The sequence below is a fragment of the Alexandromys fortis genome, unplaced genomic scaffold (assembly GCF_014885135.2).
Source record: "Alexandromys fortis isolate MF-2015 unplaced genomic scaffold, M_Fortis_MF-2015_v1.1 scaffold_102, whole genome shotgun sequence".
Lineage (NCBI taxonomy): Eukaryota > Metazoa > Chordata > Mammalia > Rodentia > Cricetidae > Alexandromys > Alexandromys fortis.
In genome coordinates, this window is record NW_026067984.1 from 2,733,696 (window position 1) to 2,871,672 (window position 137,977).

The following is a 137,977-nucleotide window of genomic DNA, read 5'->3' on the forward strand; positions in this document are numbered from 1 at the left end:
TGTGCGGATGCTTGCCCTTCCTGCTCCCAGGTAGATAGACTGGCAGCTCTTCCCACATGGCTGAACTCGCAGCTTACGATTTAGTGCATCGTTGAATTGTTCTCTGTGCTCCCGGAAGGCTAGACTGGAAAATGGCCCACTCGCCACTTTTACCTCAGTCCATTTGGAAGCATGGAAGAGGTAGCAGAGGTTTCTGGGGAGGAAAATGATGCTGTCGGCCTAGGTCCTCAATTCTTACTTAGAAGGTTAAAGTCAGATGTTCTCAAATAGATTAAAATGAATGGATGTCAAGGGTCTTGTAATTTGAAATTTGAAACTAGGTTACGTATACTTATAGCAGGCCCTAAAGATCTCACTGTTGGGGAGCCCTTAGCCTTGTGGCTGTGGGGGGGGGGAGAAAACTTCCAAGACTTCTTTGTGCACAGTCTCAGGCGTTTTTCAGGACCAGGGAATCCCTCAGGCAATCACTGAGCAGAGGTTAAACCTTAGGTCTGATTTAATACTTTCTCATCTACCTGATGCCACATCTTTCTGTAATTCCTATAACATGGGAAAAATTGGGTCCTGCTGAGCCAGGATCCTGAGGATAAAATAATAGAAAACATAGATAAAATTTATAAAAATGAACAATTTGATTTATATTCTATTGCCTTTCCTTAGCATTGTCCATAGAGAAGATGAGTTATTTAGAGAAGTAGCCATGGGGAGAATAAAACTGTAGCCTCTCTAGAGCGCTCATAGTGTCTCTGTCTCTGGGTGGACACATGCTTCCCCCACCCCGTCTATCTACTTCCTACTTCATCTCTCTTATCTAAATATTACAACAAACAGAAAGGAAAGATGAGAAAAGTGTGCCCTAGCACACTATTCCTACTTCTTTTTCCCTCTCTCCCCCTCTCTCCAGGGTTCCCTTTCTCTCCCTTCGCTCTTTCCTTTCCTTCCTTACCCCCCTCCTCGTCTTTTAAACTTCCTAAATTTGGAGCGCAGTCTTCAGCCTCACAGGCATTGTGAACACTGTCCAGTCTCTTCAAGATTGTGAAGATTATTGAGTAAACATTGTGGCTAACCTCAGACCACTTGTGTTATACCAACAAAGAAATACCTGGTTACATAAAAAGGCCATGGTTTTAAAATTGGCTTAGGGAGTAAACCTCAGGTAGACCATAAATTGATTTTTCTTTGTCTCAAGATTTACAGCAGATACATAACAAATACTAGCACCTACATGGCCTAATCCAACCCCCTCACCCTACAGCAGTTCTCTATCTTCCTAGTGCTGTGACCCTTTAGTGTAGTTCATGTTGTGACCCCAATCATAACGTTATTTTCATTACTACTTCATAACTGTAATTTTGCAACTATTATGAATTGTAGTATGTTTTTGGAGATAGAGATTTGACATTTGACAAAATTACAACTCGTAGATAACTGCTACCCTAAAGGGGGTTAATCAATGTAAAGATATATATTATAATATTAATAATAAACAATCTAATATTCAGAGGTAGCAGGATACAAGATAGGGTACCCCAAGGCTTCTCTAACATCATGGTCTAGTACAAGTCACCTGGAGCTTAGTTCATCTGGAAAATAATTTTAAATAAGATTATGAACATGATAAAATGAGATAAAATTGTGGAAGCAATTGTAAAATTAAGATTTACAAACATTTAAAAAATAAAGACTTGAGGGGACAAATGAAAAGGACCCAAAAATAGTGGTCTTCTCAACAGTTCCTTTCTCTAGATTCTGACATGTTTGCATGTTTATATTCTGAAGAATAAATGTCCATATGAAGGATGGATAAAGATGATACAGAAAAAGAATGTGCTTCTAATTTGTGTTGCTGATTTTATCAAAAACCTCTGGGGCCCATATGTAGCTCAGTACTGGAGGTGGCTGTCTCGGAGCTGGAGGAACTTAGAATGTTTGAGGTTCTGAATTCAATTAAATATATCCTCAAATGCAAAGACTCCAGTGAACTCAATTAACAATGTTCAGAATTGATCCCCCAAATCATCTATCCAGATAGGTGCACATTTCAAAGCTTTATTGTTTTTTCTAATGGGAGAATTTTATTTCAAGAAAACCCTTTATATGTTACAATTACTGTTTTTAAGGAAATGGTATCGAATGTGATCTACTAAAACACTACAACTGTGTATCTCCTATCATTGGTAAGTGGTTTGTTTTACTTTCTGTTGGCAAACATTTTTTCCTACCATTCAGTATCCAAATAACCAACATGGAGACTTAATATTAATTACAAATGCTCAGTCAATAGTTCAGGCTTATTACTAGCTAACTCTTATATTTAATTTAATACATATTTCTTATCTATGCTTTGCCCTGTGGCTTGGTACCTTTTCTCAGTACAGCATCTTCATCTTCTGCTCACTATGCCAGACTCCTTCCTTTCCCTTCCCAACGGTTACCTGTTTGGCTCTCCTGCCTTAACCTTATTCTGTTCAGCTATTGGCCAGTCAGCTTCCTTATTAAACTAACCACAGTGACAAGTATTCATACAGTGTATAGGAATATTCACAACTTTCAAGGATTATATTAAAATTGTTTAGTTACAAGATAAATAACTCTGGATATCCTGGAGATGAAAAAGAAAAGCTATATAAAATTTTTTTAAAAAAAATCCATAGCACTCACTATATAAACACAGTAAAAGAAAATTCCCTCTGACTACAGGAAATCTGTTAAAGGCACAGGATGACAGCGTGCCAGCAGGCGCTCAGGGGTTTCTTTCCAAGTCTTTTTAAATAGTCTTCATTTTATTTGAGTACCGAAACCTTTTCACAGTTTGATCAAATGTTCATATAAAATTCAGGTGAATCTTGTTACTTTGAAAATCATTTATATTTTTAAGAACATTCATTTAATAACACATGTGTCACATAACATTTTTGTGTAAACAAAATCACAACTACACACGTCTTTCGCATTGATAACCTAAACAAATTTATTTTGCCTAAACTTTGCATAGACCCCCAAATTATTATATTCTATGCTTTTGTACAATTTGTTCCATATATATAACTTTATGTTTTTAAATCATCGATTGCCCTCTTCAAATGTAATATTATATTTCCTTTGAATTTTGGAATATAGCAACTTACCTAAACAACCCAGGGGACAAAGGATTTATTTTAACTCATGGTTCCGGGTTCCATGCAGTCTGTGACTGTGGGGAGATCTAGGCGGAAGGAACTAAAGATCTGATCTTACTACAACCACAGTGAGGAGCAGCGAAGAGTGAACTGAAAACACACACTTGTTCTTAGTTTAGTTTCTCATGTGGTTCAAGATCCCTTAAATGGTTCCACCCAGAGTGGGTGGGACTTCCCACCTCAATTAATATAAACAATAAATTATGTACCAAATTGTAATTCCCTTCTCAGGTGTTTCTAGACTTTGTCAAGTAGACCAAACGAACCATTTCACTCTTCTATTAAAGTCTTTTTCTTACTCATTATAGAAATAGCTTTAAGATGGCCACAGCAGAAGAAACATTTTTCATTTAAATGGTGATCAAATATTTCAAGGTCTGGATGTAAAGTAGATTTATATTCTTTAGTTTCCAAACCAATTACACAAATGCCACAATATGCCACATTGAAAACAAAGAATAAGAACTACATTGTCAAGTTTGTTTTCCAATCACTGAAAGCAAGAGGAAGAGCCTGGGGGAAACAAATGCATACAGTCGTTGTTTGGAGATGGCTGTGGGATAACAGGATCCCAAAGCTGTTCATACAATTGTGTGAATACAGTGTACACGAGCATATGAGTGTGGCAGAATACGTGCATGTGGGTATGAGTATATGTGTAGGGTGTTACTGTATATGCATGTGTCAAAGCACATGCATTCATGTGTCTGTATGAGGACAGCACATGTGAGTCCGTGGGTATGCTAGATTGTGTGTGGGAGGGTGTAGGAATGTGTAGTAGTGTGCAGGTGCAGGTGAAAATTTTTGTGGCGACCTGGTCGACAGAGAACCTCAGTGGCCATCTGAGAATCTACCAAAGAACCTTAAGTCAACAGTGTTTCACAGCAATTTACAACAAGTCTAAAGTTAAGAGTAGTTTAAGCCATGGACCTTCAGAATTATGTCTGTGGGTTCCTTTCAAAAAGGGGGCATGGCACAGACCACTCTCCATCCTGTTCCATCCAAACAGTTGATCTTTTATAGAAATAATCTAGGAACGTCCTGGAATTTCTCATTCCTAACGAAGAGATCTTTCTTCCAAACCAATTACACAAATGGAACCCCAGTGAACTCAGTGGATGGAGGATTCACATTCTGTCCTGTTGGTTACTTAACAATAAAATACAAACCTGTTTGACTGAGGTTGTGAGCATAGTTAACGATTTCTTTTTGACGTGATGTGCCTGAGAAGGTGCAGGCTTCCCATTGTGGAGTCTTGTCTGAGTACGCTACTCTCCGCTCTCGTATTGCTTTCAGACCACATTGAGCTAGGGGGGCTGTGCACGATGGGAACACACAACTCCAGCTGCCCTGTGTCATGTGAAGAAATAGAATACCCAGCTACTGTTTCCTATTCTACTTTCCCAAGCCAGAGAGCATTAAAGTTTCTGGCGAAGAAATTGAATCAAAGCCAAGAATATCTCAGGTAATCTGGTTAATCTTACAAATTAATCATAATTAACATGAAATTCTCTTTAATGAACACTTGAAGTTTCAGGAAATGACACAGTGGTCAGTCGAGGAAGGCAGTTTTGGAGGTCATTGAGCTAACAGTGACAATAGGACTTTAGAGTGAGAGTCATTACAACATCTCTTAGCCCCTTAGTTCAGCTTGGGAAGTTAAACTGTATTATCAGTGTGCATGAAAATTAAGAGCAAAATGGAGAACAGGAAGTCAGGAACGTTAGTGAAATTTCTGAATTCCCATGACAACACTGTACCTTCCATTTTGATAGCTGTTTTATCACTTGTAAATATAACTTCATCTGATGAGCTATTTAAATATTGTACATTTTCCTGTTACCTAACATTAGACTAAAGGAAATTAACACATTAATGGTGCATTTTGAACTAAGTATATTAGAGTATTGTTTACTGTTTGTGGAGTCAATAAGGAAATTAGTTTAGACCTATGTTCCTTAGATATGTTGGAGAATGCCATGTTGTTTCAGGAAGCATTGCTAATAGAGCCCTTTCTTAAAATTGTTTTTGCTGTCTAAAAATCACATGGTAATTGATTTCAACTTCATTTTACAGCAGAGACAAGTTAATATTTAGCCACCTGTTGGTGTTAAGTCCATCTTTACGCTGTTGCAATTTTAACAAATATATAAAAAGCATGTGTTGGGTGTTCAGAGTTTGGTAGGCATGGGAATTCCTTAATGAAGTTTACAAGCCACGCCTTATTGGACATATTTCTATTGTGGTGGAAATGGATCATAAGTATGTAAGTTAAATAAAATGATGCTAGAGGCTGTAACAGAAAAGATAGAGGGAAAGTCATGCAGAGAAGTAGGAGAAGAAAAGACTTGCCTTCAGATTTGCGGAAAGACTTTGGGCAGAAGTGAACCAAACTCTACAGCCATTGGTCTCGAAAGTCCGTGCAGATGTTTCTCAGAGTTCCCTGTGAGTATCAGGGAGAGCAGCCAGAGTGTCCTGATTCAGCAGGTCAAAGAATAATTATTGTATGGAGAGCAGAGGGTATTTGCTGAGGAGCAGTAACTCAGTTTGTATGCATTAAGCACAATCTCCATTCAGATACCGCTAACAAACTCTTGAGTATGATGGCCTGGGTGGCAATGGGAAGAGTAGTTAGTGTGTGTGGCAATGGGACTCTTATGTAGATGCTGACGGTTCCACAAGCAAGGTTTCCTGTTAGACCACATGGGTGTGCTAAATGAAAAATAGCAAGGGTTTGCCTTGAAATGTGTTGGAGTATGCTAAATTATTAGACAAGCAAGTGGAATTACAAAAAAAATCAAATACATGATTGGAATTCAAAGCAGAGGTCTTGGTAGAAAGAAGAGTTGGGACCCTTGACTGTGTCAATATAGGTTTTAATGTCATATTGAACCACTCTGGACATGCATGAAGGTTTACAGAGGGCAATAATAAAATAAAATATTTGCTCAAGTATGTCAACAATAAATGGGAAATTGCACTTATCAGCAGGGCAGCTTTTACTTTGGTCCATGTTTCTCACCAAAACCTGTGAGCTCAGCTCTACTATACTAATAGAACGAGGAAAAGATGCTACTTAAGAATAATTCAGGCAACTTGGAAAAGTCACAATTTGAATTATTTATAAATGTAATGGGCCACAATTAGATGATCCACATGCACTGTCTTCAGAATGAAGTACAGAAACATTGTATGGGGGGGCTTTTTTCTTTTTCCCCCAAATGTCCCCATGGCAAGAGTACTTTCCAGATAATGCTAAAGGAATTAACACTGAGCTCATACATGCTGGATCTAATGCAATGGTAAATAGCTTTTGAATGTATGACGAGGATTAAAAGTAGTGGTGACAGCTGTAAGCTATGTTCATTCTGTTTCCACCCCCAGCGAGAATCTTGTGAACATTGAAATAAACTATAGTGACTTAAACTATAAGATAACACAGCAACAGAAGGCAGTGAGCGTCCCTGAGTTACTCGGTAAGTCTGTTGACTTCTTCCTCAGCTGTTTCCTGTTTAGGGGTTGGTTAGGCTATCAGTGGAGGAAAAAGGATAAATTGTCCTGTCTCTTACGAGGGACTAGGGACCAGGGACCAAGTGTTTATTCTCCCTAGGAACCACCAGTGACTACATCACACAGGATTTTGCCAAAGCATCCACTGATGTGTATTCTAGAGTTTCACGTAGTTATCTTCCCTTCAGGCTGCTCCCATCACCACGTGACTACTGTAGAGTTTCAGGAGGTTCAAATCATCGGTCTTTCACAAAGGGCTTCATCCCCCAGGGAGGGGGGAAGAAAGTTCCCAAGCAAGCAATCTTATTCATTTCCTTTATGGCCGCTGTCAGCGTATGCTATTATAACTTGGAGTCTTTAACCAACTGCTGATTTCCTAGCTCCAGTCACACACAAGAGGAAGCCACCCAGGAGTCGGGGAGAACATTCAGTTCAGGCATCAGCTTAGATGGAGCCAATGAGAGCGAGTTCACAAGGAATTATCTTAATTCTTTAAGAGTCCTGCAGAAAACACAGAGCACTTAACATCAGTTTCCTGAAGACGAGTGCAGGTGGACTATGAACAAACGTGTAATCTTCCTTAGAAGGCAGTACTAGAGCAAGGATGGGGAGAAACAAAGGGGTGGTTGCTGGGCTCTATGGGTGGAAGCAATTAGGGCATTAGGTTTCATAGGAGTTCTGGAGAATTGAGGGAAGGTTTTAGAGGTGCCAATGATGAAGGAAAAAAGAGTGCACACTGTCTTAGAACTGCACCTTATAAACTGTTCAAACATAAATGTATATGCCAATGTAAATTAAGACCATTTTTAAAAATGCAGTGTTTTAAATATATTTTGGTTAAATGGACCAAGATGAATGCTTAATACAAAATATAATTAGGGCCCTAGCAGGGTAATTTGCATGCAAATTGTCTTGAAAAACAGCACGGATCCTGTAAGACCATATGGTACCAAGATCCAGGTCTGCTTTGCATTTCATGAGTGCACGTTACATTGTAGTTAGTTTTACCTGGCATTCAGATCTTCGAGTCTAAATTCAATCCATGGAAACATAGTTTCATACCTTCTGTTGGAGATGATTTGTTTGAATACTGCTGCCAGGTATTACTAGTTTGTATTACCTTAAATTTCAAAATATGATTAATGTATATTCACATGTCAGCCATGATCAACTTATTGGATTCAAATAATGTATACTATAACAATGTTTACTTTTGTTTCATGAAAAATATGTAATTTATGGATTTTTATTGCAGCCGATGTTGGCGGTCAGCTGGGACTATTTTGTGGAGCGAGTCTGATTACCATTATAGAAATTATTGAATATGTATTGACCAATTTCTACTGGATATTCATTTTCCTTTTGCTGAAAATACTTGAAATGATCCAGAGGTCTCCTCCACCTCAGGCAGTATAGAAAAATGTTAATATTATGTTAGAACAAAGTATTGTTTTTTTTCTTCATTAATACATATAATTATAATGGCTCATTCATTGTTACGGACTTTATGTCATACTTTGGAAAGTCTAATAAAATCACTGAAGATTCCTATTTCTGTATTGTTTAATATAGTCTGTTTGCCTAATTATTTTTCTATTGTAAACTGGGCACAGAAAATAGTAACAATTACATAATAGGCATCCTTTACCTTTATATAATAATTAATGGAAAAATATTTTATAACTAAATATGGTAATCACATCTATTGAACTGTATATGGTTGTGAGGATTATTTTAAATGTCAACCTGCCACAACCTAGAATCACCCTTAGTCTTTGAAGAATTCTGTAGTCTGGGTTGGCCCGTGGACAGATCTGCTGTTAACTGACCCAGCTCAGTATAGGCAGCATCATTCCCTAGGCTGGGCCTGAACTTTTAAAAGACTGAAGGAAGCTACAAGCAGTCAAGAGAGAACCCATGCAGCTACCTGCTCTCTGCTCTTGACTATGGATGTCAGGTTTTAAGTTCCTGCCTTGACTCCCACTCGGGGATGGGCTGTGATCTGGACTCGTAAGTCAAAGAAAACCCTTTCTTCCTTGGTTGCTTTTTGTTGAGGGTATTTTTTATCATAACATCAAAATCAAAGCTAGAACCATGGATCATTAAGACAATTGTTCATTTAGGAACCAAGTGTACATAATTTATGCTTTCTAAACTTGGAATTATTTTCATTAAATCGGAGCATTTTTGATCTTCTGCATGGTTTTATAACTGATTAGGGGGTGCAGGAATCTGCATTCCCTGTACAGATGGATTCATAAAATCAATGTAATTGAAACTGGAGCCGAATCTGTGGTAGAGAGGGCTGCACATTCCCTTCTAGCAACTCTTATGCGCTTATTTAAGCTAGAGAAGAATCCAACAGTTCCATTTATGTTTTAGGCAATCAACCACTTTCAGCCTCTTGGAATGCTCATTCAATAGAGAATTGCTCAAAAGCCTTCTTTAACACACAAAACGATAATCAAAGAACTCTCACTCCCGGGCTGAGGGTGCAATTAGTTTGTGCTTAGCTTGTGTGAGGACCTAGTTTTCAGTCGGCTGCAAAAACAATATCAATCTAATTCCTAGTTCTTTCTGTTTGGTTCCATTTTTTTCTTCCCGGCTGCATGGCATCGCCACTCTTGTTGGCTCAGGTAGTTGAGAGAAATGGCCTGACAACCATCACATACTGACGTGAAGGACATTGTTGAGAATGAGTATTGATTATCAACTGTTTACACTGGTTCCCAGAATCCAGATAATTCCTGTCATTTAAATATATAAGTGCTATCTGTTTTGGAATTGGTGGTGAGAAAAGAAAATACCTGTGCTGTGAAAAAAGTTTTAAATCTTACCTTGAGGAAAGTGGGATACCCTCCAAGAGCATTGTGAAATCTGTGGAAGGATCAATCTTGGGGAATGATTGCAGCAATGAGCCCACCCCCAAATGTTACACTCTTGACTCAAACAGAAGTTGATGTAATAACAAAATCAAACACCTTATGCAACCTCTTATCAAAAAGGGGACAGGTCACATGACATCCTCAGTCTATGATCTGTTTGGTAGAAGTCACGTGCATATAAATAATGAGCAAAAAAAAATCTGAGTTAACCCAAGGAGAGGAACCTGTATTGAGCAATACACAATAATTAAGGAATATTAGGTGAAAAAACACTAAAGCAAAACATGATACTCTGGGAATGTCTGAAAAGCAACAGGAGAGAGGAAACTGATAAGTTCACGGCGGAGACAGTGACTTTTTCAGGGTGTAAAGACACTTGCCATCTTTAGATCCAGTAGAGTGTGGGACATGCCCTGCCTTAGCCAATGGGATGAGTTTCGTAACAACACGAGAGTGGAGCAGGAGGACGGAGACAGAAACAAATGCTGAATGGTCCTCTTCTCAGGAGCTGGCAGGAAAAGGATGATTGAGTGGCTCAATGATCAAAGTCTCGGTACTAAAGCCTATAATCGTTAGTGCTAAAATCCACTGAGCTGGCAATCCTACACAAACCAGTTCGCTTAGCCTTGGAGAAAAGGCAAGGGCACTCCTGAAAATCAGGAGCAGCAGCAGTTGGAAGGTGCCGTTCTGGGACAGTTGGGTACCAGAGCTAAATAGCAAAGTGAAGTCTGCAGTTTAAGGAGCAGGAGACGCCTGTGAGAGCAGCCATTCCACCCCAGCCTGCCAGGATACACTAGCTGTGTGAACACCGGACTTTACCCGACTGTCTTTAGAGTCTCGATCTCTCCTTCTTATCCTCCTAACCTGTGACTTCACCTCTGGAAGGATAACCAATTCTTAGGACTCTGCACTGCTCCTCAATATCATGGGATACAGTGACAGAATGCAGTTTCTTAAATAACACTATTGTGCCGCTTCTCCTTAGGCATAATTCATTAACTCTTGTCTCATCTCTTATCAGATAATCACATCATATATTAAGTAGCACTTTTAGATACTTTTAAACGCATTTATGCGTTTGGCAGGGCAGGATATACTTTAATATTTCATCAGGTTTTTTTTTTCAGAATAATTTCCTTTTCATAAAAATGCTTATATTTCCCTGGCTTTTGAAGGTCTGCATTCTCTGACAAATAACATCTACTGGCTTTAACCACAATTTAAGTCTTCATCAAATTGTAAGACTTTTGAGCAATAGGAAACATTTACTTACAACATCATAATCAGTAAATCCAACTAGACAACTAGATGCATTTATGCAAAAATTAATATAGAAAAGTATGTTCATGCAATCTTCACTTTCTCTTTTGAGTTAAATGTTTCAAAAACTGGAAACTTCAAATCAAAATGAAATGCAATGAAAGGTCATATATTCACTACTTAGGTTTAACCTAACCAGCATCATCGGGATTACTCCCTTCAGAGTTTGCATTCATGGAGTCCTCTATGCATATTCTTAACACAATGTTTCTGCCCTTAGATTAGAGCCACTTTTGCTGTGGGAAACAACACAGAAATTCGTATCTCTGGTCAGAGTCCTGTAAATTACTGACCATTGACAGCTCAGCACTAAGGAGAGACATCTATTTCAACCCTCTCACTCTGCCAGGACATTGTGTGAGACATTGGGTCAGACTAAGATCCAGCGGACAGGAAGGGATTCCACAGGATGTTGTCTTCTGCACACGACATGGTCATGGCACTTAGGAACTCACTGGAGCTATGATTGCTTGCACAAGCTCTATACAAGGCCAGGTCAACAAGATCCGTCAACACCCCAGTAGGTAGCTCTAACTGGACTCAGTGGGCTACAAAAAAAAAAAATATAGAAGTAGATGGAAATTGAAAGGGGACATGGTTGGGGTGGTTTGGGAGACAAAGAGGAAAAATAGGAGTAGATATGATTAAGATATGCTGTGTGCACGTATAAAATTGTCAATGGATAAATGAAACATACTTTAAAAAATGAACAGAAAGCTGTTTGATAATGTGACGATATATGATAACATGAATGTTACCTAGGTTTCTATGAAGCACAAATGGCGTCTTTCATAAGGATGGCCTGAGATGCAATGCTCGTGGTCTATCAGGGACAGCAGGGGAGGAGTCTGGGGAAGTCTGGTGAATCCTGGCCCCATAGAGAGCAAAGGACCAGGCTGTAAATGACAACCGTTCCCAGCATTCCAGGTGGAAGATAAGTAAGCATCTTCTTCCTCTGAAGAGATAAGCCTGCCTGTTTAACTTGCCTGGTTTCCCTCATGTGTATCTGTGTGCACAGGGACCTCGAACCCTCTACACTCATGCTTTTTAGGTTAAATTATTACTTACAGTGCTGAGCTATGTTTAAGGAAAGAAATTTCAAAAAGGAATGGTATGACTTAAAATGTCGCTACTGTTTTGAACAGAAACATTAAAAGGGCATTAAATGTCAAGATGTGCGATGATCTGGAGCCAAGGGGTTTTGGATGTTAAATGCTGATGAATCAGAGGAAATATCAGTAAATTCAGACAAGAGCACACTTAGCATGGTAGAGACACTTGCTTCCCGAAGCCTGAAAGGTTCTTGTAATTTTGGAATATTTGAGTATAAGTCAATTAAAAAATGTGTTCATCTGGCATAGGTATGCAGATCTTCTGGTCTTCATTGCAGATTTCTCCTTCCGGCCATACTTAAGACTATCCCTGCCAAGTGTGGAAGGATAGGTTGAGTTGACAGTTGGGTCATCCCTATCAGGAATACAAAAAAATCATGTGGGTAGGGACTCACTGAAGAACTAGATCTTTACAAAGAGACTTAACATTGTCATTGGATAGTAGGTGCCACTTAGTGTCTCATAATTACTGTTCACTAAAAACAGCAAAGAGACGTCAAGTGGGAATGATGTAAGATCTCTTTTGTCATCTCAAAATATTGCGTTGCTAATGTTAGCAGCTTTTAGAGAAAGGACCAGTTTATGGTTTTATATTTTTTCTAAAATTCTTTCCCGTAAAACCCTTTTTTTATTTACTATTTCTTTCTCTTCTTGACACCACATTATGTTGTAGCACATAGAATGTTAAAATGCAAAATATTTTATTCAGTTTATTCAGTTCAGAGCTGCATACTGCAAATCAAAATAAAGTATAAATATATATTTATCATTTTCCTTTATCTAGCAACTACTTTCTCTTTCAAACATTATTATGGTTTGCACGTGAGGTTTCCCCTAAATTCTCATATACTGATTCTTTTTGATGGTCAACATGGCCCAAACTTGAGGCATCTGGGAAGAAGTGCGTGGGTCAGATTAGCTTATGGACACACCTGTGAGATTGTCTTGATTGACGTGCAAGGGCCCAGCTCACTGTGGGCAGCACCATCCCTAGACAGGGAAGCTCAGGCTGCCTAAGAAAGCTGGTCTTCTGGACATAGCAAGGTAGTTGATCTGGGAGAAGCTATGGGGAGTGATCGTGATCAAGATGTATATTATACGAAATTCTCAATGATCTAATGAGAGCATTATTTAAAAAGAAAAACAGGCTAAACAAGCCAGAGGGGAGTAAGGCAGTACCTCTGGTTTCTACTGCAGGCGCAGCTCTGAATGCCTGCCTTGACTTCCTTTTGTGATATTACCTGAAACTGCAAGCCAGCAGAACCCTTTCTCCTCTCAGTTTGCTGTTGGTCATGGTGTTTATGAATGCAACAAGAAAGCAAACTAGACCAGCTCATGTGTCTTCGCCCCAGGCACTGATTTCAGCAGTGAGAAGTGATTGAGCCAAAAGAATGGAAAAGAAAAAGCTATGACCGAATTACTGGATTAATCCAACGTTTGGTCAGTTTGGTGTCGTTATTGGTGGGTGGCTGGTAGAAAATTCTAGAGATAGGACCTATTTGGAGCAAGAAGGTAACTGGGATGTGTTTGTTCTAGGGTTATGTCTTAAGCCCCTTCTTTTCTCTCTGGTTGCTACAAGGTGAGCAACTTTGCTTTGAGAAGCTATCATCCATGATGTCTTTGTTGCTATTTGCTGCTTCGACTGGATCCTCTGTGACGATCTGCTGTTTTATACCTGACACAGTGGATGCATTGATAGCAAGGAGAAAACAAGCCGGTCAAACATGTCAAATCACTTCAGGTCTTATAGAAGATCTGGGCAAACGCCTGTGCTCTTATCTGGTACAGACTGAAAGCTTTGTGTGACCTTTAAGCCCTGGAATGTGGCTGACTTTAGATGTGCTGAGAATTTCAGACTTAGGAAGGAACAAAGCAAGTAGAAGAGCCAACAAATTTTTTCCAGTGGGGGTTTATAGAAGCTGTTTTATTAATTTAGCTCATGTGAACTCCCTGCTGCTCTGTTCCTAATTTTGTTTCATGAAATATGTTTAAAGAGCTGTAAATCTTTTATTACTATGTAAGCAGGGTCCTCATTTAATCATGATTGGTTTTCTTTTCCTTACCATGGTTACAAAACAATGTAGAAAACAATTAAAACAGTATGTCACTATTCTCTAGAATCTCAATCTTTTCTAGATTACAAATTGATGGTGAAAGCAAGAGAAAAAGTAGAATTTTTCTTCATATGATAGTGCTTTAGATAAATAAATGCATTCCTTTATAAACAATGAAATACTAATATCATGCTATAGGAACGTAAAGCCTTTCTGACACTGTTGGTTTTATTTACAAAGACCGTTGTTTTCTCAGTCAGGGTTCCTGTTGCTGTGATGAAACACCATGACCACAGAAACTTGGGGAGGAAAAGGGTTTGTTTGGCTTATGCATCCACATCACTGTTCATCATTGAAGGAAGTCAGGCAGGAACTCAGTGTAGGTACCCGGAGGCAGGAACCAATGCAGAGGCCATGGAGGAGTGCTGCTTACTGACCTGTTCCTCATGGCTTGCTTAAACAGCTTTCTTACAGAACCCAAGACTGCTAGTCCAAGGGTGACGTCACCCACAATAGGCCCAGCCTCCCCAATCAATCACTAATTAAGAAAATGCCCTACAGACTTGCCTACAGCCTGATCTTAGAATCAATTTTCTCAGCTAAGTATCTCTCCTCTTCCCGTTTGTGTAAAATAGACATGAAACTAGCCGGTACAGCAGACCCCTTGTCAAGTTGGCATACAAACACAAATACTTTTCAGTTAGAACCTTTCCTGCTTCATTTATCCCCGAGATGGGATGTGGGAACTAGAAGAAGGGAATTGTGGGAAATATAATCAAGATACACTGTATACAAGTATGAAAATTTTAAATAACAAAAAAGAGGCCAGTTAAACCCCTTGTCAGATTCTGAACTCAAATTTTATAAGTTTCCTCTGATTTGCATTTTTTTTTCTGACCTTGTTCTCACCTTGGCTCAGGATTTAGGACACAGACTCATCATGGCCACCTGTGTATGCCCCAGCATTGGCCAGGGAACAGAGGACCCAGCAGCAGGCTTGGCACATACTGAGGTGGAAGTGAAAGAGCTCTCGGGTCTATGATTTGTACTCATGCATGGCACGTGACATCATCACCAACTCAGCTGGGGTGCTGCAGTCATGCACGTCTGGAGTCGCCATCTTTATGGAGCTGGGTGGTTCTGCTGAAGCTTTTTTACGTGGGGTAGAAAACCACAGGGGGAAACTAATGAGTTTTGAGGGATATGTTCCTTAAATTAATGTTTTGATTTCATATGACTCTTCCCTTCGAAGACCTAAAGCTACCTTGTGGGCAGTTGTGATCCTCCCTGCATGAATGAGCAAGGGGGTCTAGAAAGATGGTACAGTGGATAATTGCTCACCTTAAAAGAGTCAACAGAAGTTTGAATCCTCAGAACCCACAAAAAAAAAAACAGATGTGGTGCTGAACATCTGTAATCTCAAGGCTTCCAAAGACAGGTGGAAGGGCAGATGGAAAAAAAAAATCTCAGTATTCAAAAGCTTACCAAGGAGGCATCAAGCTTGCCTTGGATTTATTTCTTCGAAGTTAAATTTTGTTATCTCTCGATCAGGACAGTTAAAGTTCTCTTGCCATTGAAATTTTAGATCTTATTCCTATCAGGTCCAGACCAAGTTCACAGCCTGAGCCCACAAGCCTTTTACAAAGAACTGCTACAACTGTAGAGTAGGCCTTACTCTGCTGATCAGCTCATTCTACAGATTAGAAACCTGGGTCCCAATAAACCGAGCTGTGAAGGGCATAGGGGAGAGGGCCTCGCTATAACAGGGCTCGGGGTCTGTCTTCTCTACGGATGTTTCATTCTATTTTCTTCATATTCACTGCATTCCTGTTTACTATGATAGAAATTCAAATTTAGTGTAAATTAAGGCTTTAAATAAGCAGTAATTTCTTACTGACATTTGACAGATTTTGATAGGAGGTAGATGAACTCTGCTTTTACAGTAACACCGTGTTACCGTTTCCATCACAGATTGCTTGTTCTAAAAAAAAGTTATTTAACTCCCTACAGGACGGGCAGGGAATGCTTGGTCAGCATTTCTGAAAAAGATATCTTAAAAGTAGATTTGTTATCTCCTGATGAGTAAAACTGGCTGTTTTGTGGTGTTCTTTTGGATTTGTGGGAGGATGGGAATGAATTCAAGATTGCACAAGGAAGTGACTGAGTTAGTAGCTACAGAAAGTGGTGAACTCTATCCTTGGAGAGCAATTGTCTCCTTCCCTCATGCTCCACAGTCTTGATGGGCCGTTCTCTGCTGCCCTCTAGAGGTTAATCAGCCGTCATTGCAAATGTCATAAAAGGAAATCCACTTAGGCAAAGCTGGCAGAAAACTCCTCTCCCCATTCAAGGACAAAGAAAACAGCACATCATTTGAGTCAGGTATAGCTTCAAACAACATGAAATCGTTATGAAAACATAAAACACATGCATATTTTACTTATTAATGAAAGTCTTTTGAATTCAAACTAACCAACTGCTGTCATACTTGAGTTTAATTTGTAGGAAATTTTGTTTGAATATTGAAAATATTCCAGGTTTTGCCTGTGGATACTATTGTTTTATCATGACACGTGCTATCCATAGTTTACCATCCAGTGTGTCACCAACAACTTGTGAATTTGCATGTCTCTGGTTATGTTTCCACTAGCCTCAAAATGCCAAACCCATGTTCTAACGCTACGATTTCTCCATGTTTTAATATACCAACAAATTTCAGCAACGGTTATTGTACTCCCATTTTTAACAGTGAGAACCAGGACATAGGGGGACCGTATCATGGTCACAGGCTGCTAACAGACTGTGAAACCACAGTTGTAGAGACCCAATGTTATTTCCACACTCGCTCACCCTGCCTCCTCGAGAGAATAGTCCTCACTCTCTAAAAGGGAGCCATAGGCATTCTACACAACCTGTGTCTAATATTCTCATTGCCTTTCCCCGAAATTCCTCCTCCCTTCTGCACCCTCTGTCCCATTTTGAGGTCTTGTCGTCTATCAACTAGCTGGACAGGTAGCCCCTGCTTACCTTTCTCCTCGTCCCCTTGGGCCCATAGCTTACTACAGACTTTGAGTTACGAACCTTGAGTTCTCGGTGGCCTTCTGCCTTTCCGTCATTTTGGTGCAGGCTCAGGCCAAAGACTAACCACTCCCTAAAACGACACACTCCAGGTCACTGTTGTCAACCCAACCCGCATCAACGACAGCACGACTTCCGTCAAGAACCGGTTTAATCATAGCTTAATAACAGCCTTTCTGTGGCCCTTTCTTTCCTCCAACCTCTCACCTTTCCCACTCGTCCTGCAAATCTAGTTTCTACCTCCCAGAGACGACTCTCTCCGTTCCTTCACACAGAAAGTATTGATCAACTGCTTATCTGTGGTGGATTCCAGTGACGTGACGGAAAAGAGGAAGTACTTTGGCTGTAAGATTCGCAGTGACAGAAAGGGATGTGAACAGTGTGTACTGTTTGAGTACTGTGGGAACATGGAGCACATGATTCCTTCTCTATTGAAAGGTTCTTGAGTTAGGCGATAGGAGAAGTCTGTCATCACAGCATGGCCAAAGGCCTTCCAGACAGAGCAGGGCACAGCCTTGCAAAGGCAGCAGCTAGCAAGTGGCACCGGCTAAAACAACAGTTTTTTTTTCGAAGGGATAGAGACAATAACTAGAAATTAAGTGATTTAGAGAGGAAAGAAATTTGATGGGCCATTTAAAGAGAGATTCGGCCACTTTTCAGGTTGGCCAGTTTGTACCCATTGCAGAGCGGTCCAGATGGGAGATTTTGCATGGAAATGTTTTAAAGGCAGAGATGTTTTGCTTATTAGCACGCCTCATGTTTACAGTCACTTCATGTAACAAAATACCCAGGAAAACTAGGGGGGGAAACCTTTTCCTTGGGTTATGATTGTGATGGGGTAGGCATTTCGGCCCATGGTCTTTGTTTTGCACCTGTTATGAGGTGACACATCACAGCAGTGACATCACTCCCCTGATGGCAGCAAAAAAGCCCATGTGATTGGGCCCGGGGAGTAGGTTAGATGTCTGTCTTTTTCAAGGGTTCTACCTCCACAACCTAACTTCCTTACACTGGAGCTTTTAAACAACAGCAGGAGGAAAGACCAAGCCATCAGCACTGGAGTCTGGGGGAGTCAGTCATATCTAAATTATAACATGCCCAAACACCTAAGCCAGTGTAAGCCCAGAGGAACCCTCAATAAGTGTGTTGGGCCTTAGGAAGATGCTAATGGAATTGTTATTTTATTTGACCTTCTTTCCTCAAGTTACTCATTCAGTATCATTTCTTTGCACCACATCTTTCATTGCTATGAATATTAAACATGTTGGTTATCTGTGTATACTGCTCCCATCTTAAGAAGGCTGTGAACTATCACAGTTGAGGACATTTTCACCGTTGTCTGCATTTTCTCTAGTGTTTCTTTCATTCTGTTTCTCCATGATGCAGGAGGGAAAACATCCTTTAGCGCGCCCCCTGCCTGTCATCCCAACAATAAGGCGGGAGGACTACTTAAGTACAGAATAGTCTGGCTAAAGAGCGAGATGTTGTCTCAAACAAATGAACAGAGTGCTAATACAAGCAACTATTAAACATTTATATCACAGACGGGAAGTGTGTGCAGCTCCCTATTAACAGCATTTGTCCAGCGTGTGTCATGCTCTAAGATGAACACCCAGCTCTGAAAACAAATTATGAAAGTAGAAAAATCAGAATTGATAGGTCAGAAACAAAGTTATAAATGCCTTTAAATAGGAAATTGAGAAAGAATGTAAGTTGTGTCAATATCATTTTATTAAATTAAAACTCTCAATAGACAAGTGAAAAAAATAATTTATTGTAGGTTTTTTTACACAATTAACAGGTAACATTTATACATATATTGATGTGCTGATATGAAATACTAAATTTAAAGACAAACATTTTTACATAAAAGTAGTTGTACTATATTTGTTAAAGATAGATACCAATAAATTATCAGAGACATTTAAAGGATGATAGGCCAAATATTCCCACTCTAGGTTGGGATTAAAATGATTTTTCTGAATATTCTGAATATGATGTCCTGGATGCATTGCCATTCCTCTAAGCTAGTAACGGAAGCTCAGGCCTGGAGACAAGCCACGGTTGGCTCCAACAGTGTCCTAGCAATGTATTCCCAGCTTTGTTCTTGGATATAGCTCGACCCCCAACGCTTGCTCAAGCAAATGCAACCTTTGAGTGTGAAACAATACAGCCCCATCCCAGCTACCAGTATTTCTGAAACTCCATACAAGAACTGCACTACATATTAGGGCATATCAGAGGTTAGATAAACTAATTGGTGTGAGACTTGAATGAGCAGCCCAATTTTACAATAAAAGAAATGTATATTCTATATTTCCAGGAGAGAATTAGCATCCTTCAAACCACTCATTTCTTAGTATAGCATATAAATTCCTACTTCAGAAGTCTAGAAATAAATTGCATTTTTCCTAAAACTTAGATCCACTCCTTTAGAAAATGGTTTCTAGAACAACATGCACCAACATATGAACCTTGTTTTACGTCATAGTCATTAAAATATACATGTACATATACATGGAGAATAAAACAAACCTGTTGAGCCATGATAAATACGCACAAGGCCAGATTCTATTAAGTCTCATTTTGTCTAATTCAACAAATACATATTGGGTGTCTACCACTTTTAGGTCACCAGTATAGGTAACGCTTGCAGCAGAATTTCAGGAACGTGACGCTCAAATCATCCACATCAAAAAGCCAAACTTTACCATCACCTTAAAAAGTAGTCAAAAGCAGAGCTAACCTCGGATAATGAATAGTGTTGGATATGTGTAACTAGGTGAAAGCATTGGGGCATGAGAAAGGACAGTAGAAATCGATATCCACAGGGAAGAAGCGCTCCCAGGCTTGATACATCTTAGGCCGCCACCAGAAGCCAAATGACAGTTCTTGTTGCCTCACAATCTGAGACTCAATTTTCATCCTGGTTTGTTTCCTTAAATGGATGGAAAAATATATTATAGACTTTCCATATTAAGGAAGCTTATGGTGTCCCCCAAACACATTTTCCTGTCTGACAGTGGGGTATACATTTATATCTAGAGTTCCCATGAACCATCTCCAGCCCAGTTTGAGAAGAAATCATTCTTAGGGTCTTTTGGTCAAGAAGAAAGACACCAAAGAGCCCGCCTCTTCAGAAGGGCACCCAGGGGCATGCCACCCCCACAAGCTAGTTGTGTTTAGAGGAATAAAAGCAGCTGCAGTAGGGTTAAGTATTTAAAAGCTGCCTTTCCTATCCCTTTAATAGTTTGTTATATCCTATGAAAACATTTTTAGGGAATGTATACAGAGTGGAAAAGAGATGGGCTCGGGTCATCTCACACCCTCCAGAGAGTTAATGTGTCAAAGAGGGAACAAGTTGTACTTGTTCTTCTGGTTTTGACCCCTTGAGACAAAGAGGACAGGCCTGGTGGGAACAGTGCAGTCCTGCCTTGGCTTGGGGCTGGAGTGGAATCTCTCTGCACTTGAGAACCTAAATCTCTTCTAAGGAATTGTTTGGATTCTGAAAATCCAGAAGCCAGACATCTCTGAAGGAGAAAACTCTGAGAAGACCAGATCCAAGGGTCTTTCAAACACTGTGCAGGAGCTTCTTGTGACCTTGGGAGAATCCTAAGCTTTCTGAGTGATTAAACCGTCAGGAAATATGGTCATTGTGTAGACTTGCTGGGGGTCTCAGAGGGAGCAGCAGGGGCCAAGAAGGCTTCTTGGGTTCCTGAGCACTTGGGCTGTTTGAATTAGACCACAGAAGAATTACACCCTAACCCTAACCTATGGGCCTGAGGCTTTGGTTCCTACTTCATTACAAGACAAAAACCGAACAGCACCTTCTAAAGCAGATCTGGTTCTAACTGGTTTATCAGTACTGCAGTGAAGTCACCCTTTACTGAAGAGTTCATCTCTGTAAGCAAGAATTCTTTTCATTCCGAGGTCATTGCTGGTGTGTATGCTGAAACTCCCCAATTTATTTTCTTAGAAACAAAAGCAAAGATGCCCTGATGGGTCATACCTCTAAGCCTGTGTTTTTTCTGGATAGGAACCAAACTTGCATTGGTTCTTTCTTGCCCTTCATGGACACTGGGCCTCTGTGCTCCAAATGGAATTGTGGATCTGAATTTTCTGGAGACATGAGACACCTGAAAGACAGGAGATGGAGCAGAGAGGGAAGCTGATTAAGGCCGTGGAAAGAATCCAGACAACCAGATCCCACAGTGCAGGTGTAGTTAAAGACACTTAGGATTTTAGTAATGGTGCTTACGAGAAACCTCCACTGTGATGGAGTGGCTTACCACAGAAGCAGCGGTACACACTTCTCAAATAAAAAAAATAACAATCCCAGAAGCAGAGGGGAGATACAGAGGGTAGCGGCTGTTTAAAGGTAGTGAAACCACAGTTTGCCCCCACACTCCCCTGTAAAGAGCCTGACTTTTCCCTCCTCACCTGTATGTATATTCAGACACGTTAATCTTTCCCTTTTCTCCTGTGGTCTCTGTTCTGCTTGTGAGGTTGACGGTATTTCCAAAGAGGCAGTACCGCGGCATCCGCTGTCCTATGACACCCGTCACCACCTCCCCGGTGTGGATCCCGATTGTGATCTGGAGAAGGCAAAGTTGGACTTCGGTTGTCAACATATGTGTTATTTTACAGACTATTTCAAATGCCCTCATGCAACGTCCCTCCAAGAAGGGAAATAGTCTGTCCGAAGAGAAGAGGTCTTAAGATATAATACGGGCCACTTCCATGGAGAGGACCAGAGAACAGAAAGAGCGGGAAATTTCTTTATCCTCGGGATGGGCTGTCCACAGAACAAATGAGCTAATTTATTCCCATGTTTGGAGGAGTGGAATACAATAGTCAGTGTTCTCTCAGGATACCCCTTTCTGTACATGTTAACCATTTCCACATTAGAAGTGTACCTCAGTTATTAACCGGGTTCTACCATTAGCATCCCAGTGTCCGATTTCTCCGCTCACCTGAACAGATTCACCGTCGACCTGCACTTGACCAGCGATTTCCATCATGTCCAAGGCCAGGTGGCAAATGGACCGTGCATGGTGGATACAAGGTTCTGGTAATCCACTCACGGTCATGTACTTGTCACCAACTGTCTCCACCTAAGGTGACACACACACCCACGTGTTCAAAACGGGGCATAAAGTGACTGGTTATTATAATTATTATAAGACAGTATTTCCCAGAATTCCTTAAAGCTAGAGTCGTGTGAGCTCCAGCACAATGAGAGCCTCTAACAATTTGGAACTGACATGATGTGGGCTCTTGATCATTTCCTCTGAGGTCCCCTTATAACTCAGAACATGTATGTGTGCATGCACATGTGTGTAAAGATGCCCTTACCCATGTGTGTGCAAGTGTGTGTGGGTAGGGGTGTGTGCAGTGTGCTTGCTGTGCACATAGAGACTTAAGGTTGATGGAAGCGCTCTCTCTTTCTACCTTAATTTTTGCCACATTTCCTTTTTGGGTGTGTGAGCATATGTTGGTGGAGATTGAATTTGGAATCGAGGTACTCAAACACTCTAGACAAGCACTCTGCCACTGAACGCACTTAGCCTCAGCCTGTTGCCTTATTTTCAGACAGGGTTTCTTACAAAACCTGGCGTTGAACATTTAGGTCAGCTGAACTGGCAGGCCAGCAAATCCCCAGGGTACCTCTGCTTCCTCTTCCCCCAGCACTGAGGTTACAGATGTGCGTGGCCCTCCTGGCTTTTCCTAACTCATGCCTGCACAGCCCTCTATAGAACAGTCTGTTAATTCACTTTTTCCTGGAGCAGCTCTGGTGCAACAGCACAGGAGCTGTTGGCTGAAGTTCATTGATTTATTGTGGCCTCTGACCACGTTTTAATTTGTCAGCTAATTATTAATTTTTAAATTGAATTGTTGATCTGGTGCATGCATGCTGTTTAGGTACATGTCTCTGCGAAGATGCCATATGGAGGCCAGGGGATGGATGGCCTTGGGTATCACGCTGCAGACACCGCCACCTTCTTGTTTAAAATAATCTACGTAGGCTGGGTTAAGCCACGTACTGCTGTGATGTGCTCACCAAGTGCAGCACTGTGCCTCAGAAAAGAACCACAGAGTAGCTAGTCCGTGTGGAGTTCTATTATCCCGGGAGCCTAGCGACAGCCAGGAACGTTCTTGCCTTTATGAAGCAGCATTCCACTGACTTCATTTTTCCGATATTATATTTGTTTCTACTTAAAACAAAGGGCAGAGATGGCTTGTAAATGTTTAGCTTCAAGTTGATGGTATCTGAAAGTAAACCTGAGCTTCAAACCCTCCTCAAGCCCCATGACTTCTTCATCGCGCAAAGCATTTATGTATTTTAGGAAAAAATGTCTTTGGCGGAGCACAAAAAATGAAGCTGTGTTTATCCTGAATGTATTAAACAATCCGCAGAGACTCGTTAACCTAAGTGCAAAGAAACTGCCAGATACTTCATGTCAGCCCGAGATGGCCTGCTCCACGAAACCTCACTGGTTGCAATGAAGAGAAAGTTTCCTAAGTGGTAACTACTCAGTCTTGAAGTTTATACCATAGCCTAGTGCTGCCCTCAGCCTTGGTCGGAGAAGCTTTGTTTTACAGTGAGCAGCTGCTAATGCAGAGACTCATGACTGGTCAAGGGGCTGAGGATGAGGTTGAGTTGAACAGCCTAAGAACAGCATGTGTATCATCTCCTCCAGATGTCTGGGAATGTCTGTCAATGGGGGGCGGAACAAAATGTAAAAGCCAAGGTTGGGGAGGAAGGCTGTGGAATGATGTCTTCTGGGAACATCATGGCTGTTGTACTGCAGATCACTCTGCAGCTTCAGGTGCCTTCCCAGGGCTGGTACAAGGCTGACGCGAGTCAGCGTGAAATCGTAAATGGGGCATTTGCACCTGGGGACATGAGACACCTTGCATTCAGTGCTCTAACTACTGGTAAGACGTCCATATGCCAATGGATCGCTCCACACCCATGCTCACGCACGCAGGCCGCCCTGGTTAAACTCAAAGGGCCAGAAAACAAACATAGACAAATAAAAGCAGCAGAGTTGGGGGGGCATGCTTGTTGGGAAGAGTGAGATGGGAAGTGGGTAAGAGAAGCTGGGGGCGAATACAATCGGAATGCATTGCTCACATGTGTATGAAATTACCAAATAATGCATTCTTTACAGTGAGGAACTATGGAAGCTAGCGGGCTGCAGGGACTCAATAGACCTTATAACACTAGGAAGCAGTTAGAGACTGGAAGCAGTGACCATGGGCTTCTGTGGGGCATCTCAGAAGCCCAGACCCGTCTGCTTGACAACAGACTCCCGTGAGGACTTACCTTATAAACGAACGGGTTTTTCCGGGAGTCGGTCAGTGTATCAAATCTGGTGTAGAGGTCATTGAGAAGATTAACAATCTTCATGGCCCCTTCTCCAGATGCATGCTTGCTACAGAAAGCATTGAAGCCCACGATGCCACTGAAGAGGATGGTCACATTGTCATATCTTTTGGCAGGCACTGGGCGCTTGTGTCTCAGCTCATTGGCAACAGATGGAGGGAGGACAGAATACAGCAATCTGCGGGGATTAGAGGAAAGCACTCTAAGACACGCTGGGAGCCTGGGCCACTCCAACCTCGCCTCTGTACTGCATCTGACATTGTGCTGGATTCTGATAAGGAACCCTTTAAAACCAGCGTCAAACGTTAGCTACATACAAAGCAAAGAAACACAGCAAACACTTGTCTGTTGTCATTGCATACATCCCTAACCCGAAACCATTTCAAACCAACTCAAACCAACTCAAAAATAGGGAAAACAGAAGATCATCAATAGGCCCTCACGGTTTTCGTTTGCAATCCCGCCTTTTCCTGTTCTTATGACAGTGACATGTCTGACATCGTCAGTATGAGAATCTAAAACATTGCATAAACTGCCCAGTAACAGAAGCATGTTCACTCTATAAGAATAAAGTTTATCTCAAATATTGCAAAGTTACAGAAGATAAGGTAGAATTCACTCTTTCCTGGGAGAAACTGATCAAAGAGAAAAAAGGGATCCAGATGGGCGGACATCTTGTTTACAGGCAACGGTTGAGACCACCACCGTAGCACTGAGAATGAGCCGAGGAGAGAATGTGTTCAGCACACAGTAGGAGGGGAGCTGGTGGATTAGAAGAAGAAAAGCAAAAACCTTTGGGGCTCCAAGCCTGAAGAAACAAAAAGAAATGAGGCTTTCTTATCCGTCTCATCCTTTTAGCCAGCGGGCAAAGTTCAAATATGAAAAACAGACCTGAGCTCTCTTTTCTCTAGCCACAGCGGAATTTCTTCAGTGATTAATTTTAGCTTCTAAACAGAAAGGATGTCATGCAACATTGAAATTAGGTCTTAATATTGAATGTGAGTAGTAGAAGAGCTTTATAGAAAACTAGATGGTTTATAATGAAATATTCTTAAAGTCTCCACTACAAAATCAAACCCAAATCTGTCAATCTAAAAGTCAATTGTGAAATTTAATGAAACACAGTATCCCTAAAATAGTGCAAATGGTTTTGAAAAATCCACTCAACCTTGGGCAAACCGGAACAAAAAGGGTCCCGTGATGGATCCTTATATTCTTGTTCAGAAATCAAACTCTAGTGGCAATGGTATGAGCTCCAAAGGCTGAACCCATAGACTGGTGAGAGACGTGAACGCCCAAGCCACCAGTTGAGGGGCAATGTGAAACAGCAGCTTGTTTAGCATGGAATGTAGAGCTTATGGATATTTCCATAACTTAAAGCACCTTGTCCTGTTAGAGGTCTGTTTACTACTGGCGTAGTTTGGACCCGAGACATTCCCCCAAAGGCCCATGTGTTGAAGCCATAGTCCCCAGGCTGTGGTGCCATCGCAGACTGATGGAACAGAAGTTAGGTCACTTGGACACACCCTTGACGGGGTCTCATCCTTCCTGTTAGCATCCTCTGTCATGCATCCCTGCCATGATATCGCAGCCTAAAGCGACAGGGCGAGGCGGAAACCTCTGAAATCACAAACTGAATCTCTCCTTATTTCTTCATGAGTTTATTATCTCAGCAGTTCTTATAACAGAAAGCTGAGGAACATAACTATAAGAGTGGATATCGGCGCATATGGAACCATAATATATATATATATATATATATATATATATATATATATATGAGGTCCGCATTTTCTGATATCACAGCCAATGCAGAATATAGGGTAACTGGAAGTGACCAACCCGTGCAACCCTGAATCTGAATCCACAGTGCATCGCACAAATATATATGGTATTTTTCATGGGTGAGTTGGCTCATGAACTGATAAAACCAGGTAGTCTAGGGTTTTTTGTCTTTGTTTTTGTTTTTTTTCAAGCAGTGGGTAGCGTTCAACTGCCTGTCCCCATGTGCTTGAAATTTACAGCACATGCAGCCAATTCAACTAGGTGTCCTTACAACCACGGAGGAAGTGAGGGGTCTCAGAGTGAGTGGATACAGCTTCAGATGAATAGTGTAAAGGGAAACACGAATGGATGAAGCTGTGTTGATGAAGACAGGCATTTGCCATGAATTCTGTTTCTTTCATGGTATCAACAATGTGAACACTTGTGTTTACTGGTGTGCCCAGCATCTGGAGACAGGCGTTTTACACAGGCATCAATGCCATGGAAACAGAGGGTGTGCTGCCCTTGTACATCCTCTGGTGCTGAAGTGGAGTGAATTAGTTCTGATGGAAAACCAGTCAATTTGTTTCAATTCTCTAAAAATACAGCAACCTATTTTGAAAAAAAAAAAAAAAATTCAAGAACCTGAGGAAAACATCCTATGGGCATCCGGAAAGAACTGCTTTTGATTACTATGTGGAAACAGGGCTGAATAGTGACCAGGGACCCAAGAGGCCCCAGCCCCTTCTAGTGAGAGTTATGGGCTGTAACTTTACACAAGACGTAGCAAGTTGGGAATAAATGCCAGCCCTTTCCCCGCTCCGTTCTTACGTGTCCGTCTTTTTCTTCTCATCCTCCAGGGCTCTCAGTGTGAGCTGTAGCCTATCCGTGAGGATTTCCAGCTCCTGGGTCAGTTTATACTCCTCCCGGAACTGTTCCCCCAAAAGAACCAGGTCTCTAGTGGCATCATGAAGAGGGATGTCACTCAGGTACAGGCCTCTTCTTGTCAGGTCGTCCAGGTTCATCACACTGTCAAACAGAGCAATGATGCAAAAATCAATACTGCGGGTCCACAAGGTGGGGTGAGCCCTCCCTACTGCACAAGGTGGAAGGCGCAGCTTTCTCCTTCTCCACCTTCAGAGTTCAAAAGATCAGTCAGGAAAAACATGAGGGGAGGTGGTCCTCAAAAAAGCTTTGTTTTCTGTGTACCTAAAAACCCTACAGGCAAGGGCTGAACTTGAAGTAGGTGTTTGTGGATTTTTACTTTTTGGAGGTATCTGCATCTGCTCTCACAAAAGATAATGCAGAAAACGGCCCCACAAACATCATCTCCTTCCGTACTTAATACAAGGCTAGCACATTTTACAGAATCATCATGCTTTTCTTTATCCCAGAAGAGCAATCTATCATCATGCATGAATCAGGAACAATGTTTTTGTTGAGAAACTACCTCCTCTGCCTTATGACTCTAAGAACATCATAATTAATAGCTTTTCTATTAGAAATGAGTGCATTTCTAAGGATATGTATTTTAAGGAATCCCTGCCTTGTGCTTGGATGCCATTCATTGGTCAGGCTTTCTTCTCTTCCTCTATTCTTGTTTTTGCTGATTTTCCCCATTTTTAAAATGTATTAGACCTTACTGAAGTCAGAATCTTTGCAACTTAAATCTTACCATTTTATAGCATTATTATAATGATCTTAATTGATTCACTGAAATTCTGATAAGCAAAAAGTTTATTTAAAAATTACCCATTACCTGAGCATCTTAGGATTTATTTTTGTTTTGAATTAATTCTTAAAATGTAAAGTTGTTGTTTCCAGATATTCGGGATAGTAATTTTTCTAAAATAACAAATTTGGGTCATGAGTTTATTAAAGAATTTTTAATCAAAGTTCCCATGAAAGCATTTTCAACAGAAATATCTATAAGTCAAAGCAAAGTAAGCAAATGTCTGTGCAAACACAGAATAATCAAGGATGTTATTGACAGATTAGACAGGTGCTGTGTATATTTTAAAGCTCCCTTGCAAAAATAAACCCATCTAAAAAGATGACAGATAACTTGCCAAATGATCCATATGTGACCAAAAAGATCTACCCATGAGGAATGACGCAATCAGATAATCTTAAAATTGAAATGGGTACCATACTGCCAGGTGTAATCTGCCGTCTTAGTCAGGGAGGCCACAAGAACCTCTTTAGACAATGCAGATTCTTGTTACTCTTCTTAGCTGCACACAACCCGTTGCTAAAATCCTGTTACTAAAGATACCACACATCTTGGCTGCAAGGTGTAGAGAAGCCAAACTGGAACTGAGCTGAAAGTTTCCTTCCTGCTGGGAAGCTATCATAGCTCCAGAAGGGGTTGTATATTCCGCTAGGGGAGAAAGGCATCAATGGTTTGATCCAGCTGAACTCCATGATCTACGGGACCAACCAGCCAGGCAAGATTCCCCCACTTATATAACAAAGTTGCCCAACTGTAATAAGAAGAAACAATGGCCACAAGAGTAACACTTTAAACCTGCTGTGACTGAGAAGATCTTAAGCCCTAGGAGAGAAGGTTAATAAACATGTATGTTTATACCTATAGACAAATACCACCCCAGGCTTTAATCAGAGACCTCTGTAATGATGGAACTGATGAGACACAGCTGCTCAAAGTGCTAAGGAGTGAGAGTTGAATGCTCAGCCTTGAGGATATTTATACCATCCCTGACAAGGCTCGGGAGACATCCTGGAAGAGGGCAGGAAGAATGTAAAATCTGGAAGAATGTGGCCCCTGGAGAAGGGCTGTGAAACACTGTGCTGCCTGCAGAGTAGACCTGTTCAGTCATGGCTTGGAGAATTCAGGAGTTTTCCCTTTCCCTGATGAACTACCCCTGTTACTGATGGATTCTGTGGGACAGGCAGCTATTGTCTTCACCTGTGTTCCCCCGAGGAGCCTGCCAGGCCCTAGTGAATAGTTCCAATAGTGAATAGACCACAGTGATTGTCATTAAACTCAGAGTCTCAAAAGAACCCAAATCCAAACAACGACAACAAAGTCATGAAGGTAGAAATAGAACTTGTAAGGAGAAGGGGGAATAGAGGAGGCTGGGAGATTCAACAGAGGATCACAATAATTAGCACGGAATGAATACGAGGTGAATGGTAATTCATACTGAGGTAGAAATCTTAATGAGATTATAAACAGCTTATTCTTAAAGTTCCTATGGGTCCCCTCCTGTGTCTGTTGTTAGAATGGTTGCCTGGCGTGCAAGGAAACCTCTTATTCACTCCTCAGCATCATACAAATGGCTACCGTGATGCACACTTGTTATGGTCAGCCTTCAGGAGGTGCAGCCAGAGGATCTAGTGTTTCCCAGTATGCAAATTATTTAACTAGTCTGAGGCTAACACGGGCTACATAACATGCTGTCTCAAAATTGAAATCCCTATTACCTTTTCTTAGTATGAATTAATCCTAGGATTATTCATAGGCAAGACTTCCATTTTAAATAGATTTCATGGTAATTAGTAAATGTATCACTATAGGACTGATTTCTGCATATGAAAATTAAGATAAACACTATGAAATCTGATTCTCCCTCTAAATAAACCATTCTGTACTTGATTAGAAATCTCCCCTAAGATGAAGCTGTCATTCTCCTGACACATATCCAGAAAAATGCAGAGCAAGAGGCAGGTGACTTGGTCCCTGCCTTGTGCTAGCTTCAAAGATGCTTCATGGTTCACTGTGTTGCCTCTTCTGTCTGCATGATAAATAATTCTCAAAAAATCAAAATTACTGTTATATTATGCACAAGATATCATTTAATAATAATCCCTGCAATTATCTTCTCCTATTTCTCTATAGATACATATTACAAATCCTCTTGTATCTTTTAGTAAAGTGCTAAAACCAGCAAAACAAAAACCTGTTTTATCTCCTCTGATGTTTATCATGAGTAACACATTTTACATAAATTCTATCTTAATAATACACTTTGAGCACCACAATCCAATTAAAATAGTTACATATTTTGAAGTGACTCAGGCAAAAATTAGTCTTTTTTTAATTGTTGCCAACTATAGAAAAGTTCCTTATTGATATCATCGTATCCTATGCTTTCCAGAATTGCTCTTACGTGATGCTCTTTTTGAAAGTACAAAAAAATAATTAGCTGACAACAGGTTGTTCATCCCATGACCTAACATCATAAGAACTTCGCAGACAGGTTATAATATGACATAAAGAAGGTGGGACTTTGAGTTTTTAGAAATACCCAATGAATTGCATAATGAGGGCCTGAAAATCCAGTTTATATTTCAGCAAAAGTAAGCACTGTGGATTAAAATGTTGGATTCTAAGAGGCTGCTGTGTATGTATGCACTGAAATATCAAGCCAAATTCCATTCATATGTACATCTAGCATGTACTAATCAAAGAGTTTTCATGGCGTCTCTTTGAATTAGTTTGTAACTTATGGCAATTCCAATAAAGCTAAAAGTTGTTACCTTGGTGAACAGAGGAAGAGGATGCTGTCTGCTTCTGGTAAGTAGATCATTTGGCCCTTGAGACGCAGGCAGCTAATCTCTGTCCCCGTCAGTTCATCCTCACATTCAAGTTTCTCAACATCCAGCAATCCCTCCTTGAACGGGAAAGACAAAACATTAGTCCACCTTTCCCTGCCTGACAAGGCATGGGGAAGGCGTGAAAACCTTACCCTTCTCGCCAACCCTAAGGGAGAGGATGCTGGCCCATTAGAACTGCAGGGGTGCTGCCCTGGGTAAGACCGTCAGTGCTTGATGGGCTTCTCTGCACCTCAGGAGGCAGTAGTGGAGTTGCCTCCTACACGTGATTTTCCTGTATGGCCCCAACACACATTTCTGACTTGTACCAAAGCTAAGCCAAGTGAACCCTGTATTCACAGAACAACTGAAAGCAGTCGGTCCCTAGCGTGTAAAACACAAGTGGCTGTGTCTTTGGGATGCCTTGTTGTAGGGAGTATGAAGAGTGTGGTGCTGGAGAAATTGTGTTTGCTACTATTATCCCAGGCGCACAAATGAGGAAATCTGGAAACCATCTAAACTACCAACTATACAAGAGTTTACGGATTTTTAATCCGTTTATTTCCCTACAGAAAAAAATTATTAACAAGAATTATAAACAATTTGCAGAAAAATAAATAGCTTTGGGGACATTATCAAAGACTTCTTGTTAGGTCTTCTGATTTCTTTTTTTAAAAAAAAAACACTGTAAAATCAAGGGAGTAGATGCTGGTTTTATTCTGTGAGATTGAAGAGGCTTAAATGTTCCCAGCAAGACACTTTCTCAGCTGACAGAGGGCCCTGTTCCTCAGCCAAACACTGCTCTCTTGAGAGTTGTGTTTTATTTTCTTCTATCTCCACCGCATGGGCTGTGCTGGCCGATGATTTCCCCTCCCTCTTACGGCTGATGGATGGCATGCCTTGTTTGCATCCAGCTGAAGGGAGTGTCTGCTTACCTTGCTTCTCAGGACAAAGACTGTATTGATGTGAGAAAGAATCCCATGGAAACTGATGTCAATATGAGGGCGGACCAGAGAGAAGACAGACAGAAGACTGCAGTTCCCAGGCTGAAGCTAAGGGGGGGGAGGGGGGAGGAAGCAAAGAACGCTCAGCAACTTGAAATTGACTTTACTACTAGATATCAATCTTGAAATTAAGTCAGATCAATTGTATTTATAAGTGAAAAAATCTTAAGTATTGGAGATTTATCCTATATGTACAGCTGAGTGATTAAGCAAACATTAGATGCTTTCGGAGACAGGAAACCTAACATGGATTTGGGTAACTAATGTTCAAATATAAGATGGTACAAATCATTTCAAGAGAAGAAAGGTTGCCATCTAAACCATAGCATCACATGGTAGATGCCTGTGGCTGCAAATGAGATTAAGTATCAAAATGCCAATAAATATTTTGATAAACAGTTTATCAAAAGGGAGATAATATTAATAAGAAGCTGCAACACACACACAGCAGCTGCCTAGGATGGAACAAAACAGAAGTGGATAGGAGGAACCTTGTGTCACCCTGGTGAGAGCCCACACAAAACACTCTCTGCTTCCAGATCTACAGCTTCACATAAGACCTCTGTGTTCTAGTCCTGAATTAAAGCAAACGGTACGTCCAGACGTACGCATGCCATGGGCGAATCCTCGCATGGAATATGGGAGGAAACGTGTGCTGGCAACCGTCTGAGGTCCTCCAGTGCTCTGCCACTCTACCCATGGTCGCTCCTCTGCTTCGCGCCCTGGGTGTTTGTAAACTTCCTTCTTCCCCTTGTCAACAGCTGATTTTGAAAACTATTTTTGGAAGGCCGATAGGCAGTGAATATTTATTCAATCAACAAAAACATGAGTGACATCTGGCTGCTGTTGCCAAGTCCCCCACCTACCCCGCCTTTGCTCACAAAGCAACTCTGATGTTCTCATATAACTTCCCTGAGATTAAAGAAACAAGTGAGTCCTAGGGAAATATTTTCAGATACCTTTAGGTTATAATAAGTGTGTGGGATACTTTCTATAGTGTTGTCAAAGGTTAAAAAGGAATGAAGCCCGTGAGAGCGTCAGGTCCCAGTGCTGTGCACTTTACCTGGGGGAGCACTCTGTAGATGGCATTGCCACACTGAGTGACCACCAGGTCCCGGTCAAATATGATGTGGAAAGGAAATGCCTTGCAAAAGGTGTACGGACTGATGCGTGACTCCTGGGTACCGTTTTCTTCGAATCTGTCCAGGTCTTCATAAAAATCCTCTTCCTTGGACTCTTTCTCTTCAATTAAAAACTGAGTGTGGTCACATTCTTCATTTCTTTGCTGAATAACCTGGATGTGGACGGGAGAAAATTAGTGAGTGACTGTTTACAAACATTGTGTTTAGAGAAATGCTATAGACATGGACATGAAAAACTGAAAAACCTTTCTAGATGTTTTCAGATCTGTGAAGTGTGAAGTATTCCTTTGGGGTGAGGTGTTCTGTGTTCCACACAGCTCCCTTAGGATAGTTTCCAGTCAGCTGGGTAGCTGAGGCTAACTTTGAACCTCAGGTCCTCTTGTCTGCATCTCCTAAGTACTGAGATCATGGATTTGTGCCACTATGGCAGTGTTTCCCATGCTAGGGGATTGAACCCAGAGCCTTGTGCGTGGTAGCCAAGCATTCTGTCAGCCGAACCACCTCCCACAGTTATTCATAATTTTTCATTGTAATTCTGGTGTGAGTCCCCATAGCGCATATGGCCTTTTGGGTGGCCTAGAAAGAGAGCGTCCCCTTGGCCTCATAGGGTCAACCTCCCAGACAGGCACAAGGTACAGAGAACTTATGGTTGCTCTGCATTCAAAGCTGAGCGGGAGAAGCTGACCAGAAGCCACACAGATCCGAGACAGAGAAAAGAGGAAATTGTCTTCATTGCACACTTTCCCTACGGGTGTCTTGAAATTGCCACTCGAAAATAACAATGGGGGTGTCATCACCAGTATCGGGAAAGACCAGAGCTGGCTTGGCTGTGTTCGCCAGCACAACTTGACTTTAAAAAGAGAAAGAACACAAGACTTTAAGTTAACAAAATAAAATGTTCTAGGTACATTCCCTGGGAGACAAAAGAATTCACATAGAAAAGGGATCTGTAAAATCAGCTGATTTAATATGCTCTTTCCATTTCACTACCCACAATCTGATATCTTGCAGACTGAAGCTCAGTCAGCCAGCCCCCTCCCCTCTCCCAGCTGGCGTGTGTTCACAGAAAGTAACTGAATTTCCTCTTGCCTTAAGCAATGTATAATTAGAAAAAAATCTGTTGTAAGGGGAAAATTTCCCAGTATAATGCATTCCCAGGCCAAATGGAGAAGACTCCCGGGGTTCACACGATTTCATCTTACAGGGATTGCTAGTGCAACTCGTGACCAGCAATCACTGCGCGGTATGGTTTCAAATACTTCCGTGCTCCTTTGTATTCAGAAACATCTTCGCTGGTGGAGATTACCTTCATGTCTATCTCAGTGCCGTGTATCTGTTGAGCAACGGTCTTGATGATCCCGATCACAATGTCCTGAAGCCCCTCTCTCTCCGAGTAGTAGTGCAAAATGAGCCCTTTGCCTTTTTCCGCATCGGTGCACCGGAAGGAAGGTGCGCGCATCCCTGGGTAGATGGTAGCGAGGTGGTCATGCAGGGCATCCAGGTTCTGGAGTGGAGAGGAGAGAACTGTGACTAGAAGCTTCTAGAAGGTGGGGGGGAAAGCTTAGCAACGCAAGGAGCAGACGCAAGGTTCAAATCTGGGTTTGCTGGAAAGGATCACTAGAGTAAAACATTTACATAGGAGATCCTTCGTGGAGTCCTTGAGACAGCTCCAAGGTAAGCTCCACAGAGAGTGAAGACAGTAGAAGAATGTCATTATTAACTGCACATTTGAAGAAATAATAAATGAGGTGAATGCATCAGGAAAAAAGCATCCTTAATGACAAAAGCAGGCATCTAAGGTTGCTGTTCATGCACATTGTAGCAAACAGTAAAAAATATTTAAACCACCCACTTCCTTTTCACTTGCTCTATAATCCCCAACCGAATTTAATAAAAAAAATGGTCAAAGATAGTGAAATATAAATATATATTGATTATTGATATTTTAAATTAAAGATGTGATTATATAAAGTAAAGATGCATAATTTCTTGTTCATCAGTAGTCTCCAACCAAGATGAGATCCCATAGCAAAGCAACCAACACATGACCGTCTCAGACTAAAGTCTTGGAAAATTAACATTTTCTACTTCGTTGTAGCTCTGTCACATAGAACACGCTGAATTTAACAGTGTCTTCTATTAGTTACTAAAATTCAAAACTGGTTCATACACAGATTGACCCAAAACTGTGAAAGCTGCAGTTTAACTTCAGCCCCACCCCACGGCATTTAGATGACAGCGTGCGTCAGGCAGGTTTGTGCGGCCGAGGGAGATACCCCCAGGCACAGAGGATCATGAAGACTAAGACTTCTCCAGTCAGCTGGGAGAATCCAGTGTCATGCTGTGTACCTCAATTTGCAATGAATTCTGTTCTCTTTCCTCTAATAACCCCTGTAAAAATTATGTCTCGCTAGTGCTGAGCAAAAACATGACTTCTCCCTGATTGCCCCCAGGGGTCGCTGTTGCAGTATAAAAGTTACCAGGCAGTGACCAGGCCTGCACAGGGCGGTTCCTGGAGCCCACCTGTGTCAGAACTTCTGATTTCTTCCTATGGAGTTGAACAGAACAAGGGGTTCTTCTAAAGACCCTTAGACCCATGTGGGTCTGTTGGTGTAAAAATCTCAGGAGAGAAACTATCTCGAAGAGAAAATGTACTGTCAAGAGTTTTACTTTTATCCCTATTTTCTACAAAGTCTCGACTGAATTTGTGGCTTCAGTAAGGACATTTTTCTTATATATTACAGACCAAGTACTGTGTGGCGTTCCTTAAAATGAAAGGAAACTATGTTAAATGGTGACCTAATAATATTTCATTTTCCTAAGCGAAATATTGGTGTCCCCTAGTCAACATACCCATGTCACTTGCTTACTGTCAGTATCCATTTTGGCTCCTGACATGGCTTTGTACATTCCTACATGGGGTCAATCCAATCACTGGCAGTGAAAAGGTACCATTTCTGCTAGCTGCTGCCGTGATGGTAAGGCAGATCTGCCGCTGTACGAAGACCCAGGATGGATGTCATTTAAGGCGGCCCCCTCCCTGTCTTTGGTGCAGCCGTTTGCGTGGTTGCGCACAGGCATGGGCGGTAGTAAAGCTTGGACACTGGGATACGGCATCCCTTAGACGCTCTCTTAACGGCAAGCGGGTTACCGCGAATGCTGAGTGACAGGGCCGGCGATTCAAGCCGTCTTTGTGGTAACCCAACTCTCCAGGGATTTGTTGTTATATTGAATTTGCTATTAATTAAATAGACAAGTAGAGTGCCTTGTTGGAGCATGAAAGATTTTACCACTTAATGTAATATTGATTTTATTTAGATAGTACCCAGTATAAAATACACTCTTGGGGTTTCTTCTGTTACAGTTTCCCTGACTCAGTTTTACTCCGTCAAAATTCAAGTGATTATCGCAGCCTGCCTCTTCTAAGAGACTGGATTATGAATAAATTTAAATTATTTTTCACCACCCCGACGCTGCCGAGAAACGTGCAGTCTTCACATTTGCACCACAATTGTTGCGGTAACCTCGGGAAACCACAAACGAGGCCTCTTAGCAGCACGGTCGAGAGAAAAGCTTACCCACGCCTCCATAGCAGTGTCTAAACAGACTTGACAATTCATGAACACAGCTATTTGGATACATCTGGGCAATAAAACGTTCTTCGCAAAACTGGAATTGTTTTATTTCTAAATATACCCACGGAGGTAAGAGCAGGAGGAGAGCAGCTGCGTGGCCTGTTAGGAGTATGCGCATCTGACCAGCAGCCAAAACGTCATGGGAAAACGTAAACACGCATGCTCCAGTGTGAGCAACCTCCAGAAAGCCACGGAGCAACCTCAAGCATGCTCGAACTCATTCTCCTCAGCGTCGTTTAGAAAGGCGGCGCTTTTGTTTCAATACCTAAAATTCAGTCTAAAGGTTTAATTTAATTTCTAATTGTGCTGCTATCATTTTGTGCCCCCACACACCCACACGCCCACACAGAGAATGAATGCGCTGTTTCAATGCAGGGAATCTGCGAATGTCAGTCCAGTTAACCCGTCTCCAGATAAGAACAAACTTCACAGCTGATCTAGATTTAGTTGAAACTATGCAACCTGTTATTCATAGACAACTCTGACGACCTTAACATTTTTATCTTCCTTCACTTTGGTTTTTCTGTTTTAAATAAATGGAAATCGCATTTTAATTGCAGGCTGTAGACCGTGGAGTTTAGATGTTTCTTTTGAAATTCAAAAGTTAAAACAAAGTCACTAGCGCATTTTTTCCTCCAAAATGTAAATAACTTGGGGAAGTATTAGGATTTTACAGCTGTTTAGGAACATCCCAGTCTTTCCCAAAATAGCCCTTTGCGCAAACATTTGAGAGATCGAAATTGGATCTGCTGTGAGTGCCGGGTTGCTGCTGGTGGGCTGTGTTTTATCAGCTGGAATCAGAGCCAAGAAGAGCTGAAGGGGTGACTGAAAGTACCACAAACCCAGCCGGGAGAGCCAAGTCTCCAGCCAAGAATGAAAGAATATTTCAATTTTTAAAAGCGGTCCTTCTGGCTATTGAAATAAGCTCATAAATACAAATCTTAACGGGTCTCTAAAACAACATTTTTTTTTCAGTGTATTTTTCAAGTCAACCTGGCAGGTTTTGATGCTGATATTTTTGCCTATAGAACTGCTAGGGCCATAGAGAATAGACAAGGTAACAATGCAGCATCATTAGCAATGAATGGATAGACCTGCATCGGCCTCATTTGGGTCCCATTGCCAAGGGCCCTGCATCAGCTCACCAAGGACTTAGTCAAAGGTTCTCGACTCATTGTCCAAGCACATACATGATATAGCAAGCCACATCAGCACGGAATGATTGAAATACTAATTTATTGTTATCCTTGATGGTTCTCTGTGCTGTCCGAATGAGTGTGGGAAACTCCTGGCCTAGAGTCATCAGCACATTGGCAGGATGATTTTCTGAATAAATACTAGAAACAGCCATTGAAAGGGCCAGGTCTCTGCAAGGGAATCAGGCTGACTTTTGCCCTGACCATCTCTATTGTTTGTGTGGCGTGAGCATCTCATGTTGGCTGTCTGCGTCCATAGAGGTAACCTTATGATGAATCTTTTCTGTGATACCTGAGAGCAACATGAAGGCATCTTAGGCTATGGCCTAGGACGTTTCAAATTGCCACCGTCGCCATAATCTGTTGGTCAAATGATTCCCAAAGCCAACCCCTACTCAAAGGCAGCAGAATTGCATCAACTGATGGAAGCCAGGCACAGGAGCGACAGGAGACACTGTCGCAGTGATCTCTGGAAAGTGTTTTCTGTCATCGTGCAGAGTGGGCTGCAGTGGAAGCGCCTCTGACTGGACATTCCTTACCAGTGATGTTGTCGGAGCAAGCAAAGCTTGCACACGCAGCAGAGCTTCTCTTAGCTCACAGAGGCCGCCGATAGGAACCTACATGTGCCTAGTGTAAGACTATAAAAGCAGAAAAGAACCAAAAGAGCTTACTAAAATATAGCTTTGTCCTTCTAGCAACAGTATTAGCTAAATGCATATGAAATCTAACAACCACATAGAAAATACTTTAAAGTCTTCCCCTTTTTGCTTTAGGTTTTCAGTTATGAAATGAACTAAAGAATAAACCAACAGCTCCAAAATGGTTTCACAGACTTTAGGGAAACTGCTTGCAAAGTATGCAATCCCTAAAGACAGATTTTTAAAGCTTCCTCAGGAGTATCTCCTATATTTCATCGCTGTGTTCACTGGGAAAACTCACTTTCAAAGTCGCCATGGTGCCAAGTTTTAAACACTGGACATATGAACACAAGAAGCATTGTATGAGGTCATAAGCTTGGTGAAGGAAGCAAAGACTCATGGGAGAAGTCCTTTCAACTGTTTAAGACGGATAATCAATAGAAATGACAAAATTTCCTAGAACTAAATCACAGACGCCATCTTTACTGTGTGGCTGCAAATATACCATTTCTATAAGGGAACACACAGAGGCATTATCCTGATGAAAGAACCAATTTTGAAAAAGTTACTAATATTCCAGAACTAGGTTGCTGAGACAGCTTGATGCGTAAAAACAGTTGACACCAAGCCTGATGAGTTTGACTCCCCAGAACCCAGAAGGTGGAAGGAGAGAACTAACTTTTTAAAACTGACCCATGACATTGATACATGTGTCTTTGCATGGACACACATGTGGGTAAACTCACACACGAATAAGTGTGAAACAATTCAAAACAGCTACTCCTACTCTAGAATTAACCAATTCCCATAAGACTGAAGATGACCTAATATATACAGATTTTGATATTCAGAAATATTTAAAAACAATTTCAAGTTTTATGTGTTTGTGCAAAAGTGTGTACATAAGTATGTGGGTGTGTACGTGTGTCTGGGTGTGTGTGTGCTGAAAAGCCATTCTTGCTAATATGTCCAGAGAGAGACAGGGAAAGATCCCCAAGTCCTCTTTGGTGTGCTGAAAGTAACAGATATGTCAAAGGCTGGTCTAACAGTCTCCTGAGGTATAACTTCATGGCAACTTTATTGTCCTCTGAGATATTTAAATGGCAATATCAAATCCATAAGTATATTTAATATACAGTCACAGCAATGTATTTAAATGCACGGATACACTATTGTGGCCTTCAAATTAAATAATAAACATCAAGTTACCTTGTGCACCTAGAAAGAAAATGTGTCTCCTTTTATGTGTTGGTTTAGGCTTATCTCTATCAACTGAAATTCTCAGGAAAAGAAAACAATTGCAGATAAACTGGGAATTCTATAAGACTGACTGAGCAATAGGAGCTTTGAAGAGTTGGAATGCTCAGATCTGGGCTAAATTGCCTTGGGTTAGCATAGATCCTTAATAGCCTTTTTCCCCATGTGACCTAATATCTTTGTGTAGAACCTTCAGGTAAAACCTCTGAAGCATGTTCTTAGCCTACCACTAATTTTCACCAAGAGTTAAGCATGTCATCAGATAACACCCAAACTTGTAGTGTCATTCCCTCATTATGCTCTAACCTGTGCCTTGATTTATAATTTTCTTTTGTTCTGTAACTATAAAAGTTTGTTATAGCCCTTGTGCCATCATGGAACATGTAACCCTACCTGGAACCCCGAATCTGTGTTCCTAGGTCATGGTCTCTCATCTTTGCCCCAGAATAAACCATCCTATCTCCTTTACGATGGGAGTTAAACTTTTCTTAAACTGTGCAGCCTCACTTCGAGTGGATGATCCTTGAGGGAATCCTTATTGGCTGAGTTCCTTCCGGGTCTGTTTGTTCTGTTTCCCCCCTTGCAGGGACTATTCTTTTCTCCTTAAACTATTGATTCATCCCCCAGCTTCCGACTGCAGCCTGCATCCTCCGAGCTGCTCTCAGGGTCTCTGGCCTCCCGAAGTTTACATTCCAGTGGGAGAAACAGGAAACAGTGGTGCAGTCAGTGCCAGGGCTGAGGCTGGGGACAGCATGCTTTGAAAGTGTGAGAAATGCCAGCGACCCCATTGCAAGTAGGGCAGAGTCTGGAGAAGCAATGGGACCTGGAGAACTGAGTTTACTGTGTGAAGAGGACTCAAAACCATGCTCTGGACAGAGGGAAGAGCATGCATAGGACCATGGCCAATAAGAGAGTCTACAGAGATCAAGGCTGACTATGTTCTAAGAGACTAGAGATACAGAGGATAGAGGAAATGATTTCCATTGCCTTAAACCTGATATGCTTGACACTTCCAGCAAGCAGTAGAGAATCGCTCAGGGCTCAAAGAAGAAAACATTATTTTCATTTTAGGCAAATCATCAAAGTTAAAGAGAAGACTGCAGAAGCTGAGAAGACTATTCAGCCTCTACATACAGGAAGACCCTTCCTGGAAGGTTTCAGGAAACTGCTAAAAAGGCTGAGTCCTCCAAATGAAGCAGGCTCAAAGAGGATAGGCTCGGTTATTTGGTTATTGATTCAAATTGGGGTGTGCAAATGAAGAAAAACCTTTGAACTCTCTTAATGGTCAAGCCAGGGTCATCTCACCCTCTCCTGGATGGTGGAAGTACATGCCAAAGAGTGTTTCATCAAAATATGCCGGAGGAACATTTTTATATGTAAGCTAGGACCTTAAATCTATATGTGAAAACCCAATTCTTTACATCACAGCGTCGGATACAGGAAAACATCCCCCAAATTTCTTTCTGCTTGTTAGCCTGACCATAGCAAAACCACCTCCTCTACAGTAAAGCATCGTCTTAGCAGAGTACATTTGTCATAACAATTTCAAAACTAGAAAGACAAAAATCCACATGTTCAAAAGGAATAAACAAAAATTTGTAGTGTCCAAAATATATAGCTTCATTTTTCAGTCTTAATCAAGGGGACATAGAATAAGACCAAACTTAATTTAAAGACGCTAGCAAAGTTTTATCATTAAATTGTAAGTGAGCCATTTCTCTTTTGCAGCATCTGTGAAAGCTTACTTCTTAGCTCATTTCCAGTGTGAAAGTTCATGCCTGGTGCTGTGGGCTGATCAAGGGCCATGACTGGGGAGCCCAAGGGCTTCCAGGTGAACTTCTGGTTTGCTAAATGAGCACATTGACGACCTAAATTGCTAGCGTCCTGCTGGTAGAGCAGCCCTGTCCACAGCCTAAGTCAGAGAATCTTCTTTTGTCACGAATGGTACTTAGTGAGGAAACTTGTGGCTTTGAAAGAGCGACCTTTTGAGTCATTTTGTTCAGCCCTTGCTATGACAACCGTAGCATCATTTCTACGGCTCAACGAGCATCACGGAAGGCGGGGGCAGGAACGTAAGGGCCACAGGATGGGGAGGACGGCCATGAAACCTGGCATGTCCAGTACACTCGTGAACTCAGAAGCTGCGGTTGCCTTTTAAAAGACTGAACTTGTCAGCATCGGTTCTGGAGGAAACCATGGGGCCCTGGCTTTCACAGAAGAGTTATTGGTTATTGGTAGTTGCAGCTGATAAGAGGGTAAAACTACTTTTAGTGGTGTAGCCACCAGCTCGTGCTCACACCCACAGGGACAGTCTTGATTAAACCTAGTGGGCCCTGAAACAAAGCAAAACAGACAGATATGCTAGTAGGAAGAAGACTGTTATAAAGAGTAGGCTTTGTTAGAGATAGAGTGGGTTTGAAAGGACAGGGTGTGGGGGGGGTGAGACCAGGGTCGTCTATATTAATGTACAACATTGTCAAATAAGAATTACACTTTTATAAAGTGATGAGGGACCTCTCCAGCTAGGGCCCCTACAGTGGGACAAGGCAGCCTAAGAGCACAGAGAAACACAGGCACAGTCAGGCATGGATGCTTATTCCTCGGTCCTCATACATTCAGCAGATGGTCAAGATGACTACAGGTGGGGTAACAACATTGGGAAATCTACTTAAAGATGTGGGTTGCTGTGTAGATCACGTCATCAGAGTTTCACTAACATTGAACTCTGCTGGAAGGCGGGGCTGAACAGATGGCACAGCCGTTCTGTGTATGTACTTCTTGATCATAAGACCAGAGTTCAGATCCCAGCACCCACATGGGGGCTTCAGAAATTCCTGTAACTACAGCTCCAATATGCCCTCTTCTGGCCTCTGTGGCGCGCGCGCACACACACACACACACACACACACACACACACACACACACACAGAGCACAGCACATTTTTTAAAAATCTTTTCTGGTAAGGTGACACAGTGGTCAACCAAAAAACTTTTAAAATGGACTTTGCATTCAAAAACAAAATCCCTCCAACACTTTGAAATATCAAACTCCCATTCGTTTGAAATCAATTTAGAAGCCATCAGGTTGGCTTTAATTTTAGCAGCTATTTCGTATGGAAGGGAAGGCTTTCTTTGGACAGCAGGACTTCAGTAAGTCCACAGCTGGAGACTGTAAACCAGTGTTCGTCATGATTTAATGCTGCTTTAAGTTTATAAGAAAAATGTCCCTGTGTAAACAGCAGACATTTTGATTAAACACAAAAGTTCTTATTTTGGCTGTTAAATCAATAATGCAGCTAGCCTGGGAGTCGTTTACATTCTCCCCAAACTGGGCTTGGGTTCAGCTGGTACTGCACTGACATCATTTTCCAGCAAGGTCCAGCCGCTCTCGGCAGTCAGGTTAGACACTCTTTGCAAACAAGCCCCATGAAGCTGAGTGTTCACACGTTCATCCAGAGGGTCTCACAAACGCCAGAGCTCAAAATAGCACAGGCGGTCCAGAAATAGCATCTCGGCAAGTTAGGAATTTACTAGCACAGACTTCTACAGCAATTATTCAACACTGTAAGATAAAGGCCTTGGGTGGTGGTATTTGTTTTATCTTGTTACCTAAAATGGGCTTTAGATTTATTAGATTTCCGTGTGTGTGTGTGTGTGTGTGTGTGTGTGTGTGTGTATGAGAGAGAGAGAGAGAGAGAGAGAGAGAGAGAGAGAGAGAGAGAGAGAGAATGATCAACTAATTAGCAACTCTAAGGCAAAGAATTAGTTTTCCTAAGCAGGATACCTGAAACAATACCCGCAACCCCACCCCAACTTTCTCCTCATAAGGAGGCCAGTCAGCACTTCCTGATTTAGGAATATATTACAAAGAATAAAACTTTATTATATATGGAAAACAGAAAACCACACCGTTCACATCTGTGATTCTTATTTAACACAATTGAACAAATCATAATAGACCTGTGGACTCTAAGAAAATACTAATTGATGGCTTGTATATTGAGAGTTATGGAATAGAGACTAGGAAACTACATGAAGGGAAATGCTGGAAAATGTGTAAATCATCAAATAAATCAATGTTGTATGAGAATGGCCATTGTTCCTCTTCAGGAGCAAGACACTCTTGTCCAATTGGCTAAAAAGAAGCATTCAAGAGCTCAAATGTACGAACTGACACCGAGAGCCTTCACTCTCAGGACCTCAAGTTTCTCACCTGCAAAAACTCCCTGACATTAGATCCCAGGACACGCAAGATGGTGTCGTAGCCAGACTCTTGACAAAAGACGAAAAACATCTTCCCGAACATCTGCAGGATTTCACCAGCATTGAGATCTGTGTTGTAGGTTAGAGAGGAAAGAACAACAGGTAGAAAACTGTCAGTGAGAAGAGAAACAAGTCTAAATGAAAATGATTTAACATGTCCATAATTACTGTACAGTATGAACCATAGACTAAGGATCTCTGAGCAGGGTTCTGTGACGACACTAGAGAAGACCGTGTGCTAACATGTCAATAGCATGATTCATACTACTAGCAATGGGACCTCTTTCTCAGCTCTCATAGAGACACACTTAATTTTAGTAGTTTATATGTTTAGTGTATTGTTTTGAGAAGAGGTTTATTCAAGCCAAAGACCACAGGGCCAGTAAAATTTCCAATGGGTAAGGATGCTTTCTATCAAGTTTAGTGATCAGAGGATGATGTCCAAGTCCCACGCTGTGGAAGGAAAGGACTTTCAGAAGTTCAGTTCTGACCTCTACACAGGAACTCTGGGACATAAGCATCTGTATAACACACACACACACACACACACACACACACTATAAATAAATATAACCCAATACTCCATGGCAAAATAACTTTTCTTTATAAAACAAATTTAATTCTTAGTGTATATCCTAATACCCTACTTTTTTCTTAATATGTGGTCATTAATACTTCCTAAACTTTAATTGGTTACTTTTTCTGTATGGATTTTGACTGACATCTTATACAACATGAGTGTGGTGATTTATTCAAACACACTTCTCCTACTGAAAATCCAGACCCTTTGTGCTTGATTACGTACACAGTTCTCAGAAAACCACTTACACAAAAATCCTAATAAGAAGCAGATCTCATATGTCTTTGTGAAAATTCCTTAACAGTGTGGGGAGGCAGATGGAGCCTTCGGCAAAATGCCTGCCTCACAAGTATGATAACCTGTGTTTGGAGTCCAGCCCTCATCTGATAACCAGATACAGTGGTGCATGGAACTCCAGCACCTGTGAGATGCAGACAGGTGGGTCACAGCTCACTGCAGCCAATGAGTCAGTGAGCCAAACCATGAGCTTCAAGTTCAGTGAGGAACCCTATCTCAGAAAATAAGGTGAAGCAACTGATCAAAAATGCAGTGTTGTGGAGCCTGGCTCAAACTGATGTACCCACAACACCACTGCTCTACCTGAGGCTCGGGAATCATTTCAGAAGAGGGACCAGAAGGACCATAAAATCCAGAGGAATGGGAAGGAAGTTTGCTGTGAGATCGTGTCCCCTAAATATATCAGACACTGTACCCATGAAGTCTTACCATCCTGACTCTGACACAGGAGCTGCACAAGGGTGACACTAACAGACACAGCAATGTGGAAGGGTGCAGGAAGCTCATGAAACTTCCAGTATAGGAAGAACTACAGGCAACCAAGGAACGCTTGTGGCGGAAGCAGCAGTCTTTCCCATGGAAAAGCACGCCAACTGGTATTTAATAACAGATGCTCATCCCTGAAAGCATATACGTAAAAGTAGCATTATGTGGTCTGAGCAGGTGCTATTCGTATATTTAGGAATACACGTAAGCGTGTGTGTGTGAGAGAGAGAGACAACAAGAAACAAAAAAGAGGGCATGGATTTGAATGTGTGGGATTATACATGGGAGGGTATAGAGGAAAAAAGGAATAGGGAAATAATTACATTATAACCTCAAACTTTTTAAAATGTTTTGAAAAAATAAAAATGATTGACAAACACCTGGCTCTGATTTCTGGCCTTGAGATACACACACACACACACACACACACACACACACACACACACACCTCTCTGTACATGCACACACACACTTACACCTGATATACAAAAATGAATTTAAAAATATATTATCAGAGTTTTAACATTTTAAGGGACTTGGATAGTATAAAATCAGTTCCCAAAGTCACCTTATCATTAAATTGAAAATGTCTTATTTCCTCTCTGGAACTCTTGACCCAAATAATTAAGACTCTTGATCTGAACAGATATTTCAGTTTTGCAAATTTGAAAATTAGTAATTTAAAAGTTTGCTTCATATTTTATTTCATAATTGCTGTCTCCTTCTTTTTATTAACCATCTAATAGTTTTGTTTCTAATTCATGGATCCTGCCCAGTAGAGCTGAGAGTTTCATGGCTTCTGTATAGCTTACAGCCCAGATGCACGTGAGCCCCTGGCATGTGAGCACTCACAACAGTTTCACACCATGAGACCTGTCGGAATTACACTTTTTTCAGTAATGGGTCTTATCTATGAATTCTCTCTCTCTCTCTCTCTCTCTCTCTCTCTCTCTCTCTCTCTGTTTCACATAGCTTATGGTAACACACATTTGAAAATAGTAATTTATGCACTCTACATATGATTGCTCACTTTGTGGCTTTTATGACTGAAATATTAGTGCTTGCATTTTCTCCATACAAGGCCTCACAAGGGGAAGGGAGAGCTCCGCTTTCCCCTTGTTGCCCACTAACTAGTGTATACTGGAAGGCTGGGCTTCCACATAGCCCCAGCCTAACATCATAGGATTGCCCCACCAGGGTAGTTCAGTGCGCAGCTTGCTTGCGTCATCGGTTTGCGTCATCATATGCTGTGGTCTCGGAGCACACATTCCTCTGTGAACCTGTGTCTATTTGACCCAGAGAAGGGAAGATTCATTGAACCTACTGAGGACTTTGCTTGCCGCCGCCACCAAGTCGTATGTTTTGGAATCATCATAGATGATTCTGACAAGAAACTGGCCTTCTTCATCCAGCTGCGCCTCTTTTCTGTGAAAGGAAAGTGTGGTGGAGATATAAGTTAGTACAAGACATCTGTCAAGATCATAATGACTGTGTGAATAATGGATCTATTTCTGGAACATGATTTGGGGAGGCAAAATTGCTTAAATTGACACCGTGTACCTAAAAAATCTAGTGATTTAGGAGAAATTGCTACGTGCTTCTGTCCAAATCAAAGGAGGCATTGAGCCATATTTTAGTACTCTCATGTGCAATACAATGCCCAACACTATATATAATCAAAAATTATGTCTGTATTGGGGGAAAAGTCAGCGAATATTTATGGATTCCCTACAGGTGTGGGACTGGGAACTGGGGATACAGGCTTTACCAGAACAGACTGGAACCCACTTTCCTTGGAGCAAACAATTTCTGGGAGGACAGACGTGTGTCTGTGAAAATGCAGTGTGTGGATCAGGGGCAGCAGGGTGTGCGAGCCATAATTTCACTCTAGGTGTCCATTCTGGTAAATAAAACATGGCCAGCTGAGACTGGACTGGGGAGGGCAAAGCCTCAGGGATGACAAGGAGGTCTCTGGCCAGAGCAACTGTCATCAGTAGCTGGTTTTAAACACATTAGGTTTGAGTTGCTGAGTGACCTAGTCAACCTTCCCATCTGTCTTTCAAACATTAAACACAGTAGCTCAAATTATACACAGTTAGGACAAGGAAATCCCAGTTATCATTTTTTAACAGTCATCAGGATTCTATAAATACATTTATTTTGATAGGATTTGGATAGCTTCTCTCAAATAAGCGTCCGAGCAGAAGAGGAAGTCATCCTTCAAACAGGGCTGGGTAGAGAAAGCACTAACTAGTTCCCAGACGACTGTCTCCATGTGACGTTCACACACAATGGTGGAGAGTCATTTGTGACTCAGTCCTCCTCAGCTGAGCCTCTGTACCCACACAGTCGCAATGACACCTTCAAGGCCACCCATGGGCACACTTCTCTCAGAAGCCATCCAGTCATGGCCACTGCTCACTCTGTTTATTCAAGGGCCATCTCCCCATTTGTATCAAGTCTTATGCACGACTGAGCATGGACCCGTTCCTAAAGACATCCTGTGTTCTTCAGAGCATGTCATTTATGATTGTGTTGCGATCATGCAGAGCTGGGATGTTGTTTTGCCCAGAACTCACAAGGTCTTAAATTCCATTCCCGGGACCAAGGAAACAGGATTTCAGAGTTCAGAATTTATTAGTTGGATGAAGTTAGGCAAATCACGTATACAGCAGGAGCATGACAATTTTCTGAAATGTGAGGGAGAATGTAACCCATCTCCCACGGCTATAAGGACACACAGCCATGTGGGTTTAGCTGTGCATATTAAGATGGAGTTTCATATATTTACTTTCTCAACAATATTACATTCTCAATTATTAATACAAACTCAATTATTGAGGTATATGTCAAGTGTGGCCTTATTCTATGTCCCAAACATATATAACTATCAAGTGAAAGGAACATAGTTCTCCAAAGTGCTTACATCTTCTGAATAGCATGCATTGGGACAATACAGAAAAATTCTGAACATGTAATGGACAGATGTGTACCCTTTGATAATGCAGGGATTCTGGTTAGGTGTTCTATTGCGGATTGCAAGAATTCACAAGGCACAGGAAAGAAAAAAGCTAAAATTGTAATAACAAGCTTCCCTTAGCCTGAAAAAACTACTGTCAATATTATATCAAGTTTTCTACACTTGAATATATAATGCTTTTCAATGCTGCCAATTTCAATGTCATATTTGATGGCTATCTTTTCATTTCAACAAATACTGCTGGCTGCCTCAATTTGCATTGTTTAAATACACTGAGTCTTGGCAGTGAGGCAGAGTGATTTTATTTTCTTCCACAAGTATAAATAATAAAATTATGATGAACATATTTGTAGCTAATTTTATTTCTATATAGAAACAGAATGAATTCCTAGGAATGGAATTGCTGGTTTAAAGGACATGACTGTGCTGATTCTGTTATTATCCCATTAATTTTTTATTGTGAACCAACACCAATGTTCACATGGGAATTTAGAAACATCTGACCTAAAATATGCATAAATGCTAATCAAGTCTGCAATAAAATGTATGCTAATTCACCATAGTAACCATGTTCTGTTCTCCCAAATGAATTAAATCAAATTACAACATGTATTTTTATAATAAACTTAGTTTGTATAAAACACACTCCCAGCCATAGTAACCTTTAAACGAATGAGAAGCATCCACACCCCCTATGCATAAAGTGGAGAAGCAGCTTTTTGCAGAGAAATACACTAGGCAGGGCCAACCACCAACTGTTCCTATATCCTCTATTAATTGCAACAAGTTCCTTTATCTTCTATTCCTAAAATGATCATAGAACATGCTCCCTAGAGGGGAATAAAGTCAAAGTCCAGTAGCAGTGGAGACCAGAAAGTGTCTTCTTGTGGAAAGGTCATGCTGAATTCCATTGAATTATTCAGACACTTAGGTCTCCTTATTAGCATCTATCTCAGAAGCCGTGGGGAATATCCGGTTGCTTGTTATCTTTTCTAGTCCCTGACCCCAGAAGTTTTTTCCACACATACTCAATGTTTCTTATGCTCTAGGCTCTTTTTCAAAGCATTTTCATGACAGTAAAGAAAACTACCAAAGATACCAGCCCTAACTGACCCGTAGATAGCTGGTAGAAAGAGGTAATATGAAAAATAGGTTAAATTCTATATTATGTTGTAGCATGATAGATGCTTCAAGATGAGAAGACAAGGGAGACACAATGAGTGAAGGAGAAGGAAACAGAGGGATTTACATACTCCATGGAGTGGCACTAAGGTCTCAGAGATGATATGCTACCTGAGTCTTCAAAAGGGCAATTGCTGTCCACCCTCATGCACCCTGCCTTCTAGAACAAGGTCTCTCCTCTCCGCAGCTCATTCATCATCCCCCTCCAATTTCAGGGGACATGGTAACTAGAGAATCACTGGAGACTCACCCCCCCCCCATTGTGCCTGGTTAACAGAAAACCTGAGCAGGAAGAGACATGAGCCACAAGGAAGGGGAGGCAGGCAGCGCCACCTGCAGACGCTACCGGAAATGCCCTGTCAGTGTTCAGCACCAGTCCAACTTTCTGATATGTTCATATGGGATCAGGTTTCATGGTGGCTAATATCTTAGCTTCCATGGAGGTACAATGAGGTGATGTGGGACAAGGAGGTGATTAATGTCACCCCCCCCCCAGAACTCTTCATCAGAGCCCAACACCATCCGTCAGTGATCTTCATCACAGACCCCGACACCATCCGTCAGTGATCTTCATCACAGACCCAGACACCGTCAGTCAGTGATCTTAAAATCTTGAGTGGCTCTTCTTCCATTTCTACTACACATTCTTTCTCTCTTCAGTTTGGGAGGGTTTTACCCCCCTTCACTTCGTACCTGACTGAAATCACAGAAGGCGACTAGCAAATGTCAGCAAATTTAGGAAACAAGCTGGTAGCTAGATTATATAAGCAGAACACATTGCTCAAGTTCCAGTTTTCTACAATTCTGTCTCTTGCTTTGCTGACCCATGGTGTTTATACATTTTCCTTAAAACCAATACCAAATGTACATGCCTATATCTGTAATATTTCTAATAATCTACCATTTACATTTTATATGCAGCATTTCCTTAGACCTGGAATTACCCGAATCCAGGTATACTCACCAACTTTTCTAGACCCAATCACTGTTTCAAAGTCAACTTGAGCATCAACCTTGCATAACTTCTGCATCACATGGGGAGCAGCCCTTGGCCTGTCTATCATTTTGGTTTACAGATACAGCAAACTGAGGGTTTCGCTGAGATTTATAATTTGAAATTTTCTCAATTAAATATATTGGGATACTTTTATTTACTTATTTATTTTGTTAACCTCTCTTGGTTTTCTCCAAATTATGAGTCAATGCCCTTCTTTACAGCATGTGAAAAACAAAGAACTTCACTTCTGCATGCAGGGGTGCCGTGTCCGAGGGAGTCCACTCCCTGGGTTTCATTCCATGTCATGGGTAGAGCACAGCGTCGGCGCTCTCCTGCAGCCACTGGAGAGCACAGTCAGCCTTGGCCTCACGCTCCACACCCAGTGTGGTTTGACAGGTGAGGTCCAGGTGCTGGAGAAGCAAAATGAGGAGGCCACCGGGGAGGAAGAAGAGGGAATGTCCAGGAGAGGAGGGGAAGACAAAAAGAAGGAAGAGGAAATGTTTAGGGGAGAGAAACAAGAGGAACAACTCAAAGTCCTATGCAGCGTAAAATAAAGCTAGTGGGCTCTTTGCTGACTTGTTGGTAAAATGTATGGATTCTGATGGCCAAAAGCAAGCTCTGCTTCCCTATGTGACTTAAAAGAGTGGCTAAATTCTCCAATGGTGACAAAGTGATATAGAATCATATGCTGTGTTCACTACATAAGTATTATGTTATTGAAGGATGACATTTTCCTTAAAGCCATTCACTTCTCATTTTCACTGATTGATGGTTGTCGGCAAACTCCTCTTCATATCCACTAATTACTTCCAAAAAACAGGTAGTGGGTAGATATAGCAGAATAACGTTTTGTGGATTGACTGAAATAATCACCATCTTAATACATGTGTGCACATTTTAAAACAAGGGAATGAATTAATCACTTATTCCTCATGAATGTCTATACTTCATATTACAAAATCAAGCTATATTCAGTATAACTGCGAAGTCCATAGTTCATGTTTAGTATTAAGTATATTTTGGATGACTTAAAGGAAAATAATTAGATATATTGGGAGTTCAAAATGGCCAAGTTTCATTTCTCATAACTTTAAGGAGCTATCCATTGATTTCATGTGTGAACACAGAAATGCTGCCTTTGCTTCCTACCCTGGGCTGCTGCTGCTAAGCACTCCCCAGAAAGTGTAGTCCAGGGAAGGTCTGTGCAGATGGATAAAGAAGCATCCCATGGAGGTATGAGAAAGGGATGTTCCGAAATGGGACAGTCTGAGGTCCGAGGAAATGACATCTCAAAACAAAGGTCAGCTCCCAGCCAGAAAATTTTCACACTTACCAGACTCTCAGTTCCACCCAGCACCCCCAGAACTACTGATCCAGGAGCATCACTGGTGCACACAGATTTGGTCTTTCTAATAAATCCTAGCAATGCTGAGGAGAGAGGGAGGGAAGTGTAATAAAAACACTTAGCTGTATCTAGTCATTATGAAAATTAAAATGTTCCATTAGAAGCCACAGATAATAACTGTAGGCAACATTGAAACTGGATGTGGCTTTTTTTTTTGTAAGTGGCTGGGAAAAATAGTTGCTATTTCTCATTATCTAAGTGCAGTGATTTTAATAAATCTCTGAACCCCTCCTAAGATGCGACTCCAGTGTGAAGAGTTTGCCAGAAGGAGAGACAGGCCTTTAAATCTAGGGCCAGCTTCTATTTTGGATTTTCCTTGAAGCTTGGTTCCTGTAAATAAAGCTGTCACTCATGTATGCTCTGATGAGTGACAATGGGGTCTCAGTTCTAAGCAAAACAATGCCTTCACTCTTGGTATATTTTTTTCACTGTGACTTTCCTGACATGAGAGACCTGTCACAGCAATGACTGCAGCTCTGAAAGGCACTCATAACTGTCTTAAACGGGCGCCTTCCACAGCCTTATCACACAGATGGATCCATTTGGGCATCAACACTGCCTGGGGAGCGCCTGATCTCAGCTCCCCTCAAAGCAAACAATCTGCTCAAAATTTCGATGGGTATGGCTTTCTCTCACAGATGTGATGGCTGATTAAATAAAAATACCTTCAAATCGTAATCATGAGTGTCACCTGTACAGATGGGTGGAGTCTTTGCTAAGTCAGCCCTCCCTGGGAAGGAGAGTACAGGTTCTCACTGGGAGAAAGCCTACGGTAGGATGACTGTGCCCCAGTCCCTACTCTGTGAAGGTGTGTGAGGGAAGTTCTCTAATATCCTCCGTTCCCTAACTTACAAAGTGACAATAAGGGTGAATGGAGTGGATGTGACTGACGGTTTGGTGATGTTATGTGTCCACAGCATGAGGATACAGGAGACCTATAAGGCAGCTGTCCAAAGTGAGTGAGATATTGTAATCAAAATAGAATGGTGTTCTGCCAAGTCCCCCCCCACACCTAACTTCAGCATGGCATACATTTCGCTACAATTTAGGACACTGTCCTTATCCAGCATCTCCACAAATTAAGGACCTAGATGTGTTCTGAATCATATGCATACATACATACGATGAGTATATGTTATACAAATGTTGTTTATTGTCTCCAATTTAGGGTGTAAAAACAATTTACATGCAAATGTATGTATCATATTCATGGAGAGTAAGAGGAAAATAGAGACACATGTAATAAAGGGAAGGAAGGGAGAGAAGGCGCCAATCTCTAGGTTTTACCCTAAGAATGGTAAGAAGCCTACACTCCGGTGAGGCAGGTCAGATATTAGAAGATATGAATAATTCAAAGCACACTCACCCATGACTAGGAAAGGGAGCACAACGCTGAATGAATGAAACAGTTCCTTCAAATGCCTTTGCTGCGGTAGGGCAAAGCTGGGAGGTGTGGACATTTATAGAACACAGAGCATGGAACAGAAGAGGCTCAACTCCCCACCTCAGCATGGTTAAGTGACTGAGATCAGACCTCAGGGTGGGATGCTGAGGGCAAATGGGACACGGTGCACACTGACCTTTGCCTTCCTTACTACCGTCATCGACAGTTTATAAAGGGAAAATGTCTTCCATTTTTCTACATACAAACGATAAAGGCAACGTTTTCCTACTATTTATTCTTTGGTGCACAGACAGGCGAAACAGTGAGCACAAAAGCCGCAGAGCTTCAGGTCTGTGCTGTCGCCCAGGAACAGGGCTGGAGAGATTCCTCTTTATAGTGCTCATTTCCTTAAGTGTGCTTTCCTAGAGACATCTGCACAGCGTCAACCCTTAACTATCACCTTCCAACACGCCATGAGGAAACATTTGCCAGGTCCCTGTTGCTGGAGGGGAAAAAAGACATCGCAAAGGACATTGCTCTCGCAAACAGCAGCCATGTTTAAGTTAATATTTGCCGTCATCCCATCTTGACACAGTGAGAGCGAAAGCATGGGGTTTCTGGGTTCTCTTCTAGTCCTCACTGGAACGCGCGTGCGCGCGCGCACACACACACACACACACACACACACACACACACACACACACAGCATAGACCAGGCTAATATGATTCTGGTATATACCTAATGCACACACACACAAGAGGAAGAGTCTAAGGAAATTAAGACTCCCCTAGACCAGTCTTTGGGCTGTTGCAGATCATAGAAACAAAACAATCAGAAATGCTATGGCCTCCCTTATCATGCAGGCACCATGTTGTTCTCAAAGTGGTATGGATTCTAGAAGATTCTGTTTAGACAGCTCACCAGCAGCTGTGTGAGGCCTAAGCAGTTAGCTTCCTAGCATCAAGCAAACATACACAGTGTGTCTTCCTCTGGCTTTAAGGCTACCTGGAATAATTTCCTACAGAAACAGGTCTCACTCATAATGCACAGCTAATTTACTTATTTTTTTAAGCTTTTCAAGGAATTTAATATTCAGAGGTTGTTTTTGAGTAAGAAAATGAGTATGTTGTATTTATAGTTGGAAACTCTTCTAGGGTAAACACATCTAGAAGCATACAGCCTGGTCTCAGAGGACTGGCTCCAAAGTAACTTGTGACTTTTCAGCCTCCTACACATAATGCCCCTGACAGTGTTCCTTTAATTTCTTCAAAATGCAACTTCATAGTGGAAAAAAAGGAAAAGACAACAATGACAAACACAGTGAGCTGGAAAGTCATTTCCTGTTTCAAATAGATATCTCAGCACTCGGCTGAAAATACATAGAGGAAACGGGTTCTAGAAAGTTTAAAGAACTTTCTCATATGAAGGGCCAGTCACACTTTCAAACACACATAGGCTTTTTCCTACCTGGGCTCAGCTATAAAAAGGCATAGAAATTTATTTAACTCACCCCATCATGAATGTGAAAATGCCATAAAGCATGCCAGATTATGGTGATGCCCTAGTTTTCTTTCATTGGTTTTGATAAACTCAGGATAGAGCACTGGCAATCTCCGTGTAGATGGCATAGTGAAACAACGATCTTCCTACAGTCTGCAGAAGGCAGACGGTGGGCACAAGGCAGACACAGAAAACCTGGCAAGAAGGCTGTTGGAGTTGTAGGGTGAGGGGAACTGATAAGGACCAAGAGGAAAGAAGGCCAAGGGATAGTCTGAAGCAAATTAGACCAGCCAGTGTGTGAAGAGGGTAGAGGAGAAAGTGAGAAGTGAGGTGAGGACCTCCAGCAAAGGGAAAGGAAACGTTTAGGTTGGGACTAGCACGCAGGCACAATGGGCTATTGTTCTTGGTATTTTGTCTGGGTGTAAAGTGCTAGGCAGACTGTTTAGCATTGAGCCACACCCCTAAAGCAGGCCACTGTTGTTGAAATGGAGCTTTACAGCGTTCAGGCTTGCTGCAGAAGAAAGATGTCGGAAAACCCAGTTAGCAGAGGGAAGTGGAAAGCGGTGCATGCCGTTACTCCGGCAGCTATTCGAGAACCATATTAAGCGTGTTTCCAGATAATACTGAAGGTCCTGCAACAACCAAGGCTATCAGTTTCCTTATATACAATTGAAACTTGGAAAGCTTGAGCAGGTTAAGAAGCCATGTAACTATCCTAATTTAAAAAAAATGCTGTTTGGGCCCTAATATTGATTCATATTCAGAAAATTCAACTACACATACGGAATCCAAACTGGAATAGCAATACATGCTATCCAGCAGTCAAGCCATTTCCTTATTTGAGTGACAGACAGGAAAGTTTTTTTTTTTTTTTTTTTAGAAAAAATGATTAAGACTAAAAATATCCTGATATCTCTAGACATTTTCAAGGCAAGAATGACATCATTTGCTTTTCTGTCCTCGGTGCCCGAATTGTTTAACCTATGTTCATTAAAGATACGCTTAACAATGAACGAAAGAGCCCATGCAGGAAGAAGACCAGTGCAGCAGCTTGAGCAAAGCCATGAAAAACACTTGGAAGGCAACGGACCACAAATTGACAACAGTGTCTATTAACTAAAATGATATTGCATAATTCTAGAACTTACAGATTTCATACCAACATTTGGACTGAACTGGTTATTTCTAATCTCTCAGAAAGTCTGATACAAGGTAGCCCAGTACTCTGGCCTGTAGGCAAGTCAGGACAGTTTCCTGAACGGCGGTGTATGTGTGAGAGGGGGCTGTGTTTTGTAGTGTTTTGGATCCCACCACTGAGTTACATTTTCAGCTACATCTACCACTTGTTTCAAAGAGACTTCTAATCATTTGAATCGTGTATTTTCAAGGGTAGACAGAGAATCTCAGAGCTCACTGGCACAATATAGTTGTCAGGTTAACCAGAGCTGATGCAGTGCAACAGAGGCAGACCTAATGAGCATTTAAAAGATATGCTTGTGGGCATAAAGTCTGGCTACATTTTCTAAATGAATAATAGATATTTTTTTCTCATCACTCAAGAGACATGGCTTCTTTAAGAGGATCATCTAAAAATTTGAAATAAATTTACAAAGCAAGATTTGAAGCAGACTTGGTAGCAGGGCTTGTCTCTTACTCTTTTTTATGTTACTACATAGATCAAAAGTGGGTAGTGACGCTATATCCAGAACACTGGATGTTCCCTGGTTCAAAACATAGCAATGACGTGTACATGGCTACATTTGAGAAGTACAATACAGATACATCCACAACATCCTGAAGCTGGTCTTGGAAGTAGACACTAAGCCTTTTCTGTCTGACACTTTGAGAGGAATTGCCTGGGCTTGGGTTTGGGGCAATTTTTACTGAAGAGGGGAGACAAAGCTCTTGGGAGTCCGGTGATGCTGATGATACTAATTCATGTGGTCACCGAGTTTCCAAGGAGGTATTTTCCTGCTCACAGTCATCTAGAATTTTTATCTGGAATCTATTACTTAGAGTTTTATTTGTCATTAAGTGTGTGACTTCCTGTCTAGTAAAGGATGGATGTCCACTTCCTACTAAACTAAAAAAAAAATACTACAAAACATGTTAAAATATACAATTAGACAGTTTTTCACAGATCAAAAAATAAGATAGAAATGTGTGGTTTGTATGGAGGCAAAATTATAAAACAGCTCTTCTCTCATATTGAGACTTCCATAAAACTGGTAGCATCTTGGGGAATGGCTGCCGGGGAGGCTCAGGAATGGGAGGGGAGGGCCATCTTCATGGCAATAGCCTTTGGCAGTTCTGTTTCTCTCGCCCTCAGTAAGCATCTGCTGCTTGGGCAGATGCTCTTCCAGGAAGCATTCAGCAGCATCTGGGGAAGCCAGGCAGAGTAGCAAAAAATAGTTTTAGACCCTCAGTGCGAGAACCAAGCCAGACTGTCCAACACATATGCAAAACTGCACCCATGACCTGAGGAATGCCTTCCTAAAGAGAAAGCAGGCAACTGAGTGGCCAACCCTATTCTATTCCTCTGGTAAGGGCACCATCCTCACAGTAATTTCAGAGAAAAATGATCTCTATGACCTGGTTCATATTTATAAGAAGTGTTTTGGATGATTGGCATTATTATCACTTGGCCAACTAAGAATTTTGTTCAACCATACTTCAAGTATACACATCTGTAGTCCAGGCCCATGAGAGGCAGAGACTTGTGCTGTTGTGAGAACAAGCCAATCTCAACCACATGGTCATCTCCATTCATTCAAAGCTACATAGCAAGAACCAGTCTCATGTGTGTGCGTGTGCGCATACGTACATGAAGAAACATGTAACAATTTCAGCCACCACTTGAAAGTTAATAGAATATATATATGTTTAGGTCTTAGCCATCATAAACAAGTATCTGGATAATTTAATTTTAAAAATAAACGTGTTGGTACATTCTTCTATGAAGTAAATTTTTTTCTACACTGACTAGTTATCAACATTGATAATACTCAGAGGTGTATTCTAAGTTTTATTTAATTTGAATAGTGATTATTAACTCATTATAGTCTGTTCTTGTACTCTCAGAATCCTGAACATATCAATTGTTATGGTTTGTCTGCCATGGACTTTTGAGGACTTCACTTCTAAACGTGAAAGGTTAACATATGGGGATGTGTGCTCCCTTCATTCACAAAGAATGGGGCTTATGTTCATCCTCACGCTTGTCTACACCGTGAGGGCGTGTGCTTAGTGTCTTCAACGGTGCCTGTCTCCACTGAAAACCAAAACTATGAAAGAATGAGTAAGGTCAAAAAAATTACAATCTCCAAGTCGCCTTACTTCTTAGCGTTTTGTTTGATAGAGTCATAACTGCCTCATCTGGCCCTCTGTTTATAGGATGCAGATGTGTCCTGCAAATAACATAAATGTGAATAACATGAAAGACTCTGGAACATCAATTAAAACCTCGTACCCAAGAGAGCTGGAGGAAGATGTTGCGTTCTAGAGCTTATTTCCATGGAAACAGATAACTAAAGAAAATCACCATCCTATTACTGAACAATAAAGTCCACGAAATCGATAGCTAATAAAAATGTGCTGAGAAAAATAACAAGGGCTCGTGTGCTATCATTGAGCCCAGGAACTTATCAAATAAGAGAAATGGGTTCCCCTCTGCCCTTCTTAATCCTCACCACTCTCCCTAGCCAGTTAGAATGTGGTGATGCCTACCTGTGATTTTAGTATAGCTGGTTGGTAGCAACACTCGGCTATGCAAGAGTTAAACGCTGGTTTCAACAAGGAAGCGAAGGAAAGATAATTCTGTTAAATGGTAAATGCTCTGCGGGGCATGGTGACGCATTCCTCTCGTGCTGGTGCTCAGAGAGGCCTGGAAGATTGGCAGGTCCAGGACAGCCTACGCTGTATCTAGGGAGATCTCTCAAAAAATCTAAAGGTCAGTCATGGAGCTTGGTGGCATCGTGTTCGCCTGTCACGCACAAGGCTCGGAATTCAGCCCCCAGTAAAACCCAACCCAAAACCCACAAAAGGCTTCAGAGGTGACCAGGGCCTTAAAAATCTCACCTAAGTGTATTCTTCTGTCCCATCTGAGTAGCAGGCTCGAAGTTCTACAGAAACTAGGGTGCTCTGTTAGCACTCCTAGAAGAATGCCCAGCAAAACAAGGCTGATTTGAGGTTATCGGCCAGAGGTCCCTTTATTAAATACGTGCTTCACGTGACTTACTGGAGAAATAATTTCTGAGTGTACTATAGCAAACCCAAACGATTTAACCATATTATGTGTACCAGGTGTGTAAATCTCAGAGCAGAGCAAGTCTTCTGTTCATTTCCTGCCTCAAGTCCCAGAACCTTTCTAAGGCCCCTGCATGGGAGCTGACCAACCCTCCGAACCTGGACTGGGAGCCTCAGGACTCTAGCAGGGTGTTCCCACGCTCAGACCGGGTGAGGAGGCCGCAGTGACCCCAAGGGGCCACGCCAGGGCCTACCCTCCTCTCCTGGTCCCGGCTCCAGAGCGTGGGAGCGGAGACCGGAGGATGCGCACCACGACCCTGCCTGGAGCATTAGGGAAGCCAGCGCGGGCACGGCGCCAGCGCGGCCCTGGGAGCAGGGCTGTTCACTTACTTGATGTCTTCCCACACCTCGGGACCATAATTGCGGATCACCAGCAGCTCCAGGGCATGATTGACGAATCCGTACTGCAGGGCAGGGAAAGACTGAGGTCAGGGACCTGCTCCTTTCCACCGCGTCGCCCACCCCGCTCCGCTGGCCTGTCACTCGCCATCTGGTTGCGCTTTCTGGGTACTCTATACTAAAAGGGGGAGATTCCCGAGAATCAATGGATTCTCGGCTCCACCGCACCTCCCCCCTTCCCAATCTTCTTACCCCTGCTCACCTGTCACCACGGTACAACAGGGACAGCAAGGGAATCTGAGCCCCGGAGCCTCCCACCTGACCCGGCCCACGGAAGAGAGAATCACCCTAAGTCGAAGGCTAGCGTTGCGCAGTGGGTACCTACTCGGGACCCAAAGACTCAGAGCGCTCCAGCAGATCATGTGTCCCCACCTCCCACCGAAGGCGCTGTTTCCTGCAGCCTTCCGCTCTGTGCCCCCCGGCTTGCTCCTGCAGCACCGCGCAGTCCGCTCTCGAGTCTCTTAAGGTTCACCCAGCCTAGGTGTGAGGTTCCCGCTGAGCGTCCTGACAGCACTCACCATGGTATCTGCGCCCGGAGCCCGGGAGACAGCCTCGGCACAAGGGTACGGCGGAAGAGACCCAGACAGCGACTACAGCAGCGACAGCGCACCCAGACCAGCACAGAGCTGCAGCTAGAGCATCAGCCTGGGCCAGCCCTGATTGCCACCTCTTCCCAGCCAATGACGAGTAGAACCACAGGAGACCGGGCGCTGTTTCTTCCCATATCTCAGCCAATCAGAGAGAGCGGAGGGAATTCGGATGGGCTCGGAGCTACTGGGCTCCAGCCTTTTCCCGCCCTAGTTTGGTTACAAGTCCTTCATTTGAGGCCTTAAGGAAGATAGAGCAGAGCCAGCTACACTCCTCCCAGTAGTGGGTGGGTGCGTTGTGGTCCTGGTTCATGTGTGCTAATCCAGAAGTCTGCTCTCTGGCTTGTGTTGTGTGTGTGTGTCCAGCGGTGATCAGCATCTTCATGTTTATTGCAGTTATGCAGATAAACATTTCGTCTGTGTCTTTACATCGCAGCAGCTGGCAAACTTACAGCTAATTCTACGGAACTAACTAAACACATTTTACTTTTTTTAAAATTGTTTTTTATTGGAAAAAGTTTCCGCCTCCTCCCAGCCTCCCATTTCCCTCCCCCTCCTCCCACTCCCCACTTCTCTCCCCTCCCTCTCCAGTCTAAAAAGTAGTCAGGGTAACCTGCCCTGTGGAAAGTCCAAGGTCCTCCCCCCTCCATCCAAGTGAAGGAAGGTGAGCATCCAAACTGGCTAGGCTCCCACAAAGCCAGAACATGAAGTAGGAACAAAAACCAGTGCCAAGGACACATTTTACTTTTAACCACTAATTAAGTCTACAGACCAAGATGCTCTGTAATAGATAAGAGGTTAAACAAGTGTATTAGACTTTCTGTCACTGATACAAAATACCTGACATTAATCAGCAGAATTCATTTGGGCCCACGGTTTCAGTGGTTCATCGTGCTTGGCTTCCATTGCTTTGGGACTTGTGAGGAGGCACAGCACCTAGGGGACTAATTAACAGAGGCTACTCAGTTCATGACAAAGACATACAGATAGGTCTGGGATTGGCTATAGTTCCCAAGGACACCCACAATGGTCTACTTCCTCTACTAGGCTCAAACTCCAGAACTTCGAGAAGTATTCAAAATGATGCTAACGGCTGAGGGATGCGCTTTCAGGACCTGAGTTTCTTGGGGGATCCTTCACGTGGGGTCATAACTGCAAACAGAACGTTAAAGCATCGCTGTCCTTTTGTGAACTGCTCAGGATTCATGGTATTACAGCCCAGCAGTTAGGGTTCCAGATGTTTTGAGTCTCTAGAATTCTCATGCGCTCCTGTTCTCAAAAATCATATGAACAGAAATGGGCCAGTAGAAAATACGTGGACATTTGGTTAATCTCCCTCTAGTCTGCCTTCTAACGTGCAGGTGAGTCACTTAGCGGTGGAAGACTCATAAGGAACAAGAGCAGATCTATTCGGGGATTAAAGGTCGCTGTTGGAGGTGCATGGTTTTGAGTCGGCCCCGGGAAAGGTCAAAGGGCAGCCATCAGTCTCAGGTAGACCCGAGAGTCTTTGTAAGCAATGAAATCTGTCTGAATCACCACACTCTGGAGGTGGGAAACATCAAAGCAAGAACAGTACACCAGCAGCCAAACATAACCTGAGGAGGAATGGACAATAAGGAGATGACAAAGAAGACATCGGGCAACCGAAACACTCCCATCAAGGATGCTGTGATTACACAGATGAATCTTTCAAACAATGGGATATCTAACTTTATACAGCTACTTAAATATGAAACCCCTTTTTAACTTTTAAAATTGCACATTATACAACTAACTATGAAAAGACAAGATCCAGATCCTCAATGATAAAGACACAGGCTAAGCAAAAGCCAGGCGTGAAATCATCCTCAATTAGGACCCGATTCTATAGACTAGGGAGCAGCAGGGGTCAAATGAGCCTGCCTGCCGCACAGCACACACCGCACAAGCATAACCTGCTGGGAGAAGCTTCAGAAAAGGACCGATAGAATTATGGTCCTGACGAGAGGGCCAAACACTCACCTTCTCTGCTATAGTATTCTGTTGTGTGGCATGCTCCTCCAGATGGAAACATTTTTGCAGGAGAGAAGGAAAGGCTCATGTCACTCTAGGCAAATGAGATTCACCTGGGAGAGCAGGGAAGCCTGAAGAACGCCCTGCCTTGGCTTTCCTGAAGCCACCAATAAGTGCAAGAGGAGGCCAATCTGAACAGATTCCTTATCTACCTAAAATATTCCTTGGATTTATTCTGAATCTGTAAAACTTTCCTTAAGGCATAAATATTATCTCAAAATGTAAACTTTCTGTTTTGATATTAATGGTTAAATAGAGTACTAATTCTAACCTTGGACTTTATGTCGCTTCCTGTACATCATTTCAGGCCTTTTTATTGCATCCCTGCCCGGAATCCCTTGGATATTAAACATCTTCTGTGTGAGGAAAAACTGATGAAAGAGATAGAAGAATGATATCCACAGGATTCCTGTTCTTTGGCCCAACTATGAACCTCTCTAAGCACCTGTTTCCTCTTCTAAACAAAAGACAATCCAGGGTATTTAATGTAACAATATTTTAAAGGACATACAGCATTAGCATGTGGTAAGCTCTTATCAAATATTAGCTTTATAATCCATTTAAACAATGTGATTCTTAAGAGTACAGATAGTTACTGTTTGCACATGTTGTGTTTGAGTTAAAACAACTTGCTTAAATCTCATAATAGTATTATAGAGCGTCTATAAGCCAGATTCCTAGGCCCTCCCTTTATTCTCTTGAACTCAACAGACAGTAGTCAATGTCAACAGAATAAAATGGCCCCAGATGTATGCTATTCCATTAATCCATGGGAAAGAAAGACAGTCCATTCCGGGTTCTGTCTTAATTCATTATCTCCCAAACTAAAAGTATTCAGTTCATGGAACTGCTCCCCCCCCCCTTTTTTTTTTTTTTTTTTTGGTTAGGAACTGATTACATTCAGCTTTTATTTTTGCCAAAAGACTATTTGAAATGTCCTTAAATAATTGATCTTTAAGAGCAGACTTATTCTTTAGGCATAAACTCTTTAGTGGTTTCTTCTGTCTAAATTAAGGTAGAACTACCTTCAGGGAAGCAAGGAGTTTCTCATGTGGAAAAATGGCGTAGTTGACAGAAATGATTAGGCAACCTTCTATTCTGACAAAATGTCCACACCCTCATCTCCACAGCCCTTGGCAGGTAATTTGATTATAAGGAAGGCATGTAAGTAGGGCTTAAAAGATGGGGCAAGAATTTGTGCAAGACAAGAATGGCTAAGCGCTCTCTTTCCTGAGTAAGACAGATAAATCAGCAAGCAGGTGTATCGCTGCTTTTCTCTTACAGTGGTGAAATATTGTGATGAAGACGATTTACAGAAGTTAAGACTTTATAAGGGCTCACGATTGCAGAGTGAGAGTCCACAGTGTCAGTGGAGGCATGGCAGGAGGCCGCTGGACCAAGAAGCTGGCAGAAATCTTCAATCGTACACTTGAAGCAGAAAGGGTGAATTGATAGTGGGGCAGGGCTATGGACCCTCAAATCCTGCCCCCAGGGATGCATTTCCTCCTGCGAGAACACAGTACCCTGCGATGTTCCCAAACAATATCACCCATCAGGGAACCAAATGTTCAAACATGGGAACCTAAGGAGGATATTTCTTAAAGCAGCAGCACACTGGGTCAAGAAGAGGGTTCTCACAAAGAATTCAATTTGTCAGCATGGTCTTGAACTTCCAACCTTGAGAACAGTGAAAAATAAGAACCTATAGATTATGTCTATATGCTATTATGGTAGCAGTCTAAGCTGGCTAAGTCTGGTGTCCAGATTACATTCAAACTAAATCTTTCAGAAATGTCAGTAGCAGCAGAAATTCTCCATACACAACTCTTATGACTATATTAAGTTTCTGTTCTCTTGTTTTCCATGGTTGTGTTTGCTGAGGAAATGTCCACACAAGAAGAAGCTTGTATCTACCACAGGCCATCCTGCCATAGAGAAGCAGTTTTTTTTTATTTTACATTTTGTAATATTTAATAGTTACTTTTTGATTTAAAGACTTTATAAAATTACTTTCTTTTGCCGGGCAGTGGTGGTGCATGCCTTTCATCCCAACATTCGGGAGGAAGGAGCAGACAGATCTCTGTGAGTTCAAGGCCAGCCTGGTCTAAAAGAGCTAGTTCCAGGACAGCTAGGACTGTAACACATAGAAACCCTATCTTGAAAAACAAACAAACAAAAAATACTTTCTTTGTGACAGCAGATGGATTCTAGAGCCTAAAGATTTTCTTCACCATCTTCTCAGAGCTGGGAAAACATCAACAGCATAGTAATTTGTGAATTCCCTAGTATTTATTGTTTTTCTCATTACATGAAAACACTAGGACCTATGTATAAGGAAAGACCTCTTCCTGCATTGAGAATTAGGTTAGGTTTGAGCGAGCACCAATGCTGAAGAGAAAGGCTGAGAGAAGAGGGGGGGAGGCCATGGGTCAGGAGTTCCCTCTGGGACAGGAAATCCTCCTGGGGAGAATGAGGCACGTTTCCAAGAATGTGAATGAGAATGCGAACTGCCACTTGTTCCTTGTGACTCTTAAAGTTTAACTGGTTATGTAGATATGCACAAATGTGGACAATGAGCCACCAATCGCCTCTTCTAGACGCCACATCTGCCACTCCTCTTCAGGCCTGCAGCTCAGCAATTAGCTAAGCACGGACTCTTTACCTTTCTCACAGAGTAGCTCTCTGGGTCTGGTATGACATTGGGAAGCATATAGATCTCTCCTACTCTAGCCTCTGCATATTGACATTTGATTATCATAACCTACAGAGCCTATGAGTTAGCAAGATAGAGAGCATCTAAGGAGGTTAGAAGTCCCATGCCTCACTTAATACACTCCTGGTCTCAGAAGTGGACATGAGACCAACTGTGCTGAGGCCTCATGGTGAACACAGAGTGTTTTAGTAGAAAAAGAGGACACACAAAAGTTAGGAAGACAGAATTGCTCTTTGTAAAATTTTATTTATTTTTCATGTATGGGTGCCTTGTCTGCATCTATGTCTGTGCACCATATATGTACCTGATGCCCAGGAAAGGCAGAGAGGAGGGTGTCAGATTCTGAGGGACCAGAGTTACAAATGTTTGTGAGCAGCCATGGGGTGATATTCATAGAAATAGAACCCAGGTCATCTAACAGAGTACTCAGTGCTTCTATCTACTGAGCCAGCTCTCCAATCCCCAGGATTCTCTTTTGAAGACAGCTCTTTCTAAGAATCATCATTGGGTCCAGCAAGAGTGCCATTTCTTTCCCCAAGACTGCGTCCCCAAGCCCTAAGGGTCCCCCACTGCACCCTAAGGATCTGCCGCTACTCCCTACCTCTTAAGAGCACTCTGCCACCTCTCACATCACCAAGCTGAGACCCACGGTTTGCAGCATGAACCATCTTGAGGTAATCCAAACTACACACAATCTATATCTATTGACCACTCCACTTGGTCAAGAGCATCTTTACCAGAGCAGCATGGTTCATTGCCAGATGCAGACTTAGACTTGTCTTAGTCAACAAGAGGAGAATCTAGACTAATGGCTGCTCATCAGGTATCTAACATCTCTCTTAAATCCTGGAGTTACAATTCCTTTCTGTCCACATTCTATAAGCACAGACTAGGGGAAAAGGCCACCTTTACTGTGTGAGATAATAGGAAGAAATGGGAATGATCAGAATAATCTATACAGTCTGCATCTTAAGCATTTATTGATGGCTTACTCTTTGCCAGACATTATTCTACACTTTGTACTGTCCGTTATTTCAGTGGTCCCCATTATCATGAGATCAATGGGCTTTGTTCAGACTAAGTCCAGCCACAGACAAAATAATATAGAAATATCTACTTCTTACATAGCTCTACGCATATATGCAATAACATATACAGCACGCGTATACATACATATATACAACACAATATAAATATATATTTTATTAATATATTTAATATTTTATGTGTATTACTGAGAGCAGATGACAGTGAAAACAGCATCTTTATGGGGCAATGCCTCCATGCCTACACAGAGAGAGACTGATCTTCTCAGATCAGGCAAACAACTTCTATGCTCTCTATTGGTGTCTGTCAGTTGGTGCACTTACTTCACACAGCCTGGAATCCATTAGCTCTGAGGAGAGAAGAAACACACTCAAGTGAAGAGCAAAGTGTACCCTCCCTACTATACACTTGAGCTGCTTACAATGAGGGAGGAAGGGCATCTCTGAAAAGATACACATGGGGGAAAATGCCATCTCTTTGCAAATGCAGGGACACGTCTCTTTCTGACAGGTGTGGACAGGGCTGTCACCTCTCATTGACTTAGGCATGATTTAAGAAGGAACTGTGGGGTTTCATCCCTCTCTTTCTGTCTGCTTAATGGACAATGAACCTGCTTTTAGACAACCAGCTCTTGCTGTTTGGCGGCCTCACCTACCGAACTGCGCCCTGAGAGTAGCTTCTTTTCGGGAGGAATTTGGAATAAAGAGTGAGACGGTGACGAAGCACATTTTAAGAAACTTTCATATGCGAGAGCTGGAAATACTCTATAGAATTTCCTTGTACCTGATCCAGTGAACCTAGGGAACTAGGAGAATTTCACAGAAAACTCCCAGGACATTGATTTCACATTTTTTTTTTATTGCCATCGGGGGAAAGGAAGGCGGGAGTGTGAAGGACAAGACGTTACATGGAAACTAGAGCTACCTTTCATTTGGTCCATTTACTTAGGAGGTACTGCAACCATATAGTTGTTAAAGCAACTAATTCCTAAAAACCCATTACCTATCTCGCAATGAAAACCCAAGTGGCTCACACAAGTCTGCCTTCTAAATGGAATTCTAAAGGAGTTTCTAAAGTCAGTTTGTTCAGTTGCAGGAGTCCATTGCAGTGTCTCTTACCATGGATAAGCAGACTGGATAGCAAGCATGGTTGGCTGCTGGTATTTCCATAACTATTGAGTATTGCCCGGAAACCATTTAAGTATATCTCCACTTCTGAGACCAGGAGTGTATTAAGTGAGACATGGGACTTTAAACTGAGCTAACTTTTTCTCTTTGTGGTGTCCACCTTGGTAGTGGTGATGATGGGAACCAAGTCTTGGAGTGGTTGCGTTAAGTCTACATGGACCTAGGGTGGTAATTTAGAGACTGGTATTGGCGAATAAAAGAATTCAGAGGAGCAGGTTAGTAAAGGCCTAGAATTCTGTGTACAGAGCATTCCAGAAGAGTGTGGTGGGGTAGAACAATGACCAGAGAAGACATGGAGCATCTGAGAGACTCATGAAGTGATTTGACTGAGTAATGATAGAAATACAGACAGGAGTGGACTCATCGTGAGGTCTCTGATGGATTCTGATAGACGTGGATACATCCTGCACATTTGCAACGCAAATGAACCAGGAAAAGCGAATGGCATGTCAAGTTTCTTCCCATAGTGGACACCTCCAACATAAACAAGTATCTCTGACTTTGTCCAAGGATTTAGTACTGATAGTTTTCAAAGTTAGTATCCATATACTACGTACTAGGGAACTGTTGTGAATAAATACTGCCTGAAGGGCCCAGAGCCTTAGTCCCTAGGAATTGCCACAATATTTATAAAGATGCCAGATCCACAACCAGCGTCACCAGAACTTTCCAGTGAGTTTCATTTTTTTCTTCCACCATGCGGATTGCCTAACACATTGTTCTTCCAGTTTCTTGGGCTTTTTTGCTTTGTTTTGTTTTAGTTTATTCTGAAGTTACCTCATAATTCTTTCTACCTTAAAGAAGGGCTTGGCAGAACTTCAGAGTAAACAAACATCTCAGCAGACTTCTTAGGACTTGGGCACCATGCAAGTTTGCTCTGCTAACCAATTTTCTTCAAACTCCGAGATTCACTTACAGTTTCTTTTTCTGGCATCAAGTGTTTAAAAAAAATATTCGAAGCTTGAAAACACTTCTCTCTACAGTCTTTTTATGGAATATCTTAGATTAAGCCTTACATCTGCCATTTAAATTTTGTCTTGATTTTAACTGCTATATTTTAGACTAACACAGTAACATATCATGAAAGTAACTTAATTATGATTGCAACGGATCTGCCCTGATACAGAAGAAGTGAGGGTTTGAGATTATCATATTTTCCCTGTTAAGTTTTGAATTTTTAAAAAATTAATCATTTATGAGTACTTTTCTATTTTCTTATAGAAATGTCAAATTAGAAGACCTGAACATGAACAAGGAAGTAAAGTTTTAGATGAAAATTGTGTGGGCCGTGTGGGTTGCTCCCAACAGATGCGTACGTGGCTAGGAAATAGAGATTAATAACATGTACAGCATTTGAAGTGGCCTCAGATGAAAACACCCCGTGAGTCCTATCAGTGTCGTAAAGAAACATTTGGAGGGCACGCCACCATCACAAACGCAGACGCTGACTTTCTAAGGAAGGAAACTGGATGCAACAAACACTCCAAGGGACAGAGGGCTTCTGCAAGAAATGGAAGCCTTTTCCATCTCCGTGAAACACATAGAGACTTTCCAGGTCCTGAGAAGTCTCCAACCAATGGCTCTACATTATGTTGTGGCCCTGTAAATCCTGGTTGGAAATGACTTGGTATCTTCTGTGTAATCAAGCAAGCAAATCTGCCCTAGCTGTTCACTAGAACTTTGACAATGGAATCGCCCTTCCCCTCATCTCTGCTGAGTAGTTTCTGTTGAGTGGAAGACGCTAACAGCTGCCTTTGCAAACACCCCCCACCCAGGTACCATATCTGGTGCTGTCACCATTTAATTCTACGTGTAAGTGTCCAACTCGCATAAAGGACATTATCCTCAAAGTTTACAGGTCATAGAGGCCAATTTTTTTTACAATTCAATGAAAGGTAGGGAGTCACGGTGTTTAGAAGTGTTATTGTTCCCCAAAGGCCTGTGTGTTGAAGGTTTCTTCCCCAGCGTGGCACTCTTGGGAAGCGGTGAGGCCTTTACCAGAAGGGGGCTAGTGAGAGATCAGTTAGCAATTTAAGGCCTGCCTGTGAGGGGGTAGTGAGACCCTTCCCTTTCCTCTCTGTACTCCACTTCCCGGCTATGGCACGAACACGTGGTTCTAGTTTGGGCACTGAACAGATGCCACCACACTTGCAAGAGCTTTATTGAGTCGGTTCTTCTGTTCATTCTTCTGGCAAAAGACCCCAAGAATGACGTGAACTGTTTTCCACTAAGAGAGAAGCGACTGTTCATGCCGCCACCTCCGTGCACTAATACTCATTGTCATCTATGCATTTCCTGAAACAGTTTTTGAAAAACACACACTGTCTCTCACCCACATCCTTTCAGGTCCAGCATGTCCCCCTTGTCCTTGTCTCGTGGTTCTAATACTGTTGCAGAAGCAGAAGGCAATGGCTTGGCTTGGCTTTGTCGATTGTTAATGGGCCCTCACAAGCAGGTCTAGGGAACCTACAACAGAGAGTCTCTCCGGGAAAATAATTTTTGATAATATTTTTATTTAGTAAAATGCCAAAACAATAGAAAAGTTACAAGACTCGAACATGGAGTGTCCATGCTTCTTTTACTTGGCTATCCACAGTCCCTCCCTTTTTTCCAGGTGTACACAGCTGGCACAGGTGACAGAGGTGAACGTGATCATATATCATATACACATGAGAGATACATGCAGTTTCTTCCCACCGCTTGGCTTGGAACTCAGGACCGCATGCATGCTAGGCGATTTTGCTCTGCCGTTGAGCTATATCTTCGTCCCTAAAAGACCGGGTGGAATTCTAATTAATGTGCAAGCATCTGAATCAGATTATTAGTGGCATAGCAACTTGTTATATACACAGGTGATGAGAATGATGTCCTGTCTGGTGCTTCTAATTGCCTGTATAATTCCTATTACTTTCCCTGTAATAAATTTCAGTTCCAGAAAGAGAAAGAGCGTGTTTAATGAGACACTACCAGCCTTTGAAGAAACCCACTGGAGTGTTTTAGTCGTACCCTTGGGAAACTGGGGCTTGCCAAGTGGTGACTATTAGACCCGATGCCTGGAGACTAGTGGAGGTAGTAAAGGACTTTTAAATGGATTTTCTTTTCAAATCCATGCCTAAAAAGTCAGAATGAATATAGCTCTGCTAATACCGATTCAAACACCCGACTATGCATCTTCCTCTTGCCTTAAAGTTGATCTTGTTTTTAAAGTCGTATCCTTTACCAGACTGAACACTGGGACTTAATTTGGGAGAGAGTATGAAATGACATCAACAGTAAAATCCAAGCTCCATGGTGACAGAGCCACTCAATAGCAGAGCCCTTGCCTAGCATGCATGAGCCTTCTGCTCTATCCCCAGAATCACACACACATGCACAAGGGGGATGGAAGAAAGAGGGCTTGAGAGGAAGGCACGGGAGGGAAAGGAAATTAGTTCAAATTCCAGAAAAAAAATGTTTGGAAATTTCCACAAACGAACCACAGTAAGGTTTTCTTCATTAGTATTAGTGGTTTCTTTAGAAAACACTATCAAGATATTTTAACTAGAATAAAAGCTTCACAGATGTACACCAAATAATACAAAACTTAATTCTTACACAGACACTAAAATGGTCAGCAGAAATACATATGAAGCTATTAAAAAGGATAAAGATAAGTCTCATTTTCTACTTCTGAGCTAAAACTTTCCTCCTTGGATTTCATGGCTCAACATGGCAGTAGCGGATCATTTGGTCATGTATGTGTGAGAACACTTTACCACTGCGCTCTATTGCAGGCTCTCTGTATGCAAGCTTTAATCCATGTCGCAATGCCTTAATTATATTAGATTATCACATTTTAACTGTAAGCCTTTTATTATGAAAATTTTGCTATTAGTATGTTTTACATGGATTAATAGGAAGTAAATTTTCATTGTTAAATAAAACAGGCTTTGCCACATATAGAATCAAAACAAAAAAAGCATTTGTTTTATGATATATTGTGCTATGGAGAATATTTCTAATGTTAAACATGAAGATATTCTTTGATAAATGCAAACTATCTTATACCACATTTGATCTGATGTCTAATTGCTTATTTTCTAAAAAAAAAGAAAAAGAAAAAAAGAAAAAGGGGGAATAAAAGAAAAGAAATATACATGCAAAGGTATAGCTGAAAAGAAGGTTTGCAGGCCTACTTTGCTACAGACACTGTGCTTAAATGAGGAAATTTAATCGGATGCAGCTTGAAAAGGCCAGAAGCTCCTACGGGATTAAACACTGTCACTTCTGTATTTTAAAGGCGACACTATCACAAATACAATCTAATAACCACGGCATTGCACTGGGCACAGTGTAGGTGAATCCATGGCTTTATACAGTTGAACTTGGCTATAATTGCCTGGGGATATGTACAATGTGCTGGATTTTGAGTGCAGGTAGTGATTGTTCTAGAACAAGACTACGTCCTCAAAAGTCACTTTTGAGGTTTCTTTCTTAAATAGAAGAGGATTGAAATGCTGAAGTGTATACATTTTGTTATGTTAAGTGGGAGGCAGAGGAGACAAGGACTTAGTTCCTGAAATTTCAACACTGCTTTTCATCTTCTGTAACCCTAAAGTCATTTCAGAGATTCTGCAAGTCCTCAAAGGAGTCAAATCCGTACGCATGTGGCTCCCTAATCTACCCCCGACGCTTTGCCTAAGAAGTTGGCGTTCCCATCTTCCACTTCTTTCTGCTGGAACCATGGCTTAGAATTGGGTCCTTGCTGCTGATAAGCATCCAGAAAATGACAGATCCCAGGAATGTCACTAGGGAAGTTTGGTGGAAGCTCCTCTCTTGATCTCGGGGTAAACACAAAACCAGGACAATCTTTGAGTAACCTGAAAATAAAATAGCATTAAGTTTATTTTATTCTAACAGAAACATTTGGCAGTTCAGGACAAGACAACAGAAATAATTGGGTATTACTACAGTACTACAGTAGTCACATTTAGGGATAACTGATAAAAAGATTCCCATAAGTCAATAGATAGTCACACACACGCACGCACACACACACACACACACACACACACACAAATGCTACAAAGAATCTAAATCATACATTTGGCTCATATTAAAAGAAAAATTAATTATGCAATATTGGGGATAATGTGATTGATATAACAATGAAATTCATAAACATAAACTTTAAGTTTTAATCATAACAAACATATATCATTTTAATGTCACTGAAGGGGGTTTCTCCTAAGTTAAAAATGATAAATGATTATCTGATGAGGGATTCTCTGTATGCTGTGAACACCACTGGTTAATAAAGAAACTGGCTTGGCCTGATAGGGTAGAACAGAGCGAGGTGAGAAAAACTAAACTGAATGCTGGGAGAAGGAAGGCAGAGTTTGAGGAGAGGCCATGGAGCTGCTGCTGGACAGACACACTGAAACCTTGCTGGTAGGCCACAACCTTGTGGTGATGCACAGATTAATGGAGATGGGTTAAATTAAGATGTAAGAGTTAGCCAATAAGATACTAGAGCTAATGATTAAAACAGTGATTTAATTAGTACAGTTTCTGTGTGATTATTTCGGGGCTGAGCAGCTACAAACCAACAAGTGCCCCCCCCCCAAAAAAATTGGCCATTCATTCATTCACTCATAACTATACAAATTCAATTGAGAAGAAAACACGGCCAAGAAATTGTGGGGGGGGGGAAGGCAAAATTATAAAAGTGATATGAAATTGGTTTTTAAAATATTAGTGGATTTTTAAAATGAATTCCATAAATGTAGGATTCAAATGAGCTCTTTGGTGGGAGGGGCTTGTTGGAGACAGTGTTTCATGTAGCCCAGTTTGGCTTACAACACACTATTTACCTAAGGATGACCTTGTACATCCAAACTTCCTGACCCCATCCTCTGCATACTGGGATTGCAGCATGCACAACCACTGTTGGTTCATGCAGTGGTAGGGATATCACCCCAGAGCTTCAAGCATGCTACATACGCATGATACCAATGGAGACGCATCTCCAGTCCCTAAATGAGCTTCAATTGCATGTGTGGAACTCTACTTATTGTCTGTATCTATTTGTATAAAGGCACATAAACATAAGGGAACAGTGAGAGAATGACTTGCAATATGGAAGCTTTTATGTTTTCATAAGGTGAAATAGTATGATATTCTTGGGATCTGTAGGGATCTGGAATACTTTGTTAATGTAGGGTCTCCATTAAGGGGCTTTTTAAAACATAAGACAAAATCTATAAAATAATTGAAGTCTATGGACATAGAGAAGCTGTTTATTTTTCTGGTTAAATGTGGATAAGTGATACCACAAGACAGGAAATCATTGGCTCAGGTTGCTAAGTGACTGTACTGGTGTTAAACCTACAGCTTCATTCAAGCTAGGTCAGCCCTTTACTACTGAGCTATATCTCCAGTCCTCCTTTAACTTTTATAAAACGGTTTACTTATTCATATTTTATGTGTATGGGTGTTTTGTCTGCATTTTATATGTGTCTGGTTGTCCTTGAGGCCAGAAGAGGGTTGCTGGATCATCTGGAACTGGAATTACCAAACATGAGGGTGCTGGGTACTGAACTTGAGTCCTCTGGAAGAGCAGCAACTGCTCTTAACTGCTGAGCATCTTTCCAGACCTCTCCCTAATGTTTTCATTTTGTGCCAGAGTCTCATAAATTTTCCAGGCTGGCTTTGAACTCACTGCAGTTCAAACTCTCTCTGAACTTGATCTCACCCTGATTCAGCCTTCAGAGTAACCTGAATTCCAGGCCTGGACTCACACTAAGGTCTCCTCTTGATGCTGTGTGACAATTGGCTCCTATGTTACAATGTCACCATTTGCTGCTTGGGCCTCAAGAATGCAGACTGAAATTGGTTAATGATCTGACAGTTTTCCTCTGCTGTACGCCGCCCCCCTTTTGTCCCTGTGATTCTGAAGCAGGGGATTTCATCCTTGTCCTTGGTTGTCGGAGTGACCCCCAAACCCTTGGAAATTTCCTGAGTTACAGAATTGCTGCTGGGTTGTTGTTGTTGTTGCTGCTGCTCCTGCTGGTGGTTTTTTGTTTGTTTTGATTTTTTTTTTAACCTTTTGGGTCCCACCTGGTTTATATTAATGAGATGACCCAGAGTGAAGCCAAAGTTCCAGAAATATCTTCCAGGTTAGAAGAGGGCTGAGGCAGGGGACTGGAAACTGTGTTTTATTAACCAAGCGTGTGGGGCAGTCTATCCTCCCTCAGAGCAGGGGATGCAGGCATTAACTGTTAAAAGAGCAGAGCCTCCTGGTTATACCTCCACTGTTGTGGCAAGAGCCAGTAATACGTCCAGATTGCATAGGAACTCTGCATTTGGAGCCCAACCAGGCTTCACCTTCTTCATTTGCCTGATTGTGACTTGTATTCTTTACAATTAAGGAACCCTGGGTTGCTCAGGCATCACTTACCTGAATCTGACATTATTCTAACGACTCCCTTGGAGGGCTTAGGGCAACCCTCATATCTGAAGTTAGCTGGTCAAAAGTGCTATAGCCCAAGCACTCTTGGAGTGTGGCCGGTGTCTGATCTTAATCAGTTTTGCTGAGCACTGGCCCCTATAAAATGTTGTCATTGTGTTAACTCTGAGCAGCTACTGTCAGAACTGTACACCAATATACCAGCTGTTGTCAGAATACCCACTGATATACTGAGAAGGTTAACACACATTCAATAAAAATAAATATGGAAGAAGATGTGATATCTGTTAATAATTGATGCTATAATTATCTCTGAAGAGTAGTGAAAGCCTTAAAGGAAGTTAAAGAATTCTAAAAGTTATTTCATTTCATTTTCCTGTAACATTTCCAATGCAAATAAAACAGGAGAGAGAGGACAGATACAAAAGACAACGACATCAAAGGGAAAAACCATGCATTTTAGGTTCTTAATGCAGTCGGTACCTGTATGTTGTGGGGAGGCTCCTAACACAATCAGTACCTGTATGTTGTGGGGCTGACATTGATCTTCCGCGGTACACTGCAGGACTCAAATTTGTTAGCCAGAGTGACGTTGTTTCCAAACAGGCAGTAGCGGGGCATTTTGACTCCGACAACTCCAGCGAAAACTGACCCAGAATGCAGTCCAATTCGCATCTGAAAGCAAAATAACAGTATTTCCATATTCCCAGTCTCTGGAAAGTCACTTATCGCTTGCCAGTATTGTTTAAATGCCTTGTCTAGATGCTTCTAACCAGTGTAACTAACTATAGTGGCAGTTCATTTGTATTTTAATAAACAACAGCCACATTGGCCAGTCTTACAGATCAGGCAGCAATAACACTCACCTTTAATCCCAGTAGTCACACTAGTTTGCCATAGAAACCAGCTGGCAGTGGGAGCACGCCCTTAATCTCAGAATTAGAGAGGGTTATATAATGGGAGAAGACAGCTCTCAGACTGTTTCTTTCTGACGTTTCCTGGAGGCAAGATTGCCATTTCGAACTCATCGAGATAAGAGTCAGTGACTGCCTTGTTTCTCTGCTCTTCGGGTTGAACTCCAAGATCTGTCTCGGAAGTTTCATTAATCAATTGTTGATGTGGGAGTGTCATATCTATCTGTTGATTTCATTGGCTGAGCAATAAAGAAACTGCTTGGCTTAGCTTAGAGCATAGATGGGAGGAGGAAACAGAATAGAATTCTGGGCGGAAGAGGAAGTGAGGTCAGACTCTGCTCTGCTCCCGGAGAGACTCGACAGCTCTGCTCTGGAGCAGAGACGCCATGCTTGCCATGCTACACTCTCCCAGGATGGACGAAGGCTAGAATCTTCCCGGTAAGCGCACCTTGGGGTGCTTACACGCATTATTAGGAATGGGCTAGTCCAGGTGCGAGAATTAGCCTGTAAGGGCTAGAGTTCATGGGCCAAGCAGTTAAATGAATACAGTTTGTGTGTTGTTATTTCGGGCATGAGCTAGCCAAGCAGCCGGGGTGTTGGGGACGCAGCCCCGCCGCTCCTATTTCAACAAATTGTCCTTTAACTAACTCCATCACGTTCCTCTCTTTCAGTGAATCACCCTCTAATGGCCATACAAAGCTACATTACCAGGAGTCAGTGGTCACAGCAGGTAACTCTGCTCCGTAGGGTGTTTTGTTTTATTTCACCTGTCTTTAGCATCTGGAATAAACTTGTTCTCAGGCCTCTCAGGATCACTGCGGCAGAATAATTAAGAACCCCTGGGTTGCTCACACAAAGCTGTTGTGTCCTTTAAAGGAGAGAAACATCCTTTTTAGTGTCTAGCGGGAAATTCTTGAAGCAAGGCCAGAGAAGGACCACCTGTAGTTGCAGATAGTCAGAAGGCTAGAGCAGGATGTTCTCCTGAACTCTGGAGCTTGAGGTCAGCTTGTGGGATCTAAAACAAAACACTTTGCTTTACAGTAATTGTATGCTAAACACAAGTCCTTTATTTAAGTGACTAGCAACTGAGGAGAAGAATTGTAACATTGAACTGGAAATGATAGAGGGCAGAGAAAATTGTAGAGTGTCGGGGACCCAGAGCTCTGTCGCTACCTTCTCTACTGTCTAGACTCAGGAACCTAAAGTCCAGACTGATACAACATGAAACTTAGACAATATCTACATATCATCTAGATACAGCCCCAGCTGTCCTGGAGCTGACTATATAGCCGAGCGGAGTCTTGATTGTCTGATTCTCCTGTTTCCACCTCCAAGTGTTGGAATTGGGCTTAAAGGCTTTTAAGTGGGTTTCTCTTAAAGATCCAGGTCCTTGAGGAAGTGAAAGGATGCGCACATTCTTCACCGACGGCTGCAGCAAGCATGCTAGCAGACAGTAAGGATATGATATTATGCTCTCGTTTTCAGCTTCTATATCCAACTGTTCATCTGAAAAGTTTTATTAGTTGTGTGTCCTTTAAATAAAGGCCGAAGACCCAGTTATCTGAGGGGTTGAGGGGTTGCTTGCAATTAAAAGACTCTGCATGTTTTTAATACCATAATAAATAATTTATTATTCAGGTGTGGAGGCTCATGCCTTGAATCCTAACACCCCAGAGACAGAGGCAGAGGTAGAGACAGGTTTGAGACCAGTCTGATCTACATCGTGAGTGCCAGGACAACCAGGGCTGTATAAAGAAACCCTGCCTCAAAAATAAAAAGTGATGAGGGATGGAGCGTAGCACGGCAATCCGTGGAGGTCCGAGGCCAGCTCCGCAGGGTGGGTTCTCTCCTCCTACCTTTGACTGTTGAGGAGAGAACTCACCAAGGCTGCACGGTGTCTTTGGTTATTGCTGAGCCATCTCTCCAGTTCAGGCACTTCTTATTTTACAGCTAATGTTGGGCATTTGCTAGCAACGTCCTAGAATCTTTCAAGATGTCCTACCCCAAACTCCCCATTGTTCGCAGACCAGAGCATCAGGAGAGGAGACTTCTGAAGATCTGCTTCCTGTGCCCTTGTCTCTCTCTGCTTATTCATTCATCTATAAACAGGGGTGGGGATTCCTAAAGCCAGAAGTCTACACTAAGAAGAAAAACTTAGCTGTCTCCTGTACCTAGGTTTTTTTCATCCTTAATAGAATATGGATTTACACAGTCACAATTGTACAATATTAAGTTGCATAAATGCAACCTTAGCATAACTATGCTAAGAAGGTTGTGTTCTCCTGGGCACACTCTTTTGCTCCAGTTTCTCTGTGTATTTTGATTTTCAGATTTTTAAAACAAGTTTACCATAACGTTTTCTTGTTTTATTTCATAAGTAATATGTGAGTGTATTCCCCTCACAGATACAGCCAAAGCCACACACATTCCTCCCACACAGCTCTCCCTGCCTCCCCTTCTCCAGCTCTCAAGCTCACGTTTATCCCAAATTCAAGAACAAAAGGTCACCCATAAGATGATCAGCATGTCTGAATGAACTTCTTTCCCCTCAGAAAAGACAGTAAAATAATGAAAGGCAAAAGGGATTACATCTCTCATAACTCTGGAAGGGAACCTTATAATAGGGAAGCCCTTGGTTGGAGGATTGTTTTGGTGTTGCCTCTTTAATCTCCTAGGTAGCTAAGCGAGGAAGGTACCTGATTCAAATTTTCCTCTTTCCTGCCTCTTCTTGACTTTCACTGTGAATCTAATTCTCAGCTCTCTACCCCATAGCCTGCTCAGAGTTTTCCAATCTGAGGGGATGAGGATGAATGAGGATAGCAGTAAGAAAGGACTTCGTGATACAGGTATATGACTATGCTAGGGGACAGCACAAAGTTAAACAAACAAACACATTCAAAAACCAAAACAAAGAAACACCAGGGAAATAGTTTTTACTTTTTTGTGAGGAAACCAGATGAATCCAAGACTTCAAATTCAGATTCCCAATGAACTTAAACAGCCTTCAAATGTTGTCCCCCAAATTAAATGAGACAATGTCTAAATCACAGTGTGCAGCCCTCCATACACACTCATGTTTCCCTTTCTGCTAAAAGCATCCCCCCCCTACCCTGAGTTGTTCACTGTGAGTCTCTAAATCCATCAGGTATTTCACAGTACTGCAGATGAATAGGCAATGAAAGACCTAATTAATATCTCACTTCACAGATCACTAAGGCTAACCTGTTATTACCCAGGTAATTATCTTTAAGGTTAACTATAAATAATTCTCCTAGCTGCAAAAATAAGAAAGACTACATTGAGGCAGATAACAAAAATCCTGCCATTAATCTTCTGATACTGATCTGACATATAAAATTTAAGTGGCAATCTTGACCTTATGCTCACAGTCTAGATAGTTTTTAATATTTATTGTGATGTTATGAACTCTTTTACCAAAATATTAGAAAATAACCATGTGTTTCTTCTCTAAAAATGCAAGGATAGAAAGTAAATCTGTTAATGTGAGAGGCTGGGGAGCTACTGAAACACAGCTGCAAGGGATTCCGTACCCATCTTCTGCAGGGTTGGAAGCTGCACTCCCTCCCCTGAGCAGACAGGTAACTGCCCTGAATGACAGAAGAGGCGGAAATGCCTATTCTGTGTAAGGTTAAGTCATGGAAGGCCATGCAGCATCTGCCTGTCATTCGCTGGGATGTCAGCCACCACGAGAAACGTACGAGTACTCTTAGCCCACCATGCTGGAGCATGTAGTGTGTGTGTAGACAGTTGTAGCTGATACCAGACTTCCTACCGTCCTACCCAGCAGGTGCGTAAAGCTGCTATTTTGGAATGGATCCTTCTGTTCATGCGCTACAAACCTAACTTTGCAACAGACTCCAATCTACTTGGTTATTCTTAGCGAGAGTCCCAGATATTTTACACCAAAAACTTGGCAGCCTTCTTGTAAGTTCTTCAGGCTCATGATGTGCAGAATCAATGTACAACGAACAGCTGTGGATTCACACTAGCGAATGCTGGGACGTAGGCAACAGCAATCTATGAATGAGCGGACCGACAGATTTGAGAAGCTCGTGAAGGCTTAGACACATGGCTTCTCTTAAGGTTACAGAAGGCCAAGGCTAACCTTGCCTTCACCATAGCTTTAATTTTATGTTTCTCTTATTCCTTGAAATTGGATACTGAAAATTGGGGGAATAGAATTCTGCATTATATTTAGAGCTCAGAGCTGAACAGTCATCAAGTAAAGGGTGTTAAGATTAAGTGGTCATTTACTATATGACCTATAATCCAGTCATGTTTTATCCATGAAGCCAACTCTTGGTATTTTGCTTTTATTTTCTTTTTTGCAATAGCACAGTATTCTTAGTTAGTTAGTTAGTTTCAAAGCAGAATTTCTTTTTATAACCCTTGATATCCGGGAACTGTCTCTGTAGACCAGGCTGGCCTTGAACTCACAGAAATCTGCCTGTTTCTGCCTCCCAAGTGCCGAGATTAAAGGCATGTGCCACCACTGCCTGGTCCACAATAGTACATTATTCTGTTTATGTCTCATCTCGAAGTCCAACAGTATCACACGCCTAGAGAATCCTGCTGTTGATTCTAGAGAATTCATAGTCAATATTCTTTTATATTTTTATTAAAACTTTATTATAAAAAACTTGCAAATAAAAACATAGCAGACAGGGAAATTAACCATATCCAATCTGGTTATGCCCTCTATAGACTTAGAGTAGTCATTCCACAGTCAATTTCCTAAGGGGATATCCGCTGTTATTGCTGGAAAACCGATACTTCATTTTCTAAACTGCCTGTCACGTATTAGATACATAAAGCTGACTGGATGCTGCACACGCGCATTGGGCTCGGGAAGGTCAGCTTCCCATGGGGACTGTGTTCCTTCTGTTTCCAACTGTGACTACAGTCATGGGAGCGTTGGGACTGTCTATAGCATGCTTAGGAGAGCGCATTTGCCAGTCTCATATCTTGCAACAGTAGTGATGCAAGAATTTCCATCTTGCCGGTTAAATTCCCAGCAGGTGTCAGACTGTCTTTCAGCCACCAGTATAAGAAGCAGCTTTCTGCTCAGCATGGTTTTATGCCAAAGCTGCAGCGACGGAGGTCTGGCATATGATTCCAAACCGCAGGAAAGCACTGGTCTGCTGTAGATCTTTAGAAGATTAAAAAAAAAAAAAAAAAAACCAACTTGCAAGGAATTTTCACTTATCTCGGTTTTCTTGTAAGGCCGTGTAACAGCCTATGGTGAATCCCTGCCCCCGCCCCCACATATCTAAACAAACTTGAGAAGACCTTCCTCTTTAAAACTGAACAATGGTCAGTGTACCAAGGTTTTTCACAACCAGATAATCTGCCACTTGCCATTGTCTTACCTTGATGGGTTCTCCGTGGGGAGACATGACCTCGTTGGAGAGCTCCATCATCTTCAGGGCCATCAGGGCTATCTGGACGGCATGGGTGTCACTCTCTCTGTGCAGTCCCCCGGCCACACAGTATGCATCCCCAATGGTCTCCACCTGGATAGAACATAGTTTGTCCATTAAATAACAGTTCGGAAGGAGCCAGCCCAGCATAGTCTTATGGCAAACACTGGAGCATTCTGACCCTGTGTAGAAGCTGCAACAATGATGAAGGTAACCATTCATTTCATAAAATGCAGCTGAGCTCAGGGACGTGAAATGAAAAACTGCACAGTCTGCAAAGACCCAATCAAATGGTCTCTATTGTAGACTACTACTAACCACATATGTTCTTCCCTAAAAAGCAAACAAGCAGCAACAGAAACTATATATAATAGTACAAAATGTATTTGTTGCTTAGATTTTTTTTTTTAGATTTCACTTTGTATTTATGTATATGTGTTTGGAAACCGTGTGTTATGAGTACCTATGGATTCCAGAAGATGGCATTGGATTCCCTGGAGCTGGAGTTACAGGCAGTTGTGAGACTCCCTGTGTGGGGGCTCAGAACTAAACTCATGTCTTCTGGAGAATCAGAAAGATATCTTAATGGCTGAAACCTTTCTTCAGCCCATAGTTTGAATTTCTAGAGAATTTTAATAGTGGGATCAATTTCCCATCACAAAACTACATCACGTGAACACAAAAAACACATCACATGAACTCACCTTCCCTCAACAATGTTATATGAATGCAATAAAAAAGTATGATGTAAATATGAAATACTAGTAGGCATAACAGCAAAAGGCATACAGCTTCTCTAAAATATTCCTGAGAATTTTGGCGATTATTAATATACTCAAGTATATTAATCACAAAGGATGGGTAGAAACCAAATTATCAAGATGGGAAATAAAAATAACAGTGCTCAAAAATCAAGTTGTTGTTTAAATTTGAACTAGGCTTAGTATCGTCATCATTGTTTCCACAAGCAACTTTCTCTGTGAGTGGCTACCGAGAGCTAAGTATTAATTTATCAATGTAAGTACATATATAATTCTTCTACTCCCAGGGGTCAAACTTGTCCCATCCTTACATTATGCTACTGTCATCTACAGAGTCCATTATGAATTATGTAAGCAAGAAGAGAACAAAGGGAAGGAGGAGCAAACATAATGAGCCGCTTCAGTTCATTTCCATTATCCTTGGGAAAGCTGCAGTATTTGGAATGCCTCCAGAGTTGCTCTGAGCCTGTCTTGGCCAAGGTAGAACTCTATCTTTCATTGCATCTTTTTCTCAGGTCACTGAAGTTCCATTATCACTCAACCACACCAAGCACAGTCTCACTTACTCGTCATTTACCTAGAACAAACAGTAGATACCTGTTTGCTTATCATTCATATCCTTAAAACATCACCCATTATGACACACACTTTTAACTCCAGCACTCAGCAGGCAGAGGCAGGGGGATCTCTGAATTCAAGGCCAACTAGTTCCAGGACAGGCTCCAAAGCTTACAGAGAAACCCTGTCTCAAAAGTCCAAAAAAGATAAAAAGTCTACCAATTAGAAATGTCTATTTTAAGTCTTGTGTTAGAACTATGATCTTTTACGGTCTTCATATACTCCTTAATCAGTTCTATGTTTCTTCAAAAAATTCCATCAACTGGAGTTTTATTTAGAGCCCCAGCTTCTTCCCTACCACACTAGAATGTAAAAGGCTCTGAGCATGGCCATGGAAGTCACTGCATTACCTGCACCCATAATGCATGAACAGGCAACTTTTCCTCACTAATAGGTTCATAAGAAACACCCATCCTAATGCAAAACATCATGCCAAACAGCACTTAGAAGTATCACTTCCCACTTGTGCTGCTAGGTGCCTATTCTGCAGTCATCATAGTTTCTGCCTACTAGAATAGTGAGGCATCCAGCACATGATATAGAAAGTGGACACTTGTTAAATCTCTTCGTCTTCCCACACGTGAGCTCCTCTCAGACAGGACCGACGGTATTTAAGTCTACTCGTGAAAGCAAATGTTGGATAATCAACAATAATGTGCTAAGATAAGAAGGGATCAGAGCAACAAACAGGACAATACTTGAAAGACTGAAATACAACAAGAAAATGAAATCATGTAGTTATTTCCTTCAACAAAAGCAATTGACTATTCTTTAAAGTCATATTCAATCACAGGGCATGTTAAGCTCATTTTATTCATAAAAGCCAGTATTAGGAATTACCCTTTTCTGAGTTGTTGTCTAATATAGGTCCCACGTACCCTTAAAATTACAATCTTTTGCCAAAGCTGTGGATTACTTTCCAGAAATTGGCAATAAGATTTTTTTCTTTATTCCTTCCTTCCTTCCCTTTTCATTTTTGGTTTTTGAGACAGGGTTTCTCTGTGTAGCTTTGGAGACTGCCCTGGAACTCACTGGGTAGACCAGGTTGTCCTCAAACTCACAGAGATCCACCTGCCTCTACCTCCAAGTGCTGGGATTAAAGGTGTGCACCGCCACCACCCAGCTTCTCAGTAAGCTCTTATTGCTGAATGGTGTAAGAGATCCTTCTGTCTGTGTGTTGTTTTTATTGGCTAATGAACGAAGAACTGTTTTGAGCCTATAACAGGGAAAAACAGAACTAGGTGGGGAAAGCTAGGCTGTATGCTGGGAGAAACTAGGGCAGAGTTAAAGTGAGACACCACATGGCCCCACCAGAGATGGGTGCTGGAATTTTAGTCGGTAAGCCACAGCCATGTGGTGAAACACAGATTAATAGAAATGGGTTAAATTAAAATGTAAGAGTTATCCAATAAGAAGCTAGGGGCAAGCAGTGATTTAATTAATACAGTATCAGTGTGATTATTTCAGGTCTAAGCTAGAAGGGTAGCTGGGACCAACAAGCAGCCCTCTACCAATAGCTGAAGACATTACATATTTGGGGCATAGAACATAGAGCAGGTTAACTGATACTCAACTGGAAACTTCAACCTTAATGGCTTGCTTTTATGGTGCTGGTGCTAGAGGGTTGTCAAAGGCAATTTGAGAAGCAAAGTAATAATCTTACCTAACTGTGAACACTGTAAGCTACATTAATGACATGCCTGGCAAGATATACCACTGATGGCATGAATATCAAGGCTATAACCAACCACATTAAGAAATTGGATCCAGTGCTAATTCTACAAGATGGAACCTGTACTTGATAATTTCAAGGAGACCAAAAACATGTGGCTATAGATAAAAACCTACTATTACTACTCTGCTAACTGGATGTAGCATGAAAATTATTTGTACTGATATATTTCTATGCCCACAAATCAGTACATCTCTCAATTCTCACCAGAGAACCTTCTTGCGATAGATGGTAAATAACATTGAGACTCATATCTGGTCAATGTGTAGAAAATAAGAATTTTGGAATGCTCAGCATTAAATGGGATGCCTATATTCCCACAAGGTTTGGAATCTACTTGGAAGAGGGGGCAGAAATATTGTTGGAATAGAGGCAGAAGATGACTTCAGGGAAACAGTGTATTACACACACAGCAGAGCAGATGCACATAAGAACTTGCAGCGATTGCAACAGCATGCAAATGTCCTGTGAAAACGCTACCCAGACAAAAGCCCAGCATGGAAGAAGTAGGGTAGAAATGATCTTTCAGCTCCAGCTGAGAAGGAAGTTTTGGCATTCGACTGCTGCAGGGAGAGGAAGAGTCAGTTTTCTATAGTGATGTGACGCCCAGTCTACTAAGCACACTCCATGGCAGGCCCTGAACTCTCCCAGAAGCAGTTGGCCAACACAAGCTGGACTTGGTACCCACCAAGTGACTAAGAGATGGAGAATTTGACACTGAGTGGGTAGATAGGTAAGAGGGGTTCAGGGAGGGAAATCAATATGATCAAAATATAATGTATGAAACTCTTAAAGAATTCATGAAAATGCTTTAAAATAGGCCCTTCTGTGCAGAATCAGAAATAAGGAAAAGGTGAAAATGAGGACTGAGGAAGTGGTGATCAGTTGTGTACTGTCTGCTTCCGCTGAAGCCTGTTAGTCAAGGAACTCTATGGACACCCTTCTCGGAGGGGATATGGCAAGGAATCTTTGATAGAGTCGATGCCACTAAAAACAGGGGTGACAAGTCCTTCTGAGGCACTCAGAGGTGCCTATTTGCTGGAAAAAGATTTGTTTCTCTTGGTTCTGAGGAAGGATCTGCTCTCCGTGGAGAACATAACTAGAAATCAACAGTGGATTCCACAAGAGGCCATCAGGCATAACTGAATCGGTGCCAATTATTTTATCTGTAATTATACATGGTCCTCTTCCCTCCCCTCCCCTGAGAAAAATCACAACTCCCTCAGAGATTTCCTGTAAGGAATGTCACAAGATGTTGCTAGCCTGGCCTCAGCAACAAGGCTGGGACTATGCATTCCCATAGGCGATATTTCTTTCTTCCCAGTAGTTTATGTGTTGTGCTGAACTCTGCACCAACCGCTGTGACCAGCTAAACAGATGGCTTGAGCCAGACACAGATGAATGTGTTGTTCTTACTGCCACTGTCCGAAATGAGCCAAAAGGATTTGAACAAGAAAACCTTTTCATCGAATAAAACAAGCAGAGCCTGAAATTTCATTTCTCTCCTCTTTCATAACACTTCATTTCAAGAAAATGATGTATTTAGCTCCAGGACATAATAGTGTTGTTGGATCACCATACCTAGAGAGGCACCTATGTGGTCACTAACACCTTTTCAAGAATCCTGGATCCTGAGCATCTACAAAGTCTTCATTGACGGTCCTGTTCTCAAAGGTTATGGGATATGGAACGTTATTCATGGGTGTAGGTGCTGGAAAGAGCTATTGTGTTTGCTGTTTTACAATTGGGAAATCACTTGCTCTGTTCACAAAGCAGAGGAGAGGATGGGGTTCGAAGGCAGAGCTCTTTAATTTGAGTATCTCTGCCTTTGACGAAGACACAGTCAGCGTCTGAAAGGGCTGATTTTGATTTGCTGCTTACGGCCTATGAAAAGTGTCAAGTGGACTGTGTATTGCATTAATCTATTTTAGGACAGTTTGTATGAACCTTTTGTTTCTTTCTTTTTAAAGACACAAAGGATAAAGTTTCCCTGTCTGAGTCATACCTTTAATTAGCTCTTGTTTAACTCAGTTTCCACAGCTAAGTGGCTGGTCCACGGATGGCTAATGCCTCGCTTCTCACCGTGGGAATCATCCATTCAGCCTAACCTCTCTCCACTCTGTTGCTCATCTCCGGGAACAATTGGTTCTTATTGAGCTATTTCTGGCTGGAGAACACCCACCTAATTAACGCACAATACCTGATCCCCAGATAGAGCCTGTGTGACCCAAATGCAGAGATCTACTCATCGGCATTGCAGTTCACTCAGGCGCTCTCCCAAGGTGACGTCTGCCTGCCCGACCATCCCTGTCCCACCTCCCCTACCTTGTAGACATCCAGCTCTCCACACTGCTGGTCGAACCGCGTGTAGAGCGCGTTGAGCATGGTGATGACCTGCAGGGGTGAACACTGAGAGCAGATAGCCGTGAACCCCACGATGTCGGAGAAAAGCATAGTGACATTACTGAACTTCTTGGCTTGCACAATCTGTCCTTGCCAGAGCTGCTGAGCAACCTCAGAGGGAAAGATAGAGCACAGAAGATCCACTGTCTTCTTCTTCTCCTCCTCCAGGGCCTGGTGGGCATGCTCCAGAGTGGCTTTCAGCTTCCCCAGCCTCTTCTTAAGGCCATCTTGAGCCCGAGCCTGCTCCCCTATCAAGACAACATCCCTCAGGGCATTATGAATTGGGATGTCAGAGAGATAGAGCCCTCGTCCTGTGAAATCTTCCAATCTGTCCACACAGGGTGATCCCAAGAACAAGATGGCGCTGGATTCCACAATGTAGATCATTTGACCTTTGAGATCCATAACCTGCCAAGCAAAGGAGCACCAATTACAGTGTGTTAGCCAAGGTCCCCACACCTTTCTAAAACAAGAGAGGGGGGCGGATACCAGCGTAATCTCCTTTGTTTCCAATTTGCTATAGAAAAATAATAAGCTTTCTAACCAATTCCGGTGTTCTGTCAGTTCTTAAATTCATGCAGACATTTGGAGAATATATCAGAATATACTACACAGACATTATGAGCTCTGTGAGGCATGCGTAGAACACCTCGCTCTCAGGGCCTGTGAAAGCACACAGGTGCTGCTGCTACTGGGTTCTTACGGTCTCCGTATACATTTGATCTGGAGCTAGAGATCTCACATAATGTAGTAACTATGAAAACCATTTCCATTCTCCCTTCCCTTCCCCCTCATTCTTTTTCTCACTATGGTTTCTTCCTTTTTTTTTTTTTCTTCTCAATCTCCTATTTTAGCAAGCTTCTCTTCTGCCATGAGTTTCTTGTCTCCAAACATGTATCTGAACATTTCTTTCTATTCTGTCTGGAGATGGCAAGAGAAAACATCTTTCGGGTGTGATTATTTCTCCAGCGACTGCAGTCTAAGATAGCAAGGTCTCACAAAAGAAGCCATGTCTGTGTTTTGGTTTTGCCTTCAGATCTTAACAAAGGCTATTCTCCAGAACATAAGGAAAAGTACCACCCAACCTATAGTCCCAGTGTACCCAGAGGGTCTCGCAAGCAGTGGGACTTCAAATGAGTGTGCCCTGGACCACACAATTCTCTTGTACGCATACAGACAAGGACACAGCGATGGAAGACCAAATTCTGTACTTCAGTGATGCAAGTAGTGTAGGTATTTGTTGCTGCTGTTATAAGTGAGTAAGCATACATTACTTTGCTTGTATTTTGATGTAGTAAACAACATTAACATCATTATAAGATAACTAAATGTATTTTTTGGCAAAAAAAGCTATACAGCTGTTTTCATTTTATTCAAGCCAGCTAAGCTATTTGGTAAAAATCAAAAACAAATTTTCATATGAACACTTCTACCTTGGTTGTAAAGTTCATTATGACGTTATATTTGTTGACTTATCTTTAAATGACTTTCCCTTTATTTCTGTGGGGGGGGGGCATACACAGGCCACAACACACGTGGAAGTCTAGGTTTCCCTTCTACCCTGTAGTTCCAGAACTCATACTCAGGCTGGGCAGCAACCACCTTTACCCACTGAGCCACCTTGCCCCAAATCTTGTTGTGAGATAAAATGCCATTTATTTTGAGCTGGCCTTGAATTAGATATATAATCAAGATGACTAGGAGCCCCTAATTCCCCTGCCTCTACCTCCTGAATGATGGGATTAAAAATGCGTTATGAACCAGGCCTTTCTGGAGGTCAGGCAGGCCTTCTGCTCACGAGAGGTACACACCCACACCATCCTTGGGATTTAAAGAGGCAAACCACAGCCAAAAAATGTTTGTAATGAATGAAGTAGACAAGAAAATGAACATAGAAAAATTAACTTCCTAAAGTTGTTTTAGAATTTTAGGCAGATGTGTTACCAAAATAGCATGTGCTCATTTGTTCTGTGAGTTGTTTCCCTTAAATATTACACAACTGGCTTCATTTTTTGACTAAAACATTTTCTTTCCCTTACCCTTGATGATTTCTTCACAGAGTTATCCCATCTCCTCACTCGGATGACAAACTGCATGTTCAACATCGTCATGATGCCACTAAACGTCTGGTTGATTTTAGGAGTCAGAATTTCAAAGAACTCTTCAAAGTTGGGCTTCCCTTGGAAGTCCCTCTTGTTCACCAGCCTTCTGATGCCGTTACCCAGCTGCAGGATGGCCAGGTCTCGGTCCAGCATGAAGTGGAATGGGAAGGTCTTGCAGAAGAGCGAAACAGGGATCACCAGCGAAGACTGAGGCTTGCCTGGGGACAGCGAAGGCTTGGTGCTCTTCACTTGGACAGAGTAGAGCAAATAGGGCTGGTTCACAAATTCGGCGCAGTCACTTCGGAAGCAGGGAGGCATCAGTGACACCTCCACGAGGCTTTCGTACAATATGCTAGCAGCCGCTTTAATGATACCGGGGAGAAGCAGGGCTGTGGTTCTCTTGGGGAAGAAGTAATAAACATTCAGGAAGTCGTGGTCCTTGTCCAGGCATAAGATGGAGGCATCTTCCAGTCGCCCCCTCTTCTCTGCCTCTTGGCAGTGGCTGCTCTGCTTCAGGAGTGTGCTGAAGCTGTTCAGGAAGTCCTTCAGTGTGCCGCCAACCACGCCCAGCGTGTGCTCATCTTCCTGGTAACAGATCTTGAACAGCTCCTCACCCAGCGAGTCTTTGAGCGCCTCCACGGGGACCCCTGAAAGCACACAAAAGGGTAGGCTAGCAAGTGTGTCAACCCAAACTCAGAAGGGATGCTGGTGCGACCAAACGCAACCTCCCTTGATTCGTGGTTAACTTCCTTTACTATTTTTGGAGTGCCAACTCAACTCAAAAGCTCACACCCAACTTATCGACACAGATAAGCTTCTAGAATCCTGGAAACTCTGATTAACAATCTTCAAACTGTTTATTTTAAGCCAAGAATGACTAGGTGAGCAGAATGCACTATTTTTATCTTTCTTAACTCTAGAACAACCAGAATTCCAGGGTAAGGACCATTTCCGATGATGCCTGTCTGTCTTTCTCTTAGCGATACAACATGGCTCTTCTGGAAGTTCCAGGAGGCTGGAATAGTGTGAGTCACACCTGGAATTAATTTAAAACAGGAGATGATTTCAGGAGGGTCTGTTGAGTTCCCTAAGCGAATATTTGCATGAACTGTAATATTCCCCTTGAGCATCTTCTTCCCAGGCTTCTGTCTTGCCTACATATGCTGGGCATACGGCTTTCATTATTTCTATTGAGATTATAAAATAATGACATCATTTTCCCCTTCCTTTCTTTCCTCCAGATCCTCCCATATACCCTGCCTTTCTCGCTTTCAAATTCATGACCTCTCGTTTACATACATTGTGGCTGCATGCACATGTGCATCTGTATATATAGCTACAAGTCTAAACAGGAACTGCCCAGTCTGTATAATATTATTTGAATGCAAGTTTTCAGGGCTGAGCATTTGGTACTGGTTGATGAGCTAATCGGCCTGCTCTTCTCCCAGGAAGACTATTTCTCCTATGCTGGGATTCCTCAGTTGCCTGCAGTTCTTCGCAGAGGGTTGAGGCTTTGTGGGCTTCTCTCCATTCATTTTGGCAGGCCCACTGTCCTTATGCAGCTCATGTTTGGACAGACATGTGGCTGAGACTTTGAGTCTAGCTTCTTATATTGCTAGGAGACACAATCTTACAGCAAACTCTCTGGTCCATTGACTCTTCCCATCTTTCTTCCCCCTCTTCTGGAATGTTCCCTTACATATCTTAGCGACTCCCAACCTGTGTTACATACGTGAATGCTTTGTAGATGTGTCCATTGAGACTGGACTCCATGACTCTATAATTTGATTGGTTGTGGGTTTTTTTTTCTCTTGCAATTGGTCTCTATCTATTGCAGAGAAGTTTCATACATTTTTTTCTTGTAAAATAGGAGACAATGATACCCTCTTGGAGGAAAATTGTGTGCCGTGGAAATTATTTTAGAACAGTATCTATCTATCTTCCAAGAATGGCTCAGTAGAAAGTAGCTGTTGCTGATGTTATATTTCATAAATGCAGTACTTTTGCAAGCCTGTAGCCTCTTGGTTTTCACACCCATATTCTGAAAGGGCTCGCCAGCAGTCTCCCCTCATCTATTTTTGCCCTGGAGCTAATTATTAATGTGGGAACTCTGCCAGACTGTTTTCCCATGATTACTTCCAACCTTTGAAAATACTCTTTAATCTGCTTTGTGGAACAGATTTTTTTGTATGCAAACGAGGAAGACAAAGTTTGGATTAAGACCACAGCCTGTAAATGTGAATGCCTGTGAATCAGCTTCCCACACAGCCTTATCTGCTTCTCAGTAAATAAACAGTTTAAAAAGAGGAAATGTTTGAGGACTTGCAAAAACATACATACAGTATACGAAGGGTTACTCTGCATTAGTACACAGAGTTCAAATACTTCATGCTGGAGTCACTAAGCAATAAATACAAAACTGTTGAGAGAAATATTAATTATCCAGGAATGTGATATGTGTCCTCATTTCCTATACTTAAACAATTTTATTTATTACCTGCTGCAACTGCTTGCTCTGCAATTATTTTTTCAAGGTCTTCTTTTTCTGCAGATTTCCTGGAAATAATTAAATATCTTAAATTATAGACTGATTAAATGAATGCTGGAAATTCAGATTATATACAACCTATAGATAACACCAGATAATTATTTTCCAGAAACAAATCTTGACTTGCAGCATATGAAACAAGCAGTTAGAAACAACTCAAGACACTTTTCGGGAGACCCCAAAGTATACATAGTGTGGAGAGTCTTATAATTCCTCACCAGGCTTCTTTGTCTCTGTGGTTCACTTTACAGAGGCCATTGAGAAAGAGAATTTATGCTGGCACGTCACCAGGAGGATGACAAGCCACTGTTAAATGGCAGAGGAACTGCCTTGTCTATGGAGGGCCTGGGTCCCACCCCTTACCACCAATATAAATAAAGAAAAAGATACTAATATGTTCTCAAGGGGCTGATTGTCTGAGATAAAAATCTCCCCATGGTGAATTTCACTGTAGTTCCATGTTGTCTTTTCCTGAAGCTAAAACATAAAATCCAGGAGTCCTTGCTGCTGAAATCAGGGATCTTTATATCAGATGCTATTCCTCCGTGCTCATACCTAGTCTTATATGTAAACTAGTTTCAAATCTATTTTTCTCATCAATTATTGCATTCTAGATAAAGCAATCTTAAAACAAAGATAGCACACATGGGCATCAATAGGAAGCTGAAATAATTTCAATTGGGCCATCTTTATTTTTTTTAACTGTAGAAAAAATTAGGATTTATTTATCTTATTTACCAGACAATTTGTTGTAAAGGTATGATTTTCCTTTGGATTTTTAGGTTCTTTTTCTGTATGTCTAGTTTTTGTTGTCATAGGCTAAAATCAGCATCTTCATTTTTTTTCTGTAGTTCCTAATTGATCATTTATACTTTTTGACATTTCTGTGTGTAAGAACAACATGTTCTTCATGCCCGCTGATGCTCAGCCATCGAGAACGTCGTTGGCTTTGTACACCGACTGGACAACTTTGTGAGATATTGCTGCCTGGTTGCTTTCTGAAAACTCCTCATTATGGTGACTGATGATGGGCATTTTTGCCAAACTATTCAAGAGCTTTACGAGTATCAAAGAATCTATTTAATTGCGAGGTTCAGCTTACCATTGGCTGAGCCAAGTTTAAATGCAGGTATATTTCTCTATTTTAAACAGCCTTTTAATAAAACATGATACAATTTAAGAAGTTTTAGAAGTAAATATTTGCAGGAGGAAAATGGCCCAGAGCACAGCCCTGTTCCATAGAAACGTGATGACTCTGAGTACGGACAGTGCTGGCTGGGATACTTTATCCAAATGGACTCGGGATCATAATACCCTGTGCTGAATCTGGATGTGGAGACTCGCAATCCCTTTGTTAGCCAATCCACTATCACACCAAATACTTATTTTTCCTTCTTTTTTTTTTATTTAAGCAGATTCTCCCCCACCCCCAAAAAGTAAGAGTGAGCCTCCTAGTTCTAATTCTGCCATTTCCTCACACTCACACTGTCGGATAAGAGCAGAGAGGAGCATTGCCATTCCAAACAGCAACAAGGACCTCTAAACTAACTATCCTTTGTTTAGCAAACACAGCTGACCAGGAAGACTTGGGAGCAGCCAGTAGAGGCATCCATCACACCACACACACACACACGCACACACACACACACACACACACACACACACACACCAGTTGTGAATTCATCCACCTCTAGTGAAAGAAGTGGGGGAGGGACGGCATCAAGAGGGGGGTCATAGTGACTGTATTAGATAAGAACTGGGCTTCGTCCCTTCATTCAAGGCAAGTGGACTGCTTCATGTGTTATTTGTGTTCTGTTGGTGTGTAAGTCCCAGAAATAAGCTGCATGAAACAGGTTTGAGGTGTTTTCATCTGCTGGCAGATCAAGGATAGCACAAACACGTGAGACTCCAAGCAAGCGAGGGACAGAAGCACACAGAATTAAAGGAAGGCGAAGGAGCCAGAGCCACTCCACACCATCAGGCAGAAGGGAAAACCCTACTACACCAACTGGGTCATCATCATGAATAAGCATTCTCTTTTCCTTAAAGGGTTTCCAAATGAAAGGATTCTGAGGGCTCTCCTACAGGGTGCACCGCAGAAAACAAATCTCCATCCAGCAGCAGGGGTGTTTCAGAGCGCAAAGGCCTGAGAATAAATTTCAAACAAGCTGACTGCCAGGGACGTGCGCAGACAGCCCCAGTAGCACAGAAAGATTGACTCCTGGCTATCTTATCATCCTGTCTGGGAATTGTGGGTAGAGTCAAAGGCGCCTCTGGGATGCTTGTCAGGTCTGTCCTATAAACAAAGCTTCTGTCAGATGAGGATTCACACCCTCCTGGGCAGTTTCCGACTCTTGCTTGACTCAGCCCAGCTGCCTGTCTGAAGTCTGGCTGCAGCTACTCAGCAGGAAAATCCAGCCCAGACAATCCATAGAACAGACAACGTGCTTGTGGGGAGGAAGGGTGAATGAAGGTGTTTGTGGATTGTGCCCACTGTGGTGTTGGCATGCAAAACTCCTATGCTCTCTGCAAATTTGCACTCAGAATAAAAAAATAATTATTCACAAATTAAATATGGAGAACAGGGGTACAGATTTATCCACCAGAAGCTCATGTGACCAGCCTTATTTTTTTTTAAAAAAAAAAGTAAACAAAAACCTAACAATACAAACCAGATTTTTTTAAAAGCACCAACCTTCCAAAGTGAGTGGTGCATTTACTTCAGTTCAACTCAGAGATATAACAGAAATCCAGCACGAGCCAATATATGCAGTAAGGATGCATCATTTTGAACAGTGTCTCCATGATGGGGGTTCATTCAGCTAGAGGGGTTCACTCACCTGTCTTCTTCAATTTTATGCTTTGCCAGAGTTCTCTGAAGTGCAAGGTTCAGTCGCTCAAACTGGAAATACAAAGAAATATTTGCAACAGTTTCCTTAAGGTTTCTCATAGGGGAATGGGGACTTTCACTGGACAGCGAGGGTGGTGCATTTGCCGTGTTGGGAACTGAGACTTCTTTCCCACGTGTTTTTCAATCCTGGGAAGAATTGGTGAGCTCAGACTATTTTGCGTTTGGTTGTGTGTGTGTGTGGGGGGGGGGGACCCAAGGCCGTAAGTCTCACAGAGAGTTCAGCTTAGTCTGACCTCAAACAGAAAATGTCAGGTCCTCTGCAATGCACGAATCCATACCATCTCTTCCTGTTGGCCAAGAAGTCTCCCTGGACACACTGCCAATATTTCAGCTGCAGCTCAAGCCAAACATGCTGTTCCCTTGCTAAACAGTATCCCCTCCACAGCTCACCACGGACTACAGCGCCTTTCCCACACTCTGCTCACATTTCAGACTCTCCTCAAAACATCTGCAGTTATCTCTGCTTCCCTTTTAAGTCCTCAACTTCATCTGTCAACAGGATTGTTTATTTCAAGAGTCATGGGTCTACCTCAACTATACCCGGTTTCCAGGTTCTGAACTAACAATCCTTACCAATCATTGGTACTCTTACTCTCTTTCATTGTTTTCTGAGAGTTTGAGTTTTTCTGTTTTGTGAAACGTACATAGGCAATGCTCCCCCCATATAAACACTTTTGGAATCTCTTTTAATCTATCTTTGCTTCTACTTAATAAATGTCAAGGGGGACATTGACAAGAAATGTTCAGTTTTGCATCTTGAATGAAAATCGCAAATGTCTAGGCATGGAGACATGATCATTGATTCTTATTTTCAATTTACACAGAGGAAAATCAAGAACTTTCTGGATAGGGTCCAAGTTGGGAAATTCCTTTTGCCTCAATCTATTTATATCTCTCATCCAGTTTCCACTAGCCACAGAAGGCAATGTTAAAAAAAAAAGTAGCAATCGTTTTTTTCATAAAGGACTTTGAGTTTTAAACATGCAGATCAAGTTTAGAAAATACATATAAAATATATTCAAAGAAAACATAAAAACCCCTCAAAACAAATTCCAAGAGATTTTAAATTTATAGTATAGGGTAAAGTTTTTGATGGTTCAGGAATGGAGAATGGGAACCCAGCTGTGACAGGATGAAGAAAAACAGGTAGATGTACCAAAAGGTAGACTCTGAGTACGTCTTGATGACCCTGTGAGAGCAAAGAGCCTGAGAGATAATAGGTGAGCACTAGGCTCAAAAGGGAACATGTTGGAGTACTTGCCAGTAGTCTTTCATGCCAAGGTAAGAGAAAGGCCCAATGCAACTTATGAGAGTATTAAGGAGCATCCAGGCAGGTGCCTAAGAAACTCATTTTCTCAAGAGCCTTCCTCTCCGCAGTTAGTCTACATCATTAGCTACAGACGCCAGTGTGATACAAACCCAAGAAACCACAGACTTCTGAGAGTTCTCCATTCTGAGGAAGACACCCATGTGAGGAACAGATCATGGCAGGGAGTGGGGTGCAGCTTCTCTGTGCAGGAGGTCTTGATTTTTTTTCAGTATTGCTACTCAAGCAATTTTTCACTTGTTTTCTGGCGTAGAAGCCCACAATGGGCAAGAAAAGTCCGTTTTGCCCATCTCTATCGGCTCTTGATCAGAACCCTTTGATGGACCATGAAGGAAGAAAATCTAACCAATGCTGTCAATAGGAAATTGGTCCTTTCTCCTGTGTGGTGCTATGGGAGACATCTTTCTCTCACTCTCCAATTTCAAGTACCCCCTCAGGTGCACTCTTTCGCTGTTTTTAAAGCTCCTACCCTTGTGTTTCCAGTCCTTCCTATGGTCTCCTGTGTCTTTGTTGGGTCTTTCCTCCTAACATGCACTGGCATAGTATGTTGGGCGGGAGTAAATTTAATGCATTTCTCCAGCATTGCTAGAGATGGTGGAACAGATGCTTTTTTTGGATTTTTTACTTGAATCAGACTGATCTTCCTTTAAAAGAGGCAATGGATTCTTAAGAGAACATGGGTAGAATGTTACAGTGAACGTCTGCGGGACTCTAACTTTGTCTTATAACAATGCTGTATTTGGTGGCTTTTTCTATGCCAGACAAGCCCAGAGCCTGACTGAGCACCAGGCATCAGTCAAGAGAGGTTGCTATAGTAACGTACAAAATGGCCTTGGCCCCATAGTTAGAACAATGGAATAAAATAGTTACAGTGATAACTAAGTCTATTGATATGGTACACAAGTTGTTAACACTCCCTAACAAAAGAAATTGGGAGAGGGATAGGGACTCCATCCCTCCCTGGGATTCCAGTCATTTTTTTTTCTGCTGTCCTATAAATGTGCTTGATCTTGGGGGATTCAGGAGTCTAAAAGAAGTAGACAATTAATTAAGAAGAGACTCTTTATTTTGCTTTGAGAAGTCATCACTCACCTTGTGTTTAGACTTTTGGGTGATACAGCTGTTTGTGGATTACCTATAGTCTTGTAAATAACCTGATAAGCTTATCAGTTCACAAAGCTGTCCTTGGATGGGATACTTACATTCATTTGCTGTCACTATGCCCTGTCTGGGGTAATTAGAGCATGTTATATGTCTCTCTACGAAAAGTCAGACAGCATTCATTGTTGTTATTAAAGTGAATTGGTTCAAATAAAATATAAGGTTTTTCTAGGCAAAGAGTTTCCTGGCAAAGGCCTGGGGCACAAAGTGTCTCTCTTCATGTTGTATGTCTTTTGATTACTCCATCCAGACACTGAAGTGGTAAATCTGTATGTGGAGGGATGTTTGTCTGTATACATGTTCTACCTGTGTGTGCAGGTGGACTCCAGTGATCAAACATGGGTATTGTTCCTTGGGTTTGTTTTTGTTCTCATATTAAAGCAAGACATCTCTCTGAGTTTTGCTAATGAAGCTTGTCTAGCCAGCAAGCAAGACCGGCAAGACACGTAGCTCCCTCAACCTTCCTAGTGCCGGGGTTAGGTTTCTAGAGCTCTGAGCATTAACCTCAGGGTCTGATGTTGCATACAAACCACTTTGCCCACTGAGCTGTCTCCCCAGAAGACTCTTCAGAGGTCAGTGTTTTAATAAACCAATGGGTTTTAATCACAAGGATAAATTATAATGCTATGAATTACTAATGAGATAGAGTTCTCCATCAGAGTTATCTCTTTCACTTTGAACAAATGATCTAACTTGATGTGCCTTAGCTGTTGCTTTTCAAGTAGAAATGGTAATTTTTCATTTGGTGATCAAGGAAGCTCCTTCAAATACAACTATTTCATTTTTTATTCATAATTTACTAAGGCTAATGAATTTTCATTCTTACCATCCCCTATGAGGACACAACTGAAGAGTTAAATCTGATAACCTAAAGTAAGAACTACTATTATGAATTGAATTTTGAATATCTTTCATAAGTTTATTAAAGTTACTGAAGCAGAAACGCAAGATTGAATGTGCCAACTCAAAACCTAACTCATGAAAAGCAGATGTTTTTATGAAAAGACCAAGCAGATATTTGGACAGTTGATAAAGCAGAACAGACTGATCGATACTCATTTTAGACATATTTAACAATGTGACATTTGCTGCTCTAAAACAAATGATCTTAACTGTTAGAAGAACGCCAATAAATAGTGCTAACGTATTCCTCCCTACCAGAATTCCTATGGTTTGCAGTAGTCTGCCTGTTTCTTCTGGATTGTGGCAAGGCACACATGTGGCTACTCCTCCAGGAGATGAGGAGAGAAAATAGAAGTACATGGCATAGAAAGATCTCTCAGACTTCTGAGAACTTCTGGTTGGACAATTGCTCAAGGTATTTTCAGCTTAAAATTGGTTATCAGTGGTTGGCAATGCAGTGGCATCTTGAGTACATAGACAGCAAAGCAAAGCAATACAGAGAACCAGGAGAAGGTGAGCGTGGACAGAAATTAATCCCCAGCCATCAAACCCAGAGGCATGGCAGGTAACTTGGAACAATAATCTTGAGGAAGTTTAATAATGTGTGAGAGAATGTTGACAATGAAAGACAAGAAAATTATTCATGAGCAAAATGAAATAGCAACAGAAATCATTAAAGGAAATATTGAGCACCGCCCCTCTACTTCACTCTGTCTTTGAGGAAAACCTCCAAGACTACAATATAAGTCACTTTCATGGGTAGGGCTATGTCTCCCCGTCTCAACATAGCTGGGTATCTAATGACTGGCATTGGGAAAAACGATTAAATATTTGCAGTTCAAAGGTGGAACATGCAGTAAATACCATCTTTGAAATGTCTTCAACTTTCTGCTAACTCTACTTTCTTTTCTAGGAGCTTCACTTCTGGTCTCCCATTCCGCAGGCACCACCACCCACCCTGCCCCACCCCTCCCCGGCCTCTGTTGTTAGAACAGCATTGCTCTCCCATTAAAAGAGGTTTGATTGGGATCACGCCATCCCACCTGTCTAGCATTTCCGGGGGCAAGAGTGGAGGGTGATTTCATTCAGTGAGCAGTATCACTCAGAGATAGGCGTGACCAACTCCATGTTGCAGATAACAGAAGCTGAGATTGGGGGGGATGAAGCAAAGACACAAGTTTGTCAGAGTTTCATGACTTTTTGAAGGAAATTCATGTTGACTGAATAGGGGTGGATGGAGTAGATAGATGGGAGGTGGGGGGAGGGAATGGGAAGAGAGGAGGAAGAACAACTGTGGTTGGTATGCAAAATACATGAAAAATTAATTAAAAAAAGAAAGGAATTCAAGATATGAGACTTAAGAAGATGACCCACAATTTAGAATGATTATCTAAAGAGATAGTTTTCATATGTTTCAAGGAAATTCTGTTTGTCATGCCATTAGAAGCAAGAGACACATTTCTAAATATCTTCTCTTGGAAACCTTTTCTTTTCGAATTCTGAAACACCATTGTCCTTGTTAAAGGGAGAACACTCACCTCTGGGAAGATGAGCTTTCGGATACTTTCTGCCAGAGTGTGGAGGTAGACTCTGTTGCGGCTTGTCTTTCTTTGGGGAAGATTCCCTTGTGGATTCTTTTCAGGAATGTCCTGGCAGATGGGCAGAGTAGCCCGGCAGCCCTCAGAGCCTCTTGCCACCTCCTCTGTAGACTCTGTAGGAACCTGACCAGGGGCCAGTAAGGAGAAAGGACACTCCCCTGTGATCTTGAGATCCTTAAACTTCCTGCAGAACATGGTGCTCTCCAGGCTCTTCTGAGGTTTCCTGCTGACCAGCTGGTGTTGGTGTGAACTGAAGAGGATCTGCTCCTCCTACCGACTCAAGGACACTGGTGACCGGGCATCTGTGGGCAGTAGGAAATCAGAACAGAACAAGGAGAGAGGTGACTTCACGTGCAACAGAAAGCTTGGCACATAAAGGAAGAGTGTGCAATCATACAAGAGGAAATGGCCAATGCAGTACCCACTGAAGAGAAGCACATTAGGAAACAACTTTAACATGTGCACATTTCAGTGTACTTCAGCAGAAAAAATACTCGCCTAGAGTAAATTAAAAATCTTTAAAATAAAATCTTGTTTTCCCTAAATGTCCCTGGCACAAACTACCCATTTCCACTTTTGCAATCCATTTGTTTGTTTGATTTCACAAGGATAAAACATCACGGTCTTCGCTTCATTAGTGCTAGAAGTATTTCATTTCATTGCATCCTGTCTAAGCACCAGAATAGTACAAAGCCAATGTTTCCCTTACATGTTTCAATCGATGTTTATTTCACACACGTGGAAAAACTATCTGGATGAGGGGAGAATGAAACGTAGGATCAACTCGACTTTAGTTAGCTGGTGTTGGGTCAAAACTTAAGGAATCTGACCCCAAGCAATGTGTTTCTTACACATTTAAATACAGAAAAACTCTGGGGAAAAGAAAGTTTCCACGTGGCAATGATCACAACAAAGCTTTAGGCATGGCTGCATCCGAGACTCCATTGCAAAGAGTAGCCTTCCGCAGAGCCCCTTTTACACACATGATCACGAACGTATTCCAATAAAGCTTTTGCATATCAGACTGGGAATCAAGGAATCTGGACCACAGGCTGTGACTTGCTGACTCCTGGCTCTAAACAGCTCTAAATCAATGGCACCATTTGAATCCAAATGTAAGGATAATGTTGCTCTTCTTTGCCCTCTCGGTGTGGGAAGTCCTTCTGTATATGTGTTGCTTTTAATGGTTAGTGAAGAAAGAATCTGCCTTGGTCTGTGATAGGGTAGAGTAGATCTAGGCAGTGAAAACTAAACTGATGCTGGGAGAAAGAAGGCGGAGTCAGGAGAGTTGCCACGTTGCCACCAGAGGGGAAAGACGTGAGCTCCCAGCTAGATCCTTGTCAGTAAGCCACGAGCCTCATGGTAAAATATAAAATAATGGAAATAGGTTAATTCTAGATGTAAGAGCTAGCTAGCAATATGCTCAAGCTATTGGCCAAGCAGGGATTTAAATAATATAGTTTCTGTGTGGTTATTTTGGGAGTCTGGGCAGCCGGGAAACATACAAGTGGCCTCTTACAACCCTCTCCCCTCTTTAAAGGAGGTGGATCCTATGTGGTTATGAATGTTTCCAAAGATAATCTAAGGTGTCACACTTGCTGGGCAAGCACGCTGCTCTTGCACTACATCCCAGCACATAGATGTTTGCAGTTCTAGGGGAGAACCTAGCAGATCACATGTTCTAGAGAAGCACTCTCCTCCTGAGCAGCATCCAGGAGTATGGATCCACATTTGTAGAACTTGTAAGTAGATTAGAAGATAATTTAAAATACACATTTATTTCTAGAATAATAATGATGACGCTTCTATATTATTATTCAAATGAAATATCCGTAATAGCAACGCCTCATCTTCAGTTCTCTCAAAGTATGAACATAATAACCAGAATAGGGGACCCAAAAGTGAGACACAAAGATAATAATAAATAGATCATGGGTTGAATCTGCCAGAAATATAGCGCTGCTTCTTACAGTAAGTTATTCTAAAACATACCAGAGTTTGAGTGTTGGCCTTGGGCATTTGGCAGAATACTTCTTGATAAATCTTTCCATCATACTTCATCTTTCTTCCACAATGCATTTGAACCTTGGTCCTCAAGTCTAATGCTTCCCTGGCTGCTCAGACTGCCGACAAAGTATATATAACCTGTCAGCTAACCTTGTAATTCTCCCTTATTTTGAATTGCACAATGCTCCCATTTCCAGAAAATGTTCTTGGCATGGCTTTTTATTAATTTGGAAAAAAGCAATGGGAAGTAGGTTGCACTTATTGAAGGTTGGCTGAGTGTTTAGCCTCATTAAATCACACATGTATAAACAAAGTAATTAGGAGTCTTCATCTGTGACTGATGAAATCGCACTGTGAAACACATACAGGGATCAGCACTCTTGAAACCTCTGTGTGTCTTGGGTTTGCCAGGAACACGGGAGACATTCTTCCACGAAACTAGAGATTATTTTTGTGTGTGATGTCAGCACTCACTTCAGAAAGAGTGTGGTCACTTGATGGGGTCAGTATAGAGCTTGCTGGGAAGAGGGCAGATATGTTAAGGGAAAAACAAATTAAAATAATAAGTTTAATGACAATGGCTTGGCAACCAGTGAGATCATATGTTAGTAACTTGAGTTTCTTGCTATCCTAAAAGCTGATTATTAAACAACCCCCTCCCAAATATTAAATGTCTCTTATTTTCCCTGAGAGATTAACTTTTTATTGATGATATAGTAAACCCCCTATGGGTTTATGTTAAAACCCAGGGTATTTTGTTGTTCAGATAAGGGCAATCTTCATCATAAACTCTAACTTGGCTGCTGTCAACGGTTTCATGCAGACCTGAGAAGAGAGCTTCTTGGTCAGCTAACGACAGGTGTTGCTCTCACAGCGGCAATTGAAGAGCAGATTTCAGACTTAGCAGAGCCTCTGAGGAAGTTGCAGTTTAGGAACGAGGCCCTCCACCTGAAGAGAAAGCATCAGCTGTGCCCAATGTTGATTGTATAAGGCCTAGACATGCCTGTGACTTCAGCGGTATACCCATTTTAACATGGACCACCAAAGTTGAGGGTTTTAAGACAAGTCAAAGGGAGAGAGGCTCAAAAATATCAGATTTCTGCATCAGGGTACAATTTGCACCCCCTCGTTACAGACTGCAATCCTTTATAAGTAAAAGGAAGGACAACAGTGAATACTGAGGTGGGTGGGAAGAGTCAAAGTTCTTCAACCTTCACAACTAGGGAAATGCCGCAGGGTTATCTCAAACAGAGCCATCTAATCCGCAGTGGGAAACACTTAGGGAATTTCTCCTGGAGTCAAAACAAGACAATTAGAAAAATTGGGGAGCATGTCCAAGTCTCCCCAGTATTGCTATTTCTTTAAGGTGCTACCCCATAGACTTTTTAGCTGGATCATTTCTCTCAGAGCAACCGCTGTCTCTATCTTCACATTTCCTGAAAGGACAGGGCTGTGACTGAGTTTACTTTCGCTTATCAGGTTTATTTCCTGGGCTTCAACTTTCTGGCTTTGTTGTTGTTGATGACGACTTATTCGTTATTTATTTCCGTTTTTGCACTCCAATCAAAGTCTCCTCTCCCTCCCCTTTTCCCAGTTTTTCTGCCTTTTACCCTCTCCTCCGCCCCTCTTCCCTCCATGTATCTCTCAAGATACAGGCCGGCTTTGCCAGGGAGATCAGCCAGCTACAAGCTATCTTGTATCAAGCTACAGTGAGGCTAGGCTCCTCCTCTTCTATTAAGGCTGGATGAGGCAGTTCAGTAGGAGAAGAGAGTCCCAAAAGCAGGCAACAGAGTCAGAGACCCCTGCTCTCGCTGTTACCCGGCAAGTGATGGAAGCAGAACTAGAGACCCAGAGCCAAATATTAGGGCTAAGCTCTGGAATCCTGCATCAGAGGGGAAAGAAGAATTGTAAGAGTGGTGTCAAGGGCCCCACAAGAAAACCCAGAGAATCCATTATATTGGGCTCATAGGGACTCACAGAGACTGAACCAACAAGCAGGGAGCCTGCATGGGACTGACCTAGGCCCTCTGCACATACGTTATAGTTGTGTAACTTGGTCTTCATATGAGACTCTTCTGCAGTTTTATTTCTAAGAAATGACTGCAACTTCCGTGTTAAGTCAATCAGTGATGCTTGCAAGACAAACCTCAAGATTCTCTTGCCTTTTAAAAAAACTGAACTCTTAACTTGTTTTTTTCCTTTACAAAATTTTGACCCACACTGTCATTAAAATCTCTAGATGCCCTTCTACCTCATTTATTCTGTTCCACAAATCTGACCATCTTGCTGAGCAGTCTTTACGACACAGTGGCCCAGCGACAGCCAAAGGCACTCTTTGCTCTCCCAGAGCCCATGCTCTGTGGCTCTGGACATCTGGGACATTGGTTCCCAGAGACAATGCTCAGTGCCGTGGGAATGCAAATCAGGGCTCAGCTTCACTCATGTGAAAATACCTTCATTAAAAATAGCATGCTTGAATAGTAAGATGCCATGTTTAGGAGCCTGCAGTCATTCCAGGCTGACTCAATTCCAGGGCATCTATAAAGGAAAGCAAGGGGAGAGGATAAAAGTTTAAATGAACACAGGTCACCATTCAGCAGGTTTCTGTGATTAAGGAAAACAAGCACAAGTTCCACAGTATGGGCATCAACTGGACAGAGAATCCAAAGTGTGAATGACTGACTTCATTTCTGGAAGACTGGTGGAGATGCATAATGGAAGCCCTATGAGAGTTGCACAGATAAGAAGGTCAAGGTGGGCTGAATGCAGACTCTGAGGATGAAGGTGTGGACCAACTCCACAAAGGTTTGCTGGAGAAAAACCACAGGCCATGGTCAGGTCTTGGGACTGAACTCTAAACAAATCCACCAAAGTTTCTCTCTCTGCAGGCTATGACGTGCAATCAATATAGAAAATAATGTCCTTGTTTACCTTGGTTATTTGATTATAATGACATTCAAAATTGGGTTTCTGGTGACATATTACTCCTTGTATTACATTTTATGAGAGTTGGGGCACATCAATTCATCTGACAAAATTCTTTGTAATTTTTAAACTTAAGATAATAATCCTGATTCTTGTGAGCCTGAGACAGGAGAACCATGAAACAATGGAATGAAACACTGCAACCTTATCACCAACGAAAACAAAACAAAATGCACTTTAACTCTATAAGTGTCCAGATTTCTTGTCTAATGTCCAAATAGACATTGAGCAGCTCTACAATGTGAATTGGCTTAGAAGACCGTGGGTAGAGGCAAGTTTCTGCGTGAAGTGGAGCGCACAGAAGGTCACACCAGACCCCCACCTCAGAAGTACACATTTTCCTCTCCTCCCCATAGTCTTCACGCTCACAAAACCATTTCTGTTCAAGTTTTTCTCATCAAGCCGTTTTCTCCTCTTTTCCTTGAAATCAAAGTCTATAGTCCCTGTTGGGTGATTTGCACCAGAATTCAGCATTTGTCTTTTAACTAAGCTTAAGAATTGCCTTTTAGGATTGTTGCTGCCTTATTAGGGCTCATAGATAACGTGAAGCTTTCCCTCTAAGTATTTTCTTCCCAAAAGGTTTATGTATTTGCAGTGTGGAGGTTTGCGCTACTCAGGCTGGTTCTGCCAGATAGGATGCGTCAGCAAAGCTTCTTCCCAGTTTATCAGGTTCCACTCCTAATGGAGGACACTGGCAGTTGATGACAGCTGTGGGAGGGAGAGGCGGTTTTGTTCAGGGATGTTTCCCCTGAGCGGCTACTCGTGTACCAGTAGCTGGCCATACATCCATGCACACAAAGTGGACTCATTAAGACGACTTAAAGATGGGAGTAAGAGTGATAGTGGAGATAGGGGAGGAATTTAGGAACGGGGTTAAAAAAGAGTGGATTTGTTCAAAATCTTGTGCATGTATAAAATCCTCAAACAATAAAAAGTCTCTGTTCTCAGCAATGTGTGATTGAACTTTGCAAGTTAGGTACAAATCAGATTTATTTATGAACACATATTCTGAGACCACCTTTGTGTATGGTTTACACGGTAAAATTTGATGGAACTTTCACCATGAAAGGCAATCCTTGATTATTAAACACAATTAAACTAACTGGTGTATTAAATCAAGGTTATTTATTGAAATATTAGATTTTGATATTTATATCTCACGTAATATTGATATATTTAATTGGGGATTACATGTCTGTCATGTAAGAGAACAGAACTGATACAGAAGTTGGGGAAGACAAAATTAACTGGGAATTGATTTATTTAGAAAGAAGATCCTAAATGAAGAGACAACAGGTAAACTCATGGTTCTTTTAACGCAGCTGAAAGGGAACACTCAAGATGAAGTAATCCCACACTAGCTCCAAATAGGGTGTGATACGGCGTTCTTTATTTAAAGGGGAAATCACAGAGAACAACAAGGAACAGAAACAGGCACTAATATCCAGGTTTTGAGAGGGGGGAGAAGAGAGAGGAAGAGGAAGAGAAAGAGAAAGAGGTATGCACGTACCTTTTGGTACCCAAAGCCACACCCAAGCTGGTCCAGTCTCTCAAAGGCCATTGGCTGAAGGAGGTTCCCCCATCACCCTGGGAACTTTTTGTGAGTACCTTGGCATAATGAATCCAAGTGACATAGCCATGGCTAATTCACACTTTAATGCACTATTGGAAGTGAAAACTTTTCAAACATGATCAAGACCTGATTAATCAAGAGATGGGCTTGGCCACAGCGAGTACACCAAAAAGTGTCTGGAAAGAGCAAGGACAAACATGTCAATCACAGAGTGGGAGAGGTGCCAGTGAGGTCTCAAAGGACTCAAGGAGATGCCCTTCCAGAGACTGCCTGGTGGCTCAACCACTGTCCAGCAGGTCCTGTGAACAACTGGAGCTTCTTGAACAGTCAGGTCAGCAGCACAGTTCTTTCTGATCCTTAAGGCAGAAAATGAATTTAGGTTGCCAATACTGGGAGAGTGTAATACATCTCCCTAAGGTTCATGCCAGGACCAAGCTAGTAGCAGACAGAAAATGCTAGCATAAATCCAGTTCATTTTGAATATTTATGCAATGCTTAGTTCTGAAGGAATCATGGACCAAAAGTGCGTTTGGCTTCTTAACATGTACTTAAGGTGTATATTTAGATACTAGTAAGGAATGTGTGGAGAAGAACTGAGCTTTTTCCCACTACACTCAAAACCACAGCCTTATTGTTTAAATATTTTCTGCTTCCTCATTGATTCAAAACAGGGAACTAAAAGAAGTCTGTGTGTGTGTTCACAGTAACCCTCAATTTTCACTTTTGGTATCTTTTTCCTAAAGTCACTGAATATGCACGCTCTAGAGAAGAGAAGTTTTAACCCCAGTACGTGTTAGAGAGCATTTGCTGTGGCCTCTTGTACTTGAAAGACGACAGATGTCCCAGGGCTCTTCAGGGACAAAGGTGATGCAGGAATCCAGATAGTACGTGAGCACAAACTCACACAGTTCACCCTGACCACTTTCCTCAGCTTAAACACAGAAACACTCCTCCGATAGACTCTCTAATTCTAGCTTAGGGCCTCACAAAGGCTGGGTAAGTGCTCCCCCGCTGGCCTACACACATTTGGTCCCCACTTGATTCTGTTGCGTTCTATGTGCAGTCAATGACACCAGTGAAACACCCGTTTTCTCCCCTATTTCATGGCACATCATCTAGGCAACACAGCGCATGCTCCCTATGGCTCAAACCCTTTGAAAAGCTCCTTGAACAATTTCCTCTGTTACTAAACATGCAATGACTATAACTATCATTGGTACACATATTAACCTTCAACTCTCAACTCCAAACAATATGCGGAAGAAAACACCAGCAATAAAAATTATAAAAACAAATAAAATTAAGCTAGATCAGAACCTAAAAGTTACACTACCTCTGAGGAACAGGGTTGGACACAGGTTGTTATAAATTCATTTTTAATTCAGTCAAAATTCAGCAACTGTGGAAAAAATTATTTTCTTTTATATTCCTGGAAGGCTAACACGAATAGTGCACCCTCACACTAACTTCCCTGAAGGGCCATCACAAAGGCAGAGTGGGCGAGAAATAGATTATGGACAATGTATAGAAGAAACATCACTTTCAGGCAGCGACCAACGGGTTAAGTAAAAAGCCATCTAGGAACAGGCAGAATTTGAGTATCAGTACGAAGGTAACCAGGTTTAGACACAAAGACACTGGCAAAGGACCACAGAAGAACTGCCCAGTGAAGGCAGGGATGAAGGAAGCCGTGGGAAAGAAGCAGGAAAGGATGGCTGCTGGAGATAACAGGAAATTAACTGTGCATGAGATGGCAGCTAAGGAGCTCTGAGGACCACAGTGGCTCTGGGGCTGCGTCCAAAGAGAAAACAAGGGCATTGATAGAAAGGGGTAACCGAAGGAACTCAGGAGATGCTAACGGCTGGGGAACTGTCTTTCTGTTTATGTGGCTTTTGATTGTTAGGGGAGTATTTAGGGAGAAGTGCATTTGAATACGGAAGACTTTCCTTCAAGAGGAACACACTGGAGACTTGACCCTGTGGCCCTCCCCCAAAGGAAGCTAGAGAACGCAGAAATTTAACTCAAGGTCCAAATGTGACATACAGAGAAACAAAAACAGCTAAATTTAGGCTCTGGGACTTGGGGTGTTTAAGGATTAAAGAGAGACGTTATGAGTAAGTCATAGAAGTCGCAATAAGCAAAGCATGATGGGAACAAACACAAAAAGGGAGACGTGTTCGAAAAGAGCCGGGTGGGGCAAGAGAGCCAGGAGTTTGAGGGCATTGTTAGTGTTTCAGATTGGGAAGGAATGCACAAACCGAAACAATAAAGTTGAGTATTCAGAGTGGGGTGGACTGAAAGGAAGGAAGGAATCAAGATGAGTACACTGATACCATAACTAAGGGCAGCCTGCTGTGAGTACTTCATTGACAAACACAAGTTCAAAAGAAAATATTTTCAGGAGAGTAATTCTCTTTTATTTGTCCACAGTCATCATAAAAAAAAAATTACTATACCGTAACCTTCAACAATATATGTACAGCCATTAATTCTGGCCAAGTTGAAGAAAGTCACAAGATACTCTCAGCTCCAGCTCTACCAATGAGAACTAACCATTCTTCACCATTATCAACAGAAGTGTGACTGCTTGTGCAAAGGAAGGATGACTCCCCTCACCACGTCTACCCATCAACACCGCGACACCAGTGTCATTGCGCTCCACTAAGAAGAAACTTGACAGAGAAAGGATGTCTGGATTTTATGTGCACGGAGAATTGTTTGTGGGTAAATTCAGAAGTGATCAGTGAAGCAAACATGAACCAAGAAGAAAATGTGGAGGAAGTTCAGGTCACAAGGGTAATATAGAAAAGCCATTGTAACTTTAATCGTAAGAGTAAACAATTGGAAACGGCTTGAAATATCAAAGGTTTTTACAATGCAGAATAACTCAAGCATCTGTATGCTGCTGCCGGCCAAATAGTACCGTTACACCAGCTTGACATTTTTATAAAACTTTAAGTACTCCCTACAACATGATGTATCTTTTTTAATTTTACATGTTTATTCAAGAGAAATATAAACACATGTTCAAATATAGATTAGTGTGTAAATGTTCATACCAGCTTTACTCGTATTTGTGGATAAGCCTTCTCTCCATCCCTTCAGTTTTATTTGTAAGAACCAAAAATTGAAAGCACTTCTAATGTCATCACTGCATAAATAAAATATTGCGCAGCCAGCCACCCATGAATGGGGATATTACTCAGAGGATGCACACTTGACCAGACAGACACATTTCAGAATCATCATTGTGAGTGAGTGAGACCACACACAAGAGGACAAACTGTGAAGTTATTTTTATATAAAACATGGGAACTAAAACAAATCTCCAAAAACACACAGCAGAATTCCAGCTGCCTGGAGACGAAGGAGATGAAAGGGATGGAAGGAGACAGGACCCAAGGACGTTTTCAAGGAGCTCAAAGGGTCTGTTATCTTGATTTTAGCCATTGATATCCAGGTATACCTGGCTACACGTGCAGTTCATTGTATATTATTTTTGCATGACCGAGTTGCTTACAACAATAACAACTCCCAGGACTTAAGAAACCTGTGTTCCCTAATCACAGGGAAGAAGGCTACTTCCTACGCCCTAGCCCCCCACAGCAACCTCCTGCCCTCTGCCCCCCCCCCCCCGTCCCCATCAAGGTAGCAGGAAAGAGCCAGCATGTGAGTGAGCTCTGTAGACTACAGCTTCTCATGCCAGATACTTGCAGCTGCCTGGCCAACACACTTATTTTGCTGATGATACTTTGGTCCTAGCCTTCTGTAGCTACAGGGAAGCTTTCCAGAGGCCATGACTTGTGAGGATGATATTATTCTAAGCGAATTTATGGCTGTGCTAAATTTTCTAAACTAGATCTAGTATCTGCATTATAGGCCGGTACAATTCATCCTCAGAGGAGGTACACAGGATCAAATAGACAGATTTCAGAATCACTATTGTGAGTGAGTGAGATCATGCACATGAGAGGACAAACTATAAAGACATTATTTCTAATCTTCTCAACTATGTTTTTATATTCTTTAATCTCTTAATACTCTAATGAATGCTTACTAATATCCATGAATTAACATGAACATTTTGGAACCCTACATCTCTTATACTTACAGGAGGCAACTGCACATTATGGTTTGGTGGGATAATCAGATCATTTTAACGTGTCTAAACTTAATATTACCTTCATATTTACTTATATCTAAAGGAAATCTATTTGTGTGTTCCTTATAATGAAGGTTGCACATTTGACGCAGAAGGAGGAGATAAAGATGCCCTCAGCCCGCAGCTATAGGACCTCCGTCTGCCGTGACTGATGGATTTATAACACTTAAGATTCCTCATGAGACAGCACTGGCATAATTAATGCAGCTCTCTGGTACTGAGTAACGAGCTGGGCTTGCCATGTGTAATGTCTGCAGCTCCGAGTATATCTGTGGTTTCTAGTAGACCAGCATGCTACATGACAGTGATGGGTGACATTATGCAAATGGGATGGCCCAGAAAACATGGCAGGGCTTGGGTTAATGAGATCTTTAAGGCCCACGCTGCACAATATCTTTTAGGAAAATGTCACATCTTAACTGCAGTGTCAGACCAGAAATAGCCACAATGTCTGATATTACACACTAAAACACTCTTCAGACACATCTGTGTAATGCTCGCTTGCCGTGTACTGCCAAAAACCTTCATTTGTTCAATGATAAAATATATACATTTTATTTCAAAGCATCCTATAGCATGATCGTGGATTCTTTTACCAAGTCAATAGTTACTGCTTAGAAATGGTATGCTCTAAGTTTATATGTCACTAATCTTGTGGGTGACACTACCAAGCCCATTAAGTGCCACATTAACTCATGGTCCGTGATTGAATCGTCTTCACACGTGGTGATTCTTTCCCTTTTAAAGCGAACATTCCCTCAATGCTCTAGACTCCATCATGTCCTCCTTTCTTCAGGACCTTTCCTTGATAACCTCTACATCTATCCTCTTAGAATCTCCCATCAATTCACCCACTCATACATTCTTCCATTACTAACCACCTGTTCATTCATTCACAGATCCCCAACAATACGTCTCTGCTACAGTTGCATTCTCGAGGCTGTAGTTCTAGAGATTTGGAGCAGAACCCAAGTCCATACCCTTAAAGCAAAGATTGTATGTGGAGATCAGGGTCACATGAGATCATTTCAAGGTGAACTAATGTGTTGTGACGGGATGGGATGGTGGCTTCAGAAGCTTGCATCGAAACCTGTGTGACATGGGCATTCTCTTTCTGAAAACATACGTGAGCAGAGCTTTGTAAGACAAATAGGAAACAGTGGAGCAGAGAACTCAAGAAAGGATTTTCCAAGATAAAACATAAGTGTGGCAAATACAAAGGCACAGGAAGAAAGAAGAATGTGATAATAACCCGCAGCAGAGGCGGTTGGTCGATTGCCCTGAAGGAAGGGGGAAGAAAAGGCAAAGTTGCAGTGGCAGGAGTGTGACCGACCAACCTGTTGCCAGCCTGAACTCTTAAACAGGTGGACTTGAACGCCCTTTTAAAATGGTTCTAAGTGCACAGCACACCATAAAAATCTACCGAGATTTGTGTTCGCTGAACCAAGCGTCATTTATCAAAGAGGATTAATGCAATCATAGCCACATAAAAATGTACTGTGGAACACTGGACTGGCAACCAACAGCTGGTAATCTCTGCTATGAAATGAATCACCACTGGTCAGACAATAGAAACAGTTAAGCTGGTTTAATCTGGCTTGATTTAGATAATCAGAGCTCCAAACTGCTGGTGAAGAAAAATGTCCCAACCATCGGTACTAATGAAGACAACTGATAAGCTACCCCAAGGTGAATCTACTTTCTTCTAACCCCCTTTCTACTGTGTGTGCACCATGTTGCTGCCCAGCACACCCATGTGGGCCTGCCTTTCTTACCCATGCCACAAATGTGGTGGCTTCTTCCTTTCCTTAACTTTCTATTAACTTTAATAGTCTATGCCCAGATGCCATGCTCTTGGGTGAAGGCAGTCGACATTCTAATAAAAGGCACTTTTGATCTTAGGCAAGCACTGTTATACTGGATAAAAGCTTTTCTGTGAAAACCTAGAGGTCAAATGAAAAAGATCACATCAATCCTAAGAAACTTAAGGATTAGGACAGGACCAGGGGGACAGAAACATGGGTAAAGGTTAAACCGAAAATTAACCCCCTTTATGTATGGCCTTGCTCTTGGCTATGCCAACAAATGAGCTGAAGGTGATAGGAGGTATAAGTCAAAATGGGCTCATAGCTCTGGCAGAGGAGGAAAGGGGGAAAGAAGATGCTGGAACTTCAGTTAGAACAATTTGCAACTTAGTGATGTACTGTCTCAAACAAGAACAGTAAAAAAGAACAAACATGTAGGAAGACTGAATCTCAGCATCTCTCGTGTTAATCTTTTTATTGATCCTATCCAAACCTCCTCCTAGGTGGCCATGAACAGAATGGGTATTTAGACTAACATCCCCCAACCCAAAAAACATACGAACAGGGGAAAGAGGACTCCAAATACAGTTATAATACAGTATGAGAATATAGAGGGAATGTGCAGGGTGTTGTGCAAATGGGTATCAAGACACTCAGTTAAGAATTGGAAGAACAGGAGAGCTGATCTACAGTTTAAAGAATAAGTCAGTGTGGGTCTCCCAGCATAGGAACAAGAAGTAGAGTAAATTAAACACCAGGGCGGTCATTGTCATGGAAGAGACCACACCTGGAAATGGCACACAACCGTAGCTAATCTAAAGACTGAGGCACGACCTGGGGCTAGGCCAGTCAGAGTAAGACCTTGTTTCAAAACCAAAACCAGAACTGTGACTTACAAAATGCCCATGCTCCGCCCCCTCCCCAGTACCTGCCTGCCCCTTCATAACCTGCAAGACAACCTTGTAAGAGGATCACGTCAATGAGGACCTGAAACAGAAAGAAGGGTTCTGGGACCGCGTTAAGGCTCCTTCCAGTTCAGCATTCTGCAGTTACTTGGATAAAATGTGCCTCTTGCTTTGTCCCCAGCTGGCACACTGTTTCCACTAATCTGATACATAAACTATGTGTGTCCTGTGGAACCCAATACACTAGCCTCATCTTGGGCTGTTTCTGGAAATAGTTCCTCAGGTTTTCCACCCCAGGACCGCCTGCCTTCTCAGTTCTTTAGAACCTATTAAAACTGCCACACGCATATCAAGCTGCTCGTTAAGGGCTGACATGTATAATTTAAAGACTATTTCCTGCTTTTGCGAGCTGCCATGTGCAGACTTTAAATTCCATTTAATCAAAGGCTGTGTCATCAACTTGGTTGTGTCTCCTCGGTGACAAGCATAATCTGTAATAAACTTTATTGAGAGAAGAACAAAAGAGCGGCTGGTCCTCCAAGAAGGGGCACCATAAATTACAAAGCATGAAATGAAACCAGAGTCTTTAAAACCTACCATCACAAAAATGTCTTTTGATTTCTGTTACTGATGGGGGTAGATAAAGCAGCAATGATGGCATTTTTATTGGATGTGGGAAAAGCGTTCTGCCTTTAAGAAGACAGAGAAGGGTATATGGTACCATATCCTCAGACAGTCTGTGTGACTCTAGACTCGGTGCCATTGCTGTCCCCCCGCCCCCATCAGTAATATTGAGACAAAAAGTAGAATAAGAAATACATAGTCCAGGAAAGACAATGCTATAAAACCTTCTAGATGAGTTCAAGTTTCGTCAAAAGGAGAAATCACACTGCAGAGTACCCAAAGGATTTGTGGGTAAGATGATGGACGTGCCCACACAGATTTTTTTCAAAGTACAATGATGCTGAGCTTCTGTAGTGCAGCTGTGAGCACAGCGCTCGGGAGGCTGAGGCAGTGGGATCATGAGCTCTAGGTCACCCTGGGCTATGTGGGAAGATCATGTATCAATATAGAAAGTGAAAGGAAGGGGGGAAGAGAAGGGGAAAGAAACAGAAGGAAACAAATGAGAAGCACTGTGTTAGAGAACAAGAAATACAGCCAGTCCAGTGGCTCAGTTTGCAAAATAAAGTGCATTCCACTGACTCGCACCCCCCCAAAAAAAAACCAAACTTGACAGTAATACCAGGCACAGATTCAAGAGGATTCTTTAAAATGTGCTACTTAAGTATTGAACATGTGATGTGTTGTTAGCAGGTCATTGTCAATGAGCCCAGCATGACTGCTTTTGGGGGTTATAGTTATTTAATGTCAGTTCTGCAGAAAGTGGAAGAAGATTCCACCAGGGGTCTGATCAGGTCTGTCTGCCCCAGTAAACTCTTGCATCAAACAAAGAATGTAAACTCCAAGAAAAGAAAGCTGTGAGCCTTCATAACCTGCAGGACAGTCTTGTAAGAGGATCAATTCAATGATGACCATACTGATAAAATCTGTTAACGCCTCTATGGTGAGAAATGTTTGATCTGTGTTATCAAATTGGAATCCAAAGAGATTCTGACCTTCTGTAACAAATAACACTAAAACAAAGGTTAAATGTAACCGTAGTAAGTATATTTTGTAACTCCTAAATTCCAAGCAGGTGTGCTAACATCCAGCTCTAACACAAGCCCTGAATATTCAGAAGCAGGAAGACTGCAAGCTCAAGGACAACTGGGAATACGTAGTGAAGCCAAATCAGGCAGCCAAAAGCAAAATTAGGGAAAAGTAATGTATTTGTAGAAGAATGTGCAAAAAGATATGTGGTATTCAACACTGTAGGAAGAATATAAAATAAAAGAGAGAAAGAAGAAAAGAGGAGGGAAGAAAGGAAAGGAAAGAGAAAAGGAAGAGAGAGAGAGAGAGGAGAGAGAGGAGAGACTTACAATGCAGCATCCAGTGGAAATGAACCAGGACATCTGAGAGCATCATGACAGTCTCCACATATATATGCTCAGCTATGAGATCTACATTTTATGAAAAATGTAGCTTATTCAAAAGAGAATATTCTCAGTGCCAAAGAGTCTCTTGTCTCCTACCACTATGAACGAATAAAAACCACTGATCATCTTAGAAATTACAAGAGCTGTTAAACGTAAAAAAAAAAAAACTCAAATTTAAACAAAACATTCAAAACAAAATAGTGTGTCATTTGATACAAGATAGGGAGGGGCTTTTATGTTGAAAACTGGTCTCCTAAAGAAAGACCAACTCAAAGTAGCCTTATAAAAAAATGGTCTCAGTCCTTGTAACTGAAATTACACTTGCTAAGAATAAAGACTCAGGGTAGGCTGAATAGACCAAGAAAACTGATAAAATTCTAGAACATTTGCTGCAGATACAGAATTATTGGTACAGAATAACTCAAGAAGAAAAGACAGCTTCACAACCCTGTCAACATTAAGAAAAAAAAAAGATGCCTATTAAGTATCCATTGTTCTGAAGGTAGAGCAGGTCAGTAGGTGGTCACGACAGAGAGGCAATGGAGTTAGTCTTCCAGTTGAATCCATCCCAAGGAAGGCTTTACCCAGATGTTCCAAGGAAGCTGACAGAGTCTGTTGGGTCTTTGGGAAAAGATTTGGGAGTTGAGCAGAGTTGAAATTTGAGTCTAAAATGGGTTGGTTAAAAATAGAAAACTTTTATAAAAGGAGAAACAAAATGGAGAGAAAGATATTAAGTAGTTATAAGTTAGTAAAGTATTTATTTGGAAGGACAGGAGAATTTTCTCAAAAAAGACCATGGGTCTCCAAGTTTTTTAGTTGAGGCTCAAAGTGATGAGAACCATAGGAGACTATGTACTTGATGGTTCTTCAGAGAGTCGAGCAGGTTAAGGTCAAAGCTGAAAATAGAGCAAGCACATTAATAGATATTGAAGGAAGGCCTGACCACACAGGAAGCCTGGAAGGCGGCTCACCAAGCTGCTGTTGGTCTGGACTGGAGGGGGGTGAGGGATGCTCAGAAGGTCAGTGGGTGCTGACAATGGTGATGAGTACCAAGTGTAACGGATGAAAGTGCAGTTGGTGACAGAGATGCCACATCAGGTGGTTCTAACAGGATGAAAAGCCTATATAAACATGCAGAAGGATATCAGCGTGGCCATGCTCATAACAATCCACAGGTGTGCTCCCAAAACACGCACTGTGCTTTGCATGGTGTTCATGAATAACATCACCCACAACATCAGACACAAAACGCCTTAACTCAGTACCAGCAAGGAGTAACCCACTAGATACCTACTGTGTGGCCTGCACGGCTTTATGAATCCTGTGGCAGAGAACTGAGGCTGGCCAGAGATGCAGACATGGCAACAGATACCTTCCATGTCGTGTGGCAAGGTGGAAAGGCGGCCGTAGGGTTAATGTGGAAGTTTATCTAGCTTCCTTTCAGCCACCATCTCCCGGTTGACTTCTTGCTGATCCTTACTATGTGGGAGTAGCCGGTATGCGAGTTAGATCAGCTTCCATTGTACAGAAAGAAAGGTTTGCTTTAATAAAAGATTAATACTACCTGGGAAGCATGCTGGGCGAGGAACTTTAGTAACCACAGGCACCAACAGCCACACTTCTGTGGCAAGAAAATAAAATCATGCCGCAGAGCCTCTGCAGCTGTCATAAGCATTATTCTCTCATGGTATACTGAAGGTTCCCGTGGCCCCAATCTCCTCCCACCTGTCCTCCGAAACAATTTTTTTTTTTTCTGTAAGCTCTCTGGACTAGAGGAAGTGGACACCTACTGGCCTAGATATATGAAATAGAAAAAGTATTTCGGAATGATTCTGAAGAAAGTAGAAGAACAAGAAAGGTCATGAGGTGGTTCAGTAGGTCAGGGTTCTTAACTGAACAACTGAGGGGCGGAGTTTAACCCCCAAGACACGCACATTCGGAGGTAGGCAGGCGCGGAAAGCTGGCCTCTGTCCTTCACATGTATCCTGTGGTCTATGCATACCCATACATGCACACACACACACATACACACACACAAAGACACACAGACACACAGACACACACCCACAGAATGAGTGAGTGTAAAGAAAATGCGTCATCAGGAACAAGATGGACAAGAAAGCACCCAGCTTCCAAGAAGTCGACCCCTTCAAAGACACTGAACCACTAACGCATTCGAGATTGCTGGAAGCTCTTGTGCCAGAGTAAGATGGTGACAGCTAAGGAAACTGCTGCCCAGAGGATAGGACTAGATGGACCGGAAAGGACAACCACTGTCATTATGGATGCTTGGGAAAGAGACAGTTCCTTCCGCAAATGTGCGGAAACGTGATCAATGGGATGCCTAAGGAAAGTCTCTTGGGTAAATAGTTCTAATCAAGTAGCATAAAAATAGTTCCTTAAAAGTTGAATATCCTCTCAAAGCAAACAAGGAAAGTCAACGACTTCCTTGTCAATCTGACATCGAAAGTAATTCCAACATGCTACCTCCTACCATTCCCCCACCAGCACCAATAACAGATTTTAGCTTGTTTGTCTAAACATTACTCTGCTTTTCAGTTCCTCTCAATTAAATAGACCCATTCTTAAAGCTAATTTGGTGTTTATTTTTTTTTAAAGATTCACTAGAGACTTGAGAAACTTATCAAGCTTTTTAAAATAACTTCTAAACAAAATCACTATTCTCCCTTCTCCCATATACACACTAGGGCCAGTAAGTAAGAGGACTGGTGTTTCTTCCACTGCTTCTGACACAATGTTATGTGATTTTAATTGTTCAGTAGAATAGTTGTTTTTTAAAGTCTGAAGATCTCTCTGACAAATCATTGACAATTTAATGCTCTAGGTAATCTACTGATACATTACTCATAACAGCACAATTTTAGTGTCGCTACTTAAGCTTGCAATGACGTCAACAAGCTAAGACAACTTTCCAGAATGTCTTGAGACAAGGTTATCTAATAAGCCATAGTTATGAGACACCAGCACTAAATATTGTGAATTCTTTCCTACTGTTGGATATAAATCATAACTTCACATTTCCTCCCTCGTTCTCGAGTGGCAGAAGATAATCATAAATTATGCCTGAACATACATAATGGGGTCTCTCTGGGGCTGTGTTACACGCCATGGGACACCATATGAAGCAGAATTACTTGTAGTTCAGGTTGGCTTAGACAAGAGAATTGTGTTTTATTTTCTGTAATAACTGAAGAGATCTAACAGTGCAATCAGAAACACAGTGCACCTATCTATGCATCACAGACTTCTATTAAGTAACTTCATAGGAATCATGCTTGCAAGGAAGGCAGTTAATACTGGGCTCACGCCTACTTCATATGAACTTTTCTTCTTTTATTTTATTTAGTATACAAAGTAGGGGATATCGTTGTGACATTTTCAAGTATATGCATGGTTATACTCTACGCTGTTTGGGTTTGCTCTCCTGCCTTCCCCACCCTGTTTGCTTCTCTTTCCCCAAGATAGTTTCTCCTTGTTTTCATATTTGATATGTACCCAGTTGCCCTTCTTTGTCCCCATCTCTCCTGACTTTGGCTCATTCCTTCCTTCTCATAGTTCTTCCATATATAACGTTTTATATATAAAAACATATATAGAGAGAGATGACTCTAGATTTTATATATGAGAAAAATGCCTTTTGTCTGTTTTGTTTCTCTGTGAATGGTGTCCAGTTCCATCCATTTTCCAGCAAATGTCAAAATCTGATTCCTCTGTAAAGAGGAACAAATGTGTATATATCCATCATGGATATTCCCAAATTGTCTTTATGCATTCATTGGCTGCTGGGCACTAGGCTGGGTCCATATCTTGGCTATTGTACCAAATATCTCTGTTGTGTGCTGACACAAAATCTTTCCTGTACATACCCGAGTTTACATAGCTCAATCAAGTGGTTATTTTTAAATATTTTGAGGAACCTCCATCCTAATTTCCATCGCAGTCTCTCACATTTGCATCTCCCCCCAGGTAGCGTATACAGATTCTTCTCCCTCTGACACCTCGCGAGCACTTGGACTATTTAACTATTGCAGTGCTATCCCTGACATCTTCTGCTAGTCTGTGTCTGCACACGATTCATACAGACGCTAGGATTTGAGCCAGAAAATGTTCAGCTTAACTCTGGGCCCCATTTTCCTAATGGGTCGCAAATTTCTTTGTACAACAGAGTTCATTCTATTTCCCTAAAAATGCAACAGCTCAAACACTTGCTTATAATTTCTGAGAGTACCAAGACCCCTAAATAGCTGAACAAAAGCAACGTCCTATAGCTCCAGAACTCTAGACAGTTTCATGTCGTCATCCTTTGCCTTGCTTGACCACCAGTGCCCTACACAATGGAGTACCTGACGTGAACCTTCCTGAAGAAAAACAACATCGCCAGTTTAGGAAAAACAACAGATTGCACATACATTGTGAGGAACCGAGAGACATAATTGCTTATATTTAAGTACCTCAACGTATATGCAACACGAAGGTGAACACCAAGCCCAGAGTTAGTCTGAATACAGACAAGAAACATTGCTGGTGCTGATCCTAAGAAACCACTACGAAAACTATAATGAAGGTAATTTATATTCTTTTAAACCCAGCAAAGTTTCAACATGTTGGAAGCCAAGATGCAACCAACTACTCCAGGGAGTGGGCTGAACAACCAACCCTCTGGCTAACACCGGAAGACATAAACTGTTTATCACATTCAGAACGAAGGGACAACGCTGTGAACCCCAGAAAGCAAAAGAAAGGTTCAGAAAACTTGTACCCTAGAACCACGTGACCACAGTGCAAGGCAGTCTCCTTCACACCGAAGTCGCTTAGGGGGCAGCTCTGAGAAGCCAGGACAGGCTGTCCACTCAGCTAGGCCCCGGAGACTGTTGTGATGCCCGGCTGGCCAGGACACTGCCTTCCTGTCCAGCCTGTCACAGTCATAACAAGAGAAAGGCGGGCTAGTGAGCAGTCAGACTCGCTCACTCTGCATGCAAGGCACACTTTGCTGCGGGGGCCCCAGCAGGGCTGGAAGTTTGCAGTTTGCATTCTCCGAGGGTTTGAGCTGCTTGTCCTCCCTGGGGGGAGGAAAGCCCAGATGAGGTCCCTTTGCTACTGGGTGAGGGACGCCACACAGTTTCTCAGGGTTGAAGGCCGGGCGTGGAAGACAGCCGCCCACGCCTGACACATCCCCACTGAGGGCCCACAGCGCCAGCCAGAGCTGCTCCCGTGGACACTCCCAATCACGCCCGGGAGTCCCTTCCCTGCTTCTCCCCAGCGTGGGAAACGTGATCGTGCTTCCCAGGGCTGGGCAGGATCCCGGGAGGGCGTGGGAAAGGACTGGGCCAGGGCTCGGCAGAGGGCCCCCTTGCCCGGTGAGCCCCCGCCGGGCAGGCGAGGGCGCCTCGAGCACTTACTCAGTGGCTTCCAGGTTCGCGACCACCCGCAGCTGCCGAGCACACCCAGCACAGCACAACCGCACAGGATCCAAGACAGAGGGCGGCAGCGCCAGCGGTGGACAGAGAGGTGACGCTGGAGTCGCACCTGTCTGTCCCCGCACGGGATCCCCGGGACTCTCACCGCCACGCCGAACACACCCGGTGCATTCTGTCAATCAGCTCCATGGGCGCGGCGGGACCCACGGAACACCCCCAGCGCCCGGTGCCTACGTTACTCGAAACAGTTACTCCTCGCCTTTGTTTCTCCCCGTCATGACCCAAAGGGCTCTCCCGTGTCTTTCACGTCTCAGTGACATGCCTCTTCCCTTTCTCCAGCCCCCAAACATTAGAAAAGCAAGTCCGCGGCGCAAACCCACCATGGTGCGGTCACGCGAGGTCAGGACCACCGGGACACCGCGCCGCAGGTGTCCTAGCTCGGCTGACTCCCCAGGCTGTGCACTGCTGTGCTATTAGTCTTGGGATCCGACTGGCAGACACTGGAGGAAGACTGCCTGGAAGGCTGCGGTGTGAGAAACCCTCTGCTCCGAGTCCCTCCCACTCCTCCCAGGCTCAGCTGGAGAACTGAGTCCTGCTCCCCGCCCAATCGCCATCCTCCAAACCACTAAAGCCACACACACACACACACACACACACACACACACACACACACACACACACACCAGGGAAGGCTACAAGGAAAAGCAAACAAAGGAGAGACTCTAGGAAAAGTTGGCACATTAAAAACAAAACGAAAACATCATCTCTAGTACAGGCTGGTACAGAGCAACTGTAGTTTCCTAATCTAAACTCTTTTATGGGGAAGTTTCTCTCTCTTTGGTTGGCTTTGGTGGCCTGGTTCTTAGGTCTGAGGCCAATCTCCTCCTCGCAAAGATAATTTTGTGGTCACAGAAATGTAATTTCTTTTGAGTAAGGTCTTGCCTCTATTTGGTTTCACTACATAATTCTATTTGCACATGAATGTGAGCATAGCTGTTCTTGTATTTTTTAAAATCATCACGCACACACAAACACAATCAAATTACTTCTGGTGTCTTCTCAATCCTTCAACTCCAAGAAATCTGAGACAGATAGTACCTGAGTGTCTCTTGACATCCGCTTCCTGACTTCACCACCTACTTTGATTCCACGGAGGCTCCCAGCTTTGCCTACCACATAGCAAACATCAGAAGAATCGGCATAAAGAAAGGATAGAAGTGGAAAGAAACAGAATTAGCCGGAAATACCAACACAACTATGGGAACGAGGGGGGAAACTTTGGCCCTAAGATCCAACTAAACCTCACAGCTCCGATGCTGGTTATGGTTCAGGCTTTGTCGTTGTTTTCTTGCTAAATCATACACTTCCCTTACTCCTAAGTTAACCAATGGTGTTCTCTTAGATAAGTAGAAAAATCTATCCTCCAACTACTTTGAAGTTAAGACGCAAAAAAAGGATACAAAAAAAAAAAAGGCCCATGAGCAGGGGGTAGATGGGGCTACGGTGGCAAATAGGAATGACCACACAGGGCAGGAGCTAAAGGTGGGTAAAGGAAAGTGTAGGAGGAGCAGAGGGCACAGGAGCGTGTCTGCACTGGGCTGTGAGGGTCATGGAAGGACTCTTGATGCTACTGTGCTACACTGGCATGGATCTTTCCTGTACAGCCTCCTTTCAGAGGCATTGTCGGCTGAGCAGCTAGTAACACCTGAAGGGTACTGCATCTTCAAGTCTATTCTGACCCCTGAGTGTCATGTCCTAAAGTTTTCTCTCTGTTGGGAACAAGGAAGTCATGCCAGTTTAACAGAAATGCTACCAAAGGCAGTTTCTCAGTGCCAAGCAAGCTTTCTGCAACCTCTTTGGCCCTGTCAGAAAATGTAAATATTGCAAAGAAACCCAATACAAGCAATACATGCATAAAAACATATTCCCCAGTGAAAAGTTAAGATCCAGTCAGCGGGAAGCTTCAGCTCCAACTGCGATTCTTACCACAGAGCCATTCATTCTGAAGCCTCTGGTTTGGTTAATTTTGCTGCATTCTCTTTTGTCTTCCAACTCTTTGTGGTGAAGTTATAAAGAAAAATGTTAAGATTTGAAAGAAGACAGGGTCATAGAAGCCAGGTGAACCCATCTGGTGCTGGGTTCCTGTGAGGGACAACTTGTTCTCTCATTGATTGTATGGGTCTATTTATAACTATTTGCATCTTCTGACTTTATTTTGATAGATCATATGCATCTAAAAACTCAGCAATTTCTTCTAGGTTTTTGAGCTTTGGGGAGTTTAAGCTTTCAAAAAAAATCCCCTCCTGAGGGTCCGCGTTCGCTGGAGTCTGTTCTAAGGACACCATTTTCATCTCCGAGGGAGACACCTCCTGCTTTCTTCTTCTTTCTTGACAGGCTGGTCAATGGCCTGCCAATCTTGGTAACTTCTGCAAAGCACCGACTCTTGTCTGATTGGCTTTGTGTGTTATTCTTTTGGTCCCCACTTCATTAATTTCTTCCCTAATCTGTTATTTTTTTTGCCATTCATTGGGTCTGGGATTGATTTCTTGTTGCTTTTAAGGAGCCTCAAGCTGTATCATTAGGTTGTTTATTTGAAATTCCTAATCTTTTTTTTTTTTCATATGAGCACTTATAGCCATTAAGGCTACACTCAGTACCAACTTGGCTGTGTCCCAGAGATTCAGTTAGGTTGTATTTTTATTTTCATTTGACTATAGGAGTTTAAAATTTCCTCTCTGACTTCTTCCAATCCACTATTTACTTGAAAATGCACTGTTAAATCTCCCAGGATTGCTATGGTTTCTGTAATTTCTCTTGTTTAACCACAAAAGACCATGAGAGAGATTTTATTTTAAAAATAAAAATGAAATGAAAGGGAAACAGAGGTTGCAGATGAAATTATACCACATTATCTGTATGGATCCAGTGTAATTATACAGATCTTTCTAAAAAAACGGAAGGCAGAAAGGCCAGCGTGAGAAACAGGCGGTAGGAATGAAACGGTGAAAGAAAGGCTTCCCGTGCCATTTCCAGCCCCAAGGATGGAAGGGAGCCAGAACACTTGCTGCCTCTACACAGGGATGAGGGGGGATTATTTTACCTTAGATTGCCCACAAAAGAAAGCAGCTCCATTGTCACCCTGGCCTCGTTCTAGTCAAACTCAGTTCAGACTTCTGTAAGTAAAGAAGCCCAGGCTTCCAAAAGTATTATGGAGAGTTCTGCACCATGGGAACAAACAGGAAATTCACAGAGAATTTTGATAGTGTGGGAAGTGGGCAGTAATCGAACAAAGACCTAAAAATGTGTCTTTGGACCTGTGCAATAGCAGAGGCTAGATGGATTTGGTAAAGTCAGCTTTTGAAAAGCCTAGAGTTTGTAAGGAACGCTTTCCAAAGAAATACAAGTGTAAATATTGGTAGGGATCTCAGGGAAGACACATGGTGGAATAAAGACTTGTCACGCTAGAGAATATACATAGTCAAGAGGAGTGGACCGTGGACACAAACATGAGCTGGAACTGAGGATGGAGGTGGAAGCGCATGAAGTGTTGTGGGAATTTCAGGGAACAACCCTCCTCTGCACAGCGGTAGAAAGCTCAGCCGAGGTGCGCAGTGTCGACGTTTGGAAATAATGATGTTGCCGGTTGAGCAGCGATTTTCAGCAGTCTTTCTTGAAGGTGCAGCCTGAGTATTTTGTTGGAGCATATGAGAAAGTGGCCATCCGTAACAAGGACTGCTAAGCGACCTGGAAATAGATAATTTAAGAAATTCTTAGTCTATTCATGTTTTTAGCGTGTGTGTGTATGTGTGTGTGTGTATGGAGAGAAAAAGAGAGATGCTGTGGGACAATGGTCTGTATTCTGTCTCTTATATTATTTTTAATAAAATGCTGATTGGCCAGTAGCCAGGCAGGAAGTATAGACAGGGCGACCAGGCAGGAAGTAGAAATGGGGCAATGAAAACAGGAGAATTCTGGAAAGAGGGAAGCTTTTCCCAGTTGACCCAGCCGCAAAGGAAGCAAGATGTGAGTGTCTCTCTGAAAAAGTTACCAAGCCACGTGACCAACATAGACAAAAATTATGGGCTAATATAAGTTATAAGAATTAGTTAATAAGAAGAGCCTGAGATACTGGACCAATCAGTTTATAATTGATGTAGACTTCTGTGTTCTTCTTTGGTACTGAATGACTGCAGCACCAGGCAGGACCGAAATCTCAGTCAACAGAGAGAGACATGTAATATTTATGTGTGATGTACGTGCGTGTCTACAGAGGCCAGATGAACCTCTCAGGGACCCTGTTCTGTTGCTCCTAATTTATTTCATTGAAGTAAGGTCTATCACAGAAACGGGAGCTAAGTCAGTGGCCAAGAAACTGCAATGAGAGCCCTGTTTATGCTCCCATGTGTGAGTTCTCAGGATTTGAACCCATGTCCTCATGGTTGCAATATTCTCTACCTGCTCCAGCCATCTCTCCATCCCAGTGAGCACTTCTATCTGGTGAGGCATCTTTCAAGCCCCACTATTCACATCTTAAAGGACGCACTGTATCCTTTGTCCCTATAAACCTAAAGCCTTTTTGACTTTCACAACACCGAAGTATCACACCAATTCTGAAACTGGGAAGTGAACTCAATATATTAACATGAAAACTCTGTGTATGTTTATATTAAAGTCATAGTTACATTGGATGCCTTACCAATATTTGAGCCCTGACAGATGACACAGACACAGTCTTCCACAGTGTGCATGGTTTGAGAGGAAGTATGTTACAGACTCTGATAGACTTAATGCTGCTTGAGGCCCATTCCATGAGGGCAACTTAAACTGCACTGACTTTGGTGTTTGAAACTCAGATGTAGGCTATACACACTGATTGACAGAGCAGTAAGGGGCATGTGTTCTTGATAATGTAAAATCCAAATTTGAAATTTGTTTCACGGCTCTTGCAATAATTTCACATAAGATATTCCCCACAAATAAAATTTGGCAAGAACTCAGCAAAATAAGTTATGAATCAAAAAGAATCTATAAGTAGATAGCTATAAATAGATTTTTATTTTGAGTGGGCTCGCTGCAACCTTCTTATTTTTCAATAATGCTGTTTTCCCCTCTAGCTTGGTCCCTCTTACACAGCCTTATATTTTCATGGGTACTTGAGGCTCCCTAAAACAATTGAACATTTGAAGATAGATTTTTATTTTGTTGTGCTTGAAAGTTTCTGTCTTTCCTCACACATACACAGACATACTTGAGTTTTATCTACACTCTAGCTTTAGTTTATTTGTGTATTGATTTGTTCTTAATTTCTTAATTATATTTATTAATTTTTGTGAGTATTTTAGCTGCATGTACATATAGCACCACCTGCACGCTTAGTGCCTCTGAGGTCAGAAGAGGGCATTGGATCTCCTACAACTGGAGTTACACATGGCTGTGAGCCATTATGTGCTTATTGGAAATAGAAACTGGTCCTCTGAAATAGCAACAGTCTTAGCTACTGATGCATCTCTCTATTCCTTATTTATTTTTATGGCACTGAGGATGACCCTCAAAGTCTCATATACACAAGGCAAGCACTCATCCCCTGAACTCTATATTCTACTCTTGAGTGTTCTATTTTCTTTCTTTTTTTCTTGTTTTTTTGAAGCAGGGTGTTGAACAGGTTTGGAGCCTGTTCTGGAACTAGCTCATGTAGACCAGGCTGGCCTTGAACTCACAGAGATCTGTCTGCCTCTGCCTCCTGAGTGCTGGGATTAAAGGTGTGTGCCACCACCACCTGGCTGACTTTTCTATTTTCTAAATAGAAATTAATGCCAGTTTCCAACAAAGAGATTAGGAAATAATGAACAAACGGTTCTTTGCCACGGTTGTAACATTTTAATTGTCAAAAGAATCACACCAGCTGATATCATAGGATGTTAATCACATGCAGGCCCTAATGAAGCCAGGCACTATTTAAATACATAACTGGATTAATATGAAAGATCTGTACATATTTAGTTTTAATAAACCATAGTCATATTATGATGTCACCTTTGGAAAAAAATGGAGATACAGAGATATTAAGTATCATTTCCCCCACCTCGATCACACAGCTAGCAAGAGGGAAAATCAGGGCTCAAACTCAAGAAGTCTAAGCAGAGGATTATCCAGGTCGGTCATTTTGAGGAGTTCTCATAAAGTATCAGAATAAAAGTCCCCAGTCAGACTCAATAAATTTTTTCAAAGTTGTAGGCACTGGGAACTTGAATCTTGACAAACATCTATAGATAATTTTGATGACTGACTTGCAAGATAGAAACACCACTGTACCAAGAAGGTTCTCAGGCAGGGGCACACTAAAGATCACTTTATGTCAGAGGCCAGAGTCACCGTGACAATAGTCCCTGCTGTCTAATTTCACCATTTCCTTGCTTGCTGGTAGTCAGAGCTACCAAGGGAACAGTGCATAGCACGAATCGGAACTTGATAGAAAACTGCAATTGTTCATGTTGAATAATACCGTATACTTTGGATCCTCTAAAAAGGTTCATGTGTTCAAGGCCTGGCCTCCAGGGTGGTCTTGTTGAGAAGTAGTAGAATCATCAAGAGGGGAGGGGCTTAATGGGACGTATCCATTTAGGCCACTGTATGGGTGTCCTCCAAGGAGATAGTGGGAAACCCAGCCCTTTCCCTTCCATCTCCCTTCCTGGCCATGAGATGAAGAGGTTTGTTCTGCCACGTGTCCATACGATTATCCACACCCTCATCCGAAGCAACAATGACCAACGAATCGTGAAATGAAGCCTCCAGTTCCTGAGCCAAGGAGAGTGTTTGCTGTAATGGAATGAAGGGGGAGGAAAGGAGAAAAGGAGATTACTGAAGCAAGCAGGCAAATCACTGTAAACGAACACAGCAGTCTACGGGTAGAAAAGGCACTCAGGTGCAGAGAAGCTCGGGATGCTTTGGCCCAGTTTTTCAAATTTCATACAAGTTGGCATTTCCCCTTCTTTTCTTGGAAAAACTTGTTTTAAAATTTGTTGATTAAATAAATGTCTGTTTAGATAGCTGAACATTCTCTGCATCCTCTATTTCTAGACATCGGATATGTAATCATCCCAAATATCCTGAGACAATATCTCCCAAGGCTCTCCTTAGTGGTGGAGCTGGCTGCTCCATGAAGAGTTTCTTGAATAGCTGGATTGAAGTAGGGTTTAAAGCCAAAGCTCCAAACACAGAATATAGCTCAGGAGCAGATCATTTATCTAGCATGTGTAAGAAAGGTCTTGGGACTGATCCTAAGCACACTAGAAAGAAAAACAAAGGAATAATAAAAATTACAGTTTTAACAGTATCACTTTTTAGGATACATGTCCTGAAATTTAAAAATCTGAAGTGTGGATATTTCTAAGCACTGATTATTCTCTTCCGGGGATTAAATCCAGGGCTTTGCATCTTCTAGGCAAATGCTTTACTACTGAGCTATATACCCACACTTGAAAAAAAAATATTTTTATTTATGTTTGTGCTGTGTGGTGGTGTCTCTGTAAATGTCACACATGCGGGTGCCTGTGGAGAACAGAAGTGGGTGTTAGAGCCTTTGGAGCTGTAGTTACAGGAGGTTGAGAGCTTCCTGATGTAGACCCTCTGCTGGCCTCTCAACTTCCAACCGTACCATTGAATCATCCTGTGTTTTAGTTGTGCTGACAAAATTCTCGTGGCACCAAACTGAGTCAGTTTAGTCTGTGTCCACCTACATCTTGTGGTTATATGTACTTGTATGTTTATATTTTCTTAGTTTCTCTTTTGTAACCACTTTTCTCTCAGTCACCCAGTATTGAATCTTATGGCCCCGTCCTCACACTTAAAAAAAATATCCCAGAGTCACAAGGGACTTCCTTCCAGCACAGAAAGACTAATTTGTGACTGTTGAAAGCGTGGAGACAACAATCAAAGCATGTGTTAGTCAGTTAAAGGTCCTCTCATTTCAATATGGTAACAGGGAAAACTTGGTCTCTCTTGCATTATACTTTCATAGTGGTAATATATGGGCTGAGAAAATAACTGTTATGAGCATTCTGCAGGAGTTGAGGGATGGTTATTTTCATTTTTCCTACGGAGTGTACACTAACCTACAGTATTTTTATTAATGAGATAGTTGAAATCCTTCAGAAACACCGGATGAACAGGTGTTAATTCTGCTGATGAGTCTCCTTTAGAAACCAGGGTGTTTCTTTGATCTTCATACCTGTGTTTCAGGTGTGCTGCTTCCTGTGTGTCTCAGACTGGATAAGGATCCAAGATGAGTTGGGGAATCCCAGTGGCCGTCTCACTGATAGGACCAAAATGCCCATCCTGCGCCATGGCTGAAAAAGGAAGGAAGGAAGGAAGGAAGGAAGGAAGGAAGGAAGGAAGGAAGGAAGGAAGGAAGGAAGGAAGGAGAGAGAAAGAGAGAGAGAGAGAGAGAGAGAGAGAGAGAGAGAGAGAGAGAGAGAGAGAGAGAGAAAGAGAGAAAGAAAGAAAGAAAGAAAGAAAGAAAGAAAGAAAGAAAGAAAGAAAGAGAGAGAGAGAGAGATTCAGGCCTCCCAGAAAAGAGCACTCTATTTTGATATTAACAAAGGCAAATTGTGCAGAGGCAGACTTGTTAGAATCTCATTTTATGAAAATGACAGTTATGACTACTGTGCTCCTGTTTATGAAATGCTTCGTTTAAACAGCTGACAATATTACTGAAGGGAAAGAGCACCTCACCAAATCTCCTCCTTACTATTTCGTAGAGAGGTCTATTTTGCCATGATTTTAAACAGAAGATCCTCTGCTCTGCAACGAGGCAGAGTATTTATAGCAAAAGCCTTTCCCAAAGCAAATACGAAGGAAGTCAGATAAAAGCTACCTTTGATTTTGAGGTTTAGCCAGGCTGTGTGTCTAGAAGAAGAGACTAGATCCTGTGAGAAAGGAAGGGACCACTGGAGAGCCAGTGTCCGCCACACACAAGGTCCCTTAAGTCACTGCCTGGGCCTGGTTGGCTAAGGCCTGGAGATTGGCCAGAAGAGACAGGGGGGGACAATTAGCCACTCCCAGGCAACCACAGCACACTGATAGGAGGGAGCCACATGGGGTGAGGAGATGGGGGAGTATTTTCACACAAAACGCTGTGTCTTTGTGGCTTGGAAAAGAACATGAGAGAAACAGCTCCTTCTTGCGAGTCTCCGACCTAGAGCCTGTTGTGCTTCCCCTGTGCTGGATTCCGACCTAGTGCCTGAAAGTACTTCCCCTTTGCTGGATTCCGACCTAGAGCCTGTATGTGCTTCCCCTGAGCTGGATTCCGACCTAGTGCCTGAAAGTACTTCCCCTGTGCTGGATTAGCACCAGCTGTGTAGCTTGGAAATGTCAGGCCGGATCCTTACAGTGAGCATGGATTGAGACAGCTCCAGGAGTTCTGCAAAGGTGAACACAAATCTTCACTGAGGAAATCCACTTTAAAGAGAGGCCTCGGGCCGGGCGATGGTGGCACACGCCTTTAATCCCAGCACTCGGGAGGCAGAGGCAGGAGGATCTCTGTGAGTTCGAGACCAGCCTGGTCTACAAGAGCTAGTTCCAGGACAGGCTCCAAAGCCACAGAGAAACCCTGTCTTGAAAAACCAAACAAACAAACAAAAAAAAAAAAAAAGAAGAGAGGCCTCGGATAATCTTTACAGATGGAATCTCGAGAAAAGGAGCTGCAATAAGAGAGGGCCCCGGTTCTGGTGGCATCTCTGCAAGAAAGTACCCTGACAAAATGCAGCTTACGGGGGACAAACGAGTTTAATGCTAAAACGCCAAAGTGTAAGGGGCTGTAGAGATGGCTCAGCAATTCCTAACTCTTGCTGGCCTTCCAGAGGACCCGAGTTCAATTCCCATGACCATCGCTGGATGGCTCACAACCTGTAACTGCAGCTCCAGGGAATGTGACACCATCTCTCAGCACAACCTACACATAGTGTCAGACACATACATGCATAAATAAAGACAACATTTAAAAAAAAAATCTAGAGGACAGCCTACCTTTGCTGGGAGTCAAGGCAGGGAGAGCTAGTCACCAGACATCTACATCAGGAGCAGAGAGAAATGAACGTGCACCCTAATCCATCTCTCAAACTTTCAGGAGGCCCTGTGAGCCACAAACCTCCGTGTTCCCAGTAGCTCCGCAGGCCAGAGACCCAGCCTTTAACATCTGTAAGACTGTGGGCCCACTAAAGAGCCAAACAAGATCACTATCCAAAATAGAATATAAAGTAATCATTTTCATATACTGAAAAATTAAGTATATTGGTGATGTAGGGGAAACAATAAAATATGAAAGTTAACCAGTGTGAAACCAGAATCCAAAAGAATCTCCAGGGAAGAAAAGTATAATAATTGAAAACAAAATCTCATGAGTAGGACTGCAAAATAGAGAAAATTTAAGATAGCATTCATTTTAACTCAGAAATAGGTATAAAGGAATAGTCCAGATTAAAACAAAGAGCAAGATGAAAATAGAAAGCTAATAGATAAAATATATCAAGTGTACCGCAAAGGAGGAAAAGAGATGAAAAGGAAGTCAGTGTACTCTGTGAGACAAAACCTGAGATTTCAGAATGTAGGTCAGTCATGTATCCTCTGACTAGCCCAACAATTTCTAGCAATTTTTAAGTTTTTCTTAAGACAGGTTTTCATGTAGTCCCTGCTGTCCTTAAATGCAACTTACTATGTAGTCAAAGATGACCGTGAACTCCTGACCCTGTTTCTGCCTACCAGGTCCTGGGTTTAGTCACCTGTGCTCAGGAAATTGCTAAGGTTTTAAAGTCCACTCAAATTCTTGGCTAAACTGACTACCGCAGAGAAAATTAAATGTTTGACCCGGCAAGAAGCAGCACAGCAGCAACCGACTCCCAACCTTGCTGACTTCTTAAGAGGTGTGAGCAGAGGCCAAAGAAAACGGGCCATGGTATAGAAAACCAGAAAGCAATGAAAGAAAAGGACTGGCTGAACAGAATTTTATGTACCGCAAACTGACCTTCAGCAATTGGAGAGCCGGTGGCTTGGACATTAAGAAACTAAAGCATACTCAACACCTGTCAGAATAATTATTAAATAGAAGACCACAAAGGTGAGAGGGAGGAAGAGGGATGTAGAAGGAGTTAGGGGGGCAGAGTGTGGGGTAGAAGGGAGGCAGCACTTATGTGTGAAATTCTCAAAGTTTTATTAAATTAAACATAAAAAATAAAATACAGCCTCTAGATTTTTTTAAAGACTTGACAGAGCCTGCACTACTGAAAGTGAATTCCTATTTCTAGCAGAAAGCCACAGTACAGAAGGACAGAGAGCAAAGCGAACAGCAAACAGAGAGTCTGAGTTTTCATTCAGTTTAAAGTGGTTCTACTATCATACAAAAAATTAGGTTCATTATGGCATTTTTCAAACAGATTTGGTTTGCTATTTCTTTTCCTTACTTCTTCCCCCTCACCCAGGTACCCTCCTGCCTCCGGTACCCCCTTCTCTGATTTTATGTCACTATAACCTCTAGCCCACCCCCACTCTTTCCCCCATACCTCATACTTTTTCATCACACCCCAAGGACCACACTCTGATTTTTTAGCCTTTGCTCTCTCATTTACTCACGTCCTGTGGTGTCTTGAATATGAATGGGCCCCATTCACATATATGAATGATTGTTCTCCAGCCAGAACTTTTTGGGAAGGATTGGGAGGTGTGGCCATGTTAGAGAAAGCATGTGGCTGGGGTGGGCTTTGAGCTATCTAAAGCCCACACCTTTCCCAGTCTCCCTCTTCCTCTCCCTTTCCCTACCCACTCCAACCTTTCTTCCTCTTTGTTGTTGTCTCAAGATGTAACCTCCCAACCCCGGCCCCACAGCCAGACCTGCCTGCCACTGAGATGTCCACCACACCATCATGGCCATGGACTCACCCTCTGAAACTAAGCCCAATAACTCTTTCTTCTGTAAGTTTACTTGGTCGTGGTGTCTCTTCATGGCAAAAGAAAAACAGCTAAGACATGAATATTAAAAGTTAGGATTTGCATATATGAGAAAATATCATGTTTTGTCTTTATGAATCTAGATGACCTCACTTAATGTGATACTTTCCAGATCTATGCACATCCTTGCAAATTTCATAAATTCATTTCTCTTTGGAGCCAAATGAAATTCCTTTGTGTATCTAGAACATTTACATTTTTCTGAGTAAACAGGGAATGGCTTAGAGGAATAAGCTGATGAACTGTGTCAATTTTTAATTTTAGAACTTCTGTTTATTAAAGACTGTCTAAGACGAGCTGCAAGCTAAATCAAATGTGATGTACAAGACACAATCGCGAACAGATGAAGAGTTTGCCACGGTTTTGCCTGCATGGCTTTTCATTTCCTTTGATCCATTTTCAAGAACTTTGATTTCAGAAAAATACATTAGATGGTAGGGACTAATGTCATTGGCTATATGTCTTGGCAAGTCTTGTGTAATTGCATCAGCTTCAGGTAAAGGACCATTTACATGCTTCTTGGTTTTTTTTTTTTTATTAAATGCCTAGGTAGTTTTTATTAAACATGAATGCTAAATTCTATTTCTTTTATGGCGATATTAACTATTTCCTGAGCTTTTATCATCATTTTCATCACAACTATATATAATTGAAGCTTTTGTAATTGCCCTGACATAGTGAAAGACATTTCAAAGGAGGTCTTCACGCCCCTGCCTTCAGCTTTCAGACCCCTGAAACAATGAACAGATAATAATTAGAATTTCCTCAGAAATGTCGTGGTGGGGAAAGGGACATGCTGAGAGTGGCAGCGAGAAAAGGCACTTGCATCTCAGAAACAGAATCCACAGAGTTCTGAGAATTTACAAGGTTGTCTTGAAGGAGAAAGTGGAGGTGGCAAATTGATGGGTTGAGGATGGAACACACCTGGAAAAGAACTGCTTGGTTGTGAATTACCTCTTGCCTTCTCTTTAACAAAATTTCATTTCAGTATTGTTAGCATCACCAAAAGTAAGCAGAGGTTTCATTCCTGGTGTGACCAAATTGACTACTCCTTTCTCTACTTTCACTCTTTCTTGTCTCTTTAATGCTATTGGAGACGGTGGCAGAGCCTAGCTTGCCAATACGGAGCTGTTAGAGACCAGACCGTTACCCTAAAACCTCTGCGTCACCCTCTGTTTGTGTTCTTTGCTCTTGGTTGACATTAACAGTGTTTCCAAGTTATTCAGAATTTGTTTATATGATGAGAATAGTAACTAACTCTATTAACATTTTGATCCTCATTATCGAATTCATAGTAAGATAACATAGAGTATAGATCACAGGGGAATTTAAAAAAAGCAATAGAAGAAAATAATGCTCAGCTCTGGGCTGGTCATTCTGCTTTTCAGTCCAAACACCACCTATAGAATGATGACTGCAAGAGGCCAATGAATAGACATGGCATCCCTTCTTCCCAGCCCTCTCTCTTATTAACCCTTTCACTGAACAGAAAACATAGGGAAAACACTTGCTAGTGATCACTTAGTTAATATGCTGTAATGCTTTATCAAATGACAATTATACCTAAGCACTGCCCAGAAGCTTAGGGACAATGCAGTAAAGACCACTGTTGCAATGGTTCTCCCAATGTATATACATATATATATATACACATATACATACATACATATATATCATTCTCCAAATATAGTATGATACACAGTTTAAAAATTTCATGAAGTATATATATGCAATGTCAGAAAAATAAAACTGAGGAGAGTTTGTGGGTGAAGAGTAATAAGGAAGGGACATGGGAGGAAACACCTGTTTTTTCAGGCAGCTTCAGCTGTTTCTTGCACTGTTTCTTTAAATTTGTTATACATTACATATGTTTTTGTGACAAGCACTCATGAGAATTGTTTTCCTCAGGAAAACAGAAACCATTTTATACAGTTTGGACAGGAAAAGGTACTAACAGGAAGACCCGAGGGCAGAATTCAGGAAAGAGGAGAAAATACTATTGGTGATATGAGCTTCCTGCATCGTGGGTGGTGATCAAAATCACAAGACCCTTTGTCCCTGCCGGGTCACAGCTCTGGCCAGAGAGGACAGTTATTCCCCCTTTGCTCTGCCGTGTAAGTCTCCCATGAAGTCCCAATCTAATTTCAACCTCTGGTTGGCAAGGGATTCTGGGAGCACTCATTTCGCTCTTTGCGTTGTGCGTGTGATTGTGTGAGCATACTCAGAGTGAACTGAGCTGATAACAGAGTCACGACGACTCCACAGCTGGAGAGCAGATCTACTGTTGCAAACACTGCAAACGTTTGTTGTCATCCAGTTGCTCCACACAACTGTCTGCTGCAGGGTGTTGAACTTGTTCATTTCGGTTCATCTAAGCTATAGATGAATTGACTTGGTTTGAGCTAATTAAGACATTTGGAACGCGGAGATGACACTGGACTGAGAACAGCCTAGATGGTAGAGTAGAGGCTGTGGAGAAAGCCCTCTCCAGCTCCTTTCATGAGTTCTTAAGTAGATCAAGTCTAAGCATTAGGAGTTGTCTGAATATTAATCTATTTAATCATATTTCAGATCTATTTACGCATGTAGAACATTTATCTTATTTGTTATGGGATGAACTCCTAAAGTCAGTTGTATTCTCTAATCATTTAACAATGTTTTACTTGGATTTAATTGAGATAAAAAGAAAACTAATCTAGTCACTGGTCCACAAAAGCTCAAAGTCGAGAATAGAAAGAGAGATTGGAAAATAATTATAGTTCGATGATATGAATGGTGAAACTGAGGTGACCACTAGGTTCTTTTGGGGCCCAAGAAAGGTTAAGATTCATTTTGATGAACTTAGATCTCTGAACTGTCAAATCAAGACTGCGTAGAAACTTCCTTAATAGAAGCATAAGTTTCTGTCAGAAAAGAGGAAGTTAGGAATTTGAAAGCTGGATTGATTAAGACTGTTTTGAAGTTGTACAGAGCTCAGAAACGGCCAGATTCAAAACAGAGGGTGCTAACATCAGCTTGTGCTGAGTATACAAACAGGAGAGGACCTGAGATTCCTATAGCTCTTGGGAACCATTGAGAAATAGTTGAAAATGGATGAAATAAAAATCACAATATAATTGAATCTTTTTGCTTATTGCTTTCATTGTAGAAGGAGAAAGAAAAGTTGAAATAACCATTATTATGACAACTATAGCCTATTCAAGAAGCAAGTTTAAAATTACTTTTATTTTATGAACATAATCCATCAGAAAAGGACCAGGAGCAGATATTAACTGGAATTAGGTAAGAGCTAATGTAAGTGAAATTTATAATTCAGCATTAGTCTTATCATCCTTTCAACATGACTTTCAGTATTAGGTTTTATTTAACACTGGGTTCACCTCATTACTAAGTGGAATAAGGAATTGCTTAAATTTCCTGGTAAATTGGGTCATCATGTAAACACTTGAAATCTATCTAACAGAAAGCCAATTTCTGTTAGTTTCAGAAATGGCTACAACTCAGCCTTCTGAGTTTCCACTAGCCTCCTTTGTTAAAGGTTCACTTTCTGTGGTAAACAGGCAGGTGCGTTATGTCTCTGAAAGAAAAGCCTCTTCCAGAACACTTAGACAAGAGGTACTTATGAAATATCTCCAGTGTAGTCAGAAGCTGGTGCACTAAGCTAGGGAAGGAATTCTCTGCAACAAAACTTTTAAAAGACTCTTACATAGGCCTGAAATGCTGAGTCATGGTGGGGAAAAAAATCACAACAAAGTGACTGAAAATACAGTCATTCAAAGCAAGTCCCACAGAACTCGAATCTCTCTCCTGAACACATACTGTGGTGGGGATCCAGGGCCCAGGATAGAGTGCTAAGATGTTGGAATGCAGGTCCACTGGACTGGAAGACCATCCTGCAGTACTTGGCAGGATCATCACATACAGACAGAGGGGAAGATTTCACACAATGGTGTAGTAGAGGTCTCCTGCCTGTCCTAGCCCAGTATTTTTTTTTTAAATGTGCTTACCTGGAGAAAAGGTGATCTGGATAACATAGGAGGTCAGGTGCCATGTTTTCTTCAGCTCTATGACCAAAACAGCTGCAGAAGTACAGGCCGTAGAGGTTCAAGGGATACGGGATACGGGTGGCAGACAGACAGAGATCTTAATAGTGTTTTCACCACAGCCCATACCTATTTGGGAACTTTGATTATCCTCCAAAGAAGGTACCATTGTAACATCTGTGGATTTTGAAACTTTGAATCAAGGCAACAGAGAAAACGTCAATGCTAGTTAAATTTATATATTAATCATCCACTTGAAACAAGATAGAAAGAATCACCTGAGAAAGGACCATCAGTTGAGAGGCATGCCAGATCGAATTGGCCTACGGAAATATCTAGAAGTCATATCTCCATTGGAAACTGATGTAGGAGGGCCCCATCCAATATGAGAAGAACCGTTTCCAAGGCTGGGGGTCCTGGGCGGTATAGAAAAAGCTAGCGGGGCACGTGACTGTGAGCGAACCAATAAGCAGCCTTCCCGGGTGTTTTCTGCTCCCCTTCCCTCCCCTCCTTGAGTTCCTGACTGACTGGCTCACCCATGGCCTCCGACTTGAAGTGTATGCCGAATAAACCCTTCCTCCTCCTAAGTATTTTTTAGGAGATGGCATTTAATTTATGACAGCAACAGAAATAAACCAGAATAATTCCCATTCTCAAGGAAAACAGAACAAAATAAAAGAAAACCCAGCTTTAAAGGAACAAAAACATGAGGGAGGTAGCCTAACCTTGTGGCCACTCCCACTCCAGATTTATTCTGTTATTTGTGTCTTACGTCAATGTGGTATACTTGCGACAATTAGTAACCGGCACTGGTGTACTCCTGTAACCTGGCGTTTACACGGCTCTACAGTCTCCTTAGCTCGGCCTTTTTCTTTCTCTTCCCAGCACGGCATTACACTTGGGTTCCTTTGGGCTGTGTTGATTCCTCAAGGTCTCATTTTGTGGGGCTGGAATGCACATCATGTTGGGAAGTTGCCATGTGCTCCTAAAGCTTGTTAAAGGCAGACTCTGGGAGTGAAATGGGCTCTCCTGACTCAGACTCCAGTTATTTCTTTCAAGTAGTCTCAAAAACGTTCTTCAAAGCACTGCTTGCTGGGACAGGCTAGCCACCCATCTCTCACGTTGAGCAAAGCAAGAAACAAAACAGCTGGAGCAAAATCATTGAACTCCTGAAAAACAACTCCGGTCAAAGTCCTCCGAGAGAAACCTTCGCTCTAAAGCCCTTGTTTAGCACAAGATCTGGAAAGTTTGGGGAGGAAGGGCAGAACTGGAAGTGACCGGTGGAAAGCTCTTCCATGAAGAGAGAGCTTGATCAGGCACTCCTGTTGACTGCCTAACCTATCCGGTGGGTTTCAGCTGGGACGACAGCATCATCTGCCTGCTGTCAATCATTCCTCTACTTGAAAACCTGCTTGGAGGGGCTGACTGCTTCAACCAGACCTTTTTCATAGTCTATTTCTACTGAATGTTTGCAAGGCCCCGATTTGTTGAGGGGGGGGGGCTCTCTATCTTCTACTGCCCATGTGTTCTTTTGCTTTTGTTTGACACACATTTAATAAAGTCATTGATTCAAATCCAAAAGTTTACATAGAACGTAGCTGTTGTGGTCAGCATCAGTCAGTCACAGGATAACAGCTTTCTTTCTTTTTTTCTCTTTCTTTTTTAATTTTTAAGACTTTGATCATATTCAATTCCTTCCATACTCCCTCCCCTTCCCTATCCACTCACCCAACTTTAGGTTCTTTCTCAAAAAAGAAACAAAAACCCAATACATCGACAAAATCCCCCGAGGAAACCAAGAAAACAAAATAAAATTACACTCAAGATGAAAAAATATATATATCATGAAACTGTAAGCAAATAAAAGTACAAACACAAAAATAAAAAAGCTACAAAGTCCATTATACGTTGGTCTGAACACACGAGGCCTGTCCTGCAGCGGTTGTTACACCCAGTGTCGCTCTTCTGGACTAAACTGATGCTTCCTTTCCCAGCAAGTGCGACAGTTCAGTCGTCAACCTTTATCCCAGTAGCTAGGTTCTCATTCATTCTTTTTTTTTTTTTTTTTTTTTTTTTT

The 137,977-nt window shown here is 42.0% G+C and overlaps 3 protein-coding genes and 2 long non-coding RNA genes across 6 annotated transcripts in view; 1 reads left to right on the forward strand and 4 right to left on the reverse strand.

Annotated features, from left to right (window-relative positions):
* Asic5 (acid sensing ion channel subunit family member 5) overlaps window positions 1–9,520 on the forward strand; it is a 17,883-nt gene extending 8,363 nt beyond the window's left edge. Inside the window, exons 6-10 of the mRNA XM_050158835.1 lie at window positions 1–30; window positions 2,121–2,177; window positions 4,476–4,644; window positions 6,564–6,655; window positions 7,945–9,520. The exon at window positions 1–30 is cut by the window's left edge and continues 118 nt beyond it. Of these exons, the coding sequence (XP_050014792.1) occupies window positions 1–30; window positions 2,121–2,177; window positions 4,476–4,644; window positions 6,564–6,655; window positions 7,945–8,105 (509 nt within the window). The 3' untranslated portion in view covers window positions 8,106–9,520. The remainder of the gene's footprint in view (window positions 31–2,120; window positions 2,178–4,475; window positions 4,645–6,563; window positions 6,656–7,944) is intronic.
* Window positions 9,521–9,958: 438 nt separating this feature from the next.
* LOC126511585 (uncharacterized) lies at window positions 9,959–17,332 on the reverse strand. Its single transcript, XR_007594739.1, has 3 exons — window positions 17,085–17,332; window positions 14,970–15,209; window positions 9,959–12,361 (listed from the first exon to the last, which is right to left on the reverse strand). It is a non-coding gene; the product is annotated as an uncharacterized lncRNA (long non-coding RNA).
* Window positions 17,333–18,887: 1,555 nt separating this feature from the next.
* Window positions 18,888–60,151, reverse strand: Gucy1b1 (guanylate cyclase 1 soluble subunit beta 1). The gene is made up of 14 exons (XM_050158855.1): window positions 60,016–60,151; window positions 59,429–59,502; window positions 46,669–46,769; window positions 43,932–44,050; window positions 34,299–34,496; window positions 32,914–33,144; window positions 31,782–31,898; window positions 30,793–30,926; window positions 27,121–27,318; window positions 24,466–24,703; window positions 22,109–22,249; window positions 21,576–21,730; window positions 21,145–21,271; window positions 18,888–20,073 (listed from the first exon to the last, which is right to left on the reverse strand). Exons 1-14 carry the CDS (start codon window positions 60,016–60,018, stop codon window positions 20,050–20,052), a joined length of 1,860 nt encoding a protein of 619 aa, XP_050014812.1. The 5' UTR covers window positions 60,019–60,151; the 3' UTR covers window positions 18,888–20,049.
* Window positions 60,152–69,576: 9,425 nt separating this feature from the next.
* On the reverse strand, window positions 69,577–120,424 carry Gucy1a1 (guanylate cyclase 1 soluble subunit alpha 1). Of its 2 annotated transcripts, none has more exons than XM_050158840.1 (9): window positions 120,241–120,424; window positions 98,890–99,251; window positions 93,890–93,951; window positions 90,999–91,057; window positions 88,439–89,148; window positions 86,322–86,807; window positions 80,835–80,978; window positions 75,051–75,205; window positions 69,577–71,942 (listed from the first exon to the last, which is right to left on the reverse strand). In XM_050158840.1, exons 2-9 carry the CDS (start codon window positions 99,142–99,144, stop codon window positions 71,738–71,740), a joined length of 2,076 nt encoding a protein of 691 aa, XP_050014797.1. In that variant the 5' UTR covers window positions 99,145–99,251; window positions 120,241–120,424; the 3' UTR covers window positions 69,577–71,737. The 2 variants fall into 2 exon arrangements, with proteins under 2 accessions (XP_050014797.1, XP_050014798.1); XM_050158841.1 differs by lacking the exon at window positions 120,241–120,424 and adding an exon at window positions 119,843–119,991.
* Window positions 120,425–125,756: 5,332 nt separating this feature from the next.
* LOC126511601 (uncharacterized) lies at window positions 125,757–137,273 on the reverse strand. Its single transcript, XR_007594748.1, has 3 exons — window positions 135,865–137,273; window positions 128,088–128,205; window positions 125,757–126,676 (listed from the first exon to the last, which is right to left on the reverse strand). It is a non-coding gene; the product is annotated as an uncharacterized lncRNA (long non-coding RNA).
* Between the last annotated feature and the right edge of the window lie 704 nt (window positions 137,274–137,977).

Coding starts and splice junctions, on each gene's coding strand:
- Gucy1b1 (XM_050158855.1), bottom strand. Junction 22,250..24,465: donor AAAACCCGTTCGTTTATAAG/GTAAGTCCTCAC, acceptor GTGTCACCTTAG/GTGGAGACAGTTGGTGACAA. Junction 20,074..21,144: donor GAAAAAACACAGGCTTAGAG/GTATGACCCATC, acceptor CATCCATTTAAG/GAAACAAACCAGGATGAAAA.
- Gucy1a1 (XM_050158840.1), bottom strand. CDS start 99,144: ATGTTCTGCAGGAAGTTTAAGGATCTCAAGATCACAGGGGAGTGTCCT. Junction 93,952..98,889: donor GAAAGCTCATCTTCCCAGAG/GTGAGTGTTCTC, acceptor TTGTATTTCCAG/TTTGAGCGACTGAACCTTGC. Junction 75,206..80,834: donor CCCACGGAGAACCCATCAAG/GTAAGACAATGG, acceptor TTTTGCTTTCAG/ATGCGAATTGGACTGCATTC.